The sequence below is a fragment of the Onychomys torridus genome, chromosome 14 (genome assembly GCF_903995425.1).
Source record: "Onychomys torridus chromosome 14, mOncTor1.1, whole genome shotgun sequence".
In the NCBI taxonomy this organism is placed as follows: Eukaryota; Metazoa; Chordata; class Mammalia; order Rodentia; family Cricetidae; genus Onychomys; species Onychomys torridus.
In genome coordinates, this window is record NC_050456.1 from 13363252 (window position 1) to 13489478 (window position 126227).

A 126227-nucleotide genomic window follows, 5' to 3' on the forward strand; every position below is an offset into this window, starting at 1 on the left:
CATGAAATTAAGAAAGGTCATCAAGGAAAGAAGTAAAATCAGAAATAGAACAGATGCTATAAATGTGTTAGTGGGGGGAAAGGATGGAAAAGTGTGAGAGGAGGAGGAAAAACGAACTAAAAAGAAGATGGGACAGGAAGGAGCAGGACTTGGGATGCAGTGATGGGGAGGAAGGAGCAGGACTGGGGATGCAGTGATGGGGAGGAAGGACCAGGACTGAGGGGATGCAGTGATGAGGAAGAAGGACCAGGACTGAGAGGATGCAGTGATGGGGAAGAAGGACCAGGACTGAGAGGATACAGTGACGGGGAGGAAGGACCAGGACTGGGGGGATGCAGTGATGGGGAGGAAGGACCAGGACCGGGGGGATGCAGTGATGGGGAGGAAGGACCAGGACTGGGGGGATACAGTGATGGGGAGGAAGGACCAGGACTGAGAGGATACAGTGATGGGGAGGAAGGACCAGGACTGGGGGGGATGCAGTGATGGGGAGGAAGGGCCAGGACTGAGGATGCAGTGATGGGGAGGAAGGACCAGGACTGAGGGGATGCAGTGATGGGGAGGAAGGACCAGGACTGGGGGGATGCAGTGATGGGGAGGAAGGACCAGGACTGAGAAGATGCGGTGATGGGGAGGAAGGACCAGGACTGAGAGGATGCGGTGATGGGGAGGAAGGACCAGGACTGAGGATGCAGTAATGGGGAGGAAGGACCAGGACTGAGGGGATGCGGTGATGGGGAGGAAGGACCAGGACTGGGGGGATGCAGTGATGGGGAGGAAGGGCCAGGACTGAGGGGATGCGGTGATGGGGAGGAAGGACCAGGACTGGGGGGATGCAGTGATGGGGAGGAAGGGCCAGGACTGAGGGGATGCGGTGATGGGGAGGAAGGACCAGGACTGGGGGGATGCAGTGATGGGGAGGAAGGACCAGGACTGAGAGGATGCGGTGATGGGGAGGAAGGACCAGGACTGAGAGGATGCAGTGATGGGGAGGAAGGACCAGGACTGAGAGGATGCAGTGATGGGGAGGAAGGACCAGGACTGAGAGGATGAAGTGATGAGGAAGAAGGACCAGGACTGAGAGGATGCAGTGATGGGGAGGAAGGACCAGGACTGAGAGGATGCAGTGACGGGGAGGAAGGACCAGGACTGAGAGGATACGGTGATGGGGAAGAAGGATCAGGACTGAGAGGATACGGTGATGGGGAGGAATCAACATGAGTAACTGATAAAACAAAGTTTTGTGTTTGAAGAGTGAAGTAAAGTAAGAATATCAAGGGTGTTGAACTGGGTGGAAACTGGGGTTTGAGAATTCCCCAACTTGTTATTTGACAATTTCACAGTGTGTGGAGATCATTGATAAACTCAACAGAAGTTTCAGAGGAGTGTTAGGGATGAAAAGTTCCAGAAGTTTTGATAGAAAGTTACAGCTACACAAAAAAAAAAAAAAAAAAAAAAAAAAAAAGAGGCAGTAGTTAGTGGGAGGAAAAAGATCCAAAGAACTTTTTTTTTTTTAAGATTTATTTATTTATTATGTATACAGTGTTCTGCCTACATGCAGGCTTGCAGGCCAGAAGAGGGCACCAGATCTCATTACGGATGGCTGTGAGCCACCATATGGCTGCTGGGAATTGAACTCAGGACTTCTGAAAGAAGAGTCAGTGCTCTTAACCACTGAGCCATCTCTCCAACCCCACAAAGCACTTTTTTAAATTTTGTGTGCAGTTGTGTTTTGCCTGCAAGTCTGTGGGAGGGTGTCAGAACCCCTGGAACAGAAGTTACAGACAGTTATAAGCTGCCGTGTGGGTTCTGGGAATTGAACTCAGGTCCTCTGGCAGAGCAGTTAGTGCTCTTAACCACTGAGCCATCTCTCCAGTCCCAGGAATTTGTTTTAATGTGGGAGAAATGTTAACAGCAAAAGAACTGGTTTCTGGTGTCAGTTGTTCAAGGGAAGTCAAGGCTATCAACAGAGGAGAAGGTGGGAAACTCTGGAGTAAGGTCTTTGGATCTGACTGATGGGATCCAGTGCACAGCTGGAAAGGCTGGGTGTAGATGGGAACAGGAGGGTTTGTTGATGGTAGTGGGTTCACCCAAAGACAAAGAAAGTGGGCTGTTCTTATACAATGATGGGGAAATCTGAAATTATGTCAGATAACACCATTTCCTTAATTAAGGAAAAACCACAACTATAAATAAATGTGTATCTTATCACTCTCATTCCAAAGAGGTGGAAAGATATTTCCCCAATACTAGCTTTGATATTCACATTTCTGTCATTTTCCAAGTGTCAGGCAACTACAGAAGTCATTGAGTCCTCTGAGAATAAAAATCCAAGGAGGAATTTTAGAGTTCTTGCGCACGCACGCCCGCACGCGCGCACACACACACACACACACACACACACACACACACACACACACACACACACACTGCATGTTTTTATTGAGTCCTCTGAGACTAAAAATCCAAGGAGGATTTTTAGAGTTCTTGCACACACACACACACACACACACACACTGCATGTTTTTATTGGTGGACATTATGTGTTTATCTCTCTTTAATCTGGAGCCTCCTAATGTTCATGACAAAGAGTAACAAAACAACACTTTGCCTCTTTAAGGTCGTCAACTATCTCTTCGAATTGGCCTTCTGGAAAATGCACTTCAGTGCTCAGCTCTGTGGGGAACATTAAGAAGCACTTGCTCATGACATGATTTTACAGTAGAGTTGAAGTTTGCCTTTCCACAATAGTTGGTTCTTTAATTAGGTCTAAAAGTATGTCTAGTCCAGAGTTTCCAAAGAACCTCACACAGATTTCTTCTTAATTGGTCCATAGAGACGCTCCTTGAAAAAGTTTCTTGATCATATATTTTGTAAATGCCTCAAACTATATCAGTTTCTTGGCAATGGCCAATGTAAATTAACATATTAAATACTTTGAAAAGTCTTTGGATAACAAGACACCTTCTGAAACCCAGCATTTGCTATCCTTGACTATGAAATTCTTACTTTTCATTTAACAAAAATATAACACTGGGAAAAGGTGGTTTGCAGCTATTCCTTTGCAAAAGTACAGTATTCCATAATAAAATTATTTGAAATGTTTTGATAGTAGTATTCTCATACTAAAAGAAATTAATGTGAAATACACTTTACTCTGGCATGTTCTAGTGAAGTTTTACTTTATTCAATTTCTGTATGGAGAACACATACAGTCAGTTGGTGAAACCAATCTGCACTCTCACAGGTTCAAGCCCCTTAAACCACGAGTGGCCAGGCCCCTCCCACAAGGACCTCTAACTGCCAGGTTCCACCCACAGAATACTCTAACTGTCCTAACTGCTGGACACTGCCTGACAGAGTAAGCCCAATCGCTGGACATGAAATTCCACCAATCTCCACCCTAGAAAGCTCCACCCTGAAAAGTTCAGCCCCCTTCCCAAGAAATTCTATATAAGCACTGCATCCTGTTCAGTTTGGGGCCATTTCTCATTGGAGCAGAGTCAGCAACTCTCCTGGTTTTTTGTTTGTTTGTTTTTTGTTGTTGTTTTTTTTTCCTTTTTCCTCCCAATAAATCTCTTTTATGAGGTTTGTTGTACAGTATGACTTTGTGGTATTCCTTGGCTCCCAGCTGCCAGAATACCTTTCAATCTGAGCTGTAATGCTTACAGTGAGGGGTACATCGAATGCTACACAATTGAAGATTGTCTCCTCCTAAAGAATTTCTTTTTTTTTCTTTTTCTTTTTTTTTTTTAACTTTTTATAGTTTTATTGGGAGAGAAAGGGGAGAGAGAGAGAGAAGGGGGTACGGAAGGAGAGAGAGCAGAAATGGAAAAGAAGAATTTCTTATGATCTACAAAGTGCCTCCCTGAAGTCAATACTGATATTTGCTATTGTATTGCTCTAATTTACCTCATGATCACACGGAAGATTAGACTTCTAGATCCTTTATTTTAGACTACATCATAAGACCTCAGCTGACCAGTAAGATGAAGTATCTATGTTAATGTGGGGGCCAAAGAATTTGACAATAAGAGATTTTTACATATTTCTTTAAGTCTTATTTTTATGTGTGTGTAGTTAGAGTTTTTCTGCCTGGCCCAGTCAGGACAAATCTCTCTTACCCGCCAGTCCCACAGTCGCTCAGACCCAACCAAGAAAGCACATAGAAACTTACATTGTTTAGAAACTGTATGGCCGTGGCAGGCTTCTTGTTATCTACTTCTTTTATCTTAAATTAACCCATTTCTGTTAGTCTATACTTTGCCACATGGCTTGTGGCTTACCAGTGTCTTTACATGTTGCTTCTCATGGTGGCAGCTGGCGGTGTCTCCCTCCAGTCTTCTACTTCCCAGCATTCTCTACTCTCTTGTCCCGCCTATACTTCCTGCCTGGCCACTGGCCAATCAGAACTTTATTTACACAGAGCGATATCCACAGCATGTGTGTATGTATGTGGATGCAGGCAGAGACCAAAGGCTATCCAACAACATGGGAGCAGAGAGCGATATGTCTTCTTAAGGGCTGAGTCATCTCTGCAACCCAAGAGACTCTTACTTTTTTTTTCTTATAACCAAAGATGCCTTATATAGAATTGCCAGAGTAATTCCTTTGGGTCAGCATGGATACCTCATCGTTTGAAAGATACTTGGACATCATTTGAAAGAGAGACTTGAATCACTAAGATCATAGGTTGTGTTTGCAACATTAACTGCACTGAGAAGAGAGCAGAAATGAATGTGTCATAACTTGCCCTGCATGGCAAAAGAAATGTCTCTCTCCGTATCTTATCTCTAAGATGTACAATGAACCTACATGACTAATCTATGTGTCAGGGAATAAGAATCAGTACTGCCTGTCTTACTTAGGGTTTCTAATACTCTGAAGAGACCATAGCAACTCTTATAAAGGAAAATATTTCATTGAGATTGGCTTTATGGGTTCAAGAGATTTAGTTCATTATCATCATGGCAAGAAGCATGGTGGTAAAAGCAGGCATGGTGCTCAAGAAGGAGCAGAGAGTTCTATATCTGGATTGGCAGGGAACAGACAGACACTGGGGCTGGCTTGAGTATTTGAAAGCGCACCCTCAGTGACACATTTCATCCAACAAGGCCACATCTACTCCAACAAGCCCCTACCTCCTAATCACTGTCACATAGCACCACTCTCCAATGACCAAGCATCCAAATATATGAACCTACGGTGGGGTGAGGCATTCCTATTCAAACCACCACACTACCAATGATAAAATATTACAAATAACCAAATAATGTTTATTAGCAAACAGTCCTTCCTATTTCTACCTATGAAATGCATAATGTAAGAATGATTCTAGAATAACCATTAGAAAAACTGCTAACATGAAATTCATTTAAACTTAAATGAGAAAATGATGGAGCATTTTTTAAAAAATTACTTCAATATTAATAAATTTAAGCTGATACTAAAAGTAAATTGTGAAATGTGAAAAAGAAAATTTCATTTTAATGACTTTCTCCTAATGTATGTAAAGAGTCATGTAATGCTTCTTTGGGTAATTATTATGTGAAGTTATATTTAAGTAATATGAAGCTAAATTTAAAAAGTTAGTGAAGCATTTCGAATATTGGTTGACACGGCTAATTTCGTGAGTAGTAATTACATGAGGTACAGCTAGCAAAAAGATCCTACAGTGAGGCATCCTTGGGACCCAGGGAAGCCAAGTGGACGGTGAAAGAATGAAAATCAGTTTGCAGGGGCAAGGCCAAGGGAGACAATCCAGACGGAGATTTGACTCTCTAAAGGCCTATGGTTTGAAATTCAAAGTCAATATTCAAATAAATAAAGGGACTTTAGGTTTGACTGTATCAGGGTGAGGCAAAGTGGGGAAGTATTGTCCACAAAACATTTGATTAGATAAAACAGCCACAACAGCAACCAGTTCCAGGCAAAACTTAATAACCTTGACCTTGATTAAGAAAGAAAGAAAGAAAGAAAGAAAGAAAGGAAGGAAGGAAGGAAGGAAGGAAGGAAGGAAGGAAGGAAGGAAGGAAGGAAGGAAGGAAGGAAGAAAGAAAATAAAGATCTCCAATTCAGTGACAGTACTCAGTAAGTAAGAATTTAGGAGTCTCGTGTTTTCCTCTTAAAATGCCTAATTACTGTATTTACAAGCACTCAAAGATATTTTAATACACAGATATGAAATAGGCAATAAGGTTCACTTACTACCCAAATAGATGCTAAACTGCCAAGGTAACAACTCGGCAAGGCTTGCAACTACACTTCAGAATTCATAAATTATGTTAAATCTGCCAAGACATGACAATATTTAAGGTGAGCTTTGTTCCTAACTGAACCCAACCATGGCAATCAATTAGGGATATAAAAAAAAAGAGTCTGGTGCTCTTTTAAAAACATTTAAATAATATAACAATAAAGAAACATGAAAATTAGAAATGCCTAATGCCATTAAGGCTTTTTTTAAAGTGTCAATATTCAACTGTTTGGAGCATATAGTTTGTTCCATCCAACCTCCTAGCTACTCTGTAACACAGAGCTCTGTTTGTAGGCATCCTCTTTATTCTAAAGAATTGACCAGATCCACCATGCTACTAAAGGGCCTAATCTAGTTAGTCATGGCAGTTATTTTCCTCTCTCCTACATAGGGATTGGTTTGAGCATGGACACCTTTCTAGCATGTTATTATCATCAAAGAAGGAAGCCTGTACAGAGAGAGGTCAGAATCAAGAGAACTATGTAGATAAACACTTGGCATACTACTTCTGGGAAATACCTGACTTCTGGACTTCTTGTTTGAGAGGAAAATAAGCCTTTTATTGTTTGGGTGGACTTAATGGTAGCCCTGTTACTGGAGGCTGCAAGAATCATAACTTAGGTGCTAGATTTGGGGTGGGGGGAGTCACTTTGTCTTGTTTCATTTCTTTAAGGGTAAATAGAAAATGCATTCACAAACAAATGAAGACATTACAGACTTTTCTAATGTATGTTCTCAATGTCTTTCTGGCTTTCTCTGTTCTTTCAATGGGGGTGTATACTCAGCTCTTTTTGCCTTATTTTTTTCAGGTTATAACTTTATGTTATAGTTTAGAGAAAAAAAGTTTTTACATAAAAGGTATGTGTTGGTAATTTCTTCATTTTTACATTTTCAAAATGCCCTTAATTTTGATCTCACCCATTAATAATTTGTTTACTTGTAAGTAAGAGCTCACCTTAAGTATTGTCAAAAGCATTTCCTTTGACCCTTCAAGTCATCGCTTCTACTTGACCACTTTGGCATTATATTTTTAGAAATCTATTAAACTAAAACTCGGTGGGGAAATGTCTTTGGATGTTATTGCCCTACCAAATTTTACTTATTACTGTGCAGCACTTTCCAGGAGGAGGCAAGGAGAAAGAAGAGGAGGAGGGTGTCATGGTCAGAGTTCTACTGCTGTGAAGACACCATGACCATAGCAGTTCTTATAAAGGAAAACATTTCTGGGGGTGGCTTACAATTCAGAGGTTTAGTCTATTATCACCAAGGCAGGGAGCATGGTGCTGGAGAGGTAGCTGAGAGTTCTACACCTGGATCAGCAGTCTGCAGGAAGAAAGAGCCACTGGGCCTGACTTGAGCATTTGAAACCCCCAAACCCACCCCTCCAGTGCTACACTTCCTCCAACAAGGCCACACCTCCAATAATGCCACTCTCTATGAGCTTATGGGGGCCATTCTCATTCACATCACCATATTCTACTCCCTGATCCCCATAGGCCTACAGCCATTTTGTAATGCAAAGAGCATTCAGTCCAAATTTGAAAGTCCCCATAGTCTATCAGTGTGGTTTAAATGTTTTCCTTCACAGGGTGGTGGTAGCATACATCTTTAATCCCAGCACTTTGGGAGGCAGAGATAGGTAGATCTCTGTAGGTTCAATGCCAGCCTGGTCTGCACAGCTAGTTCTATGATGCCAAGGCTACATAAAGAAACCCTGTCTCGAAAAACCAAACAAGTTTCCTCCATAGAGTTGTCAGGTTCATAGTATCTCACCACAGCGATAAAACCCTAAGACAATTAGTTGTAGGACACAGTCTAAAGAGTGACGCGTGGTGAACACTGTCTTGAGGAACTGTGAGAGAGGCTCCACAAAATAACGGCAGAGGGCCTTTTCCTTCGGGTGCTCTTTGTTCCCTGGACTGTTCCTGGATGTGATTTCGTGGCCCCTGTGACAGACATTTATGTTCAATTTATAAGACAGGTTTATTCTGGTTAGATGTCAGAACATAGCTACAGAACCCAATTTGGTGAAAGGATATGCTGAATGCTGTCCTCACTGTTCCTTGAATCTGGGTATGGCCTTCTGCCTTGTTTTTCTGCTTTACCAGATATAATCTATAGTACATGCCAGGCAATGGTGTTTAAATGTGTCCTGGGAAAAGTTCTGGGAAAGGGCTGCTCTGTTAATATTTAGTATGTGCTTACTAGCATTAATTTACATGTTTTTCTGTTCATGTCTTTCTGAACTAAAAAAAAAAAAAAAAAGAAAGAAAAAACCTTATTGCTTTGTTTCATTTGTGTATAAAATACACTGAAAAGCTGGGCGGTGGTGGCGCACGCCTTTAATCCCAGCTCTCAGGAGGCAGAGCCAGGCAGATCTCTGTGAGTTTGAGGCCAGCCTGGTCTACAGAGCAAGATCCAGGACAGGCACAAAGCTACACAGAGAAACCCTGTCTCAGGGGAAAAAAAAAAAACTGAAACTGAAATAGCTGAAACTGAAATAGCTGTCTAAGAGTTTGTTTGTTGTATACAAATAGAATGTCTACAACTGAAATATAAATGTCTACAGCATTAGTCTGTAGTCTTTAAGGTCTTCAAATCCCAGGTCTCAAAGACAGATCTGCATAGATTGGCAAAAGTCAACAATCAGTATCAACCCTGTTTAAAAGTCCAAAATACAAAGTCTTTTCATAGACTCATGGCAATCTCTTAACTTCAAACCCTGTAATAAAAATAAATATTCAGGGCTGGAGAGATGGCTCAGCACTGGCTGTTCTTCCAGAGGTCATGAGTTCAATTCCCAGCAACCACATGGTAGTTCATAACCATCTGTGATGAGATCTGGTGCCCTCTTCTGGCCTGCAGGCAGAACACTGTATACATAATAAATAATAAATCTTTAAAAAATAAATAAATATTCAAATCACATTTTTCCAACATACAGAGGCATAAAATATACATTACAATTCCAAAAGGGAGGAAAAGGAGCATACTGAGAAAATACTAGACCAAAACAATATGAAAAAACCAAAAACCAGATGAGCAAACTCCAAACTACACATCTCTGTGTCTGATTTCAAAGTGCTCTGCAGATCTCCAACTCCATTCAGCTTTGTTGGCTGCAACACACTTCTTTCTCTTGGGCTGGCTCTACTCCCTGTTAGTAGATTTCCTTGGCAGGTATCCCATGGTTCTGGCATCTCCAACATCTTGGGGGCTCCAAAGCAATCCAGGCTTCTCCTTCAAAGCTTCACACAATGGTTTCTCCAGGCCTGTATTCAGGGACACCCCTGCCACACACCATGCCTCAGCAGGTTTCCTTAGTTGAGGAGGGAGATTCCCTAATGCCTTTCTTTTATCATTGACTCCAAAACCAGGACCACATGATCAAAGCTGCCAAGTTCTGCTGCTTGCTAGGGCTGGAACGTGGCCCTCTCCTTCAAATATATTTTCACTATCTTTACGCTTTTGATGGTTTTTTTCACTGCCTAAGCTTGGCTGTCCTGGAACTTGCTCTGTAGAACAGGTTGGCCTTGAACTCAAAATCTTACTTTTGTTTGTTTTTGTTTTGGGGGGGTTTTGTTTTGTTTTGTTTGGGTTTGGGTTTGTTTTTTTTTTTTTTTTTTTTTTTTTTGAGGTAAGAGTTCTTTGTGAAACAGTCCTAACTCTCCTGGAACTCACTCTGTACACCAGGTGGTCTTGAACTCACAAAGATCTGCAAGCCTCTGCCTCCCTAATGCTGGGATTAAAGGCATGCGCCACCACCACCTGGTGAATTCAGAGATCTTTCAATTATATCCTCAAACTTTCTGCTTTCAATGATTTCCTTTGCTGCCTAAGCTTGGATGTCCTGGAACTTGCTCAGTAGACCAGCCGGCCTCAAATTTAAGAGATCCACCAGCCTCTTCCTCTATAGTTCTGGGATTAAAGGCATGTGCCACTATGCTTGGCCTTAGATTTTCTTTATATCCTTTTCACTTTTCTTTAATTCTTTTTCACATATTGGAAAGATTTGGTTTGAAAAAAAATGGCCCCCAGAGGGAGTGGCACTATTAGGAGGTATGGACTTGATGGAGGAAGTGTGTCACTGTGGGCGTGGACTTGGAGGTCTTCTATGCTCAAGCTATGCCTGAAGATCAAGATGTGAAACTCTCAGCTTTTTCTCCAGCACCATGTCTGCCCAAATGCTGCCATTCACCATATTGATAATGAACTAAACCTCTGAAATTATAAGCCAGACCCAATTAAATGTTTTCCTTTATAAGAGTTGTTGTGGTCATGGTGTCTCTTCACAGCAATAAAAACCCTAACTAAGACAGAACCTTAGCTGAGTGGTGTCTTGCTCTGAGGTTACCACTTCCTTGATTCCACTAAGCATCAGGCTGTTCATTAGTCTATTTATGCACCCTGGTGCTCCTGTTCTCCTCAAATTGTATGTTTTCTTGTTCCTTGCTCAGCTTGCTCCTTTTCATTATAGATCTGCATAAGCATGAGCACTAAAAACCAAGGAACAGCATTAATACCAGGCTGTCTGGAAATCTCTTCTACCAAAGCTGTTAATCCATAACTCTTCAACTTAGCTTCAGGCAGATTTTTTTTTTGAACAATGGCAGAAAGCAGCCACATTCTTCACCAAAATATCATAAGAATGGTCTTTAGGCCACATACTAATATTCCTCTCCTCTGAAATCTCTTGAGCCAGACAACTACAGTTCAAATCACCCTCAATACCACTGTCTTCCATGCTCCTACTAGGATGGCCCATTAAGCCCAGCTTAAAATGTCCAATTGCTTTTTTAGTCCAAAGTCCCAAAGTGTTCCATATTCCTCCAAACAAAAGCATGGTCCAGACTATTATAGCAATACCCCAGTCCCTGGTACCAACTTCTGTCTTAGTTAAAGTTTCTATTGCTGTAAAGGGACATCAAGACCATGGCATCTCTTATAAAGGAAAACTTTTAATTGGGGATGTCTTCCAGTTGAAGATTTAGTCCATTACCACCAGCATGGCGTAAAGCATGGCAGAAAGTAGGCAGATATGATGTTGAAAAGGTAGCTGAGAGTTCTACATCTAAATCTGTGGACAACAGAAAGAGAGAGAGCCACTGGGCCTGGCTTGAGCATTTGAAACCTGAAAGTCCATCCCCAATGACATACTTCCTCCAACAAGACCACATCTAATAATGTCACTCCCAGTGAGCCTATGGGGTCCATTTTCACTCAAATCATCACTGGGGGAAGGAGAAGAGGTGAGGAGGAGGAGGAGGAGGAGGAACTCTGTGTATTGATTTTAAGAGTTGGTGACCTTATTTCTCTACTTTCACTTCACCTTTTCTCTATCTTTATACCCTTTTGTGCTCATTTGTTTTTGTATGTAGTTGGGGGCTGAGAGAGAAAAGAATTCTTCACTTTCTCCTACAGCAGAGGACTATTTCCCCTATACTTACCAGAAGTTTTGTTACAAAAGTTTATGCCAGAAATAAGACCAGAAAATTTTCACTGATTCATACAAGCGAAGTAGAAAAAAAAAAAAAAATTGGGAAGCTCTAAAAGTTACTTACATTAATTTTCTTCTCAATGCTGAACATTGAACCTAGATCATTATGCATGCTGGGCAAGTGCTCTACCACTGAGCTCCACTTCCAGACTTCTTATATTACCATTTTGAGCTATTTCTTTCTACCCATTATTTTGTAGACTCATCCAAAAGATGTTTCACCAAAAGTTTGTGTCTATATGACTTTTGATTCTGTCTCTCACTGAGCAGAAATACACATTCTGTTCTCACAGCATGTTTAGCATCACTTGGTGATAATACTTGTCCAATTAACAAAAGGATTTTCAGAATGATTTGCCTTATAACCTAACAGTAACAGTTTGATCCTTCTATCTTCAAACACCATCTTATTTTAAGAATACCATTTTATAACAGTAATAACATTTTCTCTGAAGATAATGAAGGACTTTTCATCTAAATCATACTTAAATTGTATTGGTGAGGTCATTATATGTGTAAAAATAGCTCTGCAGAAACAATGTTATGCATTTTAAATAGCTAGAGCAGTTATCAAGAAAAGCCTGTTGATGATCTGTAGTCTGAAGGAAACCACAATTGACTTTGATGGGACGATCTTTTTTAGACATTACTAACCCATAGCAGCACAAGAATGATATGTTGTCTACTTTAAGTATTAGCTTGCATATATTCCTACATATGTTCCACACATTCATTTATACCCTTAGACAGTTAATGTTACTGGAAAAATTGGTTCCATGGCCAAGAAAGTTTGACAAATATCACTGCATATTAGCAGGAGTCCTCTAGAGCAGTAGTTCTTAACCTTCCTAATGCTGCAACCCCTTAATAGTCCTATTGCACTGACCCTCAATCACAAAATTATTTTTGTTGCTACTTTTTAACTCTAATTTTGCTAGTTATGAAACATAATGTAAATATCTGATATGTAAGATATCAGTTATGCAACCCCTGTAAAAGCGTTATGTGATCCCTAAAGGGTTGTGAACCATAGGTTGAGAACCATTGTTCTAAAGGAACAAAACTGATAGGACATGTTCAAATTTACAGAATATGTGTGTGTATTATATATATATATATATATATATATATATATATATGTGTGTGTGTGTGTGTGTGTGTGTGTGTGTGTGTTTGTGTGTGTTTATATTCATATTTGTATATATTTACATATACATATATATGGGGATTTATTATAGCGGCTTACAGGCTATGGTCCAGCTAGTCCGACAATGGCTGTCTCTGAATGGAAAGTCCAATACAATAATTGCCCAATCCACAAGGTTAGATGTCTCAGCTGCTCATCATTCTTCAGAATTGATTTAGAGCCTGGATCCCTAGCTCCGCTACCAGTGAAGGAATGCCTTAGTTGCTGGACATATGAACTTACAATGCAGGCAAACAGTCAAAAAGCAAAAGATTCCTTCTTACATGTCCTTTATATAGGCTGCCATGAGAAGGGGTTCCCCAGCCTTAGGGTGGGCCTTCTGACTTCAAATGATCCAGACTTAAAGTGGGTCTTCCCTCCTCAAGTGATCTGGATATGAGGAGAGTCTTCCTACCTCAAATGATACAATTAACTAAAAATCTCTCACAGGTGTGCCCAGTTGCATGAGTTTTTAATTAATTCCAGATGTAATTAAGTTGGCAACCAATAATGGAAGAATAGCCATCTATTGAGTTTCTCCACGATAAGCACACTGAAAGCACTAAGAAGCGCACTTAGTCTGTTCAGACTGATATAACAGAATTCCAGACTGGGAGGCCTATGAAAAGATGCATTTCTCAGTCTTGGCAACTGAGACATCTAAGACGGCATGGGGAAGACTTCTTGCCCCATGAAGGTGCTTTTTCTAGTTCAGAGACAGGTCCTCTTGTGGTGCTCGGACTGGTCACTGTAGCCACATACCCAAGATGGTGACAGTGTAAGGGAGGAAACTTTTATTTTAGGTCAGACTTGATTTTGACTCCATCCCAAAGGTTTGGGTCAATGGTTGTTTGGTTCCATTGTTTCTTAGATTGTTGTGAGGCAAAACATCATGGCAAAGAGTGCATGGTGGAGCCAAGTTGCTCACCATATGGCAGACAAAGCAGATCAAGAGGCTGGAAACAAGGTGCCATCTTTCCATGGTATATCCTCACTACATCTCACTCTCAATAATGCCATATTATGCATCCATCAAGAATTTAAATCCATCAAGCAAATAATCCATTAAGTCACATCTGTCATAATCTAATCACTTCTCAACAGCACCACCAGCTGAGGACCAAGGCTTCACAACCTTTTTCAGAGACACTTCATATGCGAACCATATAACTGTAATCTCACATGAGAATGATCCAGTATGTTTCTGTCTTTATGTCTCTGCCTGCCTGCCTTTCCTCCCCCCCCCTCTCTCTCTCCCCTTCCCTCCCCCTTTCCTTCCTTCTACCCCACCCTGACATTTTTATAAAGGCACCAAGAGGGCTTTCCTCCTATGACCTAATCAAATTTTGGTGTTTAAGGCAGGGTCTACATATACAGCATGGGCTGGCCTTAAATTTGGGATGCTATTCCCTCAGCTTCTGGAGGATTATGACTATAGGTACATACTACCATGCCCAAGGAGCAATAAATTCTTAAGAGATTAAAATAATTATTCAGGCTGGGAGGTGGTGGCGCACGCCTATAATCCCAGCACTCGGGAGGCAGAGGCAGGTGATCTCTGTGAGTTCAAGGCCAGCCTGGTCTACAAAGCAAGTTCCAGGACAGCCTCCAAAGCTACAGAGAAACCCTGTCTCGAAAACCACCAACTAAATATTCAGAATCCACCAGATAATCAGGTGTTAGAGAAGCAGATATACATGTTAATAACATGAAAATAACTCCTTTGTTAATACTCACTTGAAAATGAGATATTTTAGATATTTCTGAATAATTTTTCTTAAAGGCTATGATCATTGGCCCAACATTTAAAATATGACTATTTTATTACTAAATAATAGAAGATGTAACTTCCAGCAAGTAAGATCCATGAATAAAATAAATCCACTTTCTTAAAAATTCTTAAAGTGATGCTGGTGAGATGGCAAAGCAGATAAAATGCAAGCTTGGGGACCTAAATTCACATACCCAGTACTAACATAAAAAGCCAGGAACGGTGGCCTATACCTGTAACCCCAGCACTTTGTGTGTGTGTGGAGGGGGATGAGGCAGAGGACATGAGGAACCTAGAGATTTGACTAGAGGTCAAACCTAGAGCTAGTCTAGGAAATATTGAAAACCTGACTCAGTGAGAGGGCCTGCCTCAAAAATAAAAAAATATAAAAATAAGATGAAGAGCAATAGAGGACACCCAAACATCAACCTCTGGCCTGCACAGGCCAATGCACCTGCATATTTATGTGCACACATGCACACCCACAATTCTCAAAGGGCTAGGAATTCTCAGAGGGCTAGGAATGTACTTAATGGCAGGAGTACCTGACATACCTTGGATCATTCCAAATACTGCAAGAGAGATAAGAGAGATTGTGTTTGTATGTGTTGAGGGGAGGGGTAATTCCCAAAGACAGATAGTTTTATGCAGTCTCTGCATTTTCTCAACCAGGCCTAATTAGGAAAGGCCCTGAGACCCAACACTTGTTCTCAAAAAGAAAATAAACAAAAATTAGTTAACAAAACCTTCAAGCTACTGAAATATGAGATGGTAACACAATAGAAGCTACCAAATGGCAGTAAAATAAGATCATCTTGGTGATTTTAGGTTAGACAAATCTTCTAGAGTATGACCTTTAATCAGTATATGCCCCATTTTATACACTGTATAACCCCAAATTGCATAATAAAAATGACAACAGTGAAGACCAGGTTGTAAATATTTTTATCTCTCACTCACACACAATATTGCATGAGACATTACTAGTTTTCATATGCATCCATAGGATTAATACTCATATGGAGTATAACATGGAAAAGTGCAGAACTAAAGAAATAACTCTAACCAAAAAAAAAGCACATTTCTTAAGATTTAAAAATATTGCACATATAAGGTTGCACAGAAATTACTGGCTGCTTTTGTAAAAAGAATGAGGTATTAGTCAATCTCTAGATAAAGATAAGTGCAAGAGAAATTACACACTGAAGAAAAAAAAACAACCAACACACACACAAAAAACAAAAAACAAAACAAAAAAAACCCACTAAGACTAGAAAGTCAACAAACAGAAATTTAAAAAAAAAAAAAAATATGTTTAAGTAGCTATGATTTTGATCATACAAAATCAATAGCCCAGGACCAAACACACAATCTCTTGGCAATATTTCATCTTAAGTTTTAAACTTTTTCAGCTTAACTACGTGCAATACAATCATTCCTGTTACACGAATTCTACTGTAGAAGAGGCATCTTTTTATAATTAAACCACCACTTTAAAGCATTCAGTGGCAATTAGCCAAAAGCCTGTTGTCTCCTTCACTGACTGACTCAATTAGTTTCATAGACGTTTAGTAACCCAAGTCACAGGTGCTACAGGGCATGCTATTTTAAATTAGCAGAGGTTCACTGCAAAAATTATTCAAGTTCACACAATTTATATCTATAGTAACTTTTAAAGTTTAATCTTTTAGTATGTATCAGGCAAATTGAGTTTTGTCTGCAATTTTTTGGGGGGTGTGGCCAAAAAAAAAGGATAAAGAAAAAAAAAAGATCTTGCAAATGATCTTTTAAAAGAACCTTTCCTAATCAGGAAAATTAATAATTAGAGTTGTGTACTAGCTGAATGTGACTGAATCTGTCAAAAAAAAAATTTAATATATGGAATACCTATAACCAACTGCTTAATGTAAGTGAAGTCATGCATTTGTCAAAGTAGTTCACAGAAAACTGTTTTTTCATCAGTCATAGTGAGAAAGAATAAACTAAGTGGGCTTAGTGGAAACAAAGAGAACCAACTATTGTCCGGAACAGTCAGTGTATGTGGTAACCATATTTCCTCTTCGTTGAGTGACAGTCCTGCAGTGCTTACTAGATCCATGAAATCTATTTTCAGTCTGTACTGTGTGTCGATTGGTGGCATCAAAGCCACTAAAAGAAAACATTTTCTCCATATCTTCAAACATGTCATCAAACAATCCACCTCCAAAAGAAAACTCTTGGAAATGATGCCTTTGTCTATTGGAACCATCCTGGCGTGTCTGGAAGTGATTTTCAAAATGCTTCTTAGACCGAGTGTTTTGGTTCTGGCCAAAAAGATTAAAGTCTTTAAATAAGTCATCAAAATTGAAGTTAAAAGATTGCTCAAAAGGACTTCCACTTCCTTGTTGTCCTTTGCCATTAGTAAAAGCACTGTGTCCAACTGTATCATACTCTTTCCGCCTATGAGCATCTGAGAGTGTTTCATATGCTGAAAGAGACATAAAAATCATTTAGCAACTGAAGATAAAGTATTCAAAATTATGTATATGTAAACTTTAAATACATGATTTCAACTTATATATTTCAGGGAAGAATTTCACATCACAAATGAAATATTACAAATAGTAATGTAAAATATGAATTGTAAAACAAGGTAGTTGATAAAATTGTTTTATCAACTCATATCAGTAGTTAGAACAATCCTTCAATTATTTCTTCAATTAATATGCTATATTTGTTAAATAAAAGCTATCATTATCAAAGATAAGCATGTTGGCAAAATTAGTGGGTTCATCTTCATATTATTTGTGCAAAACTGTGACTTGTATTAAAGAATTATCAAATATATCCAACTAATAGAAAATCAGGTTTTTCACTTTCCTAGTTGAAGTAAATGTTTAATTCCAACTCCTAGTTAGGCCCATTAACTACTTAAGTAATGTTCAGGATGTAGTTTGTTTTAGAACTAGTGCTAAGACAAAACATGCTTTAGTTTTTTAAAGACACATTGGTTTGAAATGTAGATGAAGTAAAGACGACACCTTTAAACTATTGTGTTTATATTAAGTCAATACTCAGTAAAATAAGTTTCTTAAGTTACTTAATAAAAACTTTTGCTTTCCAAAACAGTTGTGTAGCTTGGTCTGTTTAAGGGGCCCCTGGCAATGAAATCAGGATCTATCCCTAGTGCATGAGCTGACTTTTTGGAGCCCATTACCTATGGTGGGATACTTTGCACAGCCTTGATGCAGTGGGAAAGGCTTGGATCTGCCTCAACTGAATGTACCAGGGTTTACTGACTCCCCATGGGAGGCCTTACCTTTGTGGAGGAAGGGATGGAGGTTGGGGGGGGGGGGGTTGAGGGGGAGGGGGAGGAGGGATGGGAGGGGGGATCTGTGATTGTTATGTAAAATGAATAAACCATTTCTTAATAAAGAAAAATGCTGAAAAATTGGCTTTCTAATATCCATTTTTATATATAAATAAATGAGAAATTATGTATTTCCAACATTTTTAGAATTATAAACTAACAAAATTACCTATTATAATTCATTACTTGCTCAGAAGCCAATTATCTATTCTAACAAAATAATTACAAAAATCTACATCAAACTCTCTCATCTCCATAACATCTTTCAGAGCATACAGAAAATTCTCAGTTACCATTGCCTTTACTATAAATACCCATGAGACTGCAGGAGGAATCATTTACTTACCTTCTGCAATCTCTCTGAATTTTGCTTCAGCATCAGGGCTCTTATTTTTGTCAGGGTGGTACTTCATGGCTAATTTGTGAAAGGCCTTCTTGATTTGTCGCTCGGAGGCAGATTTTGGCACACCTAAGATATCATAGTAGCTTTTTGAGGCTAGGATTAATTCTGTTATCATTAAAATGCAAATTGCAAAGACGAAAACTGACTGGGGAGTAGCCATTTCTAATATCCTAAAAAAGAAAGAAAAACAGATTTTTTTTTTTATGCTATGAACACAGCAATTGAATTCAACAAACCTTTGGTATAACAGCAGCAAAATGTTATGAACACAGTTATCATATACTCATGATATTGTACTGTCAGTATCTCTAATATTAAGAGTCTATTAGAAGTCTTTTGCTTATCTGTTGAAAAGATAGCTAAATTGATACTTTCTTAGGAAGGCAAGATTTCTACTATTTATGCTGGTAATTAACTGTTGTTTGCCTGTGATGTTAAAGACATTAACTCTTCATAATATTTTTCTCCTGATCTTCCTCAGTGTTATCTTCGTCACCACAAAAATCTAGCTTCAGAATGATTACTGAAAAATTCTGTCTCCTCTGTGTTTGGCTAGAATCTTAGCAGAAAGGCAAAAGTGAGGAAGGAAAGATGCTTTTCCAGTTGGTTAAACCTACTTACTCTTAAAGGGGTTCAAATAGTCAGTTTTCATATATGTAGGGTCCCAAATACTTAAGAAGTATGTGTAAATAACTTCTGCTTAAAGCTGAAAATTAGTAAAATTTAAGACTTCTACTAAGGATAGGCTACCAGAGTAAGGAAATAATTTGTACTTCGGATAAATTAGGTTACTAGGTTTTCCAAGTTTCTCAGAAAGTAAACTGTTTCTCTTTAAAAGATTAAGTTTTACTTAGAATTATTGATAATACATAATACGCAGGATGGAGTATACCTCTTTGGTTTGCTTTTTTGAATGCTGTACCACATAAGTCCTTAATAACCTATGATGACATAACAAGGCTGATGAAAAAGCACTATTGTTTGTGGAAACTGCCAGCCGTCCTCTCCTGTGGCTTATTCTAAGCCTAATTAGCAGGTAGATTACTTTTTTCCTGAGAATTAGTCACAGTCACGCGTACCAACCATAAAGTCCAACCTCTTGATCTAAAGACACAAGCAGAAGCCAGGCACAGTGGCACACGCCTTTAATCCCAGCACTCGGGAGGCAGGGACGGGCGGATTACTTTAGAGTTCAAGGCCAGCGAGGTCTACACAGTCAGTTCCAGGACAGCCAGGATTACCCGGTCTAAAAATAATAATAATAAAAATAAACGTAAGCGGAGCTTGCCCGGCGAGCTCAGAAACCGCGGTTGGTCACTCGTCAAAGAGTCTACAACTGACAGCCAGGCGCCTTCCACGTTCAAGCTGACCCTGGAGATGCTTTGGTGGCCGAACTGCCCCGTCCAACCGACTCTGTCCAGACAATGGGAGCGCCCTCCCCGACCCCGCTTAGGGCCGGGCCGGCTCCACTGGGGCGCGGGGTCCTCGGTCGGGCCCCACCGGCAGGCTCCGCGACGCGCCGGCCTGGCCTCGAGGAAGCGGACCCCAAGCCCACCCACCGCAAGCTGTGACGCAGCCACCCCGGGGTCCCTCCGCTGCACTGCCCGCGGGACGCCCAGGCCGAGCCCGCGCACAAAGCGGGCCCGACCGTCTCGGGGCCGCCCAGCCCGATCCTCACCCGTGCGCCTCGCAGCAGCTTCTCCACACCGCGGGGCCCGGCGCCCGGCTCTCGGCTCCCGGCTCCCGGCTCCCGGCTCCCTCGCCCCGGCCGCTCGCGCTCCCACCTCGCCTCCAGCAGCCGACCTGCCTCCGTCCCGCTCTGCCCGCTCCCTACTGGCGGGAGTCTGGAGCTGGCGCGCCCGCCCCAAGAGAGAGACCTACACGAAACGCTCCCCCATTGGCTGCCGCCGGCCCACCTGACTTTGGCGCCTTACGCGCACGTGGAAATCTGTTGTTGCCGTTTGAGCTGTGCGTCACTTCCGGCACCAACCTCCAGGGGGTGGGGCTAAAGCCTGAGGAAGCGGAAGTAACCCGACGATTTCCCCCACCCCAACATCCTTCCTTGGGGCGGATCGCCGCGCAGGCGCGGTGGGCTGCGCCGCGCGTGGGCCTGGGCCCCGCCTTGGAGTGGCGTGCTGGGCCACGCCCCTCGGGGTCAGGTTGACCCCGCGTCTTGCGCGGCGTGTGCTGCCAGAAATCGCCGCGGTCGTAATAAAGACCGGAAGCGGAGCTTTTGTCCGCAGGTAGCCGGGTGACCTGAAGACTCAGCTTCACCGTTAGGGAGTGCGTCAGTGGCCCTCGGCGTCCAGGCCTGGGTCTGTCACCAGTTAATTAGTCCTCAGTTTCCCCAAAGGCTTCAGTCCACTGTACTTGGCGCCGCTTTGCGTCAAGTTTAAAAGTTTGCTTGGGGTCTGGAGAGATGGCTCAGCGATTAAGAGCACTGGCTGCTCTTCCAGAGGTCCTGAGTTCAATTCCCACAACCACGTGGTGGCTGACAACCACCTGTAATGAGATCGGACGCTCTCTTCTGTATACATAATGAATAAATACATCTTTTAAAAAAAAGTTTGCTCGGTGCGCGGAGGTGGGGGAGTGGGTGGCTCTGGCCCTCCCTTGCTTTATGTTTAAAGTACATCGGAGTCGCTAATTGGGAAGGTGAGGTTCCTGTGAGGTTGGTCACACAGGTGGAATGTAACCCTGTGTTTCTCCTTCGAAAATTGATGCCAAAAATGAGCAACCTTGAAAATTCTGTAGGACTGGAATTTAAAACGTGTGTCTTGTTTAAGGATATTTATACTCTTCAGTTAGTGCAGAGATCGTGAGAAGTAAATTTGTCCTAAGTGACAGCATGAAGTATTTCAGAAACAATATGCAAGTACTTAATTCATTCAGAGACCAAGGCAAGGGGTGTGTCAGATTTCAAAGCCAGATTTGCTGAGTTCAAACCCTGGTTCTCTGGCTTTAGTAACTTCTGCAAAGTATTTAAGCTCTCAGCGCCTCAAATTTCTCTTCTGTATGGGTAAACAGATAAAGTAGTACTTGGAGTATGTGCTTAAGTTATATATATATGAGAATCAGTGCAGTTCAAATATTGTTTCCTTTTTTCTCCCTTGTATTTGAAAGTAATCCAGAGCCGGGCGGTGGTGGCACATGCCTTTAATCCCAGCACGGGAGGAAGAGGCAGGAGGATCTCTGTGAGTTCGAGGCCAGCCTGGTCTACATAGCGAGATCCAGGAAAGGAGCAAAGCTACACAGAGAAACCCTGTCTCGAAATAATAATAATAATAATAATAATAATAATAATAATAATAATAATAACAACTAATTATTTAAACAAATAAATGTAATCCAGATAGAGCTACCCTAATTTCTCATTTGCTTCAAAATTATTTTTAGACTAACATTTTTCTTTAGTCCTGATGCTGTTATTCAGTAATGGTTTAGGCAAATAATGTGAAAGAATTATAAGCCCAAGTAATTCACATGACATGGCATTATTTCCATGATTGGTTTCCTTGAATGCCTTCTGCAAAATGCAGTGATACTTAGAAAGAGAAAGAAAAATCTAATTCATGGTTAGTTGAAAGGCCAATGTCATAATAGTGATGGCTCTAACTCTGAGATTGGAGTCAAAAATATTTCAGATACCTTTAGTCCCTATGGAGGGCATAATTTCAGAATTACATTTTTTTCTACTATCAATTTTTAAGAATCTGGTAATTCATTTAATGTTCAGTTTATTTTCTGGCAGGGCATGGTGGTGCAATTTGTTATCTCAACACTCTGGATGATGGGATGATGAAGCAGGAGAATCAGGAGTTCAAGGCCACTTTGGGCAACATAGGAAAGACCATGTCAGCAGAAAGAAATGTTGCTGTCTTACGAATTTAAAGAAATTACAGAAGACAGTGAAAAATACCAAAAAAAAAAAAAAAAAAGCCAATGTGAGAAATTATTCAGGAAACAATCTAGAAGATTTCTTAAAGAGCATGGCTAAGTAGGTCAGAAATGTAGTGCAATCCCATTACTAATAAAGATATCCACAAAGTACACTTATAAAGGTTTGTTATACAACATTGCATGTAGGTACAGGAAATAATTTGCATGCTGCATACTCTATGAATTTATAAAAAGTATATTCTCATTTTAAATGTAACAAAAGTTTAAACATGTCCTTTTTGCCTTTAAATTCCTTTTTTGGTTATGCCTATGTGGTTGATATATTGTGCACCCCAATAAACTTATCTGGGGTCAGAGAACAGAACAGCCACTATATTAAACATAGGTTTAGGCAGTAGTAGCACACGCCTTTAATCCTAGCATTCAGGAGGCTGAGATTCATCTGGATCTCTGTGAATTCAAAGCCATACTGGAAACAGCCAGGCATGGTGACACATACCTTTAATCTCAGAAAGTGATGGCTGGAAGCAGAAAGGTATATAAGGCTTGAGGACCAAGAACTAGAGCTGGTTAAGCTTTTGGCTCTTAGCAGCAGTTCAGCTGAGATCCAGTCAGATGAGGATTCAGAGGCTTTCAGTCTGAGGAAACAAGATCAGCTGAGAAATTGGTGAGGTAAGGTTGGATGTGGCCTGTTCTGTTTCACTGATCCTTTCAACGTTCACTGTTCACTCCAGTACCTGGCTCCGGGTTTGTTTTTATTAATCATACCTTTTAAGATTCATGTTACATACCAATCATACTTAAAACCCCAATATATTTATATGTTCAGGGTTGAAAGATTTTCCAAAGACATACTATGTCATTTGGTGACAACTCCCTAAGTAGATATCTGGTTTTTCTACATAAAGTTGTCAGTGTTAAAAGTTATTTCCTACACACAGAGAATCTTCTTTTAGGATCTTGCAAACTTACCAAAACTTGAGGGAAGAAAAAAAATATGATAATTTTACAAAGTATAAACTAAATTAATTGAGATTGAGAGTATAAAGCTATGTTTTGAGTAAGAAGCTTTGTATTGTAACTATATAAAGGAACATGAAATTATATAGTATATGCCTTTGTTATGTTTTTGGAATGTTATCAAATGAAATATAAATTATCGTCAACTATTGTTTAATGTACTTTAAATTTATTAAAATAATAGAAATTTGTTCCTGTCAAATTCTGGCACTGCCATTAATACACTTTTGTCTATAAAATATATTTCAGTATACTAGAACCAGCCCTAAATTCAGAATGTCAATACAGGAACAAAATGACGTTTCCTCCTTCAGCCAACCAAGTGCTGGGATTTCAGGTTATATCATCACAGTTGACTGAGCTTAACATGTAAACATACACAGTTCGTTTTTTGCATCAGAGTTCTTTCAGAACTTGAATGTTAGTTTCTAATCAATTGGTATCAACATCTAGAAACATTCAACTAAATTTCACCTAAGTAGAGCTCATGCAAATCCCAGTAGTAAAGAGAATGGAATATTAGTAATTTTATTTTCAGGTAAATCATTTGTTTCAATAGACTTCTCACATAATTATTAACAAGATGAGCATGATGGTACACACTTATAATCCTAGCACTCAGTATGAGGCAGGAGGATCATGAAATTGAGGCCAGTCTGGTCTACACAGTGATCTTGTCTCAAAAACATTAAAAATAAGCTAAAATGTTAATACTGCCTAAAATTGTACACAGCAAACCATTTGACATATCCTATATAAAGTAGATTTAAATGAGAACTTGTAATTTATGCATTTATTTGCTACTTCTAGCAAGCCATATAATAGTAATGTATAACCCATAGGAAGTATGTATAAATTTTATCCTTTGTAGCAACACATTTTAGTTGAAGGGACACTGAAGTGCTTTATGAGCTATTCTCAGATGAAAGCTTTGGCCACTTAACCATACCTTGGTTTTCTTACTGCACAGACGACAGGGTGGTGATAGTTGTAGAGATTCTGTTAATTGATAGGGATGGTTACCTTGCTTTTTTTTTTTAACACTCAATGATAGATTATTTAGATGTGCAGGCCAGAAATTAGTCAAAGTTTTAAAGAATTCATCAAAGTATTTTTTCCTTTTTTTTTTTTTTTAAATTTCCGGTTTCCTCTCCATGACAAAGACTTGAAAAGTGGTTAAAGACTATGAAGTGAGATTCTTGGGTTCCCAGTAAACACCAGTTCCTGCAGTGGCCATTTTGCTTCTGACTCTTTTGACATCAGATGGGGTATCTGTTATTGAAAGCAAACTGCAATCCCAACAATATCTTCTTCGCCTGAAGACTGTCAGGTCTTAAAGTAGTGGAGAGGGAGTAATGCCGAGTAGGGCTACACATTGCAGGGACAGTTTTCAAGGTGACTGAGTAGAGAAAGGAAGAAAGATTACTATTGAGAGAACAGATGCATGAGTAAAAAGCAACACTAATTTGTACTGCTACTAAAAGGATGAGAGTTCCTTTAAATTTAAATTTAGGAAGCAGTTTAAGAAACAACAAAAAAGCTGGGCAGTGGTGGCGCATGCCTTTAATCCCAGCACTCAGGAGGCAGAGCCAGGCGGATCTCTGTGAGTTCGAGGCCAGCCTGGTCTACAGAGTGAGTTCCAGGAAAGGCGCAAAGCTACACAGAGAAACCCTGTCTCAAAAAACAAACAAACAACAAAAAAAAAATAGCATATGCATACTTACATTGTATTAAAATGTAACTATTGAGTTATGCTTTAATCACTGGTTATTTGAAAGACCTAAACTGTTTGTCATATACTGAAGAGTGTAATGCTTTTTAAAAATTAATTTAAAATATATTTAAGTAGAACTTTCATGCTTGAATAAGTTTGTTGGCCAGTATACTGCTCAAAGTTAAAGTTACATAGTTATAACTGATGAGAGTCTATTAGTATATCTTTTTCGGATTTTAAAAATATTTTCTAGGGAAAAGATACTACTAAAAAAAAAATCTCAGAAGAGAAAATCGAAGATGAAAAAGAAGTGTGCTAAAAAGTTAAGTCTGAAGAACCAATTGCATCAAATGAAGCAAAGGAAAACACAGGTAACAAAGATGTACTACCAGAACATGCGGAATTATTTGATTCATCTGCTCTGGTGAAGCCACCAGCTCCAAGAGCAGAAAGCATACAAAATAACATATTACCTATTAAACAAGATACCTTAAAAACATCAAAAAATCAAGATTTAGGTGTAATTGGATTGTGTGCATCTTCTGACAATCAAAATTCTACAGCTATTGCTTTGGAACTTCAAATTCTGAAGACATAGTTATTAACTATCTTGTTAATCCAAACTTTACAAATAATTTCATGGAAACTGTGTCAGGTCAGGAAAACTCATTCCTCTTCAGCACACTTGAAGAATGAAACATAAATAACAAATCTTTTACTGCCATTTTAATACCCACAGAAAATTGTAAACCTGCGGTTAATTCTTTCATACCAGCTTCCAAGGAAACCATGGAAATGGAAGACACGGACATTGAAGACTCCTTATATACGGATGTAGACCACAGTGCTGAAGTCTTACATATTAAACATTCATCCTATGGACAAGATACAAATAAGGAATGTAGTGGGTAGCCATCCCAGCATTGGCCTGGAAGTTCCAACCCCCATTGAGGCTTCGGTAATGGTCACGCCCACAAGGCGGGGCTGAGGGAGGAAGCTGAAGACCCAGGTTCAAGAGGAGAGGCTTCTCTTGGTTCTGGGACCCTGGACACAGGAGGTAGACAGAGCAGAGTTCTCCAGAGAACACCACCGGACTGCGCCATACCTTTGCCAGACCCTACAACCTATCCCTTCATTTGTAAGTTATCCCACAAAATAAACCTCCCTTTTAACTACGTGGAGTGGCCTTAATAATTTCACCAATAAATGAACATCTTTGGCAAAATGCCTCTAACATATACTCAAAGATCACTCTTGTTGAGCTACAAGAACAACAAATTCCAGCAAGATTGATGTCTTTGGAAACTCTTTCAACTACGGCAGAAGAACTGGCTATCTGATAACAATTTAACAAAGAACCATTTCCCAACATATGAAGTCACTGAGATAAAGAAGTTTTTAAAGCTGTGATTTTTGCATAAGCTTTTTCCAGCTAAATCAAATCATTTGTGAAGTGAACTTTGTCCTGTAGATAAAGTTCTTGGAAGCTATGAAAGTGCTCCAATGTTAAAAAAAATCCTGTTCTTACAATGCTCAGTATAAAGGGGGAAATAAAAAGAGTTGTTTGGCTGAAGAAATAGTTTTATTACTTGATAATTTTCCAATTACAGTTAAAATGATAAAATTTATTTATAAAATAGTAGAAAAAAAGATGCAGTCAAAATTGGCCAGACTAGCTGGGCGGTGGTGGCACATGCCTTTAATCCCAGCACTCAGGAGGCAGAGCCAGGCAGATCTCTGTGAGTTCAAAGACAGCCTGGTCTACAGAGTGAGATTCAGGACAGGCACCAAAAATTCCCGGAGAAACCCTGTCTTGAACCCCCCCCCCAAAAAAAGGAATAACTAGAATCATTTTATTCTTTGGTAATCATCTAATCATCTAGAGATATTATGTCATTAAAATATATTCTCTATTTCTGGCACTTGGAACAGGTTACATTAATATTTAGAAGAAAATAGATAATAAAAAGTAGAGGGCTGGAGAGATGGCTCAGTGGTTAAGAGCAATGGCTATTCTTCCAGAGGTCCTGAGTTCAATTCCCATCAACCACATGGTGGCTCACAATCATCTGTAATGAGATCTGGCGCCCTCTTCTGGCCTGCAGGGACACATGCAGATAGAATACTGTATACATAATAAGTAAGTAAGTAAGTAAATAAATAAATATTTTTTTTTAAATAGAAAAAAATCTGGCCTGCAAGGACACATGCAAATAGAATACTGTATACATAATAAGTAAATAAATAAATAAATAAATCTTTTTTTTTTTTAAGTAGAAAAAATGTACCTGAAAGTGCAAGTGGCCCTTAGATGGGTAGATAGTTTTTCTTGATCAGTAAAGTGAATTTTGCAAGATGTGCTGGGCTGAAAAACATGGATTTTACAATGTGGTGATTATTCCCCATCAAAAATGATTTAAATACTATTTTTATATTTGGCATTAAAACATATTGGTTTTTTTTCACTTTGAAAGACATTAAAATTTGTTTCTAAGTAGTCAACAAATTGGAACATTTTTCAGTAATTAAGTAGCATATGTGTACTCACCTGGATTGACCTATTTTAGTGCAAAAGCCAGCATTTTATAAATACCAACGTCAAACAGAATCTATAATAAAAACTGTAAGCATTAGTAACCGTATATTAGAAGTAAAAATAAAATCTAGAAAATGTGCTGAGCATGAAACAGATTTGATTATACTTCATATCCAGAGTAGCGGGAATAAAGCAGCTTATTCTTTTTAAAAAATCTGTTTGTCTTTAGAAAAATGGCTAATAAAGAAGAATAGCCAATAATAGGGTGGTATTGAAATAAAGGAACTATCTGAGTTCAGTGCATTACAAGTGAAAAAATGGAAATACACCTCAGTGGAATGTAAGAGACTAACTGAATGGACAGATGCTGCACACATGACCCCTTATTAAAGGTCTTGGATGCTGAGGACATGGCTCAGCTAGTAAAGGGCTCACTGTGCAAGCGTGAGAGTGAGTTTGATACCAGATCTCACAATAAAATGCCAGGTGCAGTGGTGTATGCAGGATTGTAATCCCCGCATCGGGGGTGATGGAAACAAGCAGGAACTCACTGGCCTGCCAGCTAGCCTAGCCTAATCGCTAAATGCTTCTTGCCTGGGCCCACAGATATACATACACACATATGTGCATGGGAACATAAAGAGTAAAGCTCATGATGATGCACTAAAATTGTTTTCCATGGCCTAGATTATATTAATAGTAGGTGGAAATATATATTAAAACATTACCAGATTTCCTATTCTTGACTGCATTCCTAATCGAATTTCCTAGGTAGAAATTGACTTAGCCTGGCCTACAATGAGCTGCATTAAATTTAACTCTGTAATTAATTTTGAGGAAACAAGTATAGGGGTAGAGTATAACTTAGAGGAAAGAAGCCAAGTATAATTTTCTTACTGAGCAGAGACTATGTAGATGATATATTTAGACTATAACACTCTTAGGCCAGCACACCTTAGAAGAAAAACAGTATTCTTCTAATGAATAAATCCACTCTAAGAAAAAAGTAAGTTAGCATCTCCATCACTGGCAGGATGTGCAGCTGCTGGCTTTTTTGTTTTGTTTCCATTCTACTCTCCTGCAGGACAGAAATATAACTATGGAGTACAGAAAGTGTTTTAATAAGTATAAAAGGTTAGGTAATTTGCAGTTTGCGACCCTGGCAACTTAACTTATATCATTTAAACATAAGACTAATGAGTCTTCTCTGGGAAATAAGAAAAACTCAAGAGAAAAAAATCTTATTGAAATTCCAACTGGGCCCTGTTACACCACTCTACAACAGGAATTCTCAATCCCTGCTGTACATTTAAACCATGATGGAAATTTTTAGTATGTTCATTACTTGGGATCCACTCCACTCTGATTCAGTTGGTTTGCTGTCAGGCCTGGGCATCTCCATTTTTAAACATTTCCAAGATTATTTTGATATCTAGCAAAAAATTGAGAATCAGTGCTCCATAATGAAACTTACAGTCAAGACTATTCATGAGTACCAAGCTCCTCGTCAAATTTTAAATGTGCTGTCAACTGACTATCAGTTAAGGAGAAAATATTAAGGTGGTGGCTATCTAAGCCCATTTTGTGCTGTCATAACAGAGTATCTGAAATTGGGTAATTTACAAAAGAACAGAACTTTTCTGACTATTCTAGAGTCGGAAAGTCCAAGCTCCTTGGACCAGCATCTAATGAGGACCTTCTTTTGGTGTCTTACTCTTCAAAGCCTCTTGTTCTGGTGCCATTAATCCATTTAAGAGGGCAGGGCCATCCTGACCTAAATACTTCTCAAAAGACCCCCCCCACACACACACTTCTCCGTAATTTTTAAATTAGGGGTTAAGTTACAGAGTATGAATTGAGGGAATGTATTCAGACTATAGCCATGGCCAAAATAAATAAGTGGAAATTAACAGTTTTGAGGAAACAGACTATGTAGGGAGAGTATAACTTAGAGAAAAGAAGCCAACTATAGTTATTTTACTGAGCAGAGACTATACTACATCCCTAAGAACAAAACCAAGGCATATTTATTTTCTGAAGAACTTTAAAAACAAGAATTACAGTAATTTTAGTTGTGTCATTAGAACAAAAAGTTAAAAAAATTAGAATATTAAAATGGAAGAAACCTCCCAAAAGGAAAACTCAAAATTTAAAAAAAAATCAGAAAAGCAAAATATCCAAGTTAGACAAAGGATGATTACTATGTCCTTCGCAGACTCACACACTAAAACTCTAACCCCAGTAGCTCAGATTGTGACTATATTTGGAGACAAGTACTTTAAAGAAGTGACTAAATTAAAATAAAGCCGTTAGTGTGGGACCTACCTGTGCAATCCAATGGGTTTGAAAAGACACCAGGGATGGAAGAACACAGAGGAAAGACCATGAGAGAACACAGTAAACAGCCATCTGAAGACAAGCCTCAGCAGAAACTAAAATAGCCAGCACCTTGTTCTTGAGCTTCTAGCCTCTAGAACTGTGAGAAATACCTTCTTGTTGCTTAAGCCACCCAATCTGTGGTAATTTGTTACAGAAGCCCTAGAAAACTGATGTAGCCAGGCATTGTTTAATGGCATAAACTCTGAAGTCTGCATCATTGGGTAATCCCATCATTGTACAAACACGGTAGAGTATACTTACACAAACAGATGGCAATTCAATTATTCAGTGAGGCTTGGAGGTGTTAAAAGTATCTCGTGAAATGTTGTAAACATGAATGTATTTAGTGGCTTCCAGCAAAACACGGGATACTGTTTTACAATGAAATGTTTTTAGTAGAGGAATGCACTATGAAAGTACAATAAAAATTATGTGTATGCACATCAGCTACCAACAGTCACTCATTATCATTGTGCAGTACTAGTCACATCTACTATCTCCTATCTACATATGCTGTACTCTCATAGATCTGGCAATTCAGTGAGTTTGTTCACACCAGTGTCACCAAAACCATGCCCGTAGTGCAATGTACTATAGTGTTTTTATAGCTTCCTCACTAGGCAACAGGACTTTTCAACTTCATTAAAATTTTATAGAGCCATCATAATACATATGGTCTGGTCTGTCAATATACAATAACCATATATCCAGGAGTCTCAGTATCCAAGTAATGGGCATTTTTAGCAAAGTAGAAGAGAAAAAATAGATCAACATAATAAAAGAAATAATGCAAGAAAAGTTTTATAGATCAGAACATGTATTCCAAATGTGATAGCTCACTGTGTGAGTAGAATAGTGAACTTCAATGGGTACTCACTAAGGCACTTTAAAAACAAAACAATTACAACATAAAAAGAAGATTTTCAATGAAGAAGTACTAAAGGAACAAAAATCAAGACAGGAACGTTTCCCCCTGGGCATAGTGATGCACAGCTGCAGTTCCAGCCACTGGAGAGGCTAAAGCAAGAGAATCACATGCCTAGGCAACAAAGTGAGATCTCAGTTCAAACAATGACTTTCAGCTTCTTAATGGCTACAATATAAGCAAGAAGACAAGAAATCAATGATCTGAAAACTCTAAGGAAGACTTCTAAGGTAGAATTCTTTGATTCAAGCACTCACAAAAAGTGTCTATGGGACCCTTGCTAAAGAAGCTGTTGTAAAATGGATTATAGAAAAATAAGAACATCAAAGAAAGTCATGAGAATTATTTTCTGGAATGATTTTTAGATGATAATTTATTATCCAACTAATCTTAAAAAAAAAAAAAAAAGAAGAAGAAGGTCTGGCGGTGGTGGCGCACGCCTGTAATCCCAGCACTCTGGAGGCAGAGGCAGGTGGATCTCTGAGTTTGAGACCAGCCTGGTCTACACAGCTAGTCCAGAACAGGCTCCAAAGCTACAGAGAAACCCTGTCTCGAAAAACCAAAAAGAAAAAGAAAGAAATAGTAAAAAGATAGTTTAAGACATAATAGAAGCAAAAGGAATCCTAAGTTGCTAAAGAAAGTCACAGCCCAACAGCACCTCTACCAGACTAGAGGGCAGCCAGGACAGGATGTTCAGAAATAGGAGTTCTTCAGGAAGACAAAAATGGACAGAATAGCAAATATGTTGCACATCACCGAAGAAAACTCACATCTACTGGATAGGAGCTAGGTATTGCCATTGAACTAATGATAAGCACAGATAAGCAAATATTCACACAAAATGTAGAAGGCCAAACCTTATTGCAGTACGTAATTCCACTTACCTAGTCAAAGTGCTGTAAATACAATATAACCATTTAAAAAATATAATCTTGTTAAGAAGGTAGGGGTTAGCATAAATTGTGTGTGTGTGTGTGTCTGTGTATGTGTGTGTGTCTGTGTGTGTATATGTGTGTGTGTGTGTCTGTGTGTGTGTCTCTGTGTGTGTGTGTGTCTGTGTGTGTGTGTCTGTGTGTGTAGGCTGTGCTGGTTAGTTTTTGTCAACTTGACACAAGCAGGAGTCATTTGGGAAGAGGAAAATTGAGAACATTCCATCAGATAGGCCTCTAGGCAAGACTCAGGAACATTCTTTCTTTTTTTTTTTAATATATTTATTAAATTTTTTTTCATTTTACATACCAACCCCAGTTCACCCTTCCTCCCCTTCTCCTGCCTCCTCACCTCCCTCCAACTCTACCCCCATCCACTCCTCAGAGTGGGTAAGGCCTCCCATGGTAGTCCACAAAGTCTGGCATACCAAGTTGAAGGAGATCCTAGCCCCTCCCCATTGTATCAAGGCTGAGCAAGGTATCCCACCACAGGGAATGGGCTCCAAAAAGCCAGTTCATGCACCTGGGATAAGTCCTGGTCCTACTGCCAGGGACCCCGCAGACAGATCGAGTCACATAGCTGTCACCCATATTCAGCCGGCCTAGTTCAGTCCCATGCAGGTTCCTGAGCTGTCAGTCCAGAGTCAGTGAGCTCCAACTAGCACCCATCAGCTGTCTCTGGGTTTCCCCATCATGATCTTGATCTCCTGTTCTTCTTTTTTTGTTTTGTTTTGTTTTGTTTTTCGAGACAGGGTTTCTCTGTGTAGCTTTGCGCCTTTCCTGGAACTTGCTTTAGAGACCAGGCTGGCCTCGAACTCACAGAGATCCACCTGGCTCTGCCTCCTGAGTGCTGGGATTAAAGGCATGGGTCACCACAACCCGGCTCTTTTTTTTTTTTGAATGCCAAATGCTGTTTATTGTAGGATGAAGGAGGTCTTAAATACAGGCTTACAGCACAATGGGAGAACCCCAGAGGGTAGAAGTTTGCTTCTGATGTTTTTTGTGTTTTGTGGTTTTTTTTTTGTTGTTTTGTTTTGTTTTTTTGGAGCTGAGCATCAAACCCCGGGCCTTGTGCTTGCTAGGCAAGCGCTCTACCATTGAGCTAAATTCCCACCTCCACTCCTGGTGTTTCACAATCTTGCATCTAAGCTGTTAATGCCCAATATGCAGGATACACAGACAAGGAGCTTCCCTTAAGCATTCAGGAGGGAGGAATCTCGCAGGGAATTAGCATAAGGGAGGATATCGATATCAAGGTCGGCAAGCAAGGCAACAGTTACCCAAAACAGGGGCTAGGGACCTACAGATCTCCCCCTTTTACTAAAAAAATGAGCTTCTGACTTAGGTTGCATGGGACATCAGCAGGTCACCTTACCTGTCATGGAGACACCTGTCCAGGCCACACAAGCATTCTGTTGTCATGGAGACACCTGTCCAGGCCACACAAGCGTTCTGTCTTAGGTTGGTGAGCGCCCCCCAGGTATTACCCATCTCTGAATACTCATTATCATACAGGCTCAATCGTGTGAGAGCTGCAGAGTTAACTGATGCCAAAGATCTCTAAGTGGCGCTGGGCTTGGAATCTGTGTGTTCACCACAGAAAAAAACAACAGAAGTCTTAACCCACCCATAGCCAGTAGCCTAAAGGCAGCTGCGCCATTTCCTTCCTTAACAAACCTTACTGCAAACTGGAGTCATTGTAAGATGGTATCCCGAGAGCAAATGGAACTTGAGTTTGTAAATTTATAATTTTCACAGCCAATTGAAATGTATATAACTATTGATTTAAATTTGTCATGCCCAATAGAATGAAAAATTAGTTAATTGTGGTAGCTACTTTTGCTGCCAGGATCTTCACTGTGCTAGCTGTAGTAACCAATTATGAAATGGCAATTCAGAGACATTTCTTGGTTGATGATTGATGTGGAAGGTCCTAGCCCACCGCAGGCAATGCCACCCTAGGGCAGGTTGTCATTGGTTGTATAAGAAAGCCAGCTGATCAGCTCATGGAGAGCAAGCGAGTAAATAGCAGTATTACTCCATGGTCTCTGTTTCAGTTCCAGCCTCCAGCCTCTTGCCCTGCTTGAGTTCCTATCTTTGCTTCCCTTGGTGGACTGTGACTCAGGTTTGTAATCAATATAAATCCTGTCCTTCCCACGGTTCTTGTTGTTGTTTGTTTGTTTGTTTTTGTTTTCTTTTTTTTTCTTTTCTCACATTGTTTTTAGTCATGGTGTTTTATCACAGTAATAGAAGGCAGACTAAGTAAGATATATGCCTATGTGTTTGTGTACACATGTATACGAATGTAAAAGGTGCATGTTAGGTATATTTTTCATTCTTCACCTTACTTTTGGAGAAAGGTTCTTCCACTGAACCTGGAGCTGATGAATTTGACAGTACTGGCTGGAGGGCTAGCTCCAGGGATACTCCTGTCTTCACTCCCCTAGTGTTAGGAGTACAGATATGCTCCTTTGCCGGGATTTTCACATGAGTGCTGGGAATGCGAATTCAGACCTCCTGTTTGCACGACATGCACTTTACCTCCTAAGCCATTTCTGCAGCCCCAGTCTCATTAGTGTTCCAGCCCCTTAATTCTGTCACCCCTTCTTCCTTTACTTGCTTTCATAGAGCAAAGTATAAGCTTTGTGGATCTTTTACCTTCATTGCTGAGCACAACTCCTATTACAGAACCAGAGTTCCATGAATAGTTGTAAAATGAACAGGAATGCCCATAACCCATAATTCAAAACTATTTTGCTGCACTTAATCCTAGCTCTGCGGCAATACTGCAAGCATATCTATTAGTCACTTTGCAGCTTTGTGAGTATATTACTGCCCCTTATTCAGGGAGCTCTGTAAAATATTAACTTGAATGTAGTATAGATAATGCTACTTAAATCTCTCTTGATATATTACTACTAATATGTGGTTAAAATAAAGTTGAGTCTTATCCAGTCTAAAGTGTTATAACCTCAGGACTGGACAATGGAAGACTTTAGAAGGTTCATTGGATACTCTAAAATTTAATGAAAAATTGTATGATAGCCACTTTTCTGGAAAGAGCTCATAATTTGTTTAGAGACAGAGTCCCATATTGCCCTTCCTGCTTCAGACTCACGTGTGCCCCAGAGGATGACCCTGAAGTCCTGGCTCCACCTCCTAAATGCTGGAAGTGCAGACACATGCCACTGTGCTCATCAAGAACTCATAACTTCAATTAGATTAGAAAACAGATAAATGAACCCCCCCCAAGTTTAACCACTGCTGCTCAAGACAGTAATATTTTATTATTTTATCTTGTACTATTCCTTAGAGGAACATACAGTGTTGTTGGGGTTTTTTACTCTTTGGGCGGCCTGCCACCCAGCACCCAAATAAATCACACACAGAGGCTTATTCTTAATTGTAAGTACCTGGCCTTAGCTTGGCTTGTTTCTTGCCAATTTTCCTTAACTTTAATTATCCCATCTAACTTTTGCCTCTGGGCTTTTCCTGTTCTCTTACTTCTGTAAATCTTACTCTTACTCCGTGGCTTGCTGTGTAGCTGGGTGGCTAGCCCCTGGAGTCCTTCTCCTTCTCTGGCTACTTCTTTTCTCCCATATTTCTCCTTCTATTTATCCTCTCTGCCTGCTAGCCCTGCCTATCCTTTCTCCTGCCTTGCTATCGGCCAGTTGAGTTCTTTATTAGACCATCAGATGTTTTAGACAGGCACAGTAACACAGCTTCACAGAGCAAATGCAACATAAAAGTAGCACATCTTAAAATAATATTCTACAATAATACAGCTCTTGCATATATTATCCTCTAAAGCCCTGGAATGGAGGAATGAGAAAGTTGTTTATTCTAGATGTGAATACACAAAATCCAGTTCAGCTAGGTGTTTTAATTAATGGGGGGTAGATCTATGGCAAAAAGAACAACTGGCCCATAACCAAAGCAGGCTGATAAAGTCTTTTAAAAAACTTTGTGAATCACACACTAAATCATGATTGTCTGGGAAGTAAATTATAATGTTCAAGTTATATACTATCAGAAAACAAATGCACAAGTGAAATGGTTTTGGGAACACTGGAAAGCAACATGTAAGTTTCATTGTTTTCTCAGCTACTAAAATATAACTCAAAATGAGACGCAATGAACCAGGACTCAATTTTAGGTAGAACTAATCTTCAGTTTACTTAGTGCATGGTCCAGACTTCCTATTATCAAAAGCAGGGTGTGTTTAAATGTGTTCAATGGGTAAGAATACCATAAATGTGAAATGAGATCATTTTTTACTGAGTTTGCATTCTTGGTTAGTCCAGATGGAAATGAATTTACCAAAGCTAGAATGTTCCTGAACCACATATGAAAAATAAGTCAATTGACTCAGCAATGTGTGCTTTTAAAATACAAGTCATCTTTGAAGGAAAACAGGATGATAAGCCAATCACACTATTCTGGTTGTCCAAGTCATCTCCATAAATTTATTCATTGTAAAACATCTATTACTTGCCAGTGTTAATTAAACAGCTATTTGTTTGACCTTGCTAATATTTTGTGCTTCGGTTATCTGAGACACCTCTCAGCACATCAGCTGCAGCCTACCTTCTAGTTTGGTTTCTGTATTAGTTACTTGCCTTGTTGCACCAAAATACCTGTCAAAAAGCAACTTAAGGAAGAAAGGAATGAGAGAGAGAAGGAGGGAGGGAGAACAGAAGGGAGGGAGGGAGGGAGGGAGAATGGAAGAAAGAAAGGAAGAAAGGGAGGGAGAATGGAAGGAAGGGAGGGAGTGTAGCTGAAGTTTTCCTGTGTCCTGGCCTGCCAGCAAACACACAGAGACTTGTATTACTTATAAACTGTATGGCTGTGGTAGGCATCTTTCTATCTGTTCTTATATACCTTGCCACGTGGCTCGTGGCTTACCAGTGTCTTACATCATGCTTCTCCTCATGGCGGCTGGCAGCGTCTCCTGACTCAGCCTTCCACTCCCCAGCATTCTCTTCTCTCCTTGTCCTGACTACACTATCCTTCCTGCCTGGCTGCTGGCCAATCAATGTTTTATTTATCAATCAATCAATCAATCATAGCAACATATATTTACAGCATACAGGACATCCCACAGCAAGGGGGCACGGAGGGAGGGAGGACTGCTTTATTTTGGCTTACAGTTTTAAGGTGGAGTCCACCATGGCTTGAAGAGAATGGTGGCAGGGGATTGAGAGAGCTGGTCACACTGTGTCCACATTCGGCAAGCAGAAAGATGCAGGCTGGTGCTCAGCTTATTTTCTCTTTATCACTCAGCTCAGTATCCCAGGCCATAAAATGGTGCCTCCCAAAATTAACCTAATCTAGAAACTCCCACACATACCTAGACACCTGTTTCCATGGTGTCTCTAGATCACATCAGATTGACAAGGTTTAATTTAGGAAATGACAAAACACAAAGGAAAACAAGGTTGAACAATACAGAAGGGGCATAAATTCTGGGCTCAGAAGACTAAAGCATCTGACATACCTTGGGAATGTTATCTTGTTTCCTTTGTGCATGTGCAGGTGCCTGTTCCTGGCTGTTACTATAAAAATACCTGTATAAAGAAGAGTGCTGCAAACAAAACTCAGGTACTGAGGATTGAAACCCAACACTACATGCTTGGCGAGTGCACTCCCGGACTGCGCTAATGCTCTCTGACGCCCTCCCCCACCCCTCAAAAAACTTAATGAGACAAGACACCAACAAAATTAGCCCAAGTCATACTCAGATAAACTGCTTGATCTCTAGCTAAATGACGAGTAAAGAGACAACACTACTCTGGATAAACATGAGCTGTGGAGGCCATTCTCATTCAAACAACCCACAGCATAGGAGAGATAGACCCCCAGAGTCCTCCTCCTCCTCTTCCTTCTTTGCTAATCCGAGTAAGACTAGACTTTACAGGGATACAGGGACAAAGAGTGTATGTAAGGGTCTTAGTCAAAAGTCATGTCTCTAGTCCTTTATACAGACATAAGTTGTTCATCCATCCTCTGTCCTCACATACTGTTGATAACATTGTTACTAAATCATGCTTTTTTGTAATCCCCCCTCCCTTTTTTTTTAACCAATTTCTGTGATTCAGAGTCCCTAAAAAGTAGAGGCCAGAACTTACTCATCTTTGGCACCTCGCAGGGCCTCAATTATTTGTGGAAAATCACCATAAAAAATATGCTCTGTTGTGGCCAGATTTGATTGATGGGTGGTCATTAATGTGGACAAATGCACAGTGCACAGACCATTCAATTTAACTACTTAATTAGTATTAGTTATAAAGCCTATCCACATATACATATAAACATCAGCCTTATCCAAAATTAGAGAAGAAATTCCATAGGTAATTAGGATCAAAAGAAGTGAAAACATTTTTTTTAATTTTAAATAGGATGGGGTTGAGAGGTTTAATACGGTTAAAAATACTCGTTTACTATTTTCAACTTAAATTTTCCATGCAGGAAAAATCACAAAATATTTATTCCTAGACCCTAGTTTTTAATCTCAATATAGGATGGCTAAAAACAAGTAAATGAAACTCAAAAAAATTAAAATCCTAGAGATACTGGGTGATTCATTGGCTTTTCCCAAATATTCCTTACATGTATGAAGTTTTAAAGTTAAGCCTTTGATACTTTCTACACATTTTTTCATAATTATCTTCACCTGAGTGATCAGTCTCCTGATTTGGAAGTTATTTAATGAAATATAAATTTTACCTAAATTTACTTTGTATCTTCACAGATGCTCTATTTCTAATGGTTAGTAAATATTTCAGTTAGTTGGGATTTTCATTTATGGAAATGAAATTATGCTCTAAATATTTCATCATTGGACACAATGCAAATTAAGTCTGATTTGAAACACATGAAACTTGCCATTTCACCGTACTGCCATGTACGTTTACTGCCAGCTCCCTGGAAGTGGCATGTGTACCCCATTCGTGACTGTTCTGGCAAGGTACTCATGTGCCAGAGTCTGCTGGGAAACTTTAACACAGTAGAGATTTTCTGAATGCAGCATCATAGCATTATGATGCTATGCTTTGCTTAACTGGCCTTCCTAAATCTGCATCAACTCATTTTATGGAGCAATATAATGATCATTCTTCAGAGTGTTGCTGTTTCACAAAATGCAGCCTCAAATTCCACATAAACTGCAGCAATCTGTATTTCACTAGGACAAACATGAAACTAAAAAATTTGCAGTAGTTTTTCCAGAATCATGTCTCCATCACTTAGTTTCCCAGAATTTCAAATGTGGGTTTTAAGGTGAATATGCTGTGGGTTTGCCTCACACCCAGTTTTTACTCCTCGTCTTTTTAAAAATCTCATAACTCTGTCCTACTTCAGGAGATTCTTGATACTGTACAACTTAAATAATCTCACTTTTCTTAAATTCATGGTACATTTCACTCAAAAAAATTACCTGGATCTGGTGTTTTCTTTGTGGCAAGGTTTGTAAAATCAAATTGAGTTTTTTAAATAGAAATAAAACTGTACAGATTTGTTTTTGTTTTTCATCTTACATTAATCTTGATTATTGGTGTGTGTGTGTGTGTGTGTGTGCGTGCGTGCGTGCGTGCGTGTGTGTGTGTGTGTGTGTGTGTGTGTGTGTAATGCATATGTATACATGTGTGCAGGTGCATGCACTTACGCAGGTAAATGCAAAGAAGGATGTTGGATGTCCTGTTCTACTACTGTCACTTAAAAAAACAAACACAAGGGCTGGAGAGATGGCTCAGAGGTTAAGAGCTCAGGCTGTTCTTCCAGAGGTCCCGAGTTCAATTCCCAGCCCCCACATGGTGGCTCACAACCATCTGTAATGAGATCTGGCACCCTCTTCTAGCATGTGGGTACACATGCAGGCAGGACACTGTATGCATAATAAATAAATAAATATTTTTTTAAAAAAAATCTCACTATAGAGCCTTGACCTGCCTGGAACCCTGTAGACCAGGCTGATCTTGAACTTATAGAAATCTAGCTGTCTCTGCCTCCCAAGTGCTGGGATTAAAGAAATATACCACTTCACTGGGCTTCACTTTCCACTTTATTCCCTTGAGACAGACTGTCAGTGATGGTTTGAATTTTAAATGGTTCCCATAAGCTTATGTATGTAAACACTTGGTCTTCAGTTCATGAACTGTTTTTAGAAAGTTATAGAACTTTTAGGATGGGAGCCTTGCTAGAGAAAGTCACTGAAGATGGGCTTTTAGAGTTTATAGCCAAGGGGGTTGGAGATTTAGCTCAGTGGTAGAGCGCTTGCCTAACAAGCTCAAGGCCCTGGGTTCAGTCCTCAGCTCTCGCAAAAAAAAAAAAAAAAAAAAAAAAATAGAGTTTATAGCCTTGTGTCATTTCCAGTGCTCCCTCTGCTTCCTGTATACAGTCAACATGTGATCTCTCTGCTTCCTGCTCCTGCCTGGATGCCTTTCCCAGTGCTATGGACATGTAGCACTTTGGAAACATAAGCCAAAATAAACTGTTTGTTTGTTTGTTTGTTTGAGACAAGGTTTATCTGTGTAGTCCTAGCTGTCCTGGAACTTGCTCTGTAGACAAGGCTGGCCTGGACCTCAGCAAAACACCTTCTGCCTCCTGAGTGGTGAGATTAACGGTGTGCACCACCATGCCCGGCACTGAGTTCTTAAAGTAGCTATATGGTCTCTACCTGAACCTGGAGCTAGACTAGCTTAGCGATCCTCTTGTTTCTATTCCATACAGTGGTGGGGGATACAGGCAAATTCAGAGCATGTACTGCTTTTTATGTGGGTCCTCATGCTTGCATAGCAAGTGCTCTTTCCCACTAAGCGGTTTCTCAATCCTGAAATTTTTTAAAGAGATATTTATTTTATTTTTATTTATGTATATGTGTGCCTGTCTGTGTGTGTATGTCACCTGTTAAGATTGGAAGAGGGGAGCTGGAGAGATGGCTCAGTGGTTAAGAGCACTGACTGCTCTTCCAGAGGACCTGGGTTCAATTCCCAGCACCCACATGGCAGCTAACAACTGTCTGTAACTCCAGGATCTAACACCCTCACACAGACATATATAGAGGCAAAACACAAATAAAATGAAAATAAATAAATTTTTAAAAAAGATCAGAAGAGGGCCTCCGAATGTTTGGAGATGTAGTTAAAGGATGTTGTTGAGTTACCCAGTGTGGATGCTTGGTCTTCTGGAACAGCAGCAAGTGTTTTAACCATTGAACGATCTCTCTAGCCTACTACTGTGTTTTTAAAGGCAATAACTTCTCAAATGTATTAGCATAGTTGTTCATAATTATCTTTTGAATGTCTGTAGTCTGAAATAATGTTTATCCTCTCCATTTATACCTGTTACTGATACTTCTTGAGCTCGAAATGACATATTTAAGCTCCTTCACAAATAGAAAATAATGCCCCAGGTGTGACATGTGTAACTTTGTGGCTTAAGGAGCTAAGGTTTGCTATGAATTTTGTTGTGCATTGCATTACATTTCTTCCTGCATATCTTTATCTAAAACATCCTGTGGTATTTGCACCTCAGCTCATGAAGTTTGAGGATATGGTCCTATACTCCCATCTCTAGTGCTTATCTTGGCCAATCACACACAATCCAGTTGTGAGGTTTGAAGATACATGACTGGCTACTCTACCCATGGCAGGCACTCCAACCATAGTGCACTCCAGCTTTTGTAGTTAGAATATACATGATGATGCCATCTTAGACACACACACTCCTAGCACAGTTAGCATACCCCAGCTTCTGAAGTGAGAGGTTGCATAATCCTTTGCCCTCGGCACACTCTCCCACCATACCCCACAATCTGGTTCATGATGTCAGAGGACACACAATCCCTGGTTCCATTCCTGATGCACATTCCTCCCCTTTTGTGCCATACACAACCCAACACATGAGGTCAGAGGGTGAAAGCTACCCTCCCTACAACTGCATACCATACCACACCAAACCATACCATACATACCATGTGCACCCAGGAATCTTAGGTCAGAAGATAGGAGATCTCCAACCTTTCCAATGGCGCATTCACTGAACATACTGCATGGACCTTATCTTGTGAAACCAGTGGCTGTGCTACCCACTACAAAGTTGGGATCATCTGAGCTACTTCGCCTCTGAATCATCGCCAAGTGTCTCCACAACTGAACTTAAAGCAGTAACGGAGCCGAGTGTAACAGTTAATACTGATTGTCAACTTGACAGGATTTGTAATAACTTAAAGGACAAGCTTCTAGATACATCTATGGGAGATTATTTAGGTTATGTTAGTGTCTGGACATGTCAGTGGGAGATTATCTTGATTACTTGAGGTAACTAAAGGAGAACATCACTGTTTCCTGGCTTGAGTTCTCAACTGTGCCAAAGAGAGGAAGCTAGATGAGCGTGGCCACTCATTGTTCTCTGCTTCTTGACACCGGGCTCAATATAGCCAGCTGCCTCAAGGTCCTGTCTCCTTGGCTGCCTTGCCAAGATGAACTATATGACTATACCTTAGCTTTCCTTCTGTTGCTGTGATAAAATATTCTGACAAACACAACTGAATGGAGAAAAGGTTTGTTCTGGATCAGTGTTCGAGAGTACATCTATCATAGTAGGCAAGTAAAGATGGCAGACACTTCAAGCAGAGGGTTACATTGCATTCATAATCAGAAAGCAGTAAGCAATGAGTGCATGCTGTTGCTCAGCTCCCTTCCTCCACTTTCACAGATCCTATCCAAGGAATGGTGCCACCCACAGAGGTAGGCCTTTCCATCTCAGTAAATCAAGACTTTCTCCCACAGGGACACCCAAAATCCCATGTCCCAAATTATTCCAGATTCTGTCAAGTTGACACTAAGCATTAACCTTAAGAACATCAAACTGTGAAGCCAAATAAACCCTTTCTCCTATAAGTTGCTTTTATGTGAGTATTTTACACAGTGCCAAAAAATACTTAACTCAGAAAAATGGTACACAAAATGAGGACATTGCTGTGACAACCTTACCATGTGGTTCTTAGGCTGTTAGAACTGTTTTGTGGCTGGAATTTGGAAGAGTTGCTACTTTGGCTAGAAAAGTCCTTGAAATTTGCAAACTGACCTTAATGAGCCATTTTAGTGGGAGAGTGGAAGATAAGAATTCCAAGGACTGTGGAGGCCCAGCTCATGAATGTGGTGATATTTTATCTGTGTCTCCCAATAAAGTTTATCTGAGGGTCAGAAGAAAAAGCCAGCCACTACATTAAACATGGAAGTCAGGCAATAGTAGCACATGCCTTTAATACTATTCAAGAGGCAGGGATCCATCTGGATCTCTGTGAGTTCAAGGCCACACTGGGAACAGAGCCAGGCACGGAGGCACATGCCTTAAATTCCAACACTAGTTAACCATAAGGTTCTGGAGGTCTCTGTGTAGCAGACAGGAGATGATTTAGCTCGGTAGAGAGAAAATGAGTTGGCAGAACAGAAAGGCATATAGGCATGAGTATACAGGAAGTAGGTTTCTTTGGAAGCTGAGGAGTTGGTGAGGTAAGATGTGGCTGTGGCTTTTCCTATTCCTCTGATCTCTCAGGTTTTAACCCCAATATTTGGCTCTGGGTTTTTTATTAATAAGACCATTTAGCAATTCATCCACACATGAGGCTTCAGAGAGGACAGCGACTTTCAGGAACTGGGCCAAGAATCATTTATGATATTCTGACAAAGAATCTGAGTAAGGATGAATTTGAACATAATGGACAAACTTGTTTGATAGAGGAAACTTCAGGACAGCACTCATCCTGGAGCATGACTGCTGTTTACTGCTCATCCAGGTTTACACTGAAAGAGAACAAAAATTGAAGCAGAAAAATAATAAAAATTCCTTTTTTGTGAAGGGTATGAACAGGTTTAAAATTATCAATGAGATAGGTTTGAAAGTAACTGTTACAGGGCTTAGCACCTTTAAAAAGAAACCCAGAATCTTGTATGGGGACAAGAAAGGTGTCCAGAAGAAAGGTCACAGCCATCAAAGGCTCCATTTCCTGAAATGGAAATTCATTTGAAAGGAGAGAACATAAACTGTTGAAGAGACTTCTACTGAAGGAATCCTCCTCAGAAGCATCTGCCCAGAAAGATGTTTCAGCTTTGTGCTGACCCTTTAGATCTTGAGACTTCCTATAATTGTCATGGTGCCAGGCTCTATCCCTAGATGGCAGCATTGTTCATGTGTTATTGGTGTTGCAGGCATAGGAGATGTAAGATTGAAGGGATCAAGGAAGCTTGCTCCACAGTTCCAGAGAGCCACTTAGGCAGGCAATGTTTGCCAAGGTCACAGTTCCTGCAAAGTTCCTAGAGGACCATTGTTTGAAGCTGCAGAAGAAAAGCTTACGTTTCTATGGCAACCTCAGGATTTTGGAGATTCCAAAGCCCTAATAGGACTGCCAGCCATCAAGCAAAGCTGTAGGCATGAAATTGAGCTGGCCCAAGAGAGAAGCTGTGTGTATTTCACATGGCAGAGCTGCAGCAACAAGGAAGGTAACTACTACACTGAGCCAAGACCAAGCTCCTAAAGACCAATCAATACATGAAAGAAATCCAGCAGGAAATTAAAAATTTCCTAAAATTGAAATTTTATCCCTCAAAACCTATGGGATACAACTAAGGCAGTCCTAAGAGGAAACTTACAGCTCTGAGTGCTCAGGTCAAAAACTCACAAAGAACTCAAATAATAATGTAGCTTACTGCCTTAGAAAAAGACGAACAAACCAAAACCAAAACTAGTAGTTGTAAAGAAATAGTAAAGATGCCGGGCAATGGTGGTGCACGCCTTTAACCCCAGCACTCGGGAGGCAGAGGCAGGCGGATCTCTGTGAGTTCCAGGCCAGCCTGGGCTACCAAGTGAATTCCAGGAAAAGGCGCAAAGCTACACAAAGAAACCCTGTCTTGAAAAACAAAACAAAACAAAACAAAGCAAAACAACAACAACAAAAAAGAATTAGTAAAGATCAGAGCAGAAACCAATGAAATAGACAAACAACAACAAAATGCCAATGAGACTCCAAGTAGTTGGTTCTGTAAAGAAGATTGACAAACCTTTAGCCAAATTAACCAAAGAAAGAACAGAATCCAGGTCCTCTGCAAGAGCAGCTAATGCTCTTAACCACTGAGCAATCTATCCAGCCCCCATGTGACTATTTCTTTATTGGGGGTTGGGTTAAGATAGGGTTTCTCTGAGTAGTTCTGGCTATCCTGGAACTCTTAGACCAGGCTGGCCTATAACTGGGAAATCCACCAGCTTCTGCCTCTAGAATGCAGCGATTAAAGGTGTGTGCCACTATGCCTGGTTCCACATGACTATTTCTGATAGTCTAGAAGAATGACCTCATATGTATCATTCAAGAGCCCTTTTATAAGGTTAATTCTAATTCTGTTTTCTTCCAGTTCCTACATTCAAAGTTCTGATGGGGCTGGAACAGGTGGATAAGTACAGGCATTCTTATGGTCCTTATGAATGTGTGTTTTATTTAATCTGATAGTTTGGTGAAGAGTAGGATTACTCAATGTTTCAAACAAACCCGACAAAATATTTCTTGATTACAAAGAGAAAAGGAAGCTCTTCAGAATGGAAAATAAATTGGCATGTAACAACCATAACAACTGAAGTGACCTGAGAAAATATCACTCACCATAGGGCAAGTCAAAATCATGTGTCATCAGATAGTAGTGAGCTATGAGAACATAGTGTCACTTCTGTGATGTTATCATTGTCGATACATAATCTTAATCTAATCATGAGGCAAGGGAATTTAAGGACAAACTACAAAATAACCAATTTGTATCAAGTTTATCACAAAGACTGAAGAACTATTCCAAAAAGAGGGAGACTAAAGATCCATGACTACTGTAGGAGGTCTCAGGATTCAAGAATAGTCATGAAACATTGTTAATTACCAGAGTGTAATGGGTCTGATTATGATGATTTATAGGAAAACCACACTAATACAGGAGACGCTAAAAGGGTATCAGGTCAGCACTTACCCTAAAAGGGCCAGAAAAATAATCTTATTTATAAATTCTATTTGCATTTTTTCGGCAAGTGAGATTATTTTGAAATAAAATAGTGATTAAGTTTATCAAATAAAGTAATTACAATTCATCATCCTTATGAATACTTTTCTCATTACTTTTTCCTATCCTTCTGGACAGAAAATAAACAGTCTTAGCTTGATTTCTCTCCCCTACTTGTTTTATGTGCTTTGTTTGGTAACAGTATATTTAAGTCATCAAAAATCATTTATAATAGGAAATGGCTCAAGAAATGTTTTGGTCATTATCCAAAGATCAGAATAAAATTATGAGAGTTAGGGAAAGGCAGAAGACCCAAGTAATGCAACTTACTCTGCTACACCAAGCCTTTTCAGGATTTCAAAGTTAATAAGATTTTATTATTTCATGGCTTACAAGAATTATGATACAGTATTAATTAGCAAGCACTGAAACAAACTTGGTTACCTAAATCTTAGCTCTTTGCAAAACAACAACATCAACAACAAAAACCCTCTGTACTCTAAAGGTTCCTTTGCAAGCATCAACTTAATTCAGGTTTAGAAATTAGTTACCATAGGCTAAGATTAATATTCAGTATTATACCACATTCTTAGCACGCATGAAACTCTGTTATTTTCTCTAGCACCAACAGAAAAAAATTCAGCAGCAAACCATTATTGAAATAAAGTTCTGAAATATCAAAATGAGGCACTGGGGAAATAGGACAGCAGTTAGGAGTTCTTACTGCTCTTGTGTAGAACTTGGGTTTGGTTCCCAGAACCCACATCAAAGGACTCATAACTGCCTCTTAACTCAAGTTCCAGGGGTTCTGATACTGTCTTCTGCTCTCCACGAGTACCTACCTGCATGTGGTGCACATTAACTCATACTGGTGCAGAAGCATACACATAAGTATTTTTAAATGTTTTAAAATAATCAAAGTGTGAGCTAAATAGCCAAAATATTTGCTTTCATGCTTCTATTTATATTTCTAGGGAAATATATTTTAACAGGGCCTTAGTCACTTTCCAGAAGGAGAAACAGATGCAATGCAATGATCCTTTTCATGAAGGTGGAGCAATGAGCCCAGATAATTTAATGCAGAACTCTGAAAGTTTACTATTCCAACTTTCCAACTCCATTCTCTTTCTTCTTCTCCTTTTTTCTATTTTCTTTTACTTTTGATAAATTGAAACTTTAAACTCAATAATAACTTGGAAGCACCCATACAACTTAGAACTTTGATTTTCCATCTAGTGCTAAACAAGGTATTAGTTATTCTCTTCTTTTGCCTTCGGTGTTTTGTTGAGCATGGAATAGTATTTTCTTTTTATTTATTTATTTATTATGTATACAAAAGAGGGTGCCAGATCCAGATCTCATTACAGATGGCCGGCCATGTGGGCATTGGGAACCGAACCCAGGACCTCTGGAAGAGAAGTCGGCGCTCCCAACCTCTGAACCATCTCTCCAGCCTGGAATAGTATTTTTAATTAGAGCAGAAGTTGGAAGATTACTTCTTTTTGGTTTTTCGAGACAGGGTTTCTCTGTGTAAGCTTTGTGCCTGTCCTAGAACTCACTTGGTAGCACAGGCTGGCCTCGAACTCACAGAGATCTGCCTGTCTCTGCCTCCCAAGTGCTGGGATTAAAGGCATGCACCACCACCACCCATAACTGGTCCATTTTTAACCAAATTCAGAACTGCTAACAACATTAGGTTATAAAAGAAGAAAAATAATAACATACTTACACCAGATTAAGAATGGAGGCATAAAAAAAATGTTGGGTGGTGGTGGTGCACGCCTTTAATCCTAGCACTTGGGAGGCAGAGCCAGGTGGATCTCTGTGAGTTCGAAGCCAGCCTGGTCTACAGAGCAAGATCCAGGACAGGCACCAAAACTACACAGAGAAACCCTGTCTCAACCCCCCCCCCCAACAAAAAAGGACCAGCTCAGCATGTGGATTCTTTCTCAAGTGCTACTGTTTCTTGCCAGTATACCTAGCCAGTGCAGTTCCCAGAGAGAAATGTAGTGCTCATGACAACAGAGTATTCATCTCACTGCTCACGAATAAAAAAGTAATGCCAACTTCCAAGTCTTATTATATAAGAATAACACTTTCTAAAGTTGTAATTGCCATAGTGATTCATCTGGTCAATCTTGACAAAGTAAATTGAAAACCTTCTGGAAAGGATTTCCCATTCCAGATGCCTTTAGGAACATTTGTGACCCATGGGAGAAGGTCACAATATAACATTAACAGGAATTTAGAAGTAGATTCTAATATTCATGGATGACTTGGCAAGTCTCAAGATTTCAGTGACAGAGTAACTTCAGCTCTGGTGGAAATGGTAAGAGAACTAAAATGAGATTATCTCATGATAAAGTCAACAGATGAGGGAGTGCTCTTGTGGATGAGGAAGGAAGGTGTTTGAAATGTAATCTGCTTTTGGTGAGGATGCTGTGACTGCTACAGAAATGCAAAGGAAAGATTTTTGAATATTATAAACGTAGTTGATCAAAGAGTAGCAGGATTTGAGAAGGTGAATTCTGATTAAGAAAGATGTTCTAACCAGGCATGGTGGCACATGCCCAGCACTTGGGAGACAGAGGTGAATCTCCATGAGTTTGAGGCCAGCCTGATCTACAAAGTAAGTTCCAGGACAGCTGGGGCAGTTACAAAGAAACCCTGTCTAGAAAAGAACAAAAAACAACAAGAACAAAAAAAGAGGTTCTACTATAAATAGAATGCTACAAATGGCATTGTATGACACCTAGAAATCTTCATGCAAAGAAGAATCAATTGATACAGCACTTTTCTCTGCTCTAAATTTAAGGAACTGCCAACCTCCAGCTACTATCACCTTGATCAGTCAGCAACCATCAGTACCAAGCAAGACCTTCCATCAGCAAAAACATTATAACTTGAAAGCTCTGATAATTGTTAGCACTTTTTAGTGAAATGACATTCATTTATTTATTTATTTATTCTAGAATCAGGCTATCACTATGTATCTCTACCTGGTCTGAAACTTGTGTAGATCAATACAGCCTCAAAATCACAGAGATTCTCCTGCCTCAGCCCTTTTCAGTTCTGGGATGAAAAGCATGTGCCACATCACCTAACTTTGAAATTGTATTTTTAAAGTAAGTTATGTACCTGATTTTTATGTGTATATGATAAATAATTTAATAAATACTAGGCATTTTATATGTTTTATTGCTGTGGAATAATATTACTGTACACTGTGTAAATTACACTGTGAGTGGTTTAATAAAGAACCTGACTTGCCAATAGCAGACAGGATAAGGTTAGGCAGGAAAATCAGACTAAGGACACTGGGAAGAAGAAAGGCAGATCAGAGGAGTTGCCAGTGAGACATGGAGAGGAAACAGGAGGTGCAAGATGAAAGAGATGTAATGCCACATGGCAGCATGTAGATTAATGTAAATGGATTAATTTAAGTTGAAAGAGTTAGTAATAAGCCTGAGCTATCAGCTGAGCATTTATAATTAATACTGAGTCTCTGTGCTGGTTGTTTGGGAACTAGTGGGCAGGAAAGAAAAGTCTGCCTACATGTTATCTCACTTAAGCTTCCACAAAACCTTACAAGATGGGTATCATTGTGCCCTCTATGTTTAGCCCTCTAGTTTAAGAAAGTAAGGCTCAGCGGGGTTATAAGCCTTGTTCACTATCATTTAAGCAATGAAGAAAATCTAGTTGATGTGGCTCTGAAGATAATACCTTAATAATTTTTATAAAATATAAGCAAGTGTTTGCTGCCTTTTAAAAACAATCTATCCCAAACAGGATCCAAAAGTTCTTGAATACATTTTTCAGCTGTTGTAAATGAGACTTAAAAGTTGCGTGATTTCTCAGTTAAATGTCACAGTTAGAATTCCAGTCTTCAAAGCACATACTGTCCACAGGCATCACACTTTCCAAAGGCTGCAACTCCACAGAGAATCTCTAAATTCTCAACACTATCAAACACACCGAAGGAAAAAAGGCTACTTGTTCCCTTGTAGCGTCACATCACTTCATTCATACTTCTAGTCAGAGTTAATCGGTTTGCTGTATTGTCCACTCTGTTTTACTGCCCTGCATTTCTCTCCTTCTTCTGGTAAAAGCTTTTGTCCCAAGATGAATTCTGTGGTCTGTGTTAGCAGCTGGTTTCTTGGAGGACCCAACATGCTATGGCACTACTGAGGGCCTTAGGGTAGGCAGCCTGATTACACTGTCCAATCACCAAACCTCATTCCTGTGCCACAGGTCATGAAGCCTTTGAGTGATTAAACTGGGTTTCTGAGAACTGTCATTGTGAGAAAAAGGAAGTTTGCAGAGGCAATTCTATGCAAAGTATTATAACCAGTAAGCAGGGATGGTAAGACTCCAACCTTTCTATATCTGAAGTTAAGCTGTACAAATACTGATACTTGTTTATAAAAAAATTAAACATCAAATTGAGTATCAGGAACATTTTTAGATTATTTTTCTGAAATTTTAACTGGATGAAATAATCTATGAATAAATAAGGCTAATAAATATTAGCTAATAGATAAAATACACCTCAGATTCAGAAGCAAGTTAAGATAACATGTAACATTAAGTTTCAATTTTGTGTTAACTCTTGGCAAAATCTAGGATATAATTAGTCTAACAATAAAGCTACTGTTTTTTTTTATCTAGAAAATTACCTTATATAACTGTTGATGGTTTTTTTTTCTGTCAAGAAGTTAGATAAACTGGTCTCAAGGCATGCAGAAAAATTCAGAGTACTTATCTAAAATATAGATAAGCAACTTTTATTATTATTAAGAGATTTTCTTTTCATTTTACATACCAACCACAGATTGCCCTCATCTCCCTCCTCCCACCCTCTGGCCTCCCCCCCCCCCACCCATTCCCTCCTCCTCCAAGGCAAGGTCTTCCATGGGGAGTCAGCAGAGCCTGGCACACTCAGCTGAGGCAGGTCCAAGCCCCTCTGCCCGGCACCAAGGCTACATAAAGTGTCCCACCGCAGGCACTAGGCTCCAAAAAAACCAGCTCATGCACTAGGGACAGATCCCAATCCCACTGCCTTGGGCCCTCTAAACAGTTCAAGCTACACTACTGTTTTGTCTATCCAGAGGGCCTAGTCCAGTACCATGGGGTCTCCTCAGCCATTGGTCCACACTTCGTGCATTTCCACTAGTTTGGCTGGCCATCTCTATACATTTTCCCATCATGATCTTGATGTCCCTTGCTCATAGAATCCCTCCTCTCTCTCATTGATTGTACTCATGGAGCTCGGAAGATAAGCAGCTCTTGGAGGTAACTTTGGGGGTGGTGAAGGAATGACTTTATTCAGAGTCCATAGAAAAACAGTGTAACAGTGCTCATCATCTTGGTCAAGCTTTGCCCTCTCACTACCAAAAGTAATCTGTTTTAAAAGCTTACATTTTACTGTGTTACCCCTTGCCTTAAAATCTGACAGGGACTCAAGCACCTAGAATAGCAAATTCAAGTTCAGCTTCAGTTTTCAGCCAACCCTTTTAATACCCTTCCATTACCAGAAAAAAGGAACAAGCAGCCACTTTCTAACATACACCATAATGAGCACTCAGTGCCTAAGTTCTTCCCTCACTGTCTTCGATCATGATGTCCCTTCTCCCTGTGAAGCTCTAGACTTTCACTCTTCACCTTTATTCCATACAATGCCACCTGCCTTCCTTCTCACAGTTTGATCTCTTAAGACTTGGCTTAAGAGTTCTCCTACCCAACCTTCCAAGTAAGGTCAACTTTGAGTTCCACGAAGGTGCAATTTTTCACATCCAGTGAAATGCTAAGCACACAGAAGACACTCAGAAAAGTTTGACTCAATGATTTTAATTCATTTAATATGTACTCACCAACTATTTACTGAATGCCTACTAAATACAACACCCCAGGGCTACAGGTATGGTGGTGGTGGTGATGGTGGGTGGCAGAGCCAGGCAGATCTCTGTGAGTCCAAGGCCAGCCTGGACTACAGAGCGAGATCTAGGAAAGGAACCAAAACTACCCAGAGAAACCCTGTCTTGAAACCACCCCCACCCAAAAAAAGATATTTTCCCTTTTTTGTCTCCAAATTATATGCAGCTAATTAGATGAATTTTCTATTGCTACTGAAACAAAACACTATAGATTTAGTTGCTTAAAACAAGTGTATTATGTCACAGTTCTATGAATCAAGTCTGATAGGACTACTGTACTAGCTGGATGTCCTGTCATAGATCTCAGAAGGATGGAATCAAGTATCAGTAGACCCAGGATTTTATATGAAGGTTTGAAGAAGGAATGTGTTTTCAAATTACTAGATCATAAGGGCTGGGGACTTAGCTCAGTGGTAGAGCACTTGCCTAGGGCCCTGGGTTTGATCCTCAGCTCAATATATATATATATAAAATAAAAAGTGTAAAATTTTAAGGATCTACTAGGTTGATGGAGAATTCAGTTCAGTTTCTGCTGCAATGGATTTAAAGCCTCCATTTATCTGTAGACTATCAGTCACCTAAAGATGTGAACTGAAGTTTCCAGAAGACAAACAAATGAAAACTGGACAACTGTGTTAAAACTTATACAAGGCTAACTAAGAAGAATCTCCTGATTGTAGAGAGCTGGAATGGTATGGATCTTCTTCTTCTTTCTTTTTTTTTTGTCTTGTTTTTCTGAGACAGGGTTTCTCTGTGTAGCTTTGCACCTTTCCTGGAACTTGCTTTGTAGACCAGGCTGGCCTCGAAATCAGAGATCCACCTGCCTCTACCTCCCAAGTGCTGGGTTTAAAGGCGTGTGCCATTACTGCACAGAATGGTACAGATCTTAAACCAAATTATCTTGAGCTATCTCTAGATGTTTTAACAGCCATTCATAGTGCACTTCTATATTAGACTAAATATCTTTGACTATCAGGCAACACAGACCACTACTTTCTACCAACCTAAATGTTAAGAATGATGCCACACATTCCTTTAATCTCAGCACTCAGGAGGCAGGAGCAGGCAGATTCCAGCATTCAAGCCCAGCCTGGTCTACAAAGGAAGTTCCTGGAAAGCCAGGGCTACACAGAAAATTTAAAAAAAAAAAAAAAAAAAGGTAGAATACAACAGAAGAAGATACCTAATGTTGACTTCTGGCCTCCCCAGTCTTGTGGGGCATCCACACATACATGTGTGTTAGCTATTTAGGCGGTGCTCTTACCCCCGCGAGGAACACATCCTGAACACAACAAATCCACAGAAGAGCTGTTTATTAATATAGGATAGAGGAGAGAGAGAGGAGAGAAGAGAAGGGAAGAGAAGAAAAGAGAAGGGAAGGGAAGAGAAGAGAAGAGAAGAGGAAGGGGAGGGGAGGGGAGGGGAGGGAGGGGGGGAGGGGAGGGGAGGGAGGGGAGAGGAGGGGAGGGGAGGGGAGGGGAGAGGAGAGGAGAGGAGAGAAGAGAAGAGAAGAGGAGACCTGTGCAAAATGGTGCCGGCTTTTTAAAGAGTGAGCTGTGCATGCGTACAGGACCGCATGTGGCTACTCCATGCATGCGTGTAGATTACATGGCCGTGTGCGCTTTACGCAACCATGTAAAGCCACAGAGTCCTAGTCATGCGAGATGTTCTGACCTGGAAATGGCTATTTTGAACGAGAAATAACTAGGCGGTCCGCCGGGAAAGCTCAACCGTGTGGACATGTTGTGATTTCCTATCATTCCTGACTTATTTTCTCTTAAAAAAGAAAAAAAATATGGATAGATGGATATGGGGCATCGTTTCTCTCAAAGACTGCTTCAGGCTGAATGGTAGACATCGATTGGTCCTTGAAGGGAAATGGGGAGGCTGGCTCCTGAAGTCCTGGGATGAAGTTCTGTCATGCCTTATTCTGCTGCTGTCCGTCCTTCATGGTGTGGCTGGGAACCTTCTGTCTGACAAGACACTGGTGACATAAAAGCTTAGAGAAAAGACTCATTATTATTTTTTTTTTGGGGTTGACATTTATCTGAGGTAGATCTGGCCTGTCTGGATGGAGACATGTTAAAAGGTGACTGTGATGTTTTAGTACTCTGTTTAATTTTTACCTCAGACAAGCCTTATTTAAGGCAGTTTATTTAAGGCACCTGTTTGTTTTGTTAATTTAGCATTTGGGAAACACAGATGATCAGTGATGGATTGTTATATCCTTACAGCCTGGATATTTTGATGGTCCCTTTTACCTCCGGCTCTATGTGGCCCTAGTAGGGAAGGAAAGGGGTGATACCTTATTCCTCTGGAATTGGTGACAAGTCAGTGGATCCTCATGTCCTCTGGAGCTTGAGAGTGCATGAGAACTTATTTTTTTTGGAATTAGAGACAAGGCAAAGATCGTGGCCCTGTCTGTATGCACATGAGAAACACAGGCGGTAACTTTGAAAGTGAGACAATGAGCTCTTATCTTAGTTGATAATCTTTCTCATTAAGTAACTCTGAAAGTACAATTAAATCTGGTGAGGTAAGTAAGGCTGTCCTCTGTTCCCGACAATAGAAAGGAGTGACATCCTAAAACTCCCAGGACTGAGTCAATGGCTCTGGTGTCCAGAAGGAAAGAAACTGATCGATTCCCTGCTGAGTTCTGGGTTCCCTGCTGTGTCTGTAGCCAAGCCTAGGTTTGCTGGAGGTCTTAGCTTGATGTACCCATGTGTCTTGGCGCCTGAGGGCAGTCAGCTGACTGGTTGTCTTTCTAGGCAGCAAAAGGACAAGGCTGTTGATGGGCAGGGCATTCGCTTGCCCGTGGCCTTTTTCATTTAAAACAGGGACCCAACAGCTTTTGGGAGTCAGTGAGTGCCAGCATTTGGCAATTTTGTTTTCGGGCTTCTATCTCTTCCCTGGCACACCTTAATCGCCACAGATGACTCTTTTGCCCGTGGGGTCAGGAGCCTTGCTCTCCAGATACTTAACTTTAGCAGGGAACAAGAGACGGATTTTACTCTGTGTCCTGAATTTTTTCCTGACAATTGGTGGCTTAAGGACAGCTTTTGGAAGATCTGCCAGTAGGGAGACTGTAAACCAATCCTTTTGGAAGACTTGCCTGAGGATATAAGCTGATTTTTCTGGCTTAGGAGCCATCCTGATTATTGTAAACTTAATTGTTTAGATCTCTGCTGCTTTTAGACCCGTCTGTGGTTCTCAAGGCAGTTTGAGAATGAGTGGGTGGAGTTAAGGTGAGTTAGGGTGAGTCTTAGAAACCGCCCAAACCCATGCATTTGAGCCTGCCCACTGCCGGCGCGGAGGTCACAGAAAAGGTTACACATGGCAGACGGGGAAAGGAAAGAAAGGGTTTAGAGCTTTAGCAGAAAGCTTGGAGATGAAACAACTTTTATTTTCCCATTCTCTGGCTGAAGTACCTGCCACACTGTTATGCGGACAGGTTTGCTGGTACCCACCCCTATCCGCCAATGTAGGTGGTAAATGTATCTGCCCCTTTGTCCCATGGCTGTAGCTGAGAGAAAAATAAAAAATTAAAATAACAAACCGGGATCAGATTCCAATCTTGGGCGTCCCCAAAGAACGGAGAGAGATCTAAGAATCAGCTCAAGTTCGCCATCCTCTTTGTCAAGGGACGGGAAGGGCTGCGACTGTGCTGCAGTGGTCTACCCAGTAGACCCCAGATGACATTTTGCTCTGAGCAAAAATGTGCCTGCCATTGCCAGCACAGCCTGAGGACAACCCCCGGGATTGTCCGTTGCAAACATATAGCTCAGACTTCAGCCATTAGAACAGCAGACTCACTGTGAAAAATCGTGGCGGTATCAGTAGTGGAAAGCTGCACTTCTCATGGCTAGCCACCACCCGTGGTGGCCAGCTGGAGGTGTGTGCTGGTTGGCGGAAGAATCATAAGCCATGGTTACCTTTCTAGAGCTTTATTGAGAGAAAAAGAGAGATAGGGACAGAGAACCTTTTGGTTTAGACATAGCTAGGAGCACATGAGCAGAAGAGATTGAAGAGACAGTTTAACATTGAGAGAAAGTAAAGCCTCAAGAAGACAGCCTAAGGGATCGGGTTGGACGCCTTATTTCCCATGTCTGCAGCGGAGAGGCAGAAAAACACAAACATGATCTTGAGCCACAACCTTCAGAGGCTGGACAGATCTCGGGCACAAGCTGCCTTATCAGCTCGTCAGCTGATAAGTGCCCCCCCCCCCCCCCCCCCCCCCGGAAGCAAGGACTCCCGGGAGCCCTTAACGCCCAGCCGCCCCCGTCGGGAGTGAAGAACGTGCCGGCTTCACACAGCCCCAGGACGCACCTGACAGTGGTGGGCCCATCGTGAAAAATATCTCAAGCTGCAGACGTGTGAGGTGGCTGGAAATCTGGGCCTGCGATGGGGGCCAACTATAGCCAGTGGAGACCGTGGCCAGGTTCCCCCTGTTTCAAGAATAACCAGTGAGGTGCCAGATGCTCAACGGTCATTCTCATGGATTCAGAAAACTGTTTATCCTAGCTGAAAAGGGGAAAAACTCACCAATCAGTAGTGGTGTTGCATTCGGATTTGTGCGACCAGGCTAATGGAGAGTGATCTGTCGCGAACAGAGCAGACTTCCCCAATTGTGCAGTGCAGTGTTTCCATCCCCGGTCCCCGGGTTTCCAGGCGCAAAGTGCCCGGAAGCACCCGTTCCCTCACAGCACCAATGTTAGTTATTTATTTTGGCGCTCTTACCCCGCGAGGAACATGTCCCGAACATGACAAATGCACAGAAGAGGTGTTTATTAATATAGGATAGAAAGAGATGTGACAGGCCTGTGTGAAGCACACACGTGAGTGAGGAGAGGAGAGAAGAGAAGAGAGAAAAGAGAGGAGAGAGACCTGTGCAAAATGGCGCCGGCTTTTTAAAGAGTGAGCCGCGCATGTGTATAGAACCACATGTGTCTACTCCACGCATGCGCATAGATTACATGGCCGTGCACGCTTTATGCAACCAAGTAAAGCCACAGAGTCCTAGCCACACGAGATGTTCTGACCTGGAAATGGCTATTTTGAACCGGAAATAACTAGACGGTCCGCCGGGCAAGCCCAACCGTGTGGACATGTTGTGATTCCCTATCAATGTGTCCACACACGTGACACCTTCCACATCTGCCTACATTTATAAAAACAAATTAATAAAGCCCCTGAAAAAAAATGATGCCGCATAACATTTGAAACCTATGACAGAGATTCCCCTGATTTGCTATCATCTGCCTGTCTGTTGTTCCCACTGATGCATTTTAAAAACGCCTCAATTTGTCTTTCTTGTGTTCTGAAACTAGAAAACCTTCATGATACTGCCATTACTTTGAAACATGGTATTTGAGATAAATGAATTCATGTTCTGAGGCCCTGAACACCTTTGTGTGGCTCCATTATAAACTATCTTTTATTTCTTTTGAGGTGAGAACTCTTTTTACATAAATACAGTTCCTTATCAAATTTCTCAGTGTCTCCACCCTACATCTTAAATCTGGCTTTTCTTCCACCACATCTTTGCTACTGTTATAGGCTCTGTGATTAGATTGGGCTTTTAAGAATGCAATGTTAGAGTCTAGTGTTGTATATTTTGTTTGTGTCCTGACAAATAAAGCTTGCCTGGAGATACGAGGGTGGAGCTAGCCACTAGTTAACCATAGAGCCCAGGCATGGTGGCACACACCTTTAATCCCAGCACTAGAAGGAGGAAGCAGGAAGATCCTCGCTTTTAATCCCAGCACTCAGGAAGTGGAGATAGGAATATAAGGTGAATGTGTGGAAGGGCCCCAAACAGCTTGACCACACAGCTGCAATGACAGGCTTAGAGGCATGGGCACAATTCTGTGACAGGCTTACTGGCAGGCAACACCCAGACCCAGGAAAAGCCATAAGCTGACCCCACCCAGGGAGGGCCTACATCCAAGGGGAAGTACCTGACATCCCAAACATTCCATCCATTAGATACGTTGGCCAGATGTCCCTGAGACTAGCACACACCTATTTTTGTTTTACAGATACCCCTAGACAAATGTCAGTCAATCAGGGTCCTGAACCCTAGAAATCCCTTCACCTCAACCTCTGCTATAATAAAAACTCTACCTTGCCTGGGCTCAGGGCTCTCTGCTCTCATTGCTGCTTCAGGCAGAGACCAAGCCCCAGAGCTTGGAGGTCATAAAGACCCTTTGCTTTTACAGGCAGGATTCGGTCTCTGTGGTGGTCTTTTGGGGGTCCCCATGATCTAGGCATAACAAGTGGAGACAGGATCTTGCCCCCCCCCCATTCAGCCTGAGGATTCGTAGAGGTAAGAAGTTTCTAGTGGCTGCTGCTCTGCCTCTCTGATCTTTCAGTTTTTAAACCCGTATCTGACTGCAGGTTTTTATTATTAAGACTAATTAGAATCATGCTTTAGTAATTGCTCAGGCCACAGTACCTTTCAGCAGCTCTTCCCCCTTCTCAGATACCCACCTACAAGAATCCTGCTGAGAGCAGTGTCTGTGAATCTCAAGAAACTCACAGGTGCAAAGTCTCTCAAAATTTCACTCTGGGGAATAAATTTACATCAAATGGGGGCCAGGGGGACAAATGGTCATACATTCTGCTCCCCATCTCTTTGACTGCTTCCTGCCTGGGATTCAGAAAGCTTGGCTACAGACTTATCCTGTAAAACCACCCTCACCTCAGAAAAATACGCGACCCCGACTTCTTCTTCATAGTCTCAATCAAACTGTTGTTTGTGGCTTTAATAACTCCTCAAATAAAATCTTTACTCCCAACAATCTATCTTAGAGTTCCTCTTGAACTCACATCTGAGTTTTTTCAGGGCCCCCATGGAAAATTAAGGGTAACTCCCTTTCTTAAAATCTGACTTTAATCACATATTCAAGACTACCTTGCCATGTAGCATAATATATTCACAGGCTCCAAGGACTGCTTATAACAGGCCCCCAGACCTTAGTATGCCCCCATGTTGTGGAATAATCTTTTTGTACACTGTGAAGAAATGTCACTCTGATTGGTTTAATAAAAAGCTGAATGGTCAACAGTTAGGCAGGATTTCCAGGCACAAAGGATGCAGGGAAAAAGAAGGGAGATAGTCCAGGGATGCAGAACAAAGAGCATGGGCATTACAAAGTAAAGGTAACTGAGCCACATCAAAGAACATAGATGAAAAGAAATGGGTTAATTTATGTCTTAAGAACTAGTTAGAAACAAGCCTAAGCTATCGGTCAAGCTTTCATAATTAATAAGAAGTCTCCATGTCATGATTTGGGAGCTCGCTAGCAGGACAGAGAAAGACTTGTTATACTCCCAGGCTTAGAGTTTGGAGGTAAGTACAGGTGCAAAGAAGCCATATAGTCAAAGCTTATCATGCCCCTGCCATTTATTGGAGATGCATTGCTCACCCAAGCTTTCTGCTCTGGAAAACATGATAGGATCTGCAGTTTTGAAAGATGACTACCTGAGCAAGAAACTGGGTTACAGGTTACTCACAAACTGTAGAACCAGTTTATGTGAGATTGATAAACAGCAAGCTCTAAACTGAAGCAAGGAAGAGGAGAACACACAGAGCTGAAGTTGAAAGAGATGGTGATGTAAGATCCATCAAGCTTTACTGCTGATTAAGGGTATGGTTAGTGACAAAGAAGGAAAGGGAAGTAGAGGAGGAATTGAGAGTTAGATGGAAATTTCTGGTATAGGAAGGAAATCTAACGTAAGGAGTTAATGCAGACAAAAGGAGAGGGTATGTTGATGAACCTGACCAACATTTGGTTAGGTTTCTTTTAGGCCTTTTCACAAGTGGCTGTCGTCCTTTGACATATCTAGGCCTATCTAGGCCCAGTGTTAACAAGAATCATCTAAGTTGGTATAAAATGAGTCTCCACCCTAGGTAACTGGTCACTCTCACCTGCCCCCAGCGAGGATGTGTTACCTTTGATGTATGTCACCTCTTCCTAATCTAATCTTCCATCCAATGACCACCCCCTTTGCCTATTGGCTCTAAATTCCACTCTTTATTGTGTCAGAACTTGGACCTGCTAGCTCAGAACTATGGTAAAAGTTCAGAATTATGGTAATAGTTCAGAACCACGGTAATAGTTCTGGACAATCTTTTCGCCCTTTCAACAGTGTCAGGATATTTTAACAGTGAAAAATCAAGACCTAAGGTTACTTCCTAGCCCTTCTAAATTTTAATTTGTGGAGTACAGACAAAGAGAAGGTGTCACCACTGCTGCAGATCACAGGGTTCAGCCAGGCTGCTCACGCCCAGACTGCTGTGCAGGCCGTTCCCAGGAACCGGGGTAACACGGAGCATGCGCAGAGGCTTGCTGAAAACGGGTGACGACCATCAAGCAAGCCATCAGGGACTCAACTCTGAGATCCAGCACTGAGACTAAAAGCCATGGACCTCCCCACAACCGCGAGAGCGGACCACAAAAGCAGAGCCGGCCCTCGCCGTCGCAGAGCGGCTCGCAGCTAGATTGCACAGAGCTCCAACGCGCCTCCTTCCCCTCCCGCCCACAGCCACGCCCTACTGCGCACGCCTAGGAGGCAGTCAACCCGCCCCGGGGAGTGCGTCATTTCCGCTGGGGCGGGGCGGAGGGCGGGGCGCGGCGCGGACGGGGCGGGGCGCGGAAGGGGCGGTGCTCGCCCGGCGGTGGTCTGTTTGGGTTCCGGGCGCCGCAGCTGCGCGAAGGCTGGACCAGCTGACGCGGACGTCAGCGTCGGCCGGAGGCGAGAGGCGGCCGCGGCGCCCGTGACCGACTGTGTCCCGGTGAGTGGCCGAGGGCCGGCGGGGTGGCAGGTGGCTTCCGCGGCGCCGACGCTCCGCCGGGCTCTCCCGCGGTCGTCGCTGGGGTGTTTGGGTTGGTTGCGTCCCGCCCCCGCCGGTGGTCCCGCCCGGCTACTCGGCCGGGTTGCGAGCAGGGTCCTGGACAGGGTGTTCTCTGGCAGTTCACTGGAGACTTCTTGACGGTTTCTGTGTTACAGATCGTCCTTGACCGGGCAACGTGCACCTTGTGTTTGGGGGAGCTGAATATTTTTCACTCCTCGGTGATTTATTTTTCTCTTCGTTCGCTATGATCGTATCCCAAACCGCTGTTGCTTAAGCAGAATCAGATGTGCGTGCCTTTTAAAAGATGAGGAAACATGTCTGAGTCATCAGGTTGCAGTGCCTCTTGTCCCTGTCATTTCTGTCATGATGCTGGGGGAAACCTGTTTCCACGCCCAGTACAGTAATAATTTTAAAGAAAAATGGTGACAGTCCAAGGAATATCTTAGCGATAGCTGTTGACATAAGCGACAATCATAGAATACGTTTAAAAATACCATTTTTATATCCAAGAACAGTTGTATTCTGGTGCTGAGTTCCTGATTGTAAGAAATATATTTTAGGCAGTCAAGATGGTGCATTACCACAACAAAGTATAAACAATGTTAAAATGTAAAGGTTTTTATAAAAGTACATTAGACTGAACTGAAACCTATGTTTTAGTGAGGCAGTTAATTGTATCAAATCCCATGTTGCTATTTTGTGAAATTGGGTATGCATATTAGCTGTACCTTCGACATAATGATGTCACTTCAAAGTTTTTGCTAATCCTTCTATTTTTTTTTAATTTTGTTTTTCTATTTCTACATCTCATTTTAAAATCTTGCTAGCAGTGGCCCTCCTCGTTAATGATGTTGAATTAAAGAAAGGATCGGTTTCTCTAGTTTATATTAATAGGTATTCATATGCAAAATTGATACAAGAACAGCCTGTACTTGGAGTTGTTTTCCTCAGCCAGCAAACACGGGATTTGTTGCTTCATTTGGGGAACATACCTTTGTGGAAAGGTCAGAGCTAGACTCCTGTTTCATCTCAGTACCATCTCTTTACTCCACATTTCTTGTATTGTATTCTGTTCAGTACCCATTGCTTTAAGAAGTTACTGCTGAATTTTATAGACGTCTTTCCTTCAGTGCTTTCTGGTTTGCTTCAGGGCTTTTTCTTCCTGTTCCCAACTTTGGATGCCACTCAAAGCACTATCCACATTTTTCTCCCCAAACCAAGAGTTTTAACTTTTGAAATCAAAGTTTTACTAATAGGCCCATGGATATCCTGAAATGTCAAAAATATAAGGTGTGTTTGTAGCTAAGCATTTTTCAAAAGTAAAGAGCTTGAAAAGCTCATTTTTGTTAGGTCCTGTTCATTCAAATACTGCAGGCCATCCCTTGGTAAACCCTTTTGACCTTATGGTTCAGTTGTCAGTGTGCTGATTATTTCATACATAAATGCAGTCTCTGCATTTGTTTCAGTGCCCTATCATTACTTAACTCTGAAATCCAAATGTGGCATTTTTTCCTCTATGTTTGTTTTGAAAACGTAGAGGTCTCTTGACAGCTTCTCCTTATGCCACTGGTGCCTGTCACCAAGTCCTTTTTTTCTTTCTAAAAAAATATTTATTTTTATCTTTAATTATGTGTATATGTATGTGTCTGTCTGTAGCTAATGCAAACTTGAGTGCAAGTGTCTTCAAATACTAAAAGAAAGTGTTGGATCTCTTGGGCGGTGCAGACAGTTGTGAGCTGGAAACTGTAGCAGCCTGATGTGGGTTCTGGGAATGGAAATCTAGTCCTCTAGAAAAAGAGCACACATTTTAACCTCAGAGCCAGCTAGCTTTCCAGCCCCAAATCTTTATCTTATATATCTTTATTTTCTCCTCAGTTCAAAATGGCTCGCAGTATACCTCATTTCTGCATTCTTGCACCATTACTGTATTCAGACCCTTGTTGCTTTTTTGGGTGTATCATTGCAATTATTAAGTGACTATTTATATATGTTTATCTTTTGAGTTTTTTGGGGGGGCGGGGGTTGAAACAGGATTTCTGTGTAACCACTCTACTTGTCCGGGAAACTCATTCTGTACACCAGGCTGGCCTTGAACTCAGAGAGATCTGTCTGCCTCCCAAGTGCTGGGATTAAAGCCATGTGCCACCACCGCCCAGCTATGTGTGTATATTCATTCCATCCACAATTGGAAGCATTTCCTTAGTCCCTTACTGTCTTTGGTTAAAACTCCACTCCTTCCCCCGGAGTCGAACTGTCTCCCTTTCTGCTTACACCTTCACTGTGTCCATAGCTAGCTCTGTTCTTTCCTGCTCTTGTCCCATTTTATAGCACTCCTCACTTTTCCTTTCTTCTCTCTACTTTTGCTGTGTCTTTTGTTGTGCTTGAATTTCCTCTGGAAACATTTTCTAGTGCTGACATTTGTTCCGTAGCAGTGAAGCTTGCTGCACATTTCTGTGTTAAGTCATTGTTGATTGATAGTTGTGGTTTCTGATAGGTTTAATTAGTGTCTTGCTTTGTTCACAAAATCATCTTTCTGTAATACTTTCCATTTTGGGGGCTTTATATTCTATATACTGATGCAAAATTGATAGGTATATATTCGTAATTAGGTAATTATATCTTCAAATCTTTTAAAGCACTTTATGGGGTGTGTGTGTGTGTATGTGTGTGTGTGTGTGTGTGTGTGTGTGTGTGTGTGTGTGAATGTGGGTGTATGGATGTCTCAGAAATTGGATCTTTCTACAGTGAGTTGTAGATACTGAACCCAGATCTTCTAGTTTGCATGGCAAATACTTTTACCAGCTGAGTGAGATTGCTGGCCCAAGATGACAGTCTTTCTGGAAAGAAGCAATGCAGACTGCATGTATAATCATAGTCTGGGTCTGCATTGGTCTCTCTTCTGCCTCAGTCTTGGATTGATCATTGTGAATCTTAATATGCCTTCAACCACCTTCAATATAAAAAGCTCATTCTGTCACCAGAATGTTGCTTGCTTTTCTTCTGTCTAGAATTTTTTTTTAATCAAGATTCTCACAAGAATTCATTTCCTCACTTCATTCAGAGAGCCACAAAAATGCCAAAGTATCAGTTCTTCTGGCTGTCCCATGTAATTAGTATTCTTTGTGCCCTTCCCTTTCTGCTTTAATTCATGACACTATTGTGAGCACAAATTAATACGCATCTGTTTGTTAGTAGTTTGCGGTGATCTACAAAACTGTCTGAAGGTGCATAAGTAAATAGGTTATCTTCTTACTGTTATGTGCCCCCTTTTTATCTTGTGCAAGGTGTTTCCCTTAAATATTCTGTATCAGGCTTTTATTTGTACTTTTTTACTGTAAGGGATATCATCATTCCCAAACTTCTCCCAATCCTTATCAGTAGGTTATAATTATATTTGAGAGCTAGTATATAGCTAGGAGTATTCATTTCCAACATTTTAGTCTCCTTCTTTATTCCTGGTTGCTCTTTTTTTTTTTTGCCTCTAGTATTTTTATTCTTCCTGTTATCTCTGGACATTTAGCCTTACTTAATTTCTAAATTAAGTCCTATTTGTAAAGCTTGCTTGCACATTTTCCTGCTGGCTATGTGTGCAGATCCTCTCTAGGTGATAGTTCATTCCATGGCATGTTTTGTAATCTTTCTGAGTTAATGTTCATTGGTGGTTGCCCCTTGCCCAACATTTGGGAGGTGACTTTACTTTGGAGTTTTAGTTGTCTCTGCTGGAATTACATGTAATTAACCAGCTCTGACCAGTTTTCATTTGCATAGCACCTCATCAGGTCTTGTAGGTTACGTTGTACTGGTTTTAAGCATGGCTTTTTTTTTTCATGCTAGGTTCATGTAGCTAGAACCCAGGGCTTTCTGCATGCTAGGTAAGTAAGTATTTTGCCAGCTAAACTATATCCTCAGTCCCACAGCATGACTTCTTATCTACATGTACTTTATCAGGTATTTCTGTGTGGTGGAAGATGCCAACTGAACTTATCACATTCACTGCAAGTTCCCTGAACCACAGAAGAGTGAGACAGGAAGGCAGACAGGCTTATGTCCTTCCTATTCTTCCTCTGCACAGTGAGTGTGTTACAGTGTGTAAACCTACAATGTAGAAAGGATTTAGTTCAGACTTTCCTTCTCTGCATAGCTTCAGCCAGTCCTTGTTTTGATTTTCTCAGTATAACTTTGTACTTCTTTCTTATAAGCTACATCCTGAATAAAACTGCATTGCTTGACTCTTGGAAGGTACTCTTTGTGCTTTATTGCATACTTATTTATTTACTTATTTATTTGTGTGTGTGTGTGTGTGTATGTGTGTGTGTGTGTGTGTGTGTGTTTTAACATTAGAATTCTCTCCTCGTCTTTCCATTGAGTTTCCATTGCAATTTTAATGGTGTGTGTGTGTGTGTGTGTGTGTGTGTGTGTGTGTGTGTGTATTACACAGTATCTTGTCCTGTAGTCCTGGCTAGTTTCAAACTTGTAGTTTTCCTGCCACAGTTTCTTGAGTGTTGACATTACAGGCATATGCCACTATGCTTAGAACTTTTATTGTTTTAACCAATCATTTCAGATGATTCCATTGTTTTCCTTTCCTAGCACGTTAGTCATAGCTTTAAAAGAGTACATTTGTTGTGCGCACTTGCATATAATAGCCTATGATGGTCAGAGGACAACTTTGGGAGTCAGTCAAACCCAGGTCATCAGGCTTTAGCAGCAAGTTCCTTTATCTACTTAGCTAACCCACTAACCCTCACCCATATCTTAAGAAAAAAAAAAATTAGTGCTTGCTCTTAGAGTTTGTAATATATAGATGAAACTAATCTAAATGCATTTAAAAATAACACTGTGTACTTCATCGATAATATGAGTAACTTACAATAACATAGTAACCCTCCTGTCTTCCTCCTTTCCCTTGTACCATCATTCCACCAATATATGAGCACTGAACCTCTACAATTAAAATCAAGCCTCTCTCTTTAGTTCATATTAATTGTGTAAAGTAATGATATTTGTTGTGACATTCTCATACACGCATATAGCCTTTCATCACCCCACTCCATGGCTCTTGTTACATGGTCTCCCCACCCTCTCTCCTCCCACCTTGTCCTCGTTCCTTTCTTTTCCCTTAATAGTTTACCTTTTACTTTTATGCCATGTCACTCTCACCCCTCGGATTCCACTGCAAGAGAAAACTTGTGATACTTTTCTGAGACTGGATTATTTTGTTTAATATGGTATTACCAGTTCCGTGTGTTTTCCATCAAGTGACATTGACTGTTTTGCGTTAAGGATGAATAATACTCTATTGTGTGTCTGTATACAACATTGTACTTGAGTTGATTTCTATAACTTGGCTGTTGTAAATAATAAGACAGGATAGAATGACATGGAAAGAGAAAGGGGCTTCTCACTATGGTCTTTGAAAAGATTGCCTATGATTTCTTTGACTGGTTTCAAATTCTCAATAAGTTAAGGTCTTTGATTCCATTTTGAATTGAGTTTTATGTAGGGATCTCGCTACATGTTTCTCTATAAGTATACCCAGCTTTCAAAAGAAACCATTCATTCATTCATTCATTCATTCATGTGGGAAGGTTGATGCACATGTGGTATTCAATGGACAATTGGCTGGAGTTTGTTCTTCACATTCACTATGTGAGTCCAGGGGATTGAACTCATCATCATGGTTGGTAGCAAGTGCCTTTGCCCACTGAGCCATCTCATTGGCCCACATACCCAGTTTTCTAAGTACATTTGCTACGGAGGTTGTCTTTATTTTATTTTATTTTACATTTTATAAAATCTTTATTGAGGGCTGTAGAGATATCAAGAGCACTGGCTGTTCTTCCAGAGGTCCTGAGTTCAATTCCCGCAACCACATGGTGGCTCACAACCATCTGTAATGAGATCTGGTGCCCTCTTCTGGCCTGCAGGGATACATGCAGACAGAACACTGTATACATAATAAATGAATAAATCTTTGTAAAAAATCTTTTTTTATAACTTTTTTTTTTGTTTTTTTTGAGACAGGGTTTCTCTAGCTTTGGAGCCTGTCCTGGACTAGCTCTGTAAACAAGGCTGGCCTTGAACTCACAGAGATCCACCTGCCTCTGCCTCCCGAGGATTACAGGCATGCGCCACCACCGCCTGGCCTTTAAAACATTTTTATTTATTTATTATGTGTACAGTGTACTGCCTGCATGCCAGAAGAAGGCACAAGATCTCATTGTAGATGGTTGTGAGCCACCATGTGGTTGCTGGGAATTGAACTCAGGACCTCTGGAAGAACAGCCAGTGCTCTTAACCTCTGAGCCATCTCTCCAGCCCCCTAAAAAAAATCTTTATTGACAAATAATTCACGTGGTATACAATTTGCCTGTTTGCACAATTTGATAGACTTTAGTCTAGCATCCTCATAGGCCTCATGACACCATCACCACTTTCTGTTTTAGAACATTGCTGTCTTCAATTTCATACACACATATAATGTATGGTGATTACATTCCACCTTATTTTTTTAAATGAACATGATATTTGCAATTGTAACCATTTTTAAGTTCATAATTCAGTGGCATGAATTATATTCAAGATAGTAATTACATTCATGATATTCATTAATTACACTCATATTAATTACATTTGTGGTATTCATTGATTACATTTGCAGTATTCATTCAGTATCTATATTTATGATACAATTTATTACATTCATGATACTGTGTCCTGATACTGCTGTCCATTTGTGGGGCTTTTCCATCACACAAAACAGAAACTCTGTACTTAGGAAATCATTGCTCTATATTCCTTTCTTCTCTATCTTGAGATAATGTCTAATCTTTCTGTCTCTATGAATTTGTATATTCTATATATTTCATGTAATACAATTCTATAGTATTTGTTCTTTTTATAATGTAAAAACATTTTATGTACAACTACAGGAGAAATAATACACAGATAGTTTAAACATAAAAACAGGTTATACACGCCTTTAATACCAGCACCCGGAAGGCAGAGACAGGCGGATCTCTGAGTTCGAGGCTAGCCTGGTCTACAGAGCGAGTTCCAGGAAAGGTGCAAAGCTACACAGAGAAACCCTGTCTTGAACCCCCCCCCCCACAAAAAAAAACAGGTTATAATTCAAAAGTCCAGGGTTATTTGAAACTGGAAAACATTTTCTCTGTAGAAAATAGTAAAAATGATAACATTTCCCAATAAGCCCTTTTAAGCCAAATAATAGCTGAATTATAATATAAATACTGATTAGATTCTGGGATACAGAAGAAACCTATCTTCATCTGTCCAGAGAGCTATGTTTTACTTAAGTTGTGTGAGTGAGATTCCTAGTCATCTTTTTTACTGTTTGATGTATGGCAGATATTTTTCTATAGTCTAATCCATAATCTAAAAAGATTTTAGCCTTCCCTCCTGAGAGTACAGCCAGCATTTCCTTTCATCAGCTTGATAAGGTACAAATTCTTATCCTAATAGTGAAATGTTTCACTAAAGCTTGTTATAAACCACAGTCATCCTAGGATCCTCCCTGCTAGGTAGCCTCCCTGGATCCATGGGTTGCAGTCTGATTGTCCTTTGCTTTATATCTAGGATCCATTTATGAGTGAGTACATACCATGTTTGTCCTTCTGAGTCTGAGTTACCTCACTCAGGATGTCATTATCTAGTACCATCCATTTGCCTGCAAATTTCATGATGTCATTGTTTTTCAGAGGTTGTCTTTAATATGTATTTTTGGTCTCTTTCTCAAGAATCAGTGCATGGATTATTTCTTGACTCTGTTCTGTTCCATCTACTGGCATGTCTGTTTATGTTAATACTGTGCTTTTGTTACAGCTCTAGAGTCCATTTGCTTTTGCACAGGATTACTTTGGCTATTTTGAATTTTAGGATTTTTTTTCTACTTCATAAAAAGTATTATTGGTATTTTGGTGGGAACACATTGAATCTGTATATGTCTTTTAGTAATAAAGGCATTTTAATTATATTGATTGTGCTACTTTATGACTGTGGAAGGTCCTTCTACATTATAGTGTTTTAATTTCCTATTTATTCAGTATTTTTTATTTTTTACGGTAGAGGTCTGTTATCTGCTTTGGTTTACTTATAGGTATTTTCTTTGGAGTTGGTGGCTATTGTGAACGGAATTAATTTCCTTTTTTTTTTTTTTCTTAGCAAGTTCATTGTTGGTACATAGAAAAGCTACTGATTGGGTAGGACTAGGTGCAGGTTTATAAACCTACCTGCCAGAGAGCTGAGAGAGTAAGATTACAAGCTCAAGCCTAGCATGGCTACAGAGTGAATTCAAGGTCACTCTGTTCAATTTAATGAGAGTATCAAAATGAATTAAAAAAGAGACTTGGGCATATTATCTCAGTGCTACAAAACTAGTACATACATATGGTAGCATACAAGAAACCATAGGAGAAAAGTAGTAATTTTGAGTGTGACTTCTTGTTTTTCTAAGATCTTGAAGTATATTAGCAAGTTATTGATTTGTTGCTACTCTGATTTCTAAATGCGGATGTTCATAGCTATGTGCTTCACTCTTTAAACTTATCTATGCTATATTCTGTATGTTATGATAAGTTGAGTTTTCATTTTCATTTGATTCTATGAACTGACCTCCCCATTCTATGAGGATCCATTAATCATTGAAAAGTGTATTTTCTAATACCCATATTTTTTGTTACTCTTGCTGTTTATTTCTAGATTTCTTCCATTATGATCTGATAAGATACAAGAATTTTTAAAAATTGGTTAGGATTTGCTTTGTGGCCTAAAATAGGGCATATTTTAAAGGAAGTTTCTTGAGTTTCTGAGGAGAATGCATTTTCCACAGCTGTGGGTGAAATATTCTTCAGAGTATGTTAAGCCCTTTTGATATCTGGTCAAGTTTTTGTCTGAAGCTTCTTTGTAAATTTGAGGGTCAGTTCTGAAACATTCTAAGTAGGATATTAAAGTCATATGCATTATTGTTCAGAACCTGTCTGCTTATGACCATTAATGTCCGTCCATTTTTATGAAGTCTGGTGCACCAAGATTGATTCGTGTGTATTACACTCACTGCATGCTATTAATGGATTATCCCTTTTATAGAGTTCCCTTCTTTGCATTTTCAGACGAACTTGACGTCAAGCCTTCTTGGTCAGTTATGAACTAGCTTCCCCTGCTTGCTTTCAGATACCATTTGCTTGAATATCACTTTCCATCCATTGCCCTTGACAATGAAGCAAGTTTATTGCAGAGAGAAAACAATTTTTATCTTAATTGGTGAATCTTGTTTTTCATTTTTAGTTTGTTTTAAAGCAGTGATTCGCAACCCTCCTAATGCTGTGACCCTTTAATGCAATTCCTCATGTGTGGTGACCCCTAGACCATAAAATTATTTTCATGGAAAATGTTATGAATTGTAATATACATATCTTATCTTTACCAGTGTATTTGGGAATCATGACCCACAGGTTGAAAACAAATGTTTTATTAGCAACTGCATCTCCTGTAGCCCTGGCTATCCTTGTATATAGCTAAAGGTGACTTAAAACTTCTAGTCCTCATGCTTCTACCTCCTGAGGACTAGGGTAAGAGGTATGCACTGTCATTCCAGTGTTTGCAGAGCTAGGGATTGAACCCCAGGACTTTATCCATGCTAGGCAAACATTTGTCATATGAACTTCAGTTTCGGCTTTTTTTTTTTTTTTTTTTTTTTTTTGGTTTTTCGGCACAGGGTTTCTCTGTAGCCTTGGAGCCTGTCCTGGACTAGCTCTGTAGACCAGGCTGGCCTCGAACTCACAAAGATCCACCTGCCTCTGCTTCCCGAGTGCTGGGATTACAGGCGTGCACCACCACCACCTGGCTGGTTCTGGCTTTTTTTAAATTGAAAGTTAAGACAATTTACATTCAAGGTATTTTTTAAATAACTTTTATTTTATTTTTGACAACTTCATTTGTGTATAAAGTATATTTTGGTTATTGTAACTACCCACTCTCTCTAAACTTCCTTCCCATTCTTATTTTAACCACCCATACACACAAATCCCTTTCTCACATTCCTCTCTTTCTCTGAAGCCCACAGAGTTCATAGATTTAGAACTATTCTTTGGAAACTGATGGGCTTCTCAGTGGGTACACAGCTGAAGACAAAGACTGCTCCTCTTCAGTCTATTGGCAGGGATAGGTAGAGCTCCATTATCTTTGACTGATTATTGGTAAGTACAGTTGTCTATAGTGTAGGCAGAGTTTCTCTGTCCCAGCAGCCACTCCCAAATAAACGACAGGGAGACTTCCTATTATGAAAGTTCAGCCAATAGCTTATGCTTGTTACTACTAGCTAACTCTTACATTTTAAATTAACCGATTTTTCTTACTTACCCTTTGCCACGTGGCCAGTACCTTCTTTCAACACAGCACATTCATCGTGCTTCTCTCCTGGGATTCCTCTTACTTACTCTGCCCTGCTTTTTCCCGGCATTATCTCTGCCGCGAAAATCCTGCCTAGATATCAGCCAATCAGCTTTTTATTAGCAATGAGAGCAACAGATTTTCACAGTGTACACAAGGATTATTCCACAGCAGTCAAGGCCCATTGCAGACAGCCACAGCTGCTATGAAGTCGTGATTCTTGGCTGCACTTTGTCCGGAAGACAGCGTTTCCTAGTCCTTCTCCCTGTCTTTTGGCTCTTACTCTTTCTGGCTCTTCTTCTTCTGTGATGATCCCTGAGCCTAAAAGTAGGACTAAGCATAAGCACTCAGCGTCACTTATTCTCAGTTCCTTTGTTCATCTGTTCTTGGGCACTGTTCTCTGCACCATTTTCTGGACTGTTGTTCATTGCAAAGAGAAACTTTCTGATTAAGGCAGGAAGTCTGTGCATATAAAAATAAGTGTTCTCAGGCTTTCTAATGAAGATACCAATGTTCTGGGCCCACCCTGCCATCACTGGTCATAATAGCAAGTCTCCGCTTCACCCTACACCACTTCATTCATTCTTGCTAGGTTCCTCAGTTATTCAAAGGGTCAAATACATTTTGCATGGAAAACTGCAGTTACACAATTAACATTTAAAATTTGTTGGCTCTTTCTATGTTTGTCTCCCTTATGTGTCTCCCACTGGAATGTAACATTCTGTAACTCAAACTGTTCTGAGAACAAGGAAAGACAATTTGTAAAAGAACTTAAAAAAAAAAATCCAAGTAAGAGTGAAGTTTACCTGGGGCCTGCAACAGATAAGAATTTTGTAGCTTCACAGTGTGAACATGTGTCCTTAAGTTACATCGTAGTGTAATTTGGAATTAACTTTCCTTTAACAAATCCATAAATTAGTATATTGATTGCTTTGACTCATAACATTAAGGAAAGATTTTTGTATTATAAAGTAAGATTTTCATCCTAAAGTATTTCACTTTTACTTGTAATATTAAGGGAAGATTTTTATATTGTAAAATAAGATATTTAATCTAAATACAAACCTAAAGACCAAAATATGTCACCAACAAGTTTGTAAAAGCTAAACTGTAAACATATTCTATATTCACTATATTTATATATATGCTATTTAAAGCTCTCTGGGTAAATATTAAATACACTAACATAAAATCAAAACGTAACTTTTGTGCTAGCAAAATGTCTCAGTGGGTAAAAGCATTTGCCCCCTATCTTGATAACCTGAGTTTGAGCTCTAGGGAACATGTGATAGAAGGAGAGAAGCAACTCCCACAAGTTGTCCTCTGACATACACACTACTTACCCACTAAACTTAATAAGAAAATTGAAAACTTTTAACTTTCTGATTAAAAAACAATGCTTTGGTTTTACAAAAAAAGGCATAGAAAACAAGGGTTTTGTTTTGTTTTGTTTGGTTTGGTTTGGTTTGGTTTTTCGAGACAGGGTTTCTCTTTGTAGCTTTGCGCCTTTCCTGGAACTCACTTTGTAGACCAGGCTGGCCTCGAACTCACAGAGATCCACCTGCCTCTGCCTCCTGAGTGCTGGGATTAAAGGCGTGCACCACCAATGCCTGGCAGGATTTCATGTTGTATCCCTCTACCAAACGAGGTATTTAAGACTGAACAATTGTATTTTATCCAAATGACTCTGACACAAGGATATAATGATGTGTTAGTGCTAGTCTGTCAGTCTGTTTTCCCAGTGGACTAAAGCTTGCCCTTGATGGAAAATCACATCCTTAGCAGTAGGAAAAATTCTATTAGAGCAGGCATTCCTGTTAAAGTACATCATAATTATTAAATCACTTTAGTAAACAAATGTTTAAATCTGTTTATAAAGTTTGGCCTATTATACAACATTTTATTGTGTTTATCATTCAGTCTTCTGGGTTAGTTCTACCAACAAATGGCTCTACAAAAATTTTAATTGTCAGAATTGACAAAAGCTTTTGACTTCCTTAGCCAAATACATTATTTTCAGTCTAAGATCTACACCTTTTTGAAAATGTCAGTTTTCTTCTTATAAAATAATTAATGAAAATAAAGACTAGCTGGGTGGTGGTGGTGCACACTTTTAGTCCTAGCACTCAGGAAGTAAAGACAGGAAGATTTCTGTGAGTTCGAGGCCAGCCTGGTCTACAGAGAAAGTTCCAGGACAGCCAAGGCTACAAAGAAAAACCCTGTGTCAAAAAAACCAAAAGAAAAAGAAAAAGAAGAAAAGAATGACTAGAGCCATCTTTGCTAATGGAAGTATGTACTATTACAAGGGACTTAAATATAAATTTTTTTTATCTTTTTTTTTTTTTGAGCTGAGGATCGAACCCAGGGCCTTGCACTTGCCAGGCAAGCATTCTACCACTGAGCTAAATCCCCAACCCTTAAATATAAATTTCAAAATTCAAAATTTATTAGTCTTTCTACAGTGAGCTACCAAAATACAAAGAACTAAGTGAAAGTAGGCTAAAGCTAGGGGATTTTGTCAATTAAAAAGATGTAACACAAAAGATTCAAAAGATTCTCTTCAGTCTGGTTGTAGAATTGGGGTTGGAGAGAGGGCTCAGCAGTTAAAAGCTCTTTGTAATTACTTACTGCTTTAAGTAAGATTGTCTGAGATACTTCAGACTCTGGTATGCTTTCCTGAATGTAAAAGCAATGCTCGTCTTGCCTCTAGCAAACTGCAAATGAAGATCATGCTGTTATGTTCTCTTAGTGGTCATGGTTTTCTGGTTATGGTTTGCTTGGTTACATTTTCCTCCTCCTAAAGCAAGTCTTCATGTTTAAGTCACAGTCTTCGTTACTTTCACCAGAGCCCTCTCTTCTATCATGTTTTATTGTATTTTTAAATGGGCAAAGTCTTATTTTAGATATCCCAAAAGAAACTCCAGAGCTGGAGAGATAGCTCAGCAGTTAAGCGCACTTGTATTTGCAGAGGACCTGGGATCAGTTCCTAGCACTCACATGGTGGCTGGTGATCATCAGTAACTCCATTTCCAGGGGGATATGAAGCCCCAAGCACCAGGCACTCAGCTGTTGCACATGCATACATGCAGGGAAAACACTCTTATACAGCAAATAAAATAAATACAAAAATAAAAAAGAAGCTCTGTTTGGGGGCCACTCCTGTTTTAAATCCAAACTTTCAAAGCCCCGAACAATGAAACTTCTTTCTGCTAAGAAGGGAAAAAAAATTATTAAGGCTAACCTATTGAAACTTGCTATTGATTTTAACAGAATTGTTGTATTACAAATTAAAGGCTCGCTGGGTGGTGGTGGCGCACGTCTTTAATCCCAGCACTCGGGAGGATCTCTGTGAGTTCGAGGCCAGCCTGGTCTACAGAGCGAGATCCAGGACAGGTTCCAAAACTACACAGAGAAACCCTGTCTCGGAAAAAAACAAAAACAAAAACAAAAACAAAAAACAAACAAAAAACAAAACAAAGGCTCAGGGAAGCCTTTAGTAGTTAGGTATAGTTATAGATATAGACACAGTCAAGTGTCCATGTAACTTACAGTAACTTTGACTGCTGACTCCTATTTAAGGCTACCTAAAGGTTTTGGGTTGGCTGTTTTTTTTTTTTTTTTTCCAAACTGTGAAAGAAAATCAGATATAATGACAATACCATTTATGGTTCTGCATATCTTGAGAACCCATGGTGTTTGTTGTCGCTTGTTTTCTCTCTTACTTTTGAGATAGCATTTCCCTTCGTAGCCCTGGCTAGAGACCAGGCTGGTCTTACACTCACGGAGATCCTCCTGACTAATACTTCCAAGTATTAGGATTAGAGACTTGGGTCACCTTACCCTACAAGTGAGTGTTTCTTGATTAAAAAGGTTGAAGGTGTCCCAGTAGAATACATGTATGTACACCCAATATGCATATATTGCTAATGAGAAGTAAATAGACAGTATTGCAGAGTGAGTCTTTTTTCCATTTCTTGAACATAAAATTTAAAAATGAGATTTAGCTATGCTGACAAAATCTAGAAAAGTCTTGATTTCAAGTCAGACCTCATTTCTCTCTTGTCACTAATAATATTTCATATCTGGGGAAAAAGACAATTTTGTTAAAAAGAAATGAAAAGAGACACTGTACTGTTTTCTGATTCTTTCTGTAATGTGACTATCCATTTATTTCCCCAAACTGAAATCTGATATACTATTAACATCATAAGTAAGACAGATGAAATTAGTAATTACAAATAAAACTTAACAGTACTTTAGATATTAAATACAAGTCTAAAATAAGAGCTAGGAATTCCACAGGAGATTATAGCTACGGAATCCATCTTCCCTGCCCCCTTCAAATAAATGAAAATTGAAAACTAGTAACATGTCTCAGATACTCCAAACATCAAATGAATTATTTCATAGAGGACAAATAACTGTAAACATAGTCAATCGAGTTAGAGTATGATTCAGGTTGGAAACAAGTTAAAATGCCTGCCTCTCTTATCTGCTACCTTTCTTTCTTTAGACCATATTGTGTCCTTGATTATTTAACTTTATATATAATCCCATATTTATGTCTAGGGCTGGAGAGATGGCTCAGTGGTTAAGAGTACTTGTTGCTATTATGGAGGACCTGGATTCAGTTCACAGCATCCACATGGTGGCTCACAACTGTTTGTAACTTTGACATTCTCTTCTGGCTTTCATGAGCACTGGATGTGTACATGGTTCACAGACATACATGGTAAACACCCATACACATAAAATAAAAACGATTTATATAATATACACATCATTTCATTTATTTCAGATACAGAAAATAGAAGAAGAAAAAAGATCAGACCCAGATCCTTGTGTCTGATAGATTTGATGGCATACAAGGGTTATTCTTTAATGACTTTGCCAGCAAGTTCATGAAGACTGCCCTCTGTTTACTAGCCTGGCATTTATCAGAGGTTAGGAGAGATGAGCTTGCAAGGGTCACCCTGAGCTGAAGACCCCAGAAAGAAACAGCATCCTTTAAAGATGTACAAGCTCGAATGACTGATTACAACTTCAGGAAAGAAAACAGAATATACAGATCCAGGACAGTTTTAGTTAAGAGTTCCTATGGCTGGGCTCAGACACCATGACCAGAGCAACTTGGGGAGGAAAGGGTTTATTTATCTTACACTCCCATACCATGTTCATCATCAAAGGAAGTCAGGACGGCCTCAAGTGGTGCAGGAACCTGGAGGCAGGAGGGTGCTACTTACTGGCTTGCTTATCATGGCTGGCTCAGCCTGCTTTCTTAATAGAACCCAGCACCACCAGCCCAGGGATAGCACTGCCCACCATGGGCTGGGACTTCCCTCATATTACTAATTAAGAAAATACCCTGGCTTGCCTACAACACAGTTTTATGGAGGCAGTTTCTTTCTTTCTTTCTTTTTTTTTTTTTTAAGCTGAGGATCAAACCCAGGGCCTTGCGCTTGCTAGGCAAGCGCTCTACCACTGAGCTAAATCCCCAACCCGGAGGCAGTTTCTTAATTGAGGTTCCCCCTCCCCCTCTCAAATAATTTAGCTTGTGTCAAGTTGATATAAAACTATGTCGCATCAAATTATCCTGAGCTGTTTTTAGTTTCTCTGAAAGCCATTCATTGCTCAACCCCATGTCTGACCTAGTATACTCTAACTGCCAAGGCATTTAAAATGTTTTTTTGTTTGTTTGTTTGTTTTGGTTTTGGTTTTGGTTTTGGTTTTTCGAGACAGGGTTTCTCTGTGTAGCTTTCCTGGGACTCACTTGGTAGCCCAGGCTGGCCTGGAACTCACAGAGATCCATCTGCCTCTGCCTCCCGAGTGCTGCAATTAAAGGTGTGCGCCACCACTGCCCGGCCTTAAAATGGTTTTTAACAGATCACTGATGTTATTATTTGACTGTCAGTGGTCCCTATTGAGTTATATGTTTGCATACTTGGTCCCCAGTTGATGGAACTGTTTGAAAGGATTAGGAAGTGTGGCCTTGTTTGAAGATAGTCCCTGAGGGTTGGATTTGAGGTTTCTAAACTTATACCATTTCTAGTTAGCTCTGTCTTATGTTTGTGGACCAAGACCCCCCCCCCCCCCCCCCCCCGAGACAGGGTTTCTCTGTGTAGCTTTGTGCCTTTCCTGGAACTCACTTGGTAGCCCAGGCTGGCCTCGAATTCACAGAGATCTGCCTGGCTCTGCCTCCCGAGTGCTGGGATTAAAGGCGTGAGCCACCACCGCCGGCCAGACACAAATTCTTGTGTTTGTGGTTGTAAGCTCTCAGCTACTGATTTAGCACCATGCCTGTATACCTGTTGGCATGTTCTCCACCTTGATGGTCATGGATTCTAACCCTCTGAAACCATAAGCCCCAAATAAATTTCCATAAGTTCCCTTGGACATAATGTTTTATCACAGCAATGGAACAGTAACTAAGACAGAAGTTGGTACCAGGGAGTGGGGTGTTGTTGGTGGGCCTCTTGATACTGTTTTTTTCAGAGGAATGAGGAAAACTTTAGGAGTTTGGATTAGGAATACAATTGAACACTGTAAGCGGGGTTTAACAGACCTTCCTGGTAGAACCTTGCAATACAGTAGTGCCAAAAGCAAGTAGATTATGGTGGCTTAACTCAAGAGGTTTCAGAGGAAAACAATTTTAGCAACTGGCCTAGAGAGCATTCTTGTGATATTCTGGCAAAAAATGTGGTTGCATTCTGCCCTTGTCCTAAAAATGTTCCTGAAGCAAAATTGAAAAGCAGTGGATTAATTTCCTTGGTGAAGATAATCAAGACTGCCTAAAACTGGCATTGTCATAAGGTTACTTGTAATCACTCCTATGAGGGTCCCTAATGAAAAAGAGCAAGCAGGACAAAAAGAAATAGAAAATGTATATTTTGAAGCAAAAAAAAAAAAAAAAAAAAAACGAGCACCAGGAAATTTAAATGGAGCCAAGGATTGTGCTGAAACAGATAAAAAGTTAAAAGCCTGTTCCAAAATGGAATAAAGGGAGGGATATCCTCAGGACAGGCATCCAGCTATGCTTCCCTCTTGTAGAAAGGAAATAGCTGAGGAATATTCTGCCTCTAAAAAGCAACTACCAAGGGATCTTATGCAGATGTGATTCAATAGGACCAGGCTTCCTCCCATATGGACAGTCAAACTTCATAGTGTCATCCAAGTAGTTCAGGCTTTAGAGTCATAAAGGACACATGAGTGTAACGTGAATGGTCTGATATTGGAGTAAAGCCTGAAAGATCAGAGAAACAAAGGAACAAGCCACTGCCATGTCTCACTTTGCTAATTCCTCAGTTTGAAAGGGCCTCAGCCATAGGCCTCTAGCCCAATGAGCTTCCTCATGCCTTACATACTGTTCTCTGCCCAGCTTTCAGTTCCTGGGATTAAAAGCGTGTGTGCTTCCCAGTACTGGGATTAAAGGTGTGTGCCACCACTGCCTAGCCCTGTTTTCTCTCCTAGACTGAGTCAATCTCCTGTAGTCCAGGTGGCTTTGAACTCATAGAGATCAAGAAGGATCTCTGCCTCCTGAGTGCTAGAATTAAAGGTGTGTGCCACCACTGCCTGACCTCTATGTTTAATCTAGTGGCTTGTTCTGTTCTCTGATCTTCAGGCAAAATTTATTAGGGTACACAATATATCACCACACATGAGTAAAGGGGTTGTATAATCTTCCTCCATGGTTAAGGAGAGCTGTTGAGGCCAGGCAACATGTGACAGGGTAGGGGCTAAATGAAGGCCCCAAGAGGGCAAGAGTCCCTGAGGCCATTGTGTGAGCTATGAAAGTGAAAGCAAGATCCTCTTCAAGATGTTGGAGGCACCAGAGTCTTGAGACATATGCCAAGGAGATCCACAGACAGGGAGTAGGACCAACCCAGGAAGAGAAGTGTGTTGCAGTTAGCAAAGAAGGAAGGGAAGAGCCATGGAAGTCCTTTGACACCACACATGGAGCTACAGGATTTGGAGTTTCCCTGCTGGGTATTGATCTTGCTTTGATCTAGTATTTCCTCACTATTGGAACGGTAATGTATAGTCTGTGCTATTTTATGTTGGAAGTATATATAATTTGTTTTTTGCTTTTGCTTTGAAAGGGGTTACAATTAAGAGGTTGAGTTTCACAAGAGACTTTGGTCTTTTACACTGTGTTGAGACTGAAAGATTATGATGGGAACCTTTGAAGTTGGACTAAATGGGTTTTTATGATATGGCCACAAGCCTTTGGTGGGGGAATTGAGTGTGGTGCTTTGATGAGAATGGCTTCCTAGACTTTGGAATATTTGAATACTTGATCCCTAGTTTGTAGAACTGTTTGGGAATGATTCAGAGGTGTGGCCTTGTTGGAGGAAGTATGTTAGTGGGGACGGACTTTGAAGTTTCAGATGTCCTTCCTACTCCCAGTTAGTGTGCTCTGCTGCCTGCTTGTGATTCAGGATGCAAGCTTGTGCTCGTGATTTGAGTGAAAATGGCCTCTGTAGGCTTATATGTTTGAATGTTTGGACCCCAGTCAGTGAATTGTTTGGAGGTATGATCTTATTAAAGGAAGTATGTTACGGGGGAGGGGGGTGTTGCCTTTACCTTGGTCATAGTGTTTAATCACTTCAGTAGTAACCCTAACAAAACTTTTGGCTATTCCTGCCACCATGCTTTTCCTTTGTCATGGGCTCCTAACTAACGCTCTGAAACTGTAATCCCCAAATTAAGTGCTTTCTTTTATAAGTTGCTAGGGTCATAGTGTCTTACCACAGCAATAGATGAGTTCAAAAACTAAGCGTGTTCTCAGATAGGAACACTGAAACCTATATTATAGTTTTACCTGCTCTGCTGTACCCTATCTTGTAGTAGGAATTTTAAAGGTACTTGTTAATAAAATCAAACCCGAGGCCAGTTATTGGGGTGATAGCTGGAAGATCAGAGACACACAGAACAAGCCACAGTTATCTCACCTTGCTAGTTCCTCAGGTGATCCTGTTTCCTCAGACTGGAAGCTTCTGAGTCCTCCTCCACATGAATCTCAGCTGAACTGTGTTGCTCCAAAGCTTAAACTAACTACATGCTTTTTCCCCCTTAGTTCCTGGTCCTCAAGCCTTATATACCTTTTTCTTTCTGTCCCCACTCCCTGGGATTAAAGGCGTGGGTCACCATGCTTAGCTGTTTCTAAAGTGGCCTTGAACTCAGAGATCTGGCTAGCTCTGCCTCCCAAGTGCTGGGATTAAAGGCATGCACCACCACCGCCCAACTTCTGTTATGGCTTACTCTTCCCATTTTCTAGCCACCATTTCTGGCTCTGTTCTAGTGGCTGTCTGTTCTCTGACCCCAGATATGTTTATTTCGGGGAACACACAATATTTCAGGGAACACAATATCCACCACACTATCTTCCTGTGGTTCTCCATAGGGATCCAAGTCTCAGTACCATAATTTATGACTTTCTTTGCTCCATGACTACTAATATCTTACATAACTACATCTACAGTGGTCAGCCTGAATCTTACATGCTCAGACCATACTGACTCATATTTGGCTTGAGAACATACTGTTTTATTCTTTTTAAGGTTAAAGCTGTGTTTCATTTTGACCCACTTCTTCATTTCCCAAAAATTCATCTTTTCATAGGAAATAGCATCTCCTTTGTTGGTCTGACTTTTCTCCATAATTAAAAAAATAAATGAAATTTAACAGTGATTTAAAATGTATTCAGATCTCGGGGTGGTTGTGGCATACCCTTGCCTGTAATCCCTGCACTATGTGGAGGCAGAGGTCAGCAGGTCTCTGAGTTCGAAGCCACTTTGGTCTTCAGAGCCAGTTCCAGGACAGCTAGAGCTACACAGAGAAACTCTTGTCTTGAAAAACCAAAAAAACAAATAAACAGATAAATAAATAGATAAAATTTCATTAGATTTTGTCAAGTAGCTTTTGGATCCTATTTTCCTAACCCATTATCAACAATGGATAGCACTTATTTTTCTCAGTTGCTACCCGCCCACCCACGGCTTAGTATTAGAAATTGATTGTGTGACCTTTCATATACTAGGTGAAGTCTGTCTCAGGTATTTCTGAGGTTGGTCTGCGGCCCACATTTGTACTGGTTGAAAGGATAGGGAATTTTGTTGATCGTTTTGTTGTTGTTGTTCAGTATCTCACCCTGTAACCCAAGCCACTTATCACCGTGAAGCTCATACTAGTCTTGAATTGATGATCTTCCTTGTAAGCCTTCTGAGTGTTGGGATTATAGGCATATACCACAAAACCAGGCCAAAATATGTTTTATTTGGTGCTTTTTTATTTTATAAATAGTTTTTGTAAAGATTTATTTATTTATTATGTATATAGTGTTCTGGCTGCATGTATGCTTGCAGGCCAGAAGAGGGCGCCAGATCTCATTACAGATGGTTGTCAGCCACCATGTGGTTGCTGGGAATTGAACTCAGGACCTCTGGAAGAACAGCCATTGCTCTTAACTGCTGAGCCATCTCTCCAGCCCTTACTTTATAAATATTTTTATGATTTTACTGTTTTATTTTTCTGTGGATGGCCTATTTATGTCTCTTGTCCATTTTAGGCTACCCCTATTTATGTATGTTTTTCTATACTGCAGTTATAACCACTTGCAAGCTGCTGCACATAATTTCTGATGTGGTGTGTATGTGCGTATAGATTAGAAGTCAACATCTAGGGTTGTCTTTTGTTACTTTCCACCTTATTCTTTGAACAGGATCTCTCACCTAAGGCTTACCATTGCCTAGACTGACTGGCCAGTGAGCACCTGGATTCCACTCCCCCTCCCCCTCCCACCCCCGGCAAAAGGAGAGTTACAAGTATAACGTGGGTCTTTATGCTTGCACAGCAAACACCTTACCCACTGAGCCATCACCCGTCGCCCTTAATGAATGAGAAATCACTGGGTAAGGGAAATTAGGGAGCCTCTGTAATGAGCAGTTATTACTAGATGAGGGAAATAGTCTTGACGTGGCCATTTCTTTTTCTTTTTGTTTTTTTGTTTTGTTTTGTTTTGTTTTTTTGTTTTTTGAGACAGGGTTTCTCTGTGTAGTTTTGAGCCTTTCGTGGAACTCGCTCTGTAGACCAGGCTGGCCTTGAACTCACAGAGATCCGCCTGGCTCTGCCTCCCGAGTGCTGGGATTAAAGGCGGGCGCCACCACCGCCCGGCTGACATGCCCATTTCTTGCTCTAAATTGGAAGTTCTTTAGTAACCCGTGTATGGCCTCGGCATTTATTACCATGTCCACTGTGGATTTGAGCATTCTATAAATGATTCACGGGGTTGGGGATTTAGCTCAGTGGTAGAGCACTTGCCTAGCAAGCACAAGGCCCTGGGTTCGGTCCTCAGCTCTGGAAAAAAAAAATGATTCACAACAGATGAGATAAAGGCCTGACTCTTGTATTCAGAGTGCTTAAACTCCAATGTCGCAAGCTAGTAAAGAATTTAATAATAATTAAAAAAAGAGAAAATAGTATAATTGGAAAAACTTAGTAGGAAATATCTCTGATTTCTTCTTTTAAATGTCCTACTCCCCAACTTCTCACTGATATCTGCACCTTTAATTATTTTCTCTTATTTTTAAAATTAAATCTTCACCAGCCATATTGGAAATGCAGTGTTTCATCTTTTTAAACTTTTGTGTATTGTTATTTGCTATGTGTTTGGATGTTTGGCCTTCATGTATGTCTTTGTGCCACATGTGTGCAGTGTCCTCAGAGTCCAGAAGTGTGGTTATCTGTCCTCTGAAACTGGGGGTTGTAGACAGCTGGGCTGTGAACCTTGGAATTGAACCTTGGGTCTTCTGCAAGAACAGCAAGTGCACTTTCCTGCTAAGCCATCTCTCCAGCCTTTTTCATCTTGTTTTGATAGGGTTTGTTGCTGTGGTACAAAGTCATGTGTATAAACTCAACTTTGATTTTTAACTTGAATACTAATTAATCTTTTTTTAACCATTTCAGGTAAGAACATGAATTATGGAATTTCTTAAGTGAAGCATTCAGGAGTGAAATGAGAGAGAGAATGTCACATAGAAAATAAGTGATTTTTAAGTTATGTCTATTAATTTGACTCTAGATATATATATTTACTTCCTTAGTAATTCAAGAAGTCTTTGTGGGATTCGGAGAAGCAAACAGCTGCATTTTGTATGTTCTAAACATGATTGGCGAATGACCCATATCAGTGTGCACAGAGATTTCCACACAAGTAAGAGAAGCTGTAAATGGAGCAGAGGTGAAGCCTGCCGCAGTAAGTGCTGGTACTCTCCGAGCAACCATGCCTTACATACTGGACCGCTGAAACTTAGCACCTCTGCTCCCAAGGGACTTACAAAAGTAAGCATTCGTATGTCCCGTATTAAAAGTACTTGGAATTCTGTCTCAAAGGCTATTTTTGGCAGTCACAATGAAATGTTTTCACGGTTAGCTCAATTTAAGCCAAATTCTCGAATTTTCAGAAAAGTATCAGATAGGGGCTGGTTAAAACAAAAAAATGTTAAACAAGCCATTGAATCTCTGAAAAACTATAGTGATAAATCAGCAGAAAAGAATTCTTTTGCCGAACAGAAAAGTTACATTGCAGATAAGGAAGAAGAAACAGCCAAGCGGAGCCTTTTCCATTACACATACAGTATAACCACCAGATTCGGAGAGTCTTTCTACTTTTTAGCGAACCATATTAATTCATACTTCAGTCGCAAGGAAAGTATGTCTGAAACAATGGAAGATAAACGTCTTCAGGACAAGCCAGACCTTGAAGAAGAGAAATCCAGTTCTCCTGCCCCTGACGTCCTGACAGATGGGCCAGACTCAGGATCTCCCCTAGATGCTGGGGACAAACCTTCCAGCCCTAGCCGGATGCCTGAGGTTCTTCCAGTGTCTGCAAAGCAAAGTATTGCTAACTTCCTTTCTCGCCCCACCGAAGGCGTACAAGCCTTAGTCGGTGGTTACATTGGTGGACTTGTACCCAAATTAAAGTCTGACTCAAAGACTCAGCCAGAAGGAGAGGAAGAGCCTTCGAAAACTGAGCAAGCTGTCAGCAAAGACAAGAAGGCAGAGGAGAAAAAGCGTGTGTCTCTTCAGCGAGAAAAGGCAAGTTGTTTCTCAGGGTGGGCCTGAGAAACGCTAACCATTTATAGAGTACCTTTATCTCCTAATCACGTGTTTCCTGTGTCCTTGTAGATTATTGCAAGAGTGAGTATTGATAACAGAACTCGAGCCTTAGTTCAGGCCTTAAGAAGAACAGCTGACCCAAAGCTCTGTATTACTAGGGTTGAAGAACTGACTTTTCATCTTCTAGAATTTCCTGAAGGAAAAGGAGTGGCTGTCAAGGTAATTTCTGTCTAACTTATTTAATACTTGTTTTGAAATAAAAATTCTAATGAACCTTTTAAAGTGGGGAATGCAAAGCCTTTCTCATTTGAAAATTGTTGTTTCAAATCACACAATATATTTGGTAATTGCCCCATTATTTTATATGTACACATTAGGCTAATTGAATTACTTTTGTTCTGTGACATAAATTCTGCTATAATTGTGAATATCTATACTTTGAGTTGAGCATATATAAAAATGGAGCATAAGTTTAAATATGTTAGTTGCATTGCCTAATAATTGTCAAATTCTTAATTGCAGTGCAGTACATTTTTACCATGTAATCATTTTTTTCAAAATATAAAATAGCCAGGTATGTAATACACCTTCAATTCCAGTATTTGGGAGACTGAGGCAAGAGGATCATTAGTGTGAGACCAGCCTAGGCTATATAGCAGGATTCTGTCTAAAAAGAAGACAGGAAACATAATATAGAAAGCCATTGCTGGTTTTGATTCACCATCCCATGGTGACTTTACATTAGAAGTCCAAACATTTTAACTAATAATTGAATTGGTAAGCAATTCACTTTCCTCACTTCAGTAGTCTACACATAGAGTAGTAAACCAAGTTTAGACTTCACTAAATAGACCATTTGAAGAGAAGCTAAGTGACCAAGGAAGGTGAATCTCTGTGTCTGTACTAAGTTTACTTGTATGTTTAATAATTTGGAAATACCATAATGATATTGTTACAATTTCATTAAAAACCTATTAGTGCTTTTTTTTAAGTCTACCATACAGGCAGTTGTTAGTTCATACTTTTTCTACCTTCTGTCTTGCTGAAAAGTATTTCTTTGAAATGTACCCTTCAATAGGTTTACATTGTCTGACACATACATAACAGAGCTTCACTATTTCATATTTCTAAAATTTGAGATTTATATTTCATATATAGATATATCTTTTAGAGGTAAGATTTTGAAATATATGTGTTCTTTTAAAGATAGTGTTCATGTCAGGGATAGCCAGAAAGGAGAGATCTAAAATAGAATTACTGTTTTAGTTCACTGAGCTGTTGTAACAAGTACCTTAGACTGAGTGAGTTACATCCAATAGAAATCTGTTTCTCATAATCTGCATACTGAGAAGCCCAGGGGAAATTGCTGGCACATCTGGGGTCTGGTGAAGGTTTGTTGGCTGTATGATGCAGCTTGTGACTAGTTCACAAGGCATCATCTCCTTTCAGCCCCCTTCTCAAGGACTCTAATCTCATACATGAGACAGAGGTCTCATGACCTAAGCACTTCCTGAAAGATACTACCTTGTAATATTAATGCACCAGGAACTAAGTTCTGATATGAATTTTACAAGAGTCTAGCATTCAGATACAGCATATATTTTAAAGAGTGACTTAACAGCATCTTATTCAAGATGAATGTAGATACGTTTGGGTCTAGTGAAGTTCACATGCTCAGCATAGAAGCAAACAGAACATTGCCTGTGCCCTAGAAGTCTTCCTCACCTCTTGAAGTCTGCAGAAAAGGTTAGTTTGGGCTCCATGTGTGTTTGCTTTCTTTCACATGGCACATAGATAGGATTTATTCAAAGTGTGGTAGGTAGTTATAAACGATCCCTCCTTGTTGCTTGTATTTATTCTGGTAGGTCATAATTTATTCTTTGTACTGTTAATGGATTTCTGGGTAATGCTCAGCTTTAGTCTTTTTTTTTTTTTTTCCGTTTTTGTTTTTGTTTTTTTGAGACAGGGTTTCTCTGTAGCTTTGGAGTCTGTCCTGGACTAGCTCACAGAGATCCACCTGCCTCTGCCTACTGAGTGCTGGGATTACAGGCGTGTGCCACTACCGCCTGGCCAGTTTTAGTCTTAATAGTCGAATTTTTGAGGATTCTCTTATATTTGAGAACTGATACCAGATCGAAGAAACTTCCAGTACTGAGAAGAAATGTGGTATAGAAATTCAATTCAAGTCAGTCAGGAATGAAAATATAGGTAGTTGGAAGAAAGTTGTCACATTTTCCCTAAATACTAATCTAATAACAAACAATGAATGGGAGAAATTGCATCATGTGTTGCTTGGCTGTGTACTTTGCCAACTCAACTTGTTTTTGCCAATTTCGCCCAATGTCTTAAGCAGTTTTTTTTTTTAATCTTCTTTGTATTCTTCAGATAGATTCATTATGAAGTTTAGCCAGACCTTAAATTTACTATGTAGCTCATGCTAGTGTGATCTCCCACCTTCTGCTTCTGCCTTTCAAGTGCTGGGTGTGTACATCTGCACCACCATGTGGGGTTAAAGCAGCTTTTCTTCTGGTTGATACAGTTCTATTGTGTGTTAGGGAGAACATGTCAGTGTACAGTGTCTCACCAACTGTGCTTATCTTTCAGTCTTTAAAATGAACAGATACTAGTTTTAATTTAGCCCAGTTTATATGCATTTATGTGTTGCATTTAAGAAATATTTGAATCTTCACATTTTTTCCTGATAAGTATAGCACTCACCCACTCATCAGAGAAGCTTCCCCCCCCCCAGGGAAAATTGTAGCAGTGGTAGTGGAAAGATTATGACACCCAGAGACTCAGGATAGTTGCTTCTAGATTGTGTCCCCTGGATAGGACAGGGACAGTGTGCCCAGGAAATGACAGCTGCCTGAACAAGACAGGCATAAGATAATAGCAGTTGAAATGTTATGTGGGTAGGGGAAATTCCACAATGAAGAACTACAGGTAGTCAGAGGCTGCTGAGAGAGGGAGAACCAGTTTCCTCCAGGGAAGAGCTCTCTATCATATGGGTTATTCAAACCCAAGGAGAACCAGTTTCCTCCAGGGAAGAGCTCTCTATCATATGGGTTATTCAAACCCAAGCAATCAGCCCCGGACACATGTACATTCAAGCAAAGCTTAATGGACTCAATAGGTTCTATTCTCATTCTCTCTCTCTCTCTCTCTCTCTCTCTCTCTCTCTCTCTCTCTTTCTCTCTCTCGAACGCGTGCGCACACATTGCTGCCACCGCCGCCGCCACCAACAGAAACAAGAAGAGGTCATAAACTTGGGAGGGAGGGGAACATAAGAGGAGAGGAGGAAATGATGTAGGGGCAGAACTTATATATGAAGTTCTCAAAAAAATGAAATGAAATTTTAAAAAGTAAAACAATTTTTCCTACCCTAAGGGTTTTTCTGGGTTTTCTTTAAAAATTTTGTTTTACCTTTCACACTTGTATGTATTGTTTATCTAGAGTACATTTGATTTTATAGTGTAAGGTAAAAGTTCTGATAGGTAATATACATGTCCAGTTGAACAAGCAACCATTTATTGAAAAAAAACTTGTCATAAATGAGGCATTTTTTATAATGGTCTATTTCTGGACACAATATTTCGTTCTGCTAGTATATTTACCTATTTTTGCTCCAATATTGTACTTCCTAAATTACTTTAACTGTATGCTAAACTTAATGTCCAGTTTTGTAAGTCTTTTACCTTTGTTCTTCCTCATAATTTTTAACTCAGCTTTTCTTTTTTAAAAAGATTGATTTTAATTTTTTAAAGCTGTGTATATGCATGTGTGTCTACGTAGGTATATGTGCATGCCAGTAAAGTTGCCTGTGGAGGCCAGAAGAGGGCACTGGACCACTAGGAGCTAGAGTTACCAGTAGTTGGGAACTACCAGATGTGGATGCTGGCAACCAAGCTCAGGAGCTCAGCAAAAGCAGCACATGTTTCTAACCACTAAACCATCTCTCCAGCTTCTTAGCTTTGCTATTATTTTTCTTCCTTTTCTTTTATAATTTTTTAAAGATTTATTTATGTATTATGTATACAGAAGAGGGTGCCACATCTCATTACAGATGGTTGTGAGCCACCATGTGGTTGCTGGGAATTGAACTCAGGACTTCTGGAAGAGCAGTCAGTGCTCTTGACCTCTGAGCCATCTCTCCAGCCCTGTTCTTTTTTTTAATTTATTTATTTTTATATGTAAGTCTGTGGTAACATGTGAATCTGGTGCCCTGTGGAGGCCAGAAGAGGGCCTCCGATCCCCGGGACTGGAGTTATAGTAGTGTACTTCCATGTGGGTGCTGGGAATTGAAACCCAATGGGAAGTTCAGCCAGTGCTCTTAATTACTTACCAAGCTCTACAGCCCCTACTTTGACTATTCTTAATCTGCCATATTTCCATATGAATTTTAAAGTTAAACAAAAAGAAGAAAATTATGCTAAGATTGCCTTGAGTCAGTAAAACATTTTATGGTAAATTATCAGTTTGATCTTTGTTTTCCATCAGTATTTAAAAATTCTAAAGTGAATGCCTTATACATTTTTCATTAGGCTTATTTTGTTAATTTATAACTCTGGTGTTTTGAAGTATAATTGTATTAATGTTACTATGATTTAAGCATCTTTTATTGGTAATCTTAATAGGAGAATAATTCCTGGTCTTTGACTATATGATACTGATTTGACATACATCATGACTTCTGTATATGCTGGGCATTGTGAGTTTCAAAAATTACTTAAGCTCTAGATTTCTTTTTCTAGAGAGTTACTTTGCTCCTCTGCTAACATACAAAACTTAACTATCGCTAAGTTAGGACAGAGCTGAGTTAAAGATGATTAGAATTTGGTGAATACCCCTAATTTTCCCTGTTTTTCAGGTATTTTCCTGGCCTACTACCATGCCTTAGGTCATACAAACTCAAGAATACAAAACATTATCTTGTGTTTCAGAAGGCTTAAGTTTAGTATTTTCCCCCTCCCGTGTAGCCTACTGAATTAAGTTGAAATCAGTTGTGCAATGTAAGCTCCCCAGGCCTTCAGTTTTGTTACACCAACCTCATGAGCTTACATGCTTAGATGGGTTCTCTGTTCCTTTGTGGCCCTCTCTAAACCAAGCCCAGCCTTTCTATCCTTTGTGTCTTCCCAGAACCAATAAATGCCTGAAGGGAAGAGAGCAAGTTTCTTAGCTCCAGGCAGCAGTCACCCTGTCCAGATGGAAAGCTGCTTGCCATACTACATTATCAGCTCAGTAGTGCATTTGAAAGGTGGTCTTCTTGAGGCTTCTCTTGGCATGGGCGTGGACCTTTAACAAATTGTTCCATCCTAACCAGAAATGGAAATTTGCCTATGTAGCCTCCACCATGGTTCAGATTCCTATAGGGGTCCTCTGAAGCTCAGTACTAGCTAGAGCAAAAGCCAAACACCAAAACTAGTATTTCAGATTTGTTTGGTCAGAAAAAGAAGCACGTTAGTAATTATTCAATACACAGCTCAGTTTTTGCCTTAAATTTATGTCAGCTTTTGTCAAAATTACTAATTATATTAAGAGTTTATATATATATATATATATATTTTTTTTTTTTTAAAGGCAGTCTTGCTGTATAATTCAGGCTGGCCTGAATTTATTCTGTAGCCCAGGCTGGCCCCAAACTCACAATCCTCCTGCCTTAGACTCCTGAGTGCTGGGATTTTAGGGGTGTATTATACCATTTGGCAAACGTTGTACATTTCAAGAAAATATTCAGGCAGAGGCTGAGTTTTTTGTTTTTTTTTTTTTAACCCAAAATTAGGACAAATATATGCTAAATTGTTACTGATATTAGCATGTCATAAAGTAATCATTTGTAATTACAGAGAAAGTAATAAATACAATTGATTTTATGATCTACTCATGTCGGCTAAAAATACTTGTTTTCTTTTTGTTACAGCGTATCACTGTTTAGCACAGGCTGGTCTTGAACTCCAGATTCCCCTGCCTCTATCTCCCTAATGTTGGGACTCCACATTTGTGCTACCACACCAGCTACATTTTCCTTCTTGGTTTGACATAAGTAACAAAGTTTTTTTTCTTAATGTAGGAAAAAATTATTCCCTATTTATTACGACTTAGACAAATTAAGGATGAAACTCTTCAGGCTGCAGTTAGAGAGATGTTGGCCTTAATTGGTTATGTGGATCCAGTGAAAGGCAGAGGAATCCGCATCCTCACGATTGATGGTGGAGGAACAAGGTAAGGCTGGAGAAGTGGTGTTTACAACTACAGCTTGTTGCTCAAATCCTAAATGGCCTTGTAATAAAAAACCTGGAGCCAGATACTGGAGTAAATGCTGAAAGATCAGAGAGACAAAGGAACAAGCCACTGCCATGTCTCATCTTGCCATCTCCACAAATCATCTGTTTGAAAGCCTTTGAGTCCTCAGCCCAAAAAGCTCTCCAGCCAAAAGGGTTTCAGTTCCTGTCTCCTCACGCCTTATATACCTTTCTCTGCCCAGCTATATTACTTCCTTCCTAGTGCTGGGATTAAAGATATGTGTGCTTCCCAAATACTGGTAGCAGAGGCATGAGATCTCAAGTGCTGGGATTAAAGGCGTGTGACTCCCAAGTATTGGGATTAAAGGTCTGTGCCACCACTGCCTGGCTCTGTTTCTCTCCTCGACTGAGTCAATGTCATGTAGTCCAGGGTGGATCTCTGTCTCCCAGTGCTAGGATTAAAGGTGTGTACCACCACTTCCTGGTATCTTTGTTTAATCTAGTGGCTTGTTCTGTTCTCTGATCTTCAGGCAAATTTTATTAGGGTACACAATATATCACCACAACAGATTTAATTCAGTTTTTGAGATTTTAATATAGTTATCATAAAATCAGTTTTTTTAATTTTTATTTTTTGAAACAGGATTTCTTTGTAGCCTTGGCTGTCCTGGAACTCCCTCTGCAGATCAGGCTGACCTCAAACTCACAGAGATCCTCCTGCCCCTGACTCGCAAGTGCTGGAATTAAAGGCATTTGCCACTACCACCCAGCCATAAAATCGGTTTTTAAGTAAAGTATAAAGCCACTTTTCCTTATGAACATAAAAGCTATATTGTGACATATATTTGGGTCACTTGTTATTTTGATTTAATCTCTTTTATATTGCAAATTTGGTCTTTAGGAGCTTACCAACCATTCTCTCAAAAATTTAACTATGTTTTTTACCTTAATAGTGTGTTTATTAGGTGATGGTTAGAAGGAGCATGTAGACCACCAACTTGTTGCTTGTCCCTGTCTTCACTTGATGCCAGTTACGGTGCAATAGAAAACATAAAAATAAATGCAGTCTTTGTTCAGTAGACAGTTTCACTGTCAGTCTTCGCTCTTGTTCTCCGAAACGTCTGTGCTTTCTTCATAGTTTACTCTGTCATGTTTACCTAGTTTCTAGCCTTGTCTTTTGAACCTTTTCCGTAGGATTTTCTAGGCTAGGTTCTTGTTTCCTTTGATTTTCCCCCATACCTCTGATTTTACTATGTACTTGTATACTGTCCTGCCTTCGAGCAGTGGCCTCTTTGTGGCATTTTACAATTCTACCTGGCAAGTCCTTAGCATAAATATAAAGTGAGGCAGTAGATAAGAGAAGGAGACTAGTTTAGAATCTAGACATAAGACCGTTAATTACTAACCTTAGATGATGGTCAATTCTGAAGTAAGAAGAAAGGATATTTAAGGAAATTTTGAAGAAAATGAGACTAGATATGGTAAAAATCAGTTAAGATAATTTTAAATATAAACCCTGGGAGTGATTAACGGAATTGCAGAGACAGAGATGATGGCTATTGGATAAGAGGTCTGTTTTGAGCATGTTGAATATAAGGTTACATATCTGTAAAGAGATGCTCAACTGTCAAAAAAGACACAACTGAAGAGAGAAAAGTCATAAGAGATTTTAATGGATATTTTGCTTTTAGAGTTACAGGGTTTAACCATAGCTCAAGCTGGCCTCCAACTGTGATCCATCACTCAGCCTTCTAGGAGCTAAGATTACATGTGTGCATCACCATACCGGCCAGCAGGGTGACTATTTAATGGGAAAGTGAAATAATCCAGTAAGGTGTTCTTTCTTCATGTGTTAATATAAAATAGTAATGAGTTGGAGAGAACTGTTAAACTTGTCTGAGTCCATCCCAAGGTTGAAAAGTGGGAAAGCAAGAATAGTCCCTTTGTCATTAAGTTCAGGGGAGCTGCATGGGTAGTTTCACTCATTGAGTTAGCTGGCTGAACGCCCGCCCCTCTTGTCTAGAAACTCCTTTAGGTATAGAAACATTGAGTAACAATACAGACAAAACCCTTGTCTTGATGATGCTGCATTCTAGAGGAGAAATGAGGTAAGCAGGAGAAACAACAGTGTGCTCGGGGGTCTTTGTGAGTGCTCTGAAGGAAAGCAAAGCAAAATGAAAGCAGGGGAAGAAACTTTATAATGATTGACTTCACATAAAACAGTTCGCGTTTACCAGTCTGCAAGACTATTACAAGTCATCAACATTTCTGTTTAAAGTGAGAGCTACAGTATGTTGGAAGAAACATTAGCTATTCACTGCTGGTGGGAGTGCAAACTGGTGTACTCGATATAGAAATCGGTATGGAGATTCCTAAGATAGCTAGAAATTGATCTGCCATATGATACAGCTATAGCACTTCTGAGCATATACCCCAAAGATATACAAAAGAGATACTTGTTCGTCCATGTTCATTACTACTGTATTCTCAATAGCAAGGAAGTGGAACAGTCTAGACATCTACCAACTGATGATTAGATAGTAAAAATATCATAATATACAAATGTAATTTTCTTCAACTGCAAAGAAAACTGAAATTGTGATGTTTGCTTATAAATGGATGAAACTGGAATGCTGAATGAGGAAACCCAAACCCAGGAAGACAAGTGTTACATATTCTCTCATATGTAGATTTTAGGTTTGTGTTTTTAACGTGGAGTACCTGTAGAAGCCAGGAAGCTAGAAATGGGCCATTTGGGAAGGGGAAGAGAGACCTTAAGGGAGGTTAGGAGAACACCGGTGACAAGTGTGAACCCAAATGGAATGAGGGTCCTGAGCAGCAAGGTGTCAAATGGGGGACCAGGGCTGAGAAATACAGAAGACAAAAGCAATAGCTGGGACTAGGAGGTCTTGCATATGCTGATGGCTTCTGCCAAGCACAGTTACTAAGTACAGCACCAATTAAGTACACTGTTAGCAGGGGAAATGGCCAAGGTCAACAGAGAGCTAAATCAGACAATTTTAGCAAAGAGAACACAGGATACCCTTAGACACTACAGCCCAGGAGGAAGAGTCCAGTACTCAGAAAAGGAAACCTTGACTCCTTCAAGGCATAGCTCCAGCCTAAAACTGACCTTGCCAAGTCAGTCCTGGAAAAAAGACACAGAACGAAAGTTGGGGCCTCTGAGAAAGTCTTGGGTTAGTCTGGCTCCACACAGTAGGGGATGGGAGAGTAGGGTAGAGGATGGGGTGGGGACAGGTATAATTAACACTAATGGTGTTTGAATTGGGGTTACCATAGAGGAAGAGCAGAGGAATAATGGTTCTCCCAGAAGCCATAGGTTATCAAACTAAAAACTCTAGATATGGGATACCTCCCTTTAAGTTGTTGGTCAGGGGTTTCCAGACATCCTCTCCAAACAGTACAGGCTAGTGCCATCCCCCTTGCTCATCCTCCAGAACATGATGGTAAGACCCATGCTAAAGATGCCACATATTTTGGTCATCAGGCCAAGTCAAGTCTATACTGATTTGGAGTGTCCTTCTACTGGTTAGATTTGATAGTGCCAGAAGGTGCTGTGTACCGTTGCTGGGGAGAAAAGGCAACAATGTTTTTGGGAAACTGTGAGCTGCGTAGGAACCTACTTGGCAAGATATACACACATCAATGCACTAGTGACATGTTATGATAGTAGCCAGCAGCTTTCTGATTGGGTTTAATACTTTTTACACAGGAGGGAACTTCTACCTGATTCTGTAAACTTGACCAAGAACCAGTGGCTAAGGTCATAGGCCCTGCAGGATAATCTACTAGTATTATATTAAATGGACATAGCATCAGACTGCCTTCTAAATACTTGTAATTCATAGATTAGGGCAGCTTTCAGCCCATAACAGAGAACTGTGGTGGACTACAGTTGATATGGAGAACTATAATCAGTGAAGGTGATATCTCTATCACGCTTTCTTCCCCCAAGGCTCAGGGAACATCTTGAAGAGAGGGCAGAAAGATTATAAGAACCAAATGTTGGAGAAGACTGCTCTGAAATAGCCTTTTGAATACTGTGTAGGGTTGAACACTGTAAGGTTGAATATTGTGTAGGGTTGAACACTGTGTAGGGGTGAACACTGTGTAAAATTGAATACTGTGAAGGGTTGAGTACTGTGTAGGGTTTGTATTTTCTTGTGGATATATACATGCATGCTTAATTCCTTTGCAAAAGGTAATGGATGTCACAATGTTAAGTCTCCTTTATACAGCATCATCTTTAATTCTTCATGTCTTACCTGAGTCATAATACAGCAGCTCTCTTATAAGCAGTTGTCTGACAGCTCTTGAAATTCACCTAACTTATCACAGCTTAAAAAAAGGGGAAAACAAAAAGAGTCGGGGTAGGTGTGGAAGTACAACACCTTCAATCCCGGCACTGGAGAGGCAGAGGCAGGGGGATCTCTGTGATTTCAAAGTCACCCAAGACTATATAATGAGACTATGTCTCTAAATAAATAAATAAGCCAAAAGTCACCATTTTTGGTCTTCTGCTGTTATTTTCAGATATTTTTCTAATGACCTCTGTTAGCCCCATCAAGGTACAATTTGTAATCCTTCCATTGTCTTGTAGTACAGGCTTACCCCTCATCATGTATTGGGAATTGACCGTGTCATTGTTAGAACTGTCAGCACACGTGGTACTTCCCAACTAAGCTAAATCCCCCTAGACTGCTTCTTCATTTCACATTCTCTTGTGAAGATATGCACTACCTTTAGTAAAGATCCAGAAAGGAACAAAGTGTAAGTAGTATATATTATCTGATAGACTCTTAATGTAGAGGATGGTTCTAAGTTTATTGGTTTTTTTTTAATAAATAAAAAGTAGCTTGAAATTCTGACTAGTGAAAAATAACTAAAAATATATAGGATTATAGCTGACCAACTATATTAATAAAAGAAGAAAACAGTTTACAGTACCTCAGAACCATTGAGGATGATTTTTTAAGTGTTTTTACAGAATTGTATTTAAATATGATACTGGCATATCTTTATATTACTTAAAAACAATACTACACATGTGTAAGTATGCTGCCTTTGCACAGGCTTTGTATTTGTTTTTTGAAGTGATCCTAAAATTTGGTCAGATGATTATTTTCATTTTATTAGCATTTATTAATTGCACAAAATAATGAGATTCATTATGGTATGTTATATCTGTGTATGATATACTTAGATCACCTTCAGTTTCCTGTTATGGGGTACCCTCCTCCTCTACCTCATTCACTAACTCTATTGTTGTCTCTTCTTATTTCTTTTTTTTTTTTTCTTCCCTTTTTTGGTTTTTTTGAGACAGGGTTTCTCTGTGTAGCTTTGGAGCCTGTCCTGGAACTTGCTTTGTAGCCCAGGCTGGCCTCGAACTCACAGAGATCCACCTGCCTCTGCCTCCCGAGTGCTGGGATTAAAGGCGTGCGCCACCACCACCTGGCTGTATTGTTTTCATATTAGCATATAAACTGTAAAAGTAGTTTTATAGAATTGTTTTAGTCTATAATTTGAGTTTCCCTTGAAACTCAATTTGTGTTTTCTTTTTCACAGAGGTGTGGTTGCTCTTCAGACTCTTCGGAAGTTGGTTGAACTTACTCAGAAGCCAATTCATCAGCTCTTTGATTACATCTGCGGTGTAAGCACAGGTACTTGTGTGCACGAGTGTGTTCCACCGTGGATTACAGTGAGAGCGTGAAGCACAGGCGTGAGATTATGGGCCTTCTCTGAAATAACAGGCATTAATTTCACAACTTAAATGAGGAGTAACCCTTTATGTCATGAACTTTTAAAACTGCTTATTGTTTAAACATGTAACCTTTCACAATCAAACATTTAAGAATGACTTGTTTTTATTATATTTTCAACAAGTCACATTGACAAGGAATAATTCCTGATTCCTACTCTTTGGCTTAGTCACCGTGAGGAGATGATGGCAGAAGGAGAAGGGGTCAGTCATCAGATGGTCCTTGAGCTAGTGTGAAATTAAAGGTGGTAAAAGCTCTGTCTGTAGGATGTCAATGAGTATCTTGACCCTATATTAGTTATATGGTGGTTGGAAATAGAACTTCAAGTGACAAATGTGTCTTTGGTTTTGAAAAGCTACTTTTAAAGATTGTCAGTTGGTAGATGTATGAAATGGAGGTTTTATGTTTGTGTAGAAGAATTTTCCTTGAAGTAATTGTTAACTTACTTTACTCCCTGACTCAGTTTCTCACTTTAGTGTGCTCTTCACAAGGTTTATATCAGTGCTTCCTTCTTCTGAATTATGGTGACTGTAACGATCACTGCAAACAACCGGAGATGGTCCTGCATGATTAGTGTTAAGCGTGGCGCATGCCCAGAGTGCATGCTAATTGTTGTCCAGCTGCAAAGACTGAATGATGAGAACTGTGGCAAGGATGACTCTGGGAAGACACTGCAGAAAGGAAGCACAGGGTTTCAGGTGTTAGCAAGCATGGAGAATGATGGCTAGAAGGAAGGACAGAACATTGCTCTGCAGAGGTCTCTTAGGATGTTACGTTAAAAATGGTTTTTTTCTTGTAGATTTCTTTTAATGTGTTAACATGTGCTGTGACTTAAAACAAGAAAATAAAGTACATGTCCAAAGGTAAATGATTTGACTGAAAGCTTCTCAAAGAGACTCAGACTAGCGTGGTTTGTGGGTTTGTTTGTTTTAAAGCATTCCCCATCTCTCTTCATTTTGGGATGGTCTGGTGGCTACAGACTCCCTGCTTGCTTTGGCTCTTGCTGGGTGAGTGCCAGAGCTGAGCCCTCGGCTCAGTGACCCTCATGATGCAGTGTTGTGTAACCCGTTCCTGTGTCTGTAGCATTGCTTTGAACCACACTTTCTAGCTTGTAAGTGCTTCATAATTTATCTTCTTTTTCCATTCTGTTTATTCCTGAATTGTTTTTTTTTTTGTTGTTGTTTTTTGTTTGTTTGTTTTTTCGAGACAGGGTTTCTCGGTGTAGCTTTGCGCCTTTCCTGGAACTCGCTTTGGAGACCAGGCTGGTCTCAAACTCAGAGATCCGCCTGGCTCTGCCTCCTGAGTGCTGGGATTAAAGGTGTGAGCCACCACCGCCTGGCCTGAATTGGTTTATCTCTGATTTTTTTTTTTTTTCCTTCCAGAGCTGAGGACCGAACCCAGGGCCTTGTGCTTGCTAGGCAAGTGCTCTACCACTGAGCTAAATCCCCAACCCCTTATCTCTGATTTTTAAGAAGTTAACAAATACGTATTTAGCTTAAGGGTGGTGTCTTTACTAGCTTAATAAAATTAGTTCATTTAAAAAATATCTCTTAGTCTTTATAGTAATTCTTTTTTAAAAAGAAAAGCACTTTCCTAGCACTAGGGAGTCAGAGGCAGGAGGGATGTCTATGAGCTTGAGGCCAGCCTGGTATACATAGCAAACTCCAGGACAGTCAGGACTATGTAGAGAGACCCTGTCTTTAAAAAAAATTATTTCAATTTTTTTTTTAACAAATTACTTAATGTTTATTAAGAATGTTCTCCAAATTAAAGACATTTTTATATAGTTTGGGCCATAACATTGTATTTTCAAGTTATCAGTTATCTAATCTTTTACTAGAATGATACCAATTAAAATTAAATGAATGAACTTTTCAGGGCTAGAGAGATGGCTTAGGAATTAAGAGAGCACTGTTTAAATTTCTACAGGACCAGGGTTCGATTCACAGCCATCTGCAACTCTAGTTCCAGGAGATCCAGTGCCCTTTTCTGACCTTCATGGGCACCAGATACACATGTAGTGTGCTGACATAAATGCATTCAGAACACTGATACATATAAAATACAAAAACTTTAAAACTAAGAAAACATTTAGACTATATTGTTGTTTATTTCTTTATAGGTTAAGTAGTTAAGCAGGTCTTTGCCTGTTCCGCTCCTCACACCCCAACACTCCATGGTCTCTTTAGTTCAGTGAGGCAAAGTAGAACCACTAGGCGGCAGTGTGTCCTACCAATCACACCTGGTACAGAAAGTGGTCTGTTCAAAAGTGGTCTAGACTATTTCATTTCTATCATCACAGTGATTCTAGGTAGGACCTGACTCAAGGAGAAGTTGCTTAATGAGTTTATGAATTCTCAAAAACACATTCTTTTACTTGCCATTTCATCTTATGTATGATCTAATCTAGTATAAAACAACATTTTGACATAGTTTAAAATTACTGTCGCTGTCATCTTGAAGTCAACGATACCCTTCAGTGTCATCTTTTGGGATCTGGAAAGGCCTTTTACATGTCAAGCTTAAGGGACTTATAAATTATAGTTCTTATTTATACCCATTTCACAGATGGAAAACTTAGGACTCTTTGAAAGTGATTTTAGAAAGCATCAGATCTAGAGTTTCAGCAGCTTGGTGGCTCAGGGTCATATGTGATTGTAAGAGCAGTTACATCACTACTGATAAAGACTGCGGATGTTCTTTCCAGGGGCTATATTAGCATTCATGCTGGGATTGTTTCACATGCCGCTGGACGAATGTGAGGACCTCTATCGAAAGCTGGGCTCAGACGTGTTCTCACAGAACGTCATTGTCGGGACCGTCAAAATGAGTTGGAGCCATGCATTTTATGACAGTCACACGTGGGAAAAGATCCTTAAGTGAGTTTCAGTTCTTTTGAAAATATTTTGGTTATATAGTTTATGCATACTAAAATTTGAAAACTACAGGAAATACAAAGAGTAATATTATTCTCATCTCACTATTCCTGGAATTACAAGCAAATGCCCAGCTTTCTTATTTGAGTTCTGAGGATTCAAGCTCAAGTCCTGATGCTTCACCCACTGAGACATCTCCTTGGCTCATTATGGTTTTTTTCCATATATTGTGTATGACTGAAGTTATTTTATACTTGTAAATTTGTATCCTTTCCCTTGTTTTCAATTTTATTAAAACTAGTAGCACCTTTGAAAGACTACACTGTATTTCAGAGTGTGGTAGTATCATATTTTCTTAGCCATCTAGATATTTATGAACATTTACAAAATTCATATTTTTCTTTGTATGGTAGAAAACTAAATTTAAACTTCTGCCAACATTTCATATTGTATCAGTCTTGTTAAATTATAGGAAACATACTCATATCTCATTTGTTCAGATGCTGTTTTTTTAAATAATGAAATATTAACGAAAATAACCTATAATCCTACTAAGAACAAAAACTTTAAACATTCCTATTTAGAACTTATAGCCGTACGAGTGTGTGCTTGTGTTCATATGAGTGTGTATTCCTCCTCCCCACAATAGAGATGATCATGCATATATCCTGCACTTTCACTTAGCATCTGTCACAGCTGATCTGTCACTAATATATTTTGAAAGCATTTTAAATAGTTGCTCATTATCCATTTTATGACTGACTGTATTATTTTTGGCTTAACATATTTCCTTTTAGAAAAGGACACTTAAGGTGTCTTATTTTTGTAGCTCATAAATGGACATGGACATCTTACATATCAACTTACATCTTCTGATATCTTTAAGGAAAATCCTAGACATAAAACTCTGTGTCAGAAATTTTGCACATGTTTTAAAAGTCTTGAGAAAAAAAAAAGAGCACACGAATTTGGGAGGGAAAAGTCGTGGTAGGGAGAGGGAAGGCATTGGAGGGCAGGGGATGGGGTAGATTTGATCAAAACACATGATCATAACGCATGAATGAATGAACTTCTCAAACAATGAGCCTTGAGATATATGTGTGTATATGGCTGAACTGTTCTTGAAAAATAGGCTCCTGGCTTATTCATTGGTCCCCATCAATTTTCTATTTTATGAAATATTTTAAAATGCCAAATAATTTAAGTTGTAAAATATATGAGTTTGAGTTTTTTTTATTGAACATGAACCTTCTTTATAATTTTTGTTACATTCTTTTTGTGAATTTTATGGATATGATATTTTGCTCATTTTCCTATCGGGCAGTGCCCATTGTAAATTTATTAACCATATATTGAAAAAATGTGTTAATTGTTGTTTACATTTATTTATTGTGCATATCTGTGTTTGAGTTTTCATGCCACACTGTTTTCTCTACCTGTGGGTTCCTGTAGTTGAACACAGCAAGCATGCTTATCTGCTGAACCATCTAATGGGTCCAGAATACTTTTTTTTTCTTTTGAGAACATACCTTATTTATTCCTATGTTTGGTTGGTTTTTTTTCAGGAGAGGACTATGTCTAAGTTTACTTTCTATTGCTGTGATAAAGCACCACTAACAGAAGCATCTTAGGGAGGAAAGGGTTAATTTGACTTACACATCCCAATCACATGAATGAAAGTCAGGACAGGAACTCCATGCTGGAACTGAAGCAAAGGCCATGGTGAAATGCTGCTTACTGGCTTGCTTGCTTTTCACTCAGCCTGCTTTTTTATACAACCCCGGACCACCTGCTCAGGGTGGTCTGGGCCCTCCCACAGCTACCATTAACCAATAAAATGCCCCACAGACTTACCTATAGGCTAACCTGGTAAAGGCATCTTTTTCAGTTAAAGTTCCCGCTTCCCAGATGATCCCAGCTTGTATCAAGTTAGTAGTAATCACATATGTATAAGCAGGTACTCTTTCGTGCACATACAGAGACCAGAAGACATTGGCTACCTGCCTCTGTGCTCTGGCGTCTTATTATATTACTCTCCACTTTATTTTTTGAAACAGGGCACCTCACTGAACCTAAAGGTTGCCATTTTGGCTACACTAGTTGGCCAGTGAGCTCCTTGGGACCCACCTGTCTCTGTCCCCGATGCAGGATGACAGGCATGTGTGACAATGTCTCACTTTTATGTAGATACCCAGGACTTGAGCTCATATCCTCTTGATTTCACAGCAGGTGCCCTGCCTTTTCCCACTGAGATGTTTCCCCAGCCTCAAGAAATATTTTTAGTGAGTGATATTTTTAATATAGTGGATTTACAAATGTTCATTTAACCATGTTTTTCTTAATGATTTTTAACTTTGTTTTGATGCCCATGAAATTACTTTCTATCCTGAAATCAAGTAAATTATTGTCATTTTTAGTCTAGTGGTAAGCTTTTAAGTAAATTGGCTATCTGAAAATGATCTTGATGTGTATTGAAATGGTAGTCAAGCTTTGTTTTTTACTCAATTCAAACATCCAAGTTTACTTTTTTGTTTCCTTTTCTTATTTATTAAAATAACACATTACGTGACAGTCTATGTTCAAGGTTTTTTCCTGTTATTTTTTTGTTCAGCATCTATAGAGTTTTAATTTTTAATGAAATAAATCATTTCCCCTCTTTCTCAGAAATGCATTAACTCTTCTCATTCAATCTTCAAAATGAGTCTTAAGCTCCTTTTGCCACACTAAAAAGATTCCATGGGGCCAGGCGGTGGTGGCGCACACCTTTAATCCCAGCACTCTGGAGGCAAAGGCAGGCAGATCTTTGTGAGTTTGAGGCCAGCCTGGTCTACCAGGAAAGGTGCAAAGCTACACAGAGAAACCCTGTCTCAAAAAAGCCAAAAAAAGAAAAAAGAAAAAGAAAAAGAAAAAAAGAAAAAGATTCCATGGGAAATTATGTAGGAATTATCAGTTATAGCATGCATGGCATGTAATTACATCCTTCTACTTATGAAGTCACCCTACCCATTATTGCAGGTTAAATGTTATCTCCTGGTCTTCTGATACTTCTAGGAAGGAATAATTTGTATCATTTCTCATGAAGTCATAGTACTATTTTAAGATGTTTCAATAATGTTTAAAATTATAAAGCTAACTGATGTACCATCAAATGCTCTTTTATTTTGTAACTCCTGAGCATGGCTTCATGGATTCGCACAATATGTCATTGCTGTGTGGTATGTATTAATTGCATTTAAGCCTCTTGGAGGATTAAAGTTCTTTTTTGTCTATTGTAGCACTATAAGAAATCCACAGGCAAGTGTCTAGTCCTTGATTGTTAAGAGATAAAATAGTTTTGATAATAACTCTCTTATTCTTGTTTAATAAAGGGATAGAATGGGATCAGCACTAATGATTGAAACAGCGAGAGACCCAAAATGTCCTAAGGTGAGTCTGAGATCTCACAGGTAGACTGTACAGAAAATATGTATTGTGAGTAGTCACAACAAGGAGAAGCATTCTGGGGAACTTCCTTTAAGATGTTCTTGATTCTTTATCTGTAAGTCATTCTATTAAAATACAGGATGTAATCATGAGATTGTATCTGTATGGAGTAAAAGTATAATAAAGGTTTACAAACATGAATTGTGACTGAAAATACAGAATATTTTAGCATAATTAATTTAACAAAGTCTAGTGATTTAAGGAAAATTAAAGTATTTTTACGTTAGGTTTTCAAAGAGAAGTTGTATGTAATATATAAACTCAATAGGACTATATTAACATACAAATGGAATTCGTATTTTTAAAAATTGAGTCATTTAGGTATGTTTCTATGTAGCTCTTCATTTATTGATTTGTTTGGAACCCCACAATCTGAAATTGCTTTATCTTGCTTTTAACAGTAGCTGTTTGATTGAGGATTATAATTGATGTGCCTAGGAATCCCATATGGCTTGTATTTATTTATTCTTGAGCAGCAGGCTGTAAGGATGCAAAAAAATCAAGACACCACTTTCTCTCTTGTTCTTTTAATGTCATTACTTTTATACCTTCATTTTGTGAATGATGTGTGCCTTTGTGGCGACACTGGATTTGTACAGGATAATGCTGTGGCTTTACTAAAATGATAATGCTTTCAAAGCACATAGAAACAAAGACTATTTGTAAATATACTGTATTAATCTTTAGTGGTTTTTACTGATGATAATATTGTATTAGTTACTACTTTAGAATAATAAAGTAAGCTAGACACTTAAGTAGAGTGATAGGGCTGTGAATTTTTTACTTAATGTGACTATTAAGTAAATAATTTCACAAATGAAGTATTTTCTAAAATGGATGCTGTGGAACACACTAGCAGTTCTCTGAAAGCATACATGTCAAGGGATGTAAGGAAGGCTACTTTGTGAGACCTCATTGTGAAGGCTAATAAGTAGGAGTATTCCTGGCAAAAGGACAAAGAGAATGGTCTATGCAGGGTCAAAGAGAATTCCAGGAACTGCGAGCCTTCCTGAAGACTAGGGTCCAAGGATCCGAGGGCAGCATGTGGGATGAGACTGGAACACTAGGCAGATGAGATCACACACTGGCCTTGAAAGCCATGACAAAGAGATGGCTCCATTCCTTGAGAGAGGACCCTAGGATGTTTTTTGTTTGAATATTTGCTTTCAAATTGTGGACATTGTCAACTTTCGGTAAAGGAATAGATGTGAACGTGGGGGAACCTGAGCCCTATCCAGAAGTTCTTTGTTGTAATAAGTAGAGCAGTTACCCATAGGATTTTTCGTCCTCTTTTTTCTGTACCTGAGTTATAGAAAGACCCTCTGGATTTTAGTAGCTGGCTAGCTGGTACCCATAGATGCCAAGAGTTATGAAGTACTTACAGAAGTTTAGGATAGGGCCTTTCATTATTAAATGACAAAGCAAACAGGCTCCTGGCAGGGCTTTGCACAGGATAGAAAAACTTTGGCCTATAATTTGAAAGCTTTGAGGATTTGTGTAGAGCTATGCTCTGGCTTTACTAAAATGACAATTCTTTTTCTCCATTTTCTTTCTTTGAAAGATTCTTTTCTCTTGCAATATATCCTGATTACAATTTCCCCTCCCTCTACTCCTCCCAGTTCCTCTATACCTCCCCTCCCTTCTGTATCTACTCCCTTTCTGCCTCTCATTAGAGAATAACAGGCTTCTAAGAGTTAACAACCATATATAACAAAATAAAATATGATAAGGCACCAGGCGGTGGTGGCGCACACCTTTAATCTCAGTACTCGGGAGGCAGAGCCAGGTGAATCTTTGTGAGTTCAAGTCTAGCCTGATCTACAAAGTGAGATCCAGGACAGGCACCAAAGCTACACAGAGAAACCCTGTCTCAAGCAAAAACAAACAATATATACATACATACATACATACATACATATATATATATTTCTGTACAAATTTCTGTACATCAAGGCTGAATAAGAATAAGGCATCCCAACAGGAGGAAAAGAGCCCTAAGAGCAGGCACAAGAATCAGAGACCCACTCATTCAAGTACTTGGTAGTCCCACAAAAAAATACTAAATTGAACACTGTAATATCTACAGAGGATCTGGTACAGACCATGTAGGCCTTGCTGTGACTTTATATGAGCTAAATTGACTTAAAGAGCCTTATTCTCCTAGTTTCCTCCATCCCCCTCTGGCTCTTATATTCTTTCTCCTCTGTTTACCACTCTAGTTGGTAGTGGGACCTGGGAGAATGAACCTTGGAAACGAGGCATGCAATAGCCAACTTTATTCATAGCATCAGACAATTTATAACCTGAGGTTTAAGAAAGGTCTCCTGAATAAAGTTCTTATAGTTCAAGCTGTATATAATCACAAGGACAAGCTGCACGTAGCAAAAATATGTTTTTCCATGGAGACATATAAACAATAACCAATTGTAATGAATAATCCCAAGTAAACTCACTCCTATCCACTACACTGGGAGGGGCACATAAGTACATTCAAGAACAACACATGTTATGGAGGAACAGAGATTGCAAGACTCTTGTCTTATTTACTTAGAGTTTTCTCACAAGGTCTCAGAAATCTCCTCACTCAGCTTCATTCATGGACCATGTTTCAATGCCTCCTCTTCTGAGGGTTCCTGAGCTCTGAGAGGAAGGATTTGATGGAGACATCCCATTTAGAGATGTGTGTTCCAAGGACTCTCACTCTCTGTCTAATGTCCAGCAAGGGTCTGCATCTTTTCCTGTCTGCTTCAGGAGGAAGCTTCTCTGATAATGACTGAATAAGGCATTGATCTATGAGTATAGCAAAATGTGATTAGGTGTCATTTTTTGATACTTTTTTATTTTAGACTAGTCGTCTTTGGTTTTACTCTGGGTCTGTGGGCTATCTAGTCTCTGGTACGTGATCAACCAAGCAGTGAAGAGTGTGCATTCTGTCTCGTGGAGTGAGCTTTAAGTCAAATCAGACAATGGTTGGCTACTCCCAAAAGTTCTGGGACACCATTGCCCTAGAATATTTTGCAGGCAGGACACATTGTAGGTCAAATGTTTTATAGGCTGGGTTAGTGTTTACTTTCTCTTTTGATAGCCTGCAGAGTATCTTCCCACACCAAAGACACCAGAACATAGGGGTCAAAGCTCCATGTAGGCATCAGTTCAGCTGCTCCATGTTCAGTGAGTTGTATGGGTGTTGCCCTTGACAATGTCCGCTGCTGTCAGTTTGGGGAGAGCAACCCATTGTCTTAGCAACAACCTGGATTGTTTGGGGATTTCCATGGGACCCCTTTGGCCAACAATTTAACTGAATGCAACCCAGCCCCAGTACTGGAGTCCTCATTGGTGACTTGAGATGGCCAGTTGGGACTTCTTATTTCCCATTATTAGGAGACCTCATTAGGATTGCCTTCATATATTTTAGGAAGTTCCCATTGCACTAAGTTTCCATATCATCCCTTAAATGTCCCTCAATTCCATCTGTTTCTTGCCATTCTTTCCCTTAACCCTTTCTCCCCTTTCCCCCCTTACTTGATCTTCCCATTCCCATCACCCCCTGCCCCCACTGTACCCATAAAATCTATCCCCCTCCTGGGAGATCCATGTGTCTCCCCAGTTCTTTCCTCTATAACTAACCTGTCTGGGTTTATGGATTATAAGGTGATTATCATTAACTTAATGGCTAATATCCACTTATAAATAAATACATGCCATACTTATCTTTCTGGGTCTGGGTTAACTCACTTGGTATGTTTTCTTCTAGTTCCGTCCATTTGCCTGCACATTTCCTGGTGTCATTTTTTTAACAGCTGAGTAATACTCCATTGTGTAAATGTACCATGCTTTCTTTATCCAGCCTCCTGTTAAGAGACATCTAGGTTGTTTCTAGAATAGAGCAGCAATGAACATGGCTGAGCAAGTGTCCTTGTGGTAGCATAGAGCATCCTTTGGGTATATGCCCAAGAGTGGTGTAGCTGGGTCTTGAGGTAGATCAATTTCCAACTTTCTGAGGAGCCAACATATTGATTTCCATACTGACTGTGATGGAATCTCAAAGTATTTTTGTGAAATTGTAATATTTTCAAAACACATAAAAACAGAGTAATTTGTAAATGACATTGAAATACTACATTTGTTGATCTTTAAGTATTTGCTAATTGTTGACATTATTACATTAGTTATTACTTTAGAAAATTGTATCATTCTAAGTTTTTAAGTAAAGTCATACACTCAAATGCATCTTTTATTATTGTTCTCATCTAATATATCTCAAAATTGTATCATAGCTTATATCTTTCTTTTTTACCTTTGTTTCGCTCATAACAAATGTGTAGTTTCTTTGAGTATTTTGTGTTACACACTGATTTTGTTGGTTGTGTGGATATATATAACTAATAGTATTCAGCTGGTCATGGCAGTTCAGATCTGTAATTGCAGCAGTCAAGAAGTTGAGGCAGGAAAATGGCCATAAATTCAAGGCTAGCCTAAGTTTCATGGTAAGTTTTGGGTCAAGCAAGGCTGCAGAATGAGGTTCCCTGCCTTTAAAAAAATTAATGAATAATAATAAATAGTAGTTTTTAGAGATTCTAGACACTATGGTTAATAGTCGTATTGTTTACTTTTTAACTCTCTAGGTAGCTGCTGTAAGTACCGTAGTAAACAGAGGACAAACACCCAAAGCCTTTGTGTTCAGAAACTACGGTCATTTTCCTGGCGTCAACTCTCACTATTTAGGAGGCTGTCAGTATAAAATGTGGCAAGCCATTAGAGCCTCCTCAGCTGCTCCAGGCTACTTTGCAGAATATGCACTGGGCAATGATCTTCATCAAGTAAGTTGATGTGTGGCTGTCTTTAAAACTTGTAAATACTTTAGTCCACCCTAGAGCAGGGAGGGGGTGTATGAGAGGGCTTTGTGGGAGAAAGAGGAATGATATTATAATCTCAAAAAAACAAAAGTTTTTTAAGTCACCATTTATTAAATACCACTGAACTTCACAAGGCTCAACAAAGGGAATTCCTTCGTGTTTTCACATATGTCAAAAGATGTGTAATTCAAGATACGCTTATTGTTTTGTTTTGTTTTTTAATTAATAAGCCTTCTGATTTGAGAGTTTGGAAACTTGAAAGTTAGGAAAAGTTTTTCTATTCTATATTGTGTGATTGATAAACACAGTACCTGTGTTGATGGAAAATGAGATTGTGTGCATAAACTGTCTGCCAACATGAAGAAAACTGATAGATTTCCTGCAGGTGCAGGTCATCTGTGTGACAGTTTTGGGGAGAGAACTCTGAAGGCAAGGAGGTTGTCACATAATAGTAAGCGCTCACTAAGCTAGTTTTGTGCTAGACAGTGTTTCACGTGTAATGTCTCATTTATTACTTGTTGCTACATAGGAGACAGCTGTTTCCACTTTACAAATTAGAAATTAGAGTCTTCAGAATTGTTAAGAGATAGACCAGAGACAAAGCTACAAGTTACAGGATGCTATCTCTAACTACACGGTTTCAAGTTTATGGTTGAATTATCTGGAAAGTTGAATATTGCTGATAATTCTTTATCTCTATAGGTTCATTTACTTAACTTATTCCTATGTCCAGTTTTTCACACTGTATAAAAATCTGAATTCATTGTTTATACTAAATAGTAAAATTAAAGCAGACTAAACCTTTTGAGCTAACACTTCCAGCATATGTATTTTTATAAAGGCTAAATTTTCATGTGGCTTCCCACTTACAATCAGTCTTAGTTGAAGGAATCATGAATTCTGAGTTTCCTCTCTAATCATTGAAATATATGCATACTCTTTTTGATAATCAGTTGTGAGAAAAAAGTCTAATATTACTGGCAAGAACCTTCAGATAGTATTCAAAGCCCATGGATAGATCTTCTGTATGTCTGTTGGCTATATAAACATGAAAACTTCCTTATAGAGTATTATAGTTTACATCTATCAGGGTTACAAAATTTAAACTCTTTTTCTCGCTTTTATTTTACATTTTGATAAAATAACATTCTAAAATGTTCTTCAATTTATCCTACATTCTTTCAGTTTTTAGAAGTAATATAATCTTTGTAGTTAAAGCATAATTCTTTTATCTTTATAATCATTCCAAACTGTTTATTTTGAAGCATTTCCCCTTCTGTTTTTTTTTTTTTTCTTCTACTCCCTCAGGGCTAGTCTTAAGGGTATTTTTGTTTCTGATATTGATTCAAGATTTATTAACCAGATACAATTTTTATCTTAATATGTATTTTTCTGTCCATATCAATAACTTCCTTTCTTATATTACTCTCACTGTATGCTAAATAAGAAATAATTTAATATTTAAAAATATTATAATGTTTATAAATTGTAACTTTTTTTTGTTTTTGGTTTTTCGAGACAGGGTTTCTCTGTGTAGCTTTGCGCCTTTCCTGGATCTCGCTCGGTAGACTAGGCTGGCCTCGAACTCACAAAGATCCACCTGCCTCTACCTCCTGAGTACTGGGATTAAAGGCGTGCACTATCACCACCCAGCTAAATTGTAACTTTTAATCATTGTATTTCAGGCCTCCATTAAAAAGTCACATATACACAGAAATGTTCTCATTATCATCTCTTCCTCCCTCACCTCCATCTTACTAAGTAGCCAGGTCTTAGAACTCACTGGTTATTCCAGGCTGGCCCTGATACCACATTCCTCCTTCCTCAGCTTTTATTTGTATAGAAGGGGAAGCAGGTCTAATGTTCCACTAACTAAACTGCTCTATTCCTTTCTTTTCTATTTTACATGGACTAGTAATATTTCTTTTTATGTTTGACCATTTTTATACTGATGACTATATTCTCTCAATTTATTTTGAACTACTTACTGATAAAATAACTAACCAGTGGACTCCAGAAACAATGACACATTTATCTTAGGAAGAATATTCAAATGGAATCTAAGATCCTACTTAAGTAAACATTTTATTTTAGTTCCCTTTTGCAAATCTTGAGGAAGAAAAAGGATAGTTATCTCCTCAAAAGATAAAAATATTTTATTCGAATATGAATAATCTTGACTGCCTAAACGAAAGAAAACTTGGAAGTAAGTAATGTTAGTCTCTGCCTCTTTCTTATCCTTTAGAAGCTGCCAAAGATAACATTAAAATATGGTACTTCTATAAATTTCTCATAATAAAGTCTTTAAGTTTATATAGTTATTTATAATCTCATTTAAAAATAGCCTTTAACTATCATGTCTACAGGTGTCTCATTTTGGTTCCTTCATGCCCAAAAATTGGAGGCAGGTAGAATATAAATTATGGAGTGGGATGTAGTGTTGCCAGCCTTCAATCTCAGTATTTGGAAAGCAAAAGCAGGTGGATCTCTGTTAGTTCAATACCAGCCTACTATACATAGCAAGTTCCAGGACAGCCAGAGCCGCACAGTAAGACCCTGGAGAGGTGGTGATGGAGAGCCTGAGGGAAGAGAGGGGAGGATGGGAGCTGAGAAAGAGGGGAGAGGGAAGAGAGAGAGAACAAATATAAATTATGGATTAGTATTCTATTTGGACAATTGCTAGAAATATTGCTGTGCTTATGAGCATTAAATAGATGACTAAAATTTAATTTTCCTTTGACTCCAAAAAGAATAATTATGGCACTTATAATTTGTATTACTTGCTCTTGAAAACTGTGCTTTAGTTTTATGTCAACACAAGCTACAGTCATTTATGAAGAAGACATCTTAATAAAGAAAATGCCCCCATAGGAGTGCTCTGTAGGAAAGTCTATAGGGAATTTTCTTGATTGATGAATCATCAGTCATCAACTTACAGAATATTATTTTAAGGTGTGTTACTTTTTGTTTATATTGTATTTGCTTAACTCCGTGAAGCTGTGTTACTGTGCCTATCTAAAACACCTGATGGTCTAATAAAGAACTGAATGGCCAATAGCAAGGCAGAAGAAAGAGGTGGGGCTGGCAGGCAGAGAAAATATATAGAAGGAGAAATCTGGATGGAGGGAGAAAAAGAAAGTAGCCAGAGAAGGATGAGGACTCAGGGGCCAGCCACCCAGCTATACATCAAGCCACAGAGCAAGAGTAAGATTTACAGAACTAAGAGAACGGGAAAAGCCCAGAGGCAAAAAAGGTAGATAAGATAAGAAAAGCTGGCTAGAAACTAAGCCATGCTAAGGCCGGGTATTCATAATTAAGAATAAGCCTCCATGGGGGATTTATTTGGAAGCTGGGTAGCAGGTTCCGAAAAAAGAGCAAAAACAAACAACACTACCAAGATGGGAAGAGTAAACCATTCCCTCCCCAAGTTACTTTTGGTAATGATGTTTTATCACAGCAGTAGAAACCTTAAGACAAAATTAAAACAGGCAGTATTCTTTCTGACTAGCTTAAGTCACTTCACCTTTGTCAGAAAATAACATAGTATTTACCTTTTTTTCATAGTATTTATCTCGAAGTAGTACTTTTCACACAAAATTATTCTATCTCATCTCTTTTCAGCCCTACTTACAAAATTAAATTGTTAATTTCCCATCTTTGGTAAAAACAATCTTGATACATCATTATATTTGTCAGGGTTCTCTAGAGTAAAAGAACTTATAGGATGAATAGATAGATTAGATAGATAGATAGATAGATAGATAGATAGATAGATAGATAGATAGATAGGGGGAGAAAGAAAGGAGGGAGATTAGACTAACATACAGACTGGTCCAGCTAATCCAATAATGGCTACCTAGGAATAGAAGGTCCAACCAAGAATCCAGAAGACTTTGCTCAGTCTATGAGGCTGAGTGTCTCAGCTCATCTTCAGTATACATCAGAATCCCAAAGAAGTAATCTGTAGTGCCAGTGAAGGAATGGACTTGCTAGCGAGGTAAGAGCAAGCAGGCAAAGAGCAAAAACTTTCTTATTTATTTATTCATTCGTTTGCTCGTTTGTTCGTTCGTTCATCCGTCCGTCCATCCATCCATCCATCCATCCATCCATCCATCCATCCATCTATCTATCTTTATTTATTTATTTATTTATTCATGGGTTTTCGAGACAGGGTTTCTCTATGTAGCTTTGGAGCCTGTCCTGAACTCACTCTGTAGCCCAGGCTGGTCTCGAACTCACAGAGTGCCTGACTCTACCTCCAGAGTGCTGGGATTGAAGGCATGCACCACCATTGCCCGGCCAAACTTTCTTCTACCATGTCCTTATATAAGCTTTCAGCAGGCTGCGTGGCCTAGATTAGAGACTGGTCTTTCTACTGCAAAAGATTTTGATTAAAAGTGTTTCTCCCTAACTCAAAGATCCAGTAATTTATTACATTGCCAGCACCCATGTCAGGAGGTTCACAGCCACCTGTAACTCCAGTTCCAGGATGATCTGATGCCTCTAGCCTCCATGGACACCCGAGTGCACATAGACACATAATTAAAGCCAATAAAATTAGGGCATTAAAAAAAAAACAAACTAAGAAAAGTAGCCATGCCAGCTCAGAAGGTACTCAAAGGTAGCCTAGGCTCTGCACACTGAGATTCAGTCTTAAAATAAGTAAAACACGTTTTTGTTTTTTAAGAATAAGACAGAAATGGAAATCTGACATAGATGTGAGGCGTTGGTGTCCATTGATAAGGGGGAAGCCACATTTGGGTTTTTTTTTTTTGTTTTGTTTTGTTTGTCTTTTTTTTTTTTTTTCAGTCATGTTTTAATTGGGGACTTCTTATAAGAAGGGACCATGCTGGTTCTCTGAGATCTGTGACATTCACACCCATTATATCTTCAGTTCCCATTTATCTTATGTGTCCGTGAGACGTGTGTCTGAAATAGAAATGTCTACCATTTCATGTGTAGCAGGGAATATATTCTGGTGATATGTTTGTATATTTTACCATTTATGCTGAATGATTTGTTGTGTCACCAAAACAAAATCTCTCTCCGTTTTCAGTTACCATTTACATTTCCTGTTAAGATTTTATACCAGTCTCATCACCTAGTGAATTAAATTTGCATTTATTTCACTTCAGTAAGGATGAATTTCCTGTTATAAGCAATTTAACTGAAAAAGTTTGCAGAAATTGAATTCTGGCTTCATTCATTTTAATGGTGCTGGCCATGCAAAGCAAACATCCACCTAACTTGGTGTTTTTTAACTTATCATTAAAATGATTTTAAAGTATTGTAAAATTTTTAAAAGGTAATAGTATACTATAAGTATTGTTAAAATGAGGAATTACAGCTTTTGAATATTGCTATATGTACCATAAATATTTTTAGAAAATCTTAGTGTGATGTATGTGTATATATTTTGTGTATTATATTATGTTTTATATATACATATACACAGAGCTTCACACACACACACACACACACACACACACACACACACACGAAGCCTTAAAGATATGGAAAGCCACATTTGTGGTATCAGAGAAAATAGCATTTTCAGAAGGTGAGGTTAACTGGGAATTTAAACCATGAATATTTTTCTTAGATTATAATGGAAACATCTTTAGATGTGTAGAGGAAGAAGACTGTTATTAGTAGCAGGAAAGAACAGAAAACTTGGTGCCTTTATGGCAAGGATGGTACACTGAGGTTTAGCTGCATGCAAGGAACCTACAGATTCTTTGAGGAAAATTCTTTTCTTAATAGCCAAAATAATTATTCCAACTATGGTCCGTTACTCAGGTAAAGGCTCAGTTCATTCCCAGAACTATCATTAGTATAAGCTTTTTGATCTGCTATGGAATATATAGATGATTATTTAGGCTTTTCACAATTGAACTGAAATAATATAATATACTTGGTAATATAGAACCCCCCCCCCCCACACACACACACACATACACTTTCTCTTGTGCAGGGGTTCAAACCAAAGGGTCAATCCTGCTAGTTAAGTGCTTCCACATCTTTAATTTATATTTTGATTAAGTTTAGGATTTTGCTGTTTGTTTATTCTCTGATACTGCTACTTTGAGTTTGGGAATAATAAGCATTTAACTGTATTACTAAGAAACACACTGAAAATTCAGACTGTTGACTCCATAAACAGTGTGAGCACGATACCCAGGGTAGGCACTAGCTGTCCTTTCCTAGTTCTGTTCTCAATACAAATGCCTTCTTCCTGGACTCGGCCCAGAAGAGAGATGTCCATGAGCTTAGGAAAGCTGCAGTCATCCAAGTGGCAAACAGGGTGAAGTGTTTTCTCTTTTATCCCAGACTTCCTTTCATAGACCAGTGTTCTTTTGTTTCAGTTTCAGAGACTGTCAGTATTCAGCACCATGGAAAGAGCCATGTTGTGAAATTGATAAGAAATATATCCTGTTGTTATTTTGTTTGATAAAGGAGATTGCTGTGTAACCTTGCTGTCCTGGTATTACCTGTGTGCCTGAGATTGCATTTAAACTCACAGCAATCCCCCTTCCTCAGTCTCCAGAGAGCTGGGCTAACAGGTGTATGCCAACATGCCCAACAAGAGATGTCTTTTAAAAGAATATTGTCTAATGAAAGCCACAGCATAAAAACATACACCATGGTCTTTCAAAGATCTGTAGTGAAGATGGTGGTGGTCAGCAATTCAGAGAAGGAAATTAGACCATGAAGTGACAACTACAGCCCATACTGAAAGGTAGAATGGAATAAGTAAGCACTGAAAAGATGTAACCAGACTGCTTTTCTCAGAGTGTGATGGCCTTATGTTTCTCTGTAGTCTCAAAAATATTATAAAACTTCATATGAGTCATCATTAATATATATGCCTTCTAGTGTGAGCACATGCTAAATATTATTTGAGGAAGTTAGGTGTGTGTGTGTGTGTGTGTGTGTGTGTGTGTGTGAGAGAGAGAGAGAGAGAGAGAGAGAGAGAGAGAGAGAGAGAGAGAAAGAGAGAGAGAGAGAATAAAATAGAACAGTCCAGAAATAGACCTATATACATATGGCCTTTAGCTCTGATAAAGACACAAAGCAGTTCAAAGAAAGAATAGTCCTTTTGCAGGACAGGCTATGCGTGTGTGTATAGTGCATGTGAGTAGTTTGTGTGAATACCAGAGGTTGACATCAGGAGTCTTTGCTCTCCACCTTGTTTTTTGAGACACTGTACCCAGAGCTCGACTAGACTGGCTGGTCAGTAGGCTCTATGGATCTACCTGTCTCTACCCTCCATTGCTGGGGTTACAGACACAGCATATGCCACCAAATCTGGCTTTTACTAAGTGCTTGGTATCTGAACTCAGGTCTTCTTGCTTGTATAACAGGCACTTTACCCAGGAAAGCATCTCTGCAGCCCAAGGATACTCTTCTCAACAAATTGCTTTGAAGTAGTCACTATTGTTGCCCCCACCTTCGCTCCCACAGACACACACCAAAAGCCTTGACATAAACCAAAAGTCACTGTCCATCCACAAAAGAATCACTGGTACACTGGACTTCATCAAAATTAGAAACTTTTGCTTTACAGAAGTAATCTCAGAAACTCAAAAGATAGTGACTGATAGTAAAAAAGTAGACCACTGAAAGACAAATCATACATCTACAATGGAATACATATGAAAAACATATAGGAAAAAGCCTACACATTACTTAAAATATTTGTAGTCAGATGTATGTCCCTAGATTTTAATATCAATATCAATATCAATATAGTAATGAAATATGTTTAAATAGTATTGTGTGATTCATTGTATTATAGTTTGGCCATAGTTTTAAATACTTTTTTATTTTTATATTATTCTATCAACATAATTTTACATTCCTTTTTGAATTCTTCAAAATCATGGTGATACTGAAAAACACTTAGAAGAGTGGTTCTCAACTTTCCTAATGATACGACCCTTTAATGTAGCTCCTTATGTTGTGATGATCTCCAACCATAAAATTATTTTCATTGCTGTTTCATAACTGTAATTTTGCTACTGTTATGAATCATCATGTAAATATTTGTGTTTCCCAGTGATCTTAGGTGACCCCAGTGAAAGGATTGTTCTACCCCCAAAGGGGTCACAGCCCATGGTTGAGAACCACTGACTTAAAAGCTCAAACTTTTTCCTACTTTCTTCAGTTTATAGCTGTACTGTAGATCTGATACTTTAAAATTATTTTGTTTGAATTTCAATTAATTTGATCATATTGAATTTGTGGGAGATCGTTTTGTTATTATTAACTACTAACTATTCTAATGTGTCTTTAAAAATTACATAATTCAGGGGCCAGCAAGATGGTTCAGTGGGTAGAGGTGTTTGCTACAAAGTCTGATGACCTGGGTTCAATCTCCAGGACCCATTATGGCAGAAGTTTTTCTCTGACCTCCATTTGAACACACAATCAATAAATAAATACACATGAAAATGTTTTTAAGTTTTTCATTTCATCTCAGTATTTTTAAGCAACATATACAAAGCAATCCAAAAATGTTGTTGAAAATAGGAAACTAAAATTTATCGTCTTAGATGGTGGATTTTGCAGTTGTGGTATATGAATAAATCATTTGAAGAGACTCTTGTAAATTGCTCACTACACTGCTAGCTTTTCCCTGTAGTAAGTAATGAATTGACTGGTCTTGTGACTTTTGTTTTACAGGATGGAGGTTTGCTTCTGAATAACCCTTCAGCCCTGGCCATGCATGAGTGTAAATGTATCTGGCCTGATGCGCCATTAGAGTGTATAGTATCCCTGGGCACGGGGCGGTATGAGAGCGACGTGAGAAATACCTCAACATACACAAGCCTGAAGACCAAGCTCTCCAATGTTATCAGCAGTGCTACAGACACAGAGGGTCAGTGTCTTAGGGTGTCTATTGCTGGGAAGAGACACCATGACCATGGCAACTCTATAGAGGAAAGCATTTAATTGGGATGGCCTACAGTTGCATAGATTTAGTCCATTATCTTCATGGCAGTATGAAGGCACTCATGGTGCTGGAGAAGGAGCTGAGAGTTCTATATCTGATCTGTAACAGGAAGTGAATTGTGTGACATGCTGGGCATAGCTTGAGCATAGGAGACCCCAAAGCCTGCCCCCACAGTGACACACTTCCTCCAGCATGGCCATACCTACTCCAACAAAGTTATACCTGCTAATAGTGCCACTCCCTGTGAGCTTATGGGATTCAATTACATTCAGACTACTGCAGTTAGTTTTTCTGTGCTACCTTGAGACACCAGCTTACAGTGTTTTGATTTGGATAAATGTGATCTGAGCTGTGAAAGAGTGGCTTAGACAGCACACAGGAGCTCCTCGCCCTTCCCTTGTTCAGTGCCCTAAGGAGACCACTCTCCTGTAAGCTAGTGCCGTCTTCTCTTAGAGAGTTATCTAGTGCTGACCGGACAGAAGCTCAGGTGGAGACTTGCTGGTTAAGAACAGGAAAAGCAACAAAGGTCAGGTGGGTTTAAATGTTTGTATAATAACCATGAGACAATTGGAGGACTAAGACAATTGGATTCTGAAAAATGTGGAAGTCACCTGGCATTAGAATACATTCTTGTTTCTGCTTTGGTGCCCTTCTAGAATAGTCCTCTTACAGTGGCCCATTTAAAGTCTATTTAAAAAATCAGCCATCTTTCCTCTTCTTAAAGCTCTCTAGGCTTCCTGTCTGTGGAACAAAATCCAAAAGCCGTCTTCCACTAAAACTTACCAGACCGTGTAAGACTGAACCCCTGAATGTGCCTCTTCTTCCCCAAAATGTATCTAGCTACCTTAGTTCTTACCACTCTCCAGACTCTGTAAGAACTCATGGGCCTCTTGGTCTGCTATTGCTGTACTGTCCCTGTAAGGCCCTCTGCCCAGACACATGTGTGGCCTTTGCTTCATTTAGGTCATCTGCTCTCAGGAACCATTCCAGACCACTTCCCCAGTTCTTCACCATCTTATTCCAGCCACTTACTTACCCATCTGCTTCTCTTCTTTTCTCTCTCTCAAAGTACTTGTCTTCTTAGGGCTATATATTACATATTATTTATTGCACATCTCTCTGTGCCATTAGAATATAAGGCAAAAGGTGGAGGTATAGCTCAGTATTAAGAGTCCCTGCCTGACATTGTGAGGCCCCTAGATTCATCCCTAACACCTTAAAATGCAAAAATGCTTATCTTGCCTTACAAGTTTATTGTTGATTCAGTTCCTAGCACATATTGAGCCTTTGGCAAGTATCTGTTGAATTTTGAATTTTGAATTCTGAACCTTAAGCTTTATTTATATCTCTTAACCTTACTGCTTTATTTTTAGATCCTAAGGTATATTATTAATTTCTTAAATTAGTATTTAACAGCTCCATGTTTAAGCCAGTCTCCTTTAGTTAAATCATGAACTTGGTGAGGTTCTTCAGCTCTCTGTTAAGGACTTGTATCTTTTAAAAGGTAATCCACAAAAACATGACAAACTGCATTTTTTCACTCTCTGAAATTTTGCTGAATTCATAAGATATCTTTTTCACTTTGTTCAGTTAAAATCTACAAAAACTGTATGTATAAGGTGTACATCTTGCTTAAATTCAAGTATATTCTATAACAGTTGCTACAAGATAAATGTTTCCATCTCTTGGTATCATTAACTCTGATTACCATACTGTTTATTAACACTAGCATTTATTCAGCTGCAGTAATTGAAAGTTTATACCCTTTAGCCAATATCTTCCCTATCCTTAAACTTCAGGACAGCAAGCATTCAATACTCTCTTTTTCAAACTTGACTATTTTTGATTCTACACACAAATCTCATGTATTATTTGTCTTTATATATCTAGCTTGTTTTGATAAGCTCATTGTCCTTCAAATTCATCCATGATGTTGCAGCTAAAATTCTACTGCATATAAAATACATACTGGGATGCATATCCTGACTGTTGTTAATACTGCAGTGAACATGGAATGACAAATACCTCAAGATTCTGATTTCATTTCCTTCAAATATATACCCTATTGATGAAATTATTAAGGCCACTCCACGTAGTTAAAAGGGAGGTTTATTTTGTGGGGTAACTTACAAATGAAGGGATAGATAGGTTGTAGGGTCTGGCGAAGGTATGGTGCAGTCCAGTGGTGTTCTCTGGAGAACTCTGCTTGGTCTACCTCCAGTGTCCAGGGTCCAGACACCAAGCGATCCCTCTCATTTGGATCCTGGGTCTTCAGCGTCCTCTCTCAGCCCCGCCTTGTAGGCGTGACCTTTACTGAAGCCTCAATGGGGGTTGGAACTTAGGCCAAGGCTGGAATGGCTACCCACTACAATACCCAGAGTGGGATTTCTGGTTCATATAGTAGTTCTATTTCTGGGTAGCACCTCCATGTTGTTTTGCTAGTGGTTGTATTCCTACCCTTTTTCCACATTTTCAGCAACACTTACCTCTTACCTTTTGATAAGAGCCAACCTTACAGTGTGACTTTGTGCTTTTAATTTGCATTTGTGATGATTCAATACAGTTTTCTTATGGTAGGTCATCTGCTCAGACAGTTGTTGTTTTTTTATTATTCTTTTTGGGGGCCCGCCACCCAGCTCCAAAATAAGTCACACACAGAGGCTTATTCTTATTTATGAATGCCCGGTCTTATCTTGGCTTAGTTTCTAGCCAGCTTTTCTTAACCTATCCCATCTACCATTTGCCTCTGGGCTTTCCCTATTCTCTCATTTCTGTATCTTACTCTTACTCCCTGGCTTGCTGTGTAGCTGAGTGGCTGGCCCCTGAAGTCCTGCTCCTTTTCTGACTGCTAGCTTGATCCTTTTCTCCCAGATTTCTCCCTCTGTATATTCTCTCTGCTTGCCAGTCCCACTATCCTTTCTCCTGCCTTGCTATTGGCCAGTTCTTTATTAGACCATCAGGTGTTTTATACAGGCACAGTAACACAGCTTCACAGAGCTAAACGAAGACGGTGTAAACAAAAGTAACACACCTTAAAATAATATACTACAGACAGTCTTTAACGAGCCAGTCTCATACTGCCTAAGTCTGTATTTCAGATAGTGGTGAGTTCTTTTGGAAATTTTAGAAAATGTGAAATGTTACTTCATTATACTTGTGCTCTAATTAATGATACAAATATAGAGGTTTAATTGTGATAACTTTGAAAACAGATGCAAGAATTACATTGAAACATAAATAATAATTTACTATAAATTGTTATTGAAATACAAAAAAACAACAGTTTTATATGGTCCACTCTAAGCAATTACTGATTAAATGGTGGTATATATATATATATATATATATATATATATATATGACTGATTAAGAGGGGCACAAGACAACCAACATGATTCTGTTTGTCTGACATTCTTTAAAAAGGAGGAGAGAGAGATGGCTGGCTCGCTGGAGACTCAGAAACCTTTGGAGGTCATAAGACTGCTCATGACTTGTGGTAGTAAAACAAATGTTTATCCATTACCAAAATTTTTCAAATTACACAATTAAAACTGATGAATTTTAATACGCATAAATATATAGCCCAGTGAAGATGGTCTCCCAAAAAAATGAAAGACAAAAGGAAAGTAAGGCATTTTATCAGGGAAAGAGAGTAGTCAAGCAAGATCATTGAGAAGAATATATAAAGTATTTGGAAAGTGATTTGCAATTTGTAGATTTGTTCTTATTATGGATTCCTTGAACCTGTTGTGAGCTGGAGTATTAAAAGTGTGGTCATAATGTGCCTAAAATGAAGATAATTTTAAATGAAAAAAATGAATGGAGCATTCCAAAATGACTTACCTCACACCTCCTTTTCTTATCCACCCTCTCTCCTTCATTTTTGTTTTAACAGAAGTCCATATAATGCTGGATGGTCTGTTACCTCCTGATACATATTTTAGATTCAATCCTGTCATGTGTGAAAACATACCCCTAGATGAAAGTCGAAATGAAAAGCTGGACCAGCTGCAGCTGGAAGGGATGAAGTATATAGAAAGAAATGAACAAAAGATGAAAAAAGTTGCAAAAATATTAAGTCAAGAGAAAACAACTCTTCAAAAGATCAATGATTGGATAAAATTAAAAACTGACATGTATGAAGGCCTTCCATTCTTTTCAAAATTGTGAGAAGGGTATATACATGTATTCTCATAAGTGAAGCCCATCAGAAGACCCACCAAATTTAGTGAGGAACTGTGTGCTTCAACATGAGTTTTCTGTGGGATACTGAATGAATTGTGGGAAATCCTGAAACAGATGATGCTTTGAACAGGTTACACCTCACAGAAGATATGTTTGGTTACAGAAGTCATATGGGAATTAAGTACTTAAGATGTTCATAACCTTTAGGCATTTTATTACTGTGCTAGTTGGTTTTAGTATCTATTGGTCTTAGATTGTTTGATGTTTGAAAATTTATTAATATATGTGCCAAACAAGAAATGGGAAGTCTTGTACTTTGTGCTTTTCTTTTAGTCGTCTAAATCATGTGGAATTTGTGTGACCATTGATTTTCTTTTGTGTCAAAAGCTGACTTCTCTTGACATTTACACTACTTATCATTTCCCTGGGTGCACTGTAATATCCTTTAAAGAGATGTGAAAGTGGGATTTTCTGTGTTAAAATACCAGTATGTTTGAAATAGGAAAGAGCTGGATGCAGTTTTCTATTTAAAAAGATCGGTGAATTTCCAGTGAACTAACTTTCCTCTTGAGATTTCGAGATAATGTTCACTTTTCTAGAACGAATGCTATCTTATCATTCACTGTTACAGAATCAATTGTTTGATTTTACTGAGAAAATATTCTTATCATTAACAAAAATAAACTACTGAAGTGATCAGCTGTGCAAGGCCATTTTAAAGTTTATATTGCTCATAATGATTGCCCAATTTCTTGTAGCATTTATGAAGAAATGTTAGTCTACTTAGATTTATTTACTTCAGTAATCCCTTTAACTATTTGGGTTTTACCAAAGAAAAACTTGGTTCTGTAGGCCAAATAAATTCTTTGCTCTATTATTTCCTTTGTAAATCTTTACATTGTGTTGAAATTTCCCATGAAAACGAAACCAAGGTGTGTACCCTTTGCATTATCCACATAAACTAACACTGCCCCGGTGCCCACATGTGTTGCCATGGTCTTTGCAGTGCTGGCTCACTGAAGTGATGAGATGGCTGAGAGCTGGGGAGCGATGGAGGACGGGGTGTTCACCCGCAGTCTGCTGCATGCAGCCTCTGTCGTGACTGTGGGGACAGGGACAGCTTGTGAGAAGAGGCGAGCCGCTTGCCAGGTTTTGTGACTTCTCATTCATACTTTAGGAAAAAGATAAATAAACATCCAGTAATCTCAGAAGATAATCAATCCTTTTTAGACTGTAAGTTCAAATAAACTCTTACACAGCTAGACTGACTAGTGTAAGACAAAAAGAAACTGCTGGAAGTTTGCATACTCTGGGAATTCTTTGTAGTAGGTTGCAGGCACAAGCTGCTGACTGTGGCCCACACAGGTGTGCATTGTGAGGTTCTCTTGTACTAGCCTGGTGCCATTCATGCTGTGCAGCTTCAGACCAGTTTACCTTGCTTGTGCTTGCTGGTCATTGCCAGGGGTAATCAATGCCCGGTTTCTTTCTTCAGCCACATACCATGAGCACTACCTGCACTCTTTGATCCTGACAAAGTCTAGCCATTTGTGGAGTATACCAGTTTCTGTTTGCTCTTATCCCCGCTGGTACTGATTATCCAAAGAACTGAGTAATTCCCTGAGAGAACATTCATTCTATAATGAAAGCAGTACTCTGTGTCCAAAAGCAAGGTACCAGGGCTCAGAAAGGTAGAGCTAGGACCACTGCACACTCTTAGGAAAACATCATCATCTTAACTAGAATATACTTTCCTGGAATGTTGTAGAATGACTTCAGATCCAGCTTGCTGAGCTGAATCTGTGATGTTGGATTCAGTTGGTGAGGAAATGTCCTTATCCCAGTACATATCACCTCAGTCTTCATGACCTTAGAACTTTTTGCAAAAGTTGATGATCCCAGTATTCAATTTTGTGGACATATTTCATGTCTGTCTTTAGGCATCCTGGGTGCCGTGGTACCATATAGTGGTGCTATCCTCATAATGACACCTCCAAAAGGATTCACAGATCTGAGGAGAAGGGGGCTAGAGATGATGCCTGAGCTTTCCTACCCAGTATGCCAACATTGCAGCTTTTCAGACGGAGCTGTCTGTTTACAGAATGTCCACAAATGCCTACAATGAATTTCTTCTTCAGGAAATTGAAGATGTCCTCTGTGTAGTTAGGATGCATAAACCATTTGGAAAATTCCACTTTGGTTCTATCCCAACAAATTCTTTTCACATTTATTGCACTGTGTTCTTTTTTGTTGTTGTTTCTTGCCAAGTTTAAATACAACAGAACTGTTCACTTAATTTGACTTTTTGAAGCAAATCTATGGCAATTACTCTTTCATGACTAGGAAATAGGAAGCACATTAAAAAACAGTTTGTTCTGTTCCTGGCAGGAGCTATCTACCATCCAAAAAGGATTCACAGACTACAGATGCCCCTGGACTAGACTATTTGCATGTGTTGGTCTACCAGTTTAATAAATGTGCCTCTCAGAAATTACACTGATTGCTTTGTTCCTTAAAACTTGTATTCAACTGATGTGAATAGATCCAAATTCATCACACCCCACAGATACACATTACTAGTTTGGTTAATTAGTTCGTTAAAAATAAAATATTGGACCAACGAGATGGCTCAATGGATAAAGGCACCTGCTCCCAAGCCTGATAATCTAAGTTGAATACTCAGAATAAAATTTGACCCCTGATCACCAGACAGAATGCATGTGCATGCATGCAAATGTGCCTGTGCATACACACGCAGTAGAAAATAAAAGAGTAAGCTAGGTGTGATGGTGCAGGCCTATAACCACAACAGTTGGAAAGCAGAGGCAGGATAATCAGGACTTCTCAAGGCCAGCCTGGGCTACATGGTGAGTCCAAAACCAATCTGGGCTTTGTGAGGCTCTGCCTCAGAGGGGCAGGGGATGTAAAATATTGAATGATGTTGATTTTCTTTATATATATATATATGAAAAACTATTATATCTTATTCTTTGCTTTTAGGCACTACATACTGTGAGGTGTGACATTTAATACTGTCAATTTGACAGAATCTAGAGTCACATAGGTAATTCTGTGAGCATGCCTGTGAGGGATTATCTAGACTAGGTTACTCAAGATGGGAAAACCCACACTGTGATAGCACCATCCTGTAGCCTGGCATCCTGGACTGAAGAAAAAGAAAAGAAGCTGAACACATTCATCACTCTGCTTTCTGGCTGCAGATGCAATGTGAGCAGCTGCCTCATGCCCCTGTCCCAGTGCCTTCCTGGGTTATGATAGAAAACATTCAAGATGGGAGCCTAAATAAACTCTTCCTTAAGTTACCTTTCTCAGATATTTTGTTGCAGCAACAAGACAAGACAGTAATACAGATACATTTTAAAGACTACATTTTGATTTAATGTGAACAGGTTGTCAAAAATGGATGATAGTCTAATAACTGACATTTAAAACAGTCTTCATAAGAACCTTATTATTATCACTATTCCTAATTTATAGTATCACTGAAATGAAGATAGGGCAAATTGATTTTTGACTGTTTTCTCAATGCCATTGGGAAGTTAAAACCGTAGTATGATTATGTCTTTAATCCTTCCAAATTTAAATACTGTATCCAGGATTAAATATATTGTCATATCCTTTCAGATACTATATCTACACACTTAAATACTTGATTTAATGTAATTTTCAGTGATCAAAGTAAAAATATATTTCATAGAAGAATAAAACAGTTAACAAAGGCTGAAGTGATGACTTAGCAGTTAAGAACACATACTGCTCTTCCAGAAGACCTGAGTTCAATTCTTAGCACCCACATCTGGACACTTCACAACCACCAGTAACTCCAGCTCCAGGGAGATCTTATACCTCTGGCCTCTTCAGCAACCTGCACTCATAAGCACACAAACAAACACACATATACAAAATAAGTATAAATAAATAAAATCTTTACTAGGAATGATGGCAAATACCTTTAATCCGAGCACCAGGGGGCAGAGGCAGGCAGATATCTGAGTTCTAGGTCATTCTGGTCTACAGAGTGAGTTCCATGACAGCCAGGGTTACATAATAGAGCCTATTTCAAAGCAAGACAACACAATAAAAACTTTAAAAAAATAAGTCACTGAGTACTCTTTCTTGTAGCACATATTACTGCTATGTTTGTGAAAGACAAAGTGATTGTCAATAACCCGAAAGTCCATCCAGTTATCTAGAAGAAAGGACAGGCATATCATCCCTTATTAATCATATCACAATGAATGCTTATTGGAGGTAGGCCTAGTTATGGAAGGGAAGGAGAGAGGGAGAGAGGGAAAGCTGTATCTTGACAAACTGGAGAAACTAAGAAAAAGGTGAAAGTGAGCAAATATTCTTGGTTTTCGTCTATAATACCTTGTTAAGCGAAGATTTTACTTTTCTCTTTTGTACTATTGAGTCATCTCAATCCTGGAAGAGTATATTCTAGGGTAACAACTATTTTGCTTTTCTGTTGGTGGTAGCATATGACCACTCAAAGGAATTCTTTTTTTTTTTTTTTTTCCTTTGATTCAGGGTTTCCCTGCAGCTTTGGAGCCTGTCCTGGACTAGCTTTGTAGACCAGGCTGGCCTCGAACTCACAGAGATCCTCCTGCCTCTGCCTCCCGAGTGCTGGGATTACAGGTGTGCACCACCACCACCCAGCTCAAAGGAATTCTTAATGTCTCAAGTTGACAAAGTAAAAACCTGTGAAGTTTACATCTCTCTCTGCCTTTCAGATTAGTCTTAATGTGCTTTTCCTTCTATAATGCTTGTAGAACTAAGTCATTTAGAATTAACTTGTACTCTCAGTCATTGAAACTATATTCAGCTACATCACATGTGCTATTATTTTGTTGGTTTTGAATGACCGTGTTTGATCAAAGGATTCAGTCAACCCGCACACATCTAAACATGCCATATGTATCCCTTGCCATGCTTGATTATGTGGAAAATGCTCAGTGCTTAACACTCAAAGCTAGAAGCAATGGAACATTAGACCACATTAGTCTGGTTTATCTGTAGATATACTATAATGAAGAATTTCATGCTTCAAGTGTTCTGGTGAAGTTTAGATAGTATAGATTGACAGTAGTATTCTCATTTTTTTTAATTGGTTTTTTGAGAGGGTTTCTCTGTATAGTTTTCGTGCCTGTCCTGTATCTCGCTCTGTAGACCAAGCTGGCCTTGAACTCACAGAGATCTGCCTGGCTCTGCCTCCTGAGTGCTGGGATTAAAGGTGTGTGCCACCACTGCCCGGTGGTATTCTCATTTTTTAGCACATAAAATTTTGACACCCTGATCTTCAGAACAGCATTCCATGCGCCTGTGGTAGCACATGGGAAATTGCTGGATCCAACTCCACATGACCATTATCATCTCAGTAAGAAGAGTGTTCAGTTTAACCTTTCGAGTAATTTTTCACAACCAGAAGATTGCTTGGGGGAAAAAAATCTGAATACCCAAAACTACAAAACCAGAAATATTATGAAAAAAATTTATGAAATTGTTTTGATTTTAAAGCATGGAGCTAAAACTTATATTTACTTAGCTCTGGCTCTCTAGGTCACTTTCTACTACACACAACTGCTCGAGAGCATTTTGCCCTTCTCCTGGACTCTATTCTGGTGTC

At 39.5% G+C, this 126227-nt stretch overlaps 3 protein-coding genes across 5 annotated transcripts; 2 read left to right on the forward strand and 1 right to left on the reverse strand.

Moving 5' to 3' along the window:
* Nucleotides 1-15977: 15977 nt before the first annotated feature.
* Dnajb9 (DnaJ heat shock protein family (Hsp40) member B9) lies at nt 15978-20327 on the reverse strand. Its single transcript, XM_036206043.1, has 3 exons — nt 20141-20327; nt 18406-18632; nt 15978-17177 (listed from the first exon to the last, which is right to left on the reverse strand). Exons 2-3 carry the CDS (start codon nt 18620-18622, stop codon nt 16726-16728), a joined length of 669 nt encoding a protein of 222 aa, XP_036061936.1. The 5' UTR covers nt 18623-18632; nt 20141-20327; the 3' UTR covers nt 15978-16725.
* Nucleotides 20328-20660: 333 nt separating this feature from the next.
* On the forward strand, nt 20661-26506 carry Thap5 (THAP domain containing 5). Its single transcript, XM_036206373.1, is given in 8 exon segments — nt 20661-20701; nt 23139-23158; nt 24542-24605; nt 24607-24712; nt 25350-25668; nt 25671-25993; nt 26305-26405; nt 26407-26506. Coding segments are annotated over 7 exon segments (1029 nt in total). The 5' UTR covers nt 20661-20701; nt 23139-23142.
* A 33981-nt stretch (nt 26507-60487) lies between these two features.
* Nucleotides 60488-121460, forward strand: Pnpla8 (patatin like phospholipase domain containing 8). Of its 3 annotated transcripts, XM_036205973.1 has the most exons (11): nt 60488-60628; nt 64637-64759; nt 83057-84187; nt 84278-84427; nt 90276-90427; nt 96034-96128; nt 98935-99106; nt 102472-102529; nt 107212-107406; nt 116128-116323; nt 120294-121460. In XM_036205973.1, exons 3-11 carry the CDS (start codon nt 83150-83152, stop codon nt 120566-120568), a joined length of 2331 nt encoding a protein of 776 aa, XP_036061866.1. In that variant the 5' UTR covers nt 60488-60628; nt 64637-64759; nt 83057-83149; the 3' UTR covers nt 120569-121460. The 3 variants fall into 3 exon arrangements, with proteins under 3 accessions (XP_036061866.1, XP_036061865.1, XP_036061867.1); XM_036205972.1 differs by lacking the exon at nt 64637-64759; XM_036205974.1 differs by lacking the exon at nt 64637-64759 and having other exon boundaries at nt 83194-84187.
* Nucleotides 121461-126227: the final 4767 nt, after the last annotated feature.

Coding starts and splice junctions, on each gene's coding strand:
- Dnajb9 (XM_036206043.1), bottom strand. CDS start 18,622: ATGGCTACTCCCCAGTCAGTTTTCGTCTTTGCAATTTGCATTTTAATG. Junction 17,178..18,405: donor ATTCAGAGAGATTGCAGAAG/GTAAGTAAATGA, acceptor TGTCTCTTTCAG/CATATGAAACACTCTCAGAT.
- Pnpla8 (XM_036205973.1), top strand. CDS start 83,150: ATGTCTATTAATTTGACTCTAGATATATATATTTACTTCCTTAGTAAT. Junction 84,188..84,277: donor TGTCTCTTCAGCGAGAAAAG/GCAAGTTGTTTC, acceptor GTGTCCTTGTAG/ATTATTGCAAGAGTGAGTAT. Junction 84,428..90,275: donor GAAAAGGAGTGGCTGTCAAG/GTAATTTCTGTC, acceptor TTCTTAATGTAG/GAAAAAATTATTCCCTATTT.